This window comes from Pan troglodytes, chromosome X, assembly GCF_028858775.2.
Source record: "Pan troglodytes isolate AG18354 chromosome X, NHGRI_mPanTro3-v2.0_pri, whole genome shotgun sequence".
Classification (NCBI taxonomy): Eukaryota; Metazoa; Chordata; class Mammalia; order Primates; family Hominidae; genus Pan; species Pan troglodytes.
The window spans coordinates 2,946,986-3,065,202 of NC_072421.2; the positions used below are offsets into that span (position 1 = coordinate 2,946,986).

Sequence of the window (118,217 nt, forward strand, 5' to 3'; positions counted from 1 at the left end):
CCTTCCATTAAGAGGGGCTTCTCCCCTTCTTTTATACCTAAGGACAAGCAGTAGAGAGATCAAGTCTGTACACAATGTTGAATGTAGGGTACGCACCCATGAGTCTGCCTGTGTCTTATGACAATGCTCCGTCAACCCGTTGGGAAGCTCTGCCTTCCTCTAGTGCTCTCCCCACCAATGCTTGGGCCCCCATACTACCACCAAGCCCGCCACTTTTATTTCCTTTTTTTAAAATTTTGTCACCCAGGCTGCAGTGCAGTGTTGCAATCATAGTTCACTGCAGCCTTGACCTCCCAGGCTAAAGTAATCCTCCCACCTTGGCCTCCTGCGTTACTGGGACTACAGGTGCACACCACCATGCCTGGCTAATTTTTTTAATTTTTTTTTTTTTTTTTTGAGATGCAGTCTCGCTCTGTTGCCCAGGTTGGAGTGCAGTGGCGTGATCTCAGCTCACTGCGACCTCCGCCTCCCCGGTTCAAGCGATTCTCCTGCCTCAGCCTCCTGAGTAGCTGGGATTACAGACGTCTGCCACCACACCTGGCGAATTTTTATATTTTTAGTAGAGATGGGGTTTCTCCATGTTGGCCAGGCTGGTCTTGAACTCCTGACCTCAGGCAATCCACCCGCCTAGGCCTCCCAAACTGCCAGGATGACAGGCGTGAGCCACTGCGCTGGGCAATTTTTTAAATTTTTAGTAGAGATGGGGTTTCACTACGTTGCCCAGGCTGGTCTTGAATTCCTGGGCTCGAGGGATCCTCCCTCCATGGCCTCCCAAAGTGTTGGTATTATAGGCATAAGCCACTGCACCGAGTCTCAGCCACTTCTTGATGATCTTCCCACATTCTCTTAGATGAACAAAAATTATCTTATGCCATCTGTCACCCCAAGTTATAAAGGTCCCTTCCCAGAGGAATGTACCCTCCTCACAGCTCCCTCAAACACCCAGCCATCTTGTTAGCCATGTAGATATGAAAACTAACCCTTAGGCATGTGTCTGCCACATTTTCCTTCTTGGGGCTAATAATAAAATAAGTGTATTAAGACATGAGTCGATGGGATGCGGTGGCTCACGCCTGTCATCCCAGCACTTCGGGAGGCCGAGGTGGGCAGATTACCTGAGGTCAGGAGTTCGAGACCAACCTGGCCAACATGCTGAAACCCCGTCTCTACTAAAAAAAAAAAAATACAAAATTAGACAGGTATGGTGGCGTAAGCCTGTAATCCCCGCTACTCAGGAGGCTGAGGCAAGAGAATCGCCTGAACCCAAGGAGGTGGAGGTTGCAGTGAGCCGAGATCGCGCCACTGCACTCCAGCCTGGGCGACAGAGCGAGACTCTGACTCAAAAAAAAAAAGAAAAAGAAAAACATGTTCTTTTTAAATCATAAATACAATTAAAATTGTACTTATGAAATATGCCTTTTCAAACTTTGTCTCTTAGCTTTTGACCCTGTTCTGGGGTAGGTGAAGTACTTGTGTGACTCTTACAGCAGGTTTTTCTGCCTAGTGGTCTGATTGGCACGTTGAGCGCCTGCAGTGAAAGCTGAGCCCAGCGAGGGTGGAGTGCTGTGTTCCCCTGTGCGGAGGGGGAGGAGACTTCCTGAGTTTTTCCAGACACAGAGAACCGAGACCTCCCTTAGGAAAATGACTATAGAATAGCTTGACTGTTAAAATCGTCATGCGAGCTTTGCCAGCCACTTTTTGTTGTTGTTGTTTTAATAGAAAGCATCCCTTCCCACAGCTAAGGAGACCACGTGAGAGGCATCTCATTCTATAGAATGCACCGAGAGGCCGGGCGCGGTGGCTCACTCCTGTCATCCCAGCACTTTGGGAGGCCGAGGCAGGCAGATCAGCTGAGGTCAGGAGTTCGAGACCAGCCTGACCAACATGGTGAAACCCTATCTCTACTAAGAATACAAAAAATTAGCCAGGCGTGGTGGCGGGCACCTGTAATCCCAGCTACTTGGGAGGCTGAGGCAGGAGAATTGCTTGAACCCGGGAGGCGGAGGTTGTGGTGAGCGGAGATCGTGCCACTGTACTCCAGCCTGGACGACAGAGTGAGACTCCGTCTAATAATAATAATAATAGTAATGCACCTACAGCGAACTGTGCCAACATCAGCCGATAAATTCGTTTCCACCCATGCTCCTCTGCAGGGCCAGTGAATACTCTGTCTGTTATCCAAGTGTTACCAAGCTAACGGTATACAGACTAGGGTTCTGTTTTCACAATGACACAAAGAGGTGCACCTGAGCCATGTGGTTTCAAAAAATATTTTATTTTCTGGAATAGCCATAATATCTCAGCTCTGTCTTTATGCCCTCTCTCCACACGGAGGAGGCAGAAGCTATGACAACACTGAGGTGCCACACATCACACCTGCAAAACAGAATAATGGGAGCGTTTAGGAGACTGTAGAAAATGCTCACCGGGTGCATACAGACAGGATGGGGGCTGGGCGTTGCTGGGCTGCTGCTGTCTGTCAAGGACATTCAGAGAGATATACATGTCCCTGGGGCAGGGCCCGCCTCCATCTTCATCTCTTCACTCTCATGTGTCAAATGAAGCAGAGGAAAAACAGCAGAGAGTCCTTCACGGCTGCTGGACTAGGCAATGCAACTCTCACAAGTGATGAGATTGAGAATGTGCCTTACACATCCCGTAGGTCTGGCGGTCACGAATGCGAGATTTGCTTCTAGAAATTTCTGGGACTCTTGTTTCATGTGCAAAGTGCCTAGTCTGTATCTGTAGGGCGATGCTGTTCTTCCAAGACATGATTTTTCCTTTTTACAACAGACAGGATAGGAATATTTGGGGTCACCTGGCAACAATGATGATGGGGAATCCTCTGTATCTCTTCCCTGGAGCATTTGCTCTGCACACAGAAGGAAGCCATTTGCACTGGATGGAGCCTGTATGAAGCTGGCAGCATGGATTGCATTGGAGAGTTAAGTAGGGCAAGCCCCCCAGTTGCACCTACTCTAACGACGGTATAATCTGAAGCTGATTTGTCCTGTGGACGTCTCTAGCCAGTAATAAGAGTAAACAGTTCCAACGGGCTTCCCTTGGGCATTGGAACCCCTGTGAATTCCGACTCTGCACAAGAGCAAGGCGGACGAAAACTTCACAACAGAATGGGCCAGGCAAGGGGGCAGAGATGGCTGGATGGGACCACAAGGATGGATGGAGGTTACAGATGCCAGCATGGCCCCAGAGGTGACACTGCCCATGAGTCCTGGTTGCCCAGTGATGGCTTGGCAGAATGAGTGACAGGTGGGGAAGATGGCCTTTATCCTTAGTGACAGTCATCTCACCCTTCACTCCTGCAGTGCAGCTGGGCTGACATGCTGGTGGACGTTCTTCAGAGAAGGGCCAAGCTGTGACCTTCAGAGATCCATCCCTCCACACTGGAGTCCTGGCCTACTGGTAGCTTATGAGGGGGATGCTCTTGCAACTCCTTGGCTTGCACCTGGCATGCAGGCAAACTGAAGACTCCACAGCCACTCCATCACTTTAGGGGCCCTAAGCAGATGCAAAGAGAAGGAAAAAAAAGAGTAAGAAAAAAAAACATCAATGGTAATCTGATGAAGGGTTACCCCCCACCACCGCCTCCTGCTCTCTTTAGAGACGGGGTCTGGCTCTGTTACCCAAGCTGGAGTGCAGAGGTGCAATCACAGCTGACTGTAATCTCAAACCCTTGCACTTTTAAATCTTTTTTAGAGATGGGGCCTGGCTCTGTTGCTTAGGCTGGAGCACACTGGCGCAACCACAGCTGACTGTCATCTTAAACGCCTGGGCTTAAGCAATTCTTTTATCTCAGTCTCCTGAGTAGTTAATGCTACAAGTGTGGGCCACCAAGCAGATAATTTTTAATTTTTTTTTTTGTCTCATTAAGTTTCCCAGGCTGGTCTTGAACTCTTGCACTCAAGTAATCCTTCCACCTCAGCCTCCCAAAGTGCTGTGCTGACAGGCATGAGCCACGGCATCCAGCCAGTACATCTCTTTAATGCTACTGAGAAGTCATTTCACCCAGCACTTTGGTTCCTAGTATCATGTTCAAAAAAAAGAACCAGGGCTCTCTGGAATAATGGTTAATTCTAAGAACGGAGCTTGGGTGATACAGATATGCCTGGACCATCTTGTAGTAGAAGAAAATAAGAAAATGCTCAAATACACACAAAAATGGGGGTGTGTGAAAGATAAGCAAAAGCCAACATGAAAGAGCTCCTGGTGCTCAAAGCTGAAACAATTTGGGCAATAAAATAAAATAATATTAGATGGCAACCCAAAGCAATCAATTATTGAATAAAAACATAAATGAAGGAGGAGATACAAATCACCTATGCAGAAGAGTCCCATCCAAGTAATTGATGTAGATGTTTTATTCTCAAGAAGATGAAACATAACTCCCCACTCCTTTAAGTGTGGGTTGCATGTAGAGACTTCCTTTCAAAGAGCATGGTCAGGAGATCAATAACTTTTCAGTGGAGAAATCTGACAAACGCCACCTCAGACGTGATCAAGGCCAACGTCAACAATGGTAGGTCATCCTGACAGTATGTACCTTGATATGATGTAATGAGAATGACTCTTCATCTCTGCTGTCATCCTCTCCAAAGCCAACCACCCTAGTCTCACCATGAGAAAAGTTGCAGACAAATCCCAACAGAGGGACAGCTTGACAAAATACCTGACCCGTTGTCCTCAAGACAGTGTTTCTCGTATAGTCTGCAGCACCGTGAGCCAAATAAACCTCTTTTCTTTATAAATCACTCAGCTCAGTTACTCCTCTATAGCAATACAAAATGGACTAATACACAAGCCACATCCAAGTGCCATTTGTGGCAAGGGGCCCTTGTATGGTCTGCAGGCCTTGCTTTGGATGACCTTGAAGTAAGGTCTTGTATTTGACTCTTGAACAGTCTGCAGAACCGTGAGCCAAATAAATATCTTTTTAATAAATAAACCCATACAAGAGTCATGTACAAGACCTTGCTTCGAGGTCATGAAAAACAAGGCAAGTCTCAGAAACTGTCACAGCCAAGAGGAGACATGACTCAATGTAATGTGGGTTCTGGATGAGATCCTGGGACAGAAAGAGGACATCAGGAGGAAAGTAGTGAAGTCCAGTAAACAGAAGAGTTTAGATTACAAAGGGTGCGGGGTGGGGTGTGGGCAGGAGACCCTAACAAGTACCTGCATAACTAGCACTTTTCCTTTTTTTTTGAGATGGAGTCTCGCTCTGTCGCCCAGGCTGGAGTGCAGTACCTCGACCTCAGCTCACTGCAAGCTCTGCCTCCCAGGTTCAAGCGATTCTCCTGCCTCAGCCTCCCGAGTAGCTGGGACTACAGGTGCCCGCCACCACGCCTGGCTAATTTTTTGTATTTTTAGTAGAGACGGGGTTTCACCGTGTTAGCCAGGCTGGTCTCGATCTCCTGACCTCATGATCTGCCTGTCTCGGCCTCCCAAAGTGCTGGGATTACAGGCCTAAGCCACTGTGCCTGGCTGCATTTTTCCATTTATAGATTGCCTTTATTCTGCATATGGTAGAACCAAATGGAAGTCAAGACACAAGCATCTGGGGTGCTGGAGCCTGAGAAGACCTGTCTGGAGCTTGACAGAAATTCTGAATCCCCACCGACTCTCAGTCTACCCAGAAAGACAATGACCCAATAAAGAAACAGACTTTAGTCCTGTGTGAATTTGCTTGGGCTGTGTGTGGGGAGGCCCCTCCATCAGGGATAGTTCTGGCTAAATATCGCATGTAGAAAACTACCAGATGGTTGAGAGTGAAGATGAGAGAAGAGCCAGGGAGGGAAGAGATGCTTTCTTCAGGGCCAGGGGAGAGAAATTCCATAAGAAAAGCATAGGGTTAGCTGGAAGACAAAATGAGACTTGTGCTATCCAGAATGGGGGCACCAGCCACAAATGGCATTTGGATGTGGTCTCTTCGTCCATTTTGTATTGCTATAAAGGAATACCCCAGGCTGGGTGACTTATTAAAGAAAAGGGGTGTATTAGGCTTACCGTTCTGCAAACTCTGTAAGAAGCAAGCATGGTGTTGGCATCTGCTCAGCTTCTGGTGAGGCCTCAGAAAGCTTTTACTCATGGAGGAAGGCAAGGGGAACCAGAGCATCACATGGTGAAAGATGGAGCAAGAGAGAGAGGAGGAGGAGCCAGGCTCTTTTTAACAATCAGCTCTTGCATGAACTAATACTGTGAGAACTCGCACATTACCATGAGGATGGCACCAAGTCATTCATGAGGAATCTGTTCCTGTGACAGAAACACCTCCCACCAGGCCTCACCTCCAACACGGGGGATGCTATTTCAACAGGAGATTTGGAAGGGACAAACACCCAAAGGATGTCAGTTCATTTGAATTGAGACGTGCTGTAAATGTACAATAGACACTGGATTTGAAGACTTGGTGTGAAAAAAGAATGCATGCTATCTCACTTATAACTATATATACAATTCTAATATATTCTAAATAACTACATATACTATTCTAAATCTATTCTAAATAACTACATATACTATCCTAAATAATTCTAAATAACTACATATAAACTCTAAATCTATTCTAAATAATTCTAAATAACGATAACTACAACTCTAAATCTATTCTAAATACCTATATATACAATTCTAAATCTATTCTAAATAACTATATATAATTCTAAATAATTATACCTATATATACAATTCTAAATATATTCACACATATATTTTTAAAATATAAATTTGAAATAAATTCTGTATATGTATACAATTATTTTATATACTTACAATATATATATATTCATTTATGACATTTATAAATATATGTTTATATAGAAATATATCTTTTTTTTTTTTTTGGACACTGAGTTTCACTCTTGTTGCCCAGGCTGGAGTGCAGTGGTGTGATCTCGGCTCACTGCAACCTCTGCCTCCCGGGTTCAAGCGATTCTCCTGCCTCAGCCTCCCAAGTAGCTGGGATTACAAGCATGCACCACCACGCTCGGCTAATTGTATTTTTAGTAGAGATGGGGTTTCTCCATGTTGGTCAGGCTGGCCTCGAACTCCTGACCTCAGGTGATCTACCCGCCTTGGCCTCCCAAAGTGCTGGGATTACAGGCATAAGTCACCATGCCTGGCCAGAAATATATCTTAATAAAATGTGTACATATTTTACATTTAAAAAATAAAATATAAATTTATATATTTATATAAATATACATTTTGAAATGAGACTATTTTATATAGTGATAAAATAAATATCTTATATATAAATATATTGTAATAAAATTTATACAAATTTAATAAACTGAAAAATATACATAAGCTATAAATTTGTTTATGTAAATATAAATATATACATGTTGAAATGAGACCATTTGATATAGTGATTAAATAAATATATGAAAATATATTTTAATAAAATTTGTATATATTTAATTTTAAAATATACATAAACTGTAAATTTATATATTTATGTAAATATAGAAATATACATACATGTTAAAATGACACTATTTAGTGTCATTAAATACCATATTTGCATATATTTTTAATAAAATTTGTACAAATTTAATAAATTTAAAAACATACATGAAATACAAATTCATATATTTATGTAAATATAAATATATATACCCATTAAAAGGAGACTGTTTCAATATAGTGATTACACATATTATTAAAATTGATTTCACCATTTTCATTTTACTCCTTTGTTAATGTGTTTAACAAAGAGTTTTCAATTGCTTTTGTGGATCATATTGTATTTCTCTTTTTTTTGTTTTTTCAGACCGAGTCTCACTCTGTCGCCCAGGCTGGAGTGCAATGGTGCCATCTTGGCTCACTGCAACCTCTGACTCCTGGGTTCAAGCAATTCTCCTGCCTCAGCCTCTTGAGTAGCTGGGATTACAGGCACCCACCACCACGCCTGGCTGATTTTTGTATTTTAAGTAGAGTAGGGGGTTTCACTATGTTGGCCAGGCTGGTCTCGAACTCCTGACCTCAAGTGATCCACCCACCTTGGCCTCCCAAAGTGCTGGGATTACAGGTGTGAGACACTGTGCCCAGCCTATATTTTATTTCTGACGGGTAGAGTTCTTCCAGACCCTGAAAACCTGGGGCATCCAGGGAAAATACAGAAACAGGGCTCCGGGTACCTCAGTGGAGTACTAGGTGGGGCTGTAACCACACAGCTGTGTTCCCCTGAGGCCCCCAAAAGCCCCATGATCTCCAGGGACACCGGGCTGGGCAGGCTGCTATTCCACCTCTCACCCCTTTGAACCCCAGTCCCTCCACCTTTCACAGTGGCATAAAGACTCTTCCCAATTAGGATGACCCAAACATCTGGGTCAAGGAAGATTCAGTGCCCCAGGGACCTGTCCTTGCTCCAGGCAAATCAGTTGGAGCAACTTGGAAGTGACTAGATATTTATTCTGAGCACTTGGGACGAAGCTTGGGGGTATAGGGAATTCCTTGATACCTTCTCAAAGAATTCAAAGCCTACTGAAAAGGGCTTTCCTTCACTTGAGTATCTCAGATATTCAGCTGGGAACGCTATCTACCACCTCCTGAATCGCTGCTGTTCGTAAGATAATGGGTTGATCTCCACAAATTATAATGATGATCACACTTGCTAGCCCCAGGAACCAGCCACATCCAATTCAGCTTTTGCAAGGAATCTAATTCCTGTCTGTCTCTTCCCCACCTGTAACTCTATAAATCTTATCTTTAAGAATGGGTGGGGGCTGGCCGCGGTGGCTCACGTCTGTAATCCCAGCACTTTGGGAGGCCGAGGCGGATGGATCACTTGAGGTCAAGAGTTCGAGACCAGCCTGGCCAACATGGTGAAACCCCGTCTCTACTAAAAATACAAAAATTAGCTGGGCGTGGTGGCATGCGCCTGTAGTCCCAGCTACTCAGCAGGCTGAGGCAGGAGAATTGCTTGAACCCGGGAAGGGGAGGTTGCAGTGAGCTGAGATCATGCCACTGCACTCCAGCCTGGGCAACAGAGCTAGATTCCATCTCAAAACAAAGAACAAACAAACAAAAAGAATGGGTAGGTCTCCAACCATTACTGTGTCTTTCCATGAGACTGACGCCCAACAGGGCTGAGTCAGATGGCCAAGAAGCTGGAGTAATTTGAGAGGCACAGAGAGTACTCTTTCGGCTGGCCTTAGAGTTGGGGTTGCCACCTTCACAAAAGCATCCCTGGCTTGCTTTCAGACACAGAGATTCCGGGAGGCCCCAGGAAAACCCCAAAATACTGCAAGAGGTGTAAACATATCCACTCATGCTGTCTTGTTTAATGCCAACATGGCTCCAGGGAGCAGGAAGAAGCGCCAGAGGGAACAACACGCAGGATGATGGGTTTGCTTTTGACCTGCACTAATTATGTTCTAGGTATGGCACCGCTTTCAGAGTCAGTTTCCAGATGTGCAATTTTAGTACACAAGAACCTTTATCAGCCCCTTACTTTCTCTGTTTCTTCATGAATCCTTGAGGCAGAGGTCCAACATGGAGAATCATGGGGCTCAATGAGTGGTGGACCTCGGCCAGGTGACTTGGGCCTAAGGCAGCATGTCTGTCGAGTGATGATCATGTTACTTACCTGTCAAAGCTTATGTGTGGATAAGGTGTTGTCATCAGGTGGGTTCCCCACACACAGAGACTGAGGTGGGGATTCAAAGACATAGAGCATTTGCAGAGGGAGGGAGGGAAGCCCGTTTAAAAAGGCACTAAGCCGGCCAGGGGTGGTGGTGGCTCACGCCTGTAATCCCAACACTTTGGGAGGCTGAGGCAGTTGGATCAGGAGGTCAAAAGATCAAGACCATCCTGGCCAACATGGTGAAACCTCATCTCTACTAAAAATACAAAAATTAGCCGTGCGTGGCAGTGTGCACCTGTAGTCCCAGCTACTCAGGAGACTAAGGCAGGAGAATCGTTTGAACCCCGGAGGCGGAGGTGGCAGTGAGCTGAGATCGCACCACTGCACTCCAGCCTGGCGACAGAGTGAGAATCCGTCTCCAAAAAAAAAAAAAAAAAAGGCACTGAGGCATGATTTGGTCTCAGGACATATCTCAACCTGGTCAACAGCAGGCTCTGGAATACAAATTGGGCTGCAGAATTTGCTGCCTTTGGGCATGGAAGTATGTGTGTGTGTGTGTGTGTGTGCGTGCGCGCACGCACATATGTATGTGTGCATGCATGATCTCACGTGCTGTGGCTTCCTCTACCTGAAATGAATCTTCACCTTAGCGTTATCTGGATAACTGTATCTTGACCTTCAGGGCTACACCAAGCATCACGATGCCTTAAACATCTCCTCCCAAGCCCACCTGGGTTCTTCCTCCATGTTCCTGTAGCACAGAGACTCTGAGATCTGTCTGCCAGGTGTTTTATGGCATGTGGCCCGGACTTCTGTTATACCCTGGATCAAAATGTACCACAATGATCAAATCACCTTGCCATCTCCCCAACTGGGAATTTACACTCAGAGCAGGGACCAGGTTTGTCCAGTATTATAACTGCTGGTACACAAGAGCCAGGAAAGGTTTGTTAAATGAGTGTTTCAGGCTAAATTGTGTCTCTTCGAAATGCCTATGTTGAAACCTTAGCCCTCATTTGTGACAGTGTTTGAAGATAAGGCCTTCAAAGAGGTAATTATGCAAAAATTATGTCATTAGGGTAGGGCCTGATCCAACAGGACTGGTGCCCTTATAAGAAGAGGAGACGAGGACACAGACACACACAGAGGGTTGACCCTGTGAGGACACAGGGAGAAGACGGTGTCTACAAGCCCAGGAGAGAGGCCTGAGGAGGAACCAGCCCTGCCCACACCTGGATCTCGGACTTCCAGCCTCCAGGACTGTGGGAGAATCAATGCCTGTTGCTTATAAGCCACCCAGTCTATGGTATTCTGTGATAGCAGCCTGAGATGGACTAAGACACTTCATAAGAAGAGGAGATGAGGACACAGACACACACAGAGGGACGACCCTGTGAGTACACAGGGAGAAGATGGCACCTACAAGCCCAGGAGAGAGGCCTCAGGAGGAACCAGCCTTGCCCATACCCTGATCTCAGACTTCCAGCCTCCAGGCCTCTGGGAGAATCAATGTCCCTTGTTTAAGCTTCCAAGTTTGCGGTCCTTTGTTATGGCAGCCTTAGCAAACTAATACAATGAATGAATCAAACAGCACATGTATTACAATTCTAGTTGTGCTATCCAATAGAATAGCCACCAGCCACATGTGGCTGTTTACGTTTAAATCAATATAGCTCAATAAAAATAAATATTCAAGCCTTGAATGAAACCATACTCAATAGCCACTTGTGGTTGGTGCTTCCAACATTGCAGTTGTCTTCCTCCTCAAGAGTCGTGTTCTTGGTTGAATTCATCTCCCCTGCCCCTGAGGAAAGCACTCGTTGTCTCTCCGCACTTCTGAAGGTTTACTGCCCCACCATCTGTCCCCAGATGGAGAACCCTTGCAGGATGCAAGGAGATATTGAAATGATATTTGCACTGGGCAGGATGGCTCAGGCCTGTAATCCCAGCACTTTGGAAGGCCTAGGCGAGATGATCACCTAAGGTCAGGAGTTCGAGACCAGCCTGGCCAACATGGCAAAACCCCGTCTCTATTAAAAATACAAAATTAAGCCAGGTGCAGTGGCACATGCCTGTAATCCTGGCTACTCGGGAGGCTGAGGCAGGAGAATCACTTGAACCCGGGAGGCAGAGGTTGCAGTGAGCCGAGATTGTGCCATTGCACTCCAGCCTGGGCAACAGAGTGAGACCCTGTCTCAAAAACAAAAACCAAAAAAAAGTTAAAAATTAAAAAAGAAAAAGAAATGATGTTTGCAGTGGTTAGGGTGGCTCACACGTGTAATCTCAGCACTTTGGGAGGCTGAAGCAGGAGGATCAGTTGAGCCCAGGAGTTTGAGAACAGCCTGGGCAACATGGCAAAACCCCATGTCTACAAAAAAATACAAAAATTAGTCTGGTATGGTGCTACATGCCTGTAGTCCCAGCTCCTCAGGAGGCTGAGGTGAGAGAACCACCTGTAGTCCCAGCTACTCAAGAGGCTGAGGCAGGAGAATCGCTTGAACCAGATCTCAGCTCACTGCAACCTCCACCTCCTGGGTTCAAGTGATTCTCCTGCCTTAGTCTCCTGAGTAGCTGCGATTACAGTTTCCTGCCACCACATCCAGCTAATTTTTGTTTTGTTGTTGTTTTTTTTTTTTTTAGTAGAGACAGGGTTTCACCATGTTGGCCAGGCTGGCCTCGAACTCCTGAAACTCAAGTGATCCCGCCTGCCTCGGCCTCCCCAAAGTTTTTTTCTTAAGCATCTTTTTTAGATGCCTTTGTTCTCATATTTCTGTTTGCCTCTACTATTTTATTCGCTTAGATAGTTTTTTTGTTGGTTTGTTTTGTCTTTTGTGGTCTTGACATTTTTGCTGACGGTAGGAAATATCCAATTTCCATGTTATTGTAATTCCCATTAGACTTGTCCATTGGTGTCATGCTAAAAGATGAGATACTAAAGAAAATTGGCTGGGAGCAGTGGCTCATGCCTGTAATCCCAGCACTTTGGGAGGCCAAGGCAGGTGGATCACCTGAGGTCAGGATTTCGAGACAAGCTTGGCCAAAATAGTGAAACCCCATCTCTACTAAAAATTAAAAAAGTAGCTGGGTGTGGTGGTGGGTGCCTATAGTTCCAGCTACTCAGGAGGCTGAGGCAGGAGCATCGCTTGAACTCGGGAGGTAGAGGTTACAGTGAGCCGAGATCACGCCACATCCAGCCTGGGCAACAGAGCGAGACTCCGTCTCCAAAAAAAAAAAAAAAAAGAAAATCATATTTAATTCATTTAGCTTTCATCGTAATTACAGTCACACTTCACACACATGGGAATTAGGGAGCCATGAAGAGTAATGCAGCAATGCCTTGTGTTCAGACCACCATTAATGGGTAGGCTTTGGGGATACTTTGCTTTTCTCTTTCACTAATGATGTCTGTCCATTTTCCCCGAGGATCTTTTCGGGAGCCTTCTGTGTGGTGGGCCCACTTACGACCTGAATCACCGCATTCACGCCAACAGTACCAACCCATAGGTATGCTTAGTCATCTGATGACTCAGAGACAGGGGGTAGGCGGATGGAATGGAAGGATGAGTCTGGTCAGATGGTAGGAGATAGTACAATGACATGAAAAATAGCCACCACTGACCACTGGCAACCTGGCCTTGAGATCCCTAGTGGACAGTTATTTATCTACTATTTATTTATTTTGAGACAGGGTCCCACTCTGTTGCCCAGGCTGGAGTGCAGTGGCACAGTCTTGGCTCATTGCAACCTCTGCCTCCCGGGTTCAAGCGATTCTCCCGCCTCAGCCTCCCAAGTAGCTTGGATTACAGGTGTGCACTACCACACCTGGCTAATTTTTGTATTCTTGGTAGAGATGGGGTTTCGCCATGTTGGCCAGGCTGGTCTTGAACTCCTGACCTCAAGTGATCCTCCAGCCTGGGCCTCCCGAAGTGCTGGGATTGCAGGCGTGAGACACCGCACCCGGGCATGGACAGCTTTTTGAGTGCATAATTATAGACAGTCTTCACCTTCCCCGGAGGAAAACATAACAGCCTATCCCAAGGTTTCGTAATAAAAGCGTAAAATTGTCATAAACCCACAGTAGGTGTTCAATAAATGCATACATCTTGTTGCCACAGCCGAAAAATCCTAGTTAGGAGGTGACTGAGGAGAGTTTACAACACAAATTGCACCTGAGGTTTTGCACACGAGTGAGGTTGATCCCTTTCCTCCAGAAGGCCGGCTACTCATTCAAAGGGCCCAGTTTGTTTCAAACTATTTTTGGAACTGTTTCAGAACTGCCTCCAAGCGCCTGTCTAGACCTTACCTTACACTGGCGCTATTTTGAGCTAAAAGCCATATTGATTAAATTGGCTTCTAAAGTTATCCCCCAGACTTGGCGCCGAAGGAGGCTTAGGTATTTCCAAAAATCCTAGCCTCTGCCTGGAAGGCTCCCCAGCTAAGGATGCAAGACAAGGACCAAGGACGACATTTCTTGAAAGATCCTGCCTCTGGGGATAGTTTCGGAAAGGAAGCGCTCAGGTTTGTGAGACAGCAGCAGGGCCCTGGGACCTTTCTCTGATGGGGGAATATCCCCCTCTAGGTCAGCACGCCCCATCACAGCACTGCATCTACTGTAGGTACCTCCAAAGTCACCCTTTCTATTTCACTCATGTTTCCCTTGAATTTACACTTTACATGTTGCTAGACCAAATCGGCGGAGGGGAAAAAATAACTCATGGAAACATGATCTTTTTAGAAATGGCATTACTCAGAAAGCACAGCAGGGGTTTGGCTTATGGTACGGTGTTGTTTTCCTGCTTTGAGGCGCTGTTACAGATTCTTCTTCCCACTGTACAGCTTCCCGGCCTGACATGCTGCCTTGGGAAGTGCGTGAAAGTGAACGCAGCCTCCTCTTCCTCTTAGGAGTCCTCCGTTTCGTGTCTCTTACATCCTGAAAGGACCCAGCTCTCTGAGTCAGGCCGCGGCACTGCCCCTCCTAGCTCCAAATCCACATCTATTTCCCACTTCACTTTCTAAGTGGGATTTAGCTTAACACTGTGGAGCTTGGAGTATCACAGAGCTAATATGTAAGACCCAGGCTGGTCTTTCCTTCTCTGTCGGCACCTTGGAATTCTCTACTATCTTTCAGCCTGCCTCTCCGCTCCCCCCGCTTTTTTTTTTTACAGACATCTGCAATGCAGGCAAGTTCCAATATGAACATCTGTGGAACACAGCCTGAGAAGAGGAGATATAAAAGGATCTTAATTTTAGGGTGAAGGAGGAGAAGAATGGTTAAGAAGCGTCTCAATAACCTAAGCCACAACCTCAGGCTTTGAAAACAACATTAACTGAGAACAGCTTTGAAAACAACAGTGAGATTTTCAACTCAGTTCTTTTTCCCACAGGTCACTTATCTTGAATTCCAAAATGTTTACTTCTGCTAAAGAACCTTGGTTTTTTTTCTTTTTTTTTTTTTTGAGACTGAGTCTTACTCTGTCACCCAGGCTGGAGTGCAATGGCGCGATCTCGGCTCACTGCAACCTCTGCCTCCCAGGTTCAAGTAATTCTCCTGCCTCAGCTTCCCAAGTAGCTGGGACTACAGGCATATGTCACCATGTCCAGCAAATTTTGTATTTTTAGTAGAGACGGGGTTTCGCCATGGTGGCCAGGCTGGTCTCAAACTCCTGACCTCAGGTGATGCACCCGCATCGGCCTCCCAAAGTGCTGGGATTACAGGCATGTGCCACCACGCCCAGCCTAGAGTGAGATTTTCAACCCAATTCTTTTTCCCCCATGTCACTTATCTTGAATTCCAAAATGTTTACTTCTGCTAAAGAATCTTTTTTTTTTCAGTGATATAAATTTGGAAGGTATGTAAATATTCTTATCCAGTGTGAAGTCCTATGACCCAAACACTTGCGTATTCGTCTCTCCTCCCCGCTACACTTCCCTTGGGGAAGTACACACAACAAGGCAAACAAACACCTCTGACCACTTCTGAGGCAGCCTGTTCTTTTCTTTCTTTTTTGAGATGGCGTCTCACTCCGTCGCCCAGGCTGGGTGCAGTGGCGCGATCTCGGCTCACTGCAACCCCCACCTCCAGGGTTCAAGCGATTTTTCTGCCTCAGCTTCCTGAGTAGCTGGGATTACAGATGTGTGCCACCATGCCTGGCTGATTTTTGTATTTCAGTAGAGACGGGGTTTCACCACGTTGGCCAGGCCGGTCTGGAACTCCTAACCTCAGGTGATCTGCTCGCCTCGGCCTCCCAAAGTGCTGGGATTATAGGTGTGAGCCACTGTGTCCGCTCCCTCTCCCTGCTTTTTTTTTTTCTTATAGAGATAGAGTCTCACTATGTTGCCCAGGCTGGTATCAAACTCCTGGGCTCAATCGATCCTTCCACCTTGGCCTCCCAAAGGGCTGGGATTACAGTCGTGAGCCGCTGTGCCCACCCTGTCCTTAATGATCAGCTTGAGAAAATTCTCTCTCATCTAGTTGACCACGTCCCCCTCTCATCACTGCCACCAAATGTCCCTCATTATGGTGTCTAGATGTTTTGTCTTGCTACATCTCAAGCTTCATTACAGATCGAATTTACGCTCTTCCCTCAAGTCTTCTTGCACAGAAGCTGAGGTTTCCAGGAGGCCCTCTCTACCCCTTGGGGGACCTTCCCCTTAAGTTTGGAAGCTGCCAAAACCATGTAAGGGAGATTTTAGGAGGGTCTTCACACTATATGGGATCCCAAGAAAAATGCATTTAGGGCCACTTTTTCAGCAGCTTCGCTTTAAGGTTCATTTTTTTTTTTTTAAGACTCATAAAAATCTTTACAGTTTGGAACACATAAAATATATTGGCTGGACGCGGTGGCTCACACCTGTAATCCCAGCACTTTGGGAGGCCGAGGTGGGTGGATCACTTGAGGTCAGGAGTTCGAAACCAGCCTGGCCAACATGATGAAATGCCGTCTCTACTAAAAAGTCCAAAAATTAGCTGGGCATGGTGGCTCAGGCCTGTAGTCGAAGCTACTCGGGAGGCTGAGGCATGAGAATTGCTTGAGCCCAGAAGGTGGAGGTTGCAGAGAGCCAAGATCGCACCATTGCACTCCAGCCTGGGTGACAGAGCCAGACTCTGTCTTAAAAAAAAAAATACATAAAAAGTTTTAAAAATGGAAACCTGTGTGAGCAGTGTCTAGAAACAGATAATTAGCAGTTATTCTGTAATCAATTTTTTAAAAACTTTAAAGAGAATGATTAATTTTAAACCCTAAAGGAGAGTTGCAAGTAGAAATATAATTTAAAACTTTTGTGTAATATCACTGCAATAGATGTGAGATTTTACACACACACACACACACACACACACACCCCCCCCATAAACACACATGTATGCCACAGGTCCGTTGGTAAAAGCTTGGTTACTGATGATTGAGTTTTTTCTTTTATTCTTGGGGAAGTTACATAACCTGTTTTTTTCCAGCCTTATTTTTCTATTCTGTGTAATTGGGATACTAATTATATTCATGCTGCTGTCAGGAGGGTAAAATACAATGTATATAATATTATTTTCACTCCAGATCTGGTGTTTAGTAAAACACTCAGCAACTCTTAGGTGTAATTGTTATTTATAGGAAACTGTAGGTCTTTTGACAGTAATCATAACCACCCTTGCATGTATGGGTTGTCCATAGAAAATTAAGATAATAGCACAGAGGTTTCTGTCTCATCATGCTCTTCCCAGCTTCACTGAGATTGTCCTTTTTTCCAGTCAGGGCTTATCTTTCTAGGTTCCAGGAAAGCATCCTGAGGGATCATGCTGCTGTTTTAATACTCATATCTTCTTTAGGTGTGAAATACCCAAACGGGCCAGGAGCAGTGGCCCACACCTGTCATCCCAGCACTTTGGGAGGCTGAGGTTGGAGGATCACGAGGTTAGGAGTTTGAGACCAGCCTGGCCAACATGGGTGAAACCCCATCTCTACTAAAAATGCAAAAATTAGCCAGGCATGGTGGCACGTGCCGGTAATCCCAGCTACTCAGGAGGCTGAGGCAGGAGAATCTCTTGAACCTGGGAGGCAGAGGTTGTAGTGAGCCGAGACTGCGCCACTGCACTCCAGCCTGGGTGACGGAGCAAGACTCCATCTCAGAAAAAAAAAAAAAAAAAAAAAAAGAAAAGAAAAAAAGAAAGAAAAGAAATACCCAAATGGTCACCATGATCTAAGCACTCCCTTGGAGAACTGATGGATGTCAGTGTGCACTGATGGACATAAAACAGGACCACAGAGAAGAGTCACACTTGTAGAAAGAAATGCCCCCCAATCTCTAGCCAAAAGCTCCAAGTGGGAGTCTGTGTCACTTCCAGTGACAACTCTGCACTGACTCACTGCGTGACCTTGGGCAAGAAGCACTTCTACCTGCCTTGGTTTGTGGACCTGAAACAGGGACGTTAGCACCAACCTGGCATCTTCCCAGGACAGTGGCGTAGATCTGGAGGAAGACCGCACGAGAAGGTCTTTTGTAGATCACACAGGAGGCTACGCAGACATGAGTTACTGTGATTTCCTTTTGTCTAAAGGTTTCTTTCTGGTTCTAGCCTTGTCTATCTGGGGGAAGGAGACTATCTGTGATGGGGATGAGCGTTCTTTTCCAAGAGCGTTAATTAGCTGTTCACTTTGTGACTTCGTGAGCGCCCTACCATTTGAATTCTGAATCCCTGCGTTTTGTTCTCATTTGGTGATGAGCCTTTCAGCAGACATGGTAGTGACTATTAAGTAGGAATTTTAATGCAATCGTTCATAGAATCAATATGTAGACGGCTAGTTTCTAATTTATGAGAAGGCATTGTCTGGGAAATTGAATAAACAGTGCTCGATTGGAATATGGAAATTTTATATAAGAAAAATAATCTGAGAGAGGCTGAGAATGTACAAGCTCTAAGGAATCATCAGATGTGAACAGGACTTCAGCTCTCATGGTTAGGGTGAGCTTCGTTAGTGGCTCACATCTAGTTTCAGCTGCAACTGTATTTTCATATCGTTCCCAGACAAGCCCCGCTAGTGACTGACTCCACAACTCTGTTTCTTCCCAAACCCTCACCTGAGAAACAGGCTTCTTGGATTAAATCTTCTTTTTCTATTCGACTAGCCCGTTGGGTTTGTGCTTGGCATAATTTTGGATCCCCTGGGTGGGATGTGCTTGCGTGAAGCTCCAGTAGCCTTTTCCTCTGTGCCGGGAATAATTTGCAAAGCGTCCTATTTTGGATTTTCATAATCAAGCTTCTACCCTGTTTCTTTTCAGTTAATTTAATACCTGGAGCACACGCAGTACTTCAAAAATACTGGTCCGTTCTGGTGTCAGAGAGTCTTTTTGGACTGAGACGTAAAAGTCGTACATTTGGGTATGTGAGCTGGGAGTTGGGGGGCCAGGCTGAGGAGAAGCAACAAATTCCAGAGACAAACTTGGCATCTTGGGAGATGTACTACACGCACCCAGCCACAGAGTCCCAGGAGAATGTATTTTAATGGAGAATGTGGGGGGACTTTGCAAATGTTTTCATTTTCTCAAATCATATCTGTTATCCTGAAAGTGGTGTCTCTTCCCCCTAACGCCCCCCCCGCTCCCTCCCCAACCCTTTGCAGACACTGGCATCTGTGGACATGAGTTAGGTGCTGCAGTACCACTCACTGTGTCAACTACAGTATTAACTACGGAAAACACACACACAGTCACAGTCACACTCACACTCACACCCTAACCATCCCAAATCAGACATTTGCAGTCCCACTGGATTTCCAAAGATTCCCGGGACAAGCAATCTATAGATTATCCTGGGACCAGAAAAAAAAAAGTCCTAGGATTTTTAGTTTCCTTAACCCTTAAGTGGCTGGAAACTGTTAATCAGAGAGGAATGAACATAAATAACACCAAGCCGAGCTCCGTCTGATCCGAAGTGAGCCCCCAAACAGCTTCTGTCTGCCCTGATTACCAAAGGAAGCCATGCCCACGCATAAATTGGCAGTCTATTTAAACTGGGTGTTTTTCCTCACAGTTTTTTTTTTTTTTCCCAGAGAAATATTCAAAGGCAGGCATTTTTCTGGCTAAGAAGATATTTATTTAAGTCACAGATTGCTTCACCTTCCCAAACTTGCCCGGCACACTTGGTGTAGGGCAAAGCCTCATCCTTGTCACATCTGTCCCTCTCCCCTCTGGAGCAGGGGCCAGAGGACTTTGGAGGACACCTAGTCCCCCCACCCCCAAGGCTTCGGCTTCCCTGGGGGCGCTTGGCAGTGTGAGAAAGGCAAACCGCCTTCCGACCTGGTTGAAATTTTGTTTCCCATTGCTCCCTAGAGGTGTCCCTTCGCCGTGGATAACGCTCACTCTGTTCCTAGCCTCGCGCTCACCGTGTTTGTCCATGGAGGTTATAGGGGACTTGAGTGCGGGGTCCCCACCGCCGGAGCAGAGGGCTAGGGACCCGATAGCGCCTGGTGTGCCATAGCGCATTGGACCCACCCGAGAGCCCGCGTTCTGCTGCACCGGTGGCGGCCACAGGCGGGAGCGCCTATGCGCCTTGGACCCAAGGCGCCCAGGGGGTGGGTGGGACGGACCTGGAGGGGGTACAGCGGGGGGCCTGCGCCCACCTCTCTGCACGCGCATCTGCCGCTTCCCGTGCCCCATGGGGGAGCCCCGGGCTCCGTGAATCCTCGGGTTCAGTCCCGCGTCCGGATTCCGCGTCCTCCCCGAAGTTGGGGCTCCCCAACCATGGCCCCCCAAAGCGCCCGCACGAGCGCACTCACCCGCTCTCCCCGGTGCGTCCCTGAAGGTCAAGGCCAGGAGGCGGTGGAGGTGCAGGGCGGGCGGTGGGGCCCGGAGTAGGGGGCGCGGGCGCCGAGCTGGGGGGCACCGCGGGACGGCTCAGTCCCCATGGCCCTGGCGCTGGGGGCGCCCCCCGCCTGGCGACCCCGGGGGTCCGCGGCGCTCAGATGCCGTGGTCACAGTCCACATCGCGGCAGATGTACCAGAGGATCACGTAGAGGATGAGGAGGATGGCGAAGATGAAGAGGGCCACCAGGATCGCCTTGGTCACCGGCGAGATGAGAGACTGCATGGCCCCAGCGGGGCGCGCGGGAGGGCGGGGGGCGCGCGGGGGCGCGGGGCGCGGCGCTCACGACCCCCGAGCGCGCCCGGAGCCCCGCGCCGGCCCCGCGCCGCATCCGCAATGCTCCGTGCTCGGGACGGACGCTGCCTGGGTGGCTGCTCGGCGGCGGCGGTGGTGGCAGTGGTGGCTGCTCGGAGGCCGGCGCGCTCGGGTGCAGGCGGCTGCGCGCGGGGCTCCCACCGCCCGGGTCCCCCCAGCTGCTGGCGCTCACCGGGCCCGGCGGCCGCTGGGCTGGGCTGGGGGCACGGGGGGCCCTGGGGGCGGCCGGGAGGAGGGGGCGGCGGCCATGGGGGAGAGCTGGAGGAAGGCGGCGCGCCGGGCAAGTCCCCCGAAAACTTGGGGCGGAGGCGGCGCGGTGACAGGTGGAAACGCCAGCCCCGCGGGCAGCAGCGCGCAGCCGTCCACTGGCGGCGGGGGGCGCGGGAGGGAGGCGCGGGGGCGAGCGCGCGGGGAGGGGCTGCGGCACTGGGCGGGGGGCCTCCCTTTGCAGATGGGGAGGGTGGGGGGAGAGCAGGCGTCCCCGACTGCGCGCCTTTCCATCACCTCTCCCACCTCTCTGCTTTTCCCGGCCCCCTCTCTCCAGCGCAGCGGTGGATATCTCTCTCGTCCAGGTCTTGCATCTCACCCCTTCTTTGGGAGTCCCCTTCCTTTCCTCTTTCCCTCACTCTCACCCTGCACCCCGGTATGGGTGAGCTGCGATATTCTCATCAAAGAATGAAGGTGCTCATGGAGAGAAGCTGCCCCTTCTCTCTTTCCCTCTCTCTCTCCGTGTCTCTTGTACAGGGAAGGGGGTTTCAAGTTGCAACTAACTCATTGCTGATACCAAGCAGGATGGGCCCAGGCAGGAAAAAAGTACACACCCTTGCCCAGAGTCACAGCTTCTATAAGGGGAAGGGGGAGACTGGGTTCTGTGATGAAGGGGTGAGGCAGACGTCTTGGTGTGAGACTCACAGTCCCGTGATAAAGGGGCGATGCACACAGACGCCTTAGTGTAAGAATCCAGGTTTCTGCCCTTGCATCACAGAAAGCCCTCCACCCCACGTTTCTCTTACTCTTTGGGGCTTAGTCCTGGGGAATGGAGAGACAGGCATGGTGGCACGTGGGTGCACACACATTTTTCCTGAAGTGTGAGCTGTGTTTAGGGCTGATGTCTGGTGGAGGCACGAACAGGTCAGGGCACAGCACAGAAGGCCGAAGGAGCCCAAATTCTTGGGAAAGGAGGTAGTTCCTCCCTAGCTGGGCATCCTGAATACTCTCTTTAAGGGAGGGAGGGAGCTGGGGCTGTTGGACAGGGGCATAGGGCTTGCACCAGGAATCCATGACATGGTAAGAACAGGGACCACCCAGTTTCCCAGCAAATACACAATTCAGGCCTTTCATGCCCTGATTTTTGTCTCCGCTCCCTGTGGCCCCTAACACCGGTGAGCAGGAGCTGTTCCACGATGCCTGGTAGAAGTCTTCGCTTGCCTGCAGTGACGCACTACTGAGGGAAAATTTTATACCTGCTTGCAGTGACCCCAGCACCGATGCCCCACGGTTCTGGGAGACAGAAAGAGCTTCAGGGTTGGAGAGCCTTTGTCTGAGAGCCTGGCTCCCGAGGGTAAGGCATTCCTGACCTTCAGAAACAGGAACAAAGGAGAACATAGGACCTGACCCAGGTAAAAATAGCCTCCCCTGCTATGGTCTAGGATGGATTTGCAGCTGAGGAAGGATGCCAGGAAAATGGACCATGATATCAGAGGGCTGTGTGGGTCGGGGAAAAAGGAATTCGTCAAGCACTAAAGTGGCGACGCAATCTCTCCTCTGCACCCTTCTACCCGGTGTTTCCATTCCAGAGACAGCTCTTCCCCCAGGATGACACAGGTGGGAGGGAGGAGACCCTCTTCCTGCTGACGGCAAAGAGAAGAGCCCACCTCAGGGTCTCCCAGCAGATAGCCGGGTGGCTGGCGTGGCTTTCCCTTGAATCTGCAGTCTGTGAAAGGCTTTCGAGCAAAAGTGGGGAGCAAGGGAACAGTTTTGTAGATGGCATGACCCATGCCAGCAAGGCTTGCAGCCAGGCAGCTTCTTCTTGCCACTTTAGAGAGGAAATCAATTGTGTGTGTGTGTGCGTGCGCGTACCCCTGTGTGTGTGGGTGGGTGTGTGTGCACGTGCCCACACAGTGCATGAAAAGGTCCTCGCTCAGCGATAGTGTGTACATTTCCAGGGCAGCAGCTTCTAACTTTCAACTGAACCTGCGTTTCCAGCCTCTAGCTGTTCATTGGCTGAGAGAAGACGGATAATTGAATTTCTATATTTCCACTTCTCTGCACATGAAGAGTTGGTATTCCTCAGGGGAATTCCTCAGGGGAAGAAACACCAAAGTTTCAGACAGTTTGTAAACTTAATTTTGTGTGTACAATTTATCAGACACCCACAGTGAAGCCAAGAGCAAAAAGAACATCCAGATGGAAAGGTATAAGGTAGGTGTCAGAGCCGATACACCACGATTCCTTTCTCACAAATAGAATTTGATTTTTTTTTTTTTGAGACAGAGTCTCGCTCTGTCACCCAGTCTGGGGTGCAGTGGTGTGATCTCAGCTCACTGAAACCTCTGCCTCCCGGGTTCAAGTGATTCTCCTGCCTCAGCCTCCTGAGTAGCTGGGATTACAGGCGCGGGCCACCATGTCTGGCTAATTTTTTGTATTTTTTAATAGAGATGGGTTTTCACCATGTTGATCAGGCTGGTCTCGAACTCCTGGCCTCAGGTGATCCACTCACCTTGGCTTCCCAAAGTGCTGGGATTACAGGCATGAGCCTCTGTGCCCGGCCTATAATGTGATTTTTAATGTAGGAAGACACAGAACAGAATAGACATCCCAGGAAAAAAAAAAACCATGGATTTACACCCAACTGACTTTTGACAAAAGCAGCAGGGAAGTACACAGGGGAAAGAACCCTCTATTGAATAAATGGTGCTAGAAAAAATGGATACTGTACTCAGAAGAACACAACTAGCCCCCATCCCTTACCATATACAAAAACAAACTCCGCATGAATTAAAGACTGAAATATAAGACCCCAAACGATGAGATGACTAAAGCTAAAAGAAGAGGAAATGCTTCAGGACCTTGGTCTAGGCCACGATTTTGTGGGCAACAACTTGAAAGCACAGGTACCACAGCCAAAAATAGATAAACGGGTCTATATTAAACCAGAAAAGCTTCTGCTCAGCAAAGGAAACAATCAACCGAGTGGAGAGACAAGCTGTAGAATAGGAGAAAATATTTACAAATATTTGGGGATAATAATAACTCATCTGACAGGGGATGAATCTCGAAAATTACAAGGATCTCAAACAACTCAAGAGTAAACAACAGTAATCCAATTTAAAAATTACCAAAAGGGCAGGGTGCGGTGGCTCACACCTGCAATCCCAGCACTTTGGGAGGCTGAGGCAGGTGGCTCACCTGAGGTCAGGAGTTCCAGACCAGCCTGGCCAACATGGCAAAACCCTTAGCTGGGTGTGGTGGTGGGTGCCTGTAATCACAGCTACTTGAGAGGCTGAGGCAGGAGAATCACTTGAACCCGGGAGGCGGAGGTTGCAGTGAGCCGAGATGGTGCCAGGCCTGGGCGACAGAGTGAGACTCTGTCTCAAAAAAAAAATCAAAGGATCTGAATACAAATCTCCCCCAGAAAACACAGATTCATGGCCAACTCACCCTAGTTAGATTCACCATTATCAAAGAGACAAAAAGTGAAAAACGCTGGTGAGGATTGGGACAAACGGAAACTCATGTACTGTTGGTGGGAATGTAAATGAATACAGCCAGGATGGAAAACTGTATGGCACTTTCTCAAAAAACTCAAACTAGAATTGCCATATGATTCCATAATCTTACTACTGTATACATTTTTAAAAGAAAGTCTGTCTATGCAAGAGATATCTGCACCCCCAAGTTTATTGCAACACTCTTCATAATAGCTAAGATGTTCATTAACACATGACTAGATAAAGAAAATGTGGTATCTATCCATCATGGAATACTATTCAGCCATAAAAAATGAAATCTGCCATTTGTGACAACGCAGATGAACTTGGAAGACAATATCTTCAGGGAAGAAAGTCAGGCATGGAAAGATAAATACCCCATGTTTTCACTCGTAAGTGGGAGGTACAAAAAAGTTAAGCTCATAGAAGTAGAGAGTAGAATTATCATTATTAGAAGCTAGTGGCTGAGTGCAGTGGCTCATGCCGGTAATCCCAGCACTTTGGGAGGCCGAGGCAGGTGAATCGTTTGAGGTCAGGAATTCGAGACCAGCCTGACCAACATGGTGAACCCAAGAGGTGGAGGTTGCAGTGAGCCAAGATTGCGCCACTGCACTCCAGCCTGGGCAACAGAGCGAGAGTCTGTCTCAAAAATAAAAATAAAAATAAAATGCTGTTTCTGCCACTTAATCCTTCAGTCATGTACATATCCTTCATTTTCCTCATCCCTGAGTGACTTCTTGAACTAAATATGGTGGGAAGGCAATGTTTCAGGGCAGCCACTCTCCCTAGAGTGAATTATTTTAGAATCAGAGAAGTGGTTGCTTCCTAAATCACAATGTGTGAACTACTAAACGCTCTCTCCATATGTGGCTTGTGGTTGTTTGGTCCTGAGATACAGAGCTTCTAACGTGGACGGTAATCTATTGATTTACTATGAGTGATTAGGACTTCTCCTTTTTCATCTGTGTATATGGGTTTTTTGTTTGCTTGTTTTTGGTTTTGTTTTTGAGACAGAGTCTCACTCTGTCGCCCAGGCTGGAGTGCAGTGGTACGATCTCAACTCACTGCAACCTCCACCTCCTGGGTTCAAGCAATTCTCCTGCCTCAGCCTCCCAAGTAGCGGGGACTACAGGCGTGCGCCACCACACCTGACTAATTTTTGTATTTTCAGTAGAGATGAAGTTTCTCCATGCTGGCCAGGCTGGTCTCGAACTCTTGACCTCAAGTCATCTGCCTGCCTCGGCATCCCAAAGTGCTCACAGGTGTAAGCCACCATGCCTGGGCCGGTTTGTTTTTATTTTAGCTCATAGTTGCATGTAGAAACTCATGGACAAGATGAACCATGAGCCCTGGGGCAGGCAGATGAGGACAGGAAAAGTTCCCCATTGACTAATTCATTCCTGGGTGATTAGAAGTATTGGAAGGATTTTATCACTTCTGATTGGCTCAGTATCTGTGTGAGTAAGAGCTGCTCATGGGCTGACGAGAATCTGCTCCAGGTGGACAGCTATCTCTGGGTCTGTTTATTGAAGAAACGTGTGTACTTTCTTGAATGTGCTACAACTCTTCAGGGTATCCCTGGAGAACTTTGGGATAGGTCCAGCATTCCATATAGAAGATGGAACATCTTTCCCAAGAGTTTTTGGATCGTGTCTATCTCTGGCTTGACTCAATTGCCTAAAGTCATTGAATAATAAGTGCTTTTCCTCTGCTTCACTTTGAATGCTGAAACATGTGTTTTGTTTTTTAACCAGAGGAAACTTGCCCAAATTCTTGACAATCCTGGGCTCCTTTGGAGGACTGAAAATCTTGGGTCCTGGCTCTGTCTCCTGGATCTGCACGTTGGGTCATCAGTATTCAAAATAATTCAAACTCAGATGATCCAGTGACCAGCTTTCGCAGTTTGCTATATGAAACTGATGTGGCTGGGCATGGTGACTCACGCCTATAATCCTAGCACTTTGGGAGGCTGAGGCAGGTGGATTGCTTGAGGTCAGCAGTTCGAGACCAGCCTGGCCAACATGGTGAAACTCTGTCTCTCCTAAAATACAAAAATTAGCTGGGCATGGTGGCGGGCACCTGTTGTCCCAGCTACTTGGAAGGCTGAAGCAGGAGAATCGCTTGAACCCAGGAGGTAGAGGTTGTAGTGAGCCGAGATTATGTCACTGCACTCCAGCCTGAGCGACAGAGCGAGACTCCGTCTCAAACAACAAAAAACAAAAAAGCAGGAAACAAAACAAAACTGATTTGGTTTACAAATCAAGGTCAAAAATCAAGATTTGGAAAAAATCTTGGTCAAAATCAGGATTTTGACTACTGTTTCTCCATGCCCTGCTCACATGAGAAACCCTCTCTCCCTCCAAGGCTCCAACTCTGTAATCACTTCTCATTCCCAAATCTGTGGGTCAAATCAAGATCAAAAATCAAGATCTGGGTTGCAGCCGGGCTTGGTGGCTCATGCCTGTAATCCCAGCACTTTGGGAGGCCAAGGTGGGTGGATCACCTGCGGTCAGGAGTTCAAGACCAGCCTGACCAACATGGTGAAACCTCGTCTCTACTAAAAATACAAAATTAGCCGGCCGTGGTGGAATGTGCCTGTAGTCCCAGCCACTTGGGAGGCTGAGGCAGGAGAATTGCTTGAACCCGGAAGGCGGAGGTTGCAGTGAGCTGAGATTATACCAGGGTACTCCAGCCAGGGCGACAGAGTGAGACTGTGTCTCAAAAACAAAAAGGATTTGGGTTACAAAATCAAGTTTGTAAACCAAATCAAGTCTGTGGTATGGATTTGTGTCCAGTCCCTCTTTATGTGTGCCTTTGTGTTGGGGCGGAGGTGTGGTTATTGTTTTTTCTGATAGTTTTTCCTAATGTGTTATTATTTTTAGTGAGGTTAAGTCTACAGGTTAACTGAGGCATAAACAGACTTGCTATATTTGCTAATTTAGGCAAAACACAAAGCCAATGATAAAAACCGATAAAACCCAATGGACGAAAACGGATGTTTCCGTAATAGCAGGAGTTGCTTAGAGGTTCAAAAGCATTTTACCTTGTTAGTTCATGGTTTCTGCTTTTCTTTAGTCTGCCAGTGTTGTTGTCTTTGGGATATGTCTTTTTACTATTTGCTCAAATTATTTCAAATATGATACTGGGTAGTGTTGTGTGAAATAGCTAAGATTTTATGTAGATGCTATTAATAAATTTAAACTAACATTTCAGGTGCCCAGCATTTTTTATCTATGAACAGAGCAGCTAACACTAGAAAGAGTTCTCTTTACAGGGAAGCAGATGTAACCCACCTGCTTTTTAGAATGGGGTGGTTTTGCAAGGAAACATCTCTCTAGGTTTTTTTTTTTTTTCCTGAGCCAGAGTCTCACTCTGTCGCCAGGCTGGAGTGCAGTGGCACAATCTAGGCTCACTGCAACCTCCGCCTCCTGGGTTCAAGCAATTCCCCTGCCTCAGCCTCCCAAGTAGCTGGGATTACAAGTGTGTGCCACCACGCTCAGCTAATTTTCGTATTTTTAGTAGAGACGAGCTTTCACCATGTTGGCCAAGATGCTCTCGGTCTCCTGACCTTGTGATCCACCCTCCTCGGCCTCCCAAAGTGCTGGGATTATAGGCGTGAGCCACCGCGCCCGGCCGGAAACATCTCTCAAGTTCCTAAGGTAACTGCTTTGTTCCAAAACACAGATTCATTAAACTCAGTGTGTGTGAAAACTAGTAATAAGTTAGCAGAGCTGATGGGGACTTCAGACTTTAGTGTATGTTTTTTACTACCTTATTCCAGCAAATATGGATTGGTGACAAAACCACAGAAACGACAGAAGAAAGGACATTTTATTTTTAAAATAGCAGAGTGGGAGCCAGTCAGCCATGGATTCAGATGACGAAAACAACCAAAGAAATGTGCACAAACTCTCACAGTGTTATTTCAACAAAGTATATATTTACAGATTGTCTAAATGGGTACGCTTTTTAGCTTTAAGCTTTGCTTTCATTTTTATTTCATTTGTGGAAAAAAAATGTGAAAACCAACAGAGCTGGGGAACACAACGTTGGCCATGCATTCTAATTAACTTGTTTTTTTGGTTTGTTTTTGTTTTGAGATGGAGTCTTACTCTGTCACCCAGGCTGAAGTGCTGTGGCATGATCTCCGCTCGTTGCAACCTCTGCCTCCCAGGTTCAAGCGATTCTCCTGCCTCAGCCTCCTGAGTAGCTGGGATTACAGGCACTTGCCACCACACCCGTCTAATTTTTGTATTTTTAGAAGAGACGGGGTTTCACCATACTGGCCAGGCTGGTCTCGAACTCCTGACCTCAGGTGATCCGCCCACCTCAGCGTCTATTCTTTGTAACAATCATGTGCCTTGATTTAAGAATTCCCATGTGCTCAAGCTTCTTGACCATCAGAGTGATTGTAAGGTAAAGTAAGAATGAGACACCTTGAGGTCTCATTCAGGCCAGTGGGGATGTGTGGGGAAAACAAACAAACCAAAAAAACAGGAAATATGGGTTAGTCACTAACCCTTTAATGGTGTTTCCTGTGTGTTAAAACTGTTTACGTAGAGACACTGCCTCTCAGGTAGGCAGGACTGTGTCCTTTGTCAAATGAAATAGTGGGGGCAGCAAGTTGAAATCACCCGTGTGATTTAAACCCATGCATTACTTGGGGGAGAACTGTTGACATAATTCAGTGTCAACAGGAGAAGGAACATGTTCTCTTTCCAGAAGGGTATAAAGGTACTGGCCAGGTGCAGTGGCTCACGCCTGTAATCCCAGCACTTTGGGAGGCCGAGGCAGGCGGATCACCTGAAGTCAGGAGTTCATGACCAGCCTGGCCAACATGGTGAAACCCCGTCTCTACTAAAAATACAAAAATTAGCAGGGCATGGAAGCAGGCGCCTGTAGTCCTAACTACTTGGGAGGCTGAGGCGGGAGAATCACTTGAACCCAGGAGGCGGAGACTGCAGTGAGCCGAGATTGCTCCACAATACTCCAGCCTGGGCGACAGAGTGAGTCTCTGTCTCAAAACAAACAAACAAATATATATATATATATAAAATATAATATCAGACCAGCTAAAATCACATGTATATGTGGGTCAAACATAAATGTGGTGTTTGAAATGTCCCTTTTCTTTGACACGAAACTTCATTTTTCAAGTATAAAGCCCGATTTTGATGCCCATTTGCAGTGTGCAAGTCCTCATTATTCCAATGCTTCAGAGTCCGTGTTACAGGCAGAAATGTAAATATTTATTCTGTAATCATCCTTTACTTTTTTTTTGTTCTTTCCTGCATCACAAAGTTTTTGACTGGCTGTTTCGGAAGACTATGTGATAGTTTCCTTTAACAGGGGGAGAAGAGCCCTTCATGATGGCGCTGAAGAATGATGATGCCTGTGTGTGTGGGGACCTGACCAAATTCTCAGGTTTGGGGTTACCCTCTAGATAAAGATTCTGATGGGGAGAGGAGCTGTGATTTAGTTAATGCTTATCTGACAGCGCCACCTACCGGCTCGGCAGGGAATATGCTGCCTGCCTCTGAGGTTTTCACCGAGGCTACGGTGGCTCACGCCTGTCATCCCAGCACTTTGGGAGGCCGAGGCGGGAGGATCAGGAGGTCAGGAGTTCGAGACCAGCCTGGCCAACATGGTGAAACCCCCGGCTCTATTAAAAGTACAAAAAATTAGCCTGGCGTGATGGTCGGGCGCCTGTAGTCCCAGCTACTCGGGAGGCTGAAGCAGGAGAATGGCGTGAACCCGGGAGGCGGAGTTTGCAGTGAGCCGAGATCTCACCACTACACTCCAGCCTGGGCGACAGAGCGAGATTCCATCTCAAATTAAAAAAAAAAAAAAAAAAAAGGTGTGTGTACCCCTGCACCCCTGCAAGGGGACATGAGGCACCATGGCCACCTGTCATCGTTCTTAGATCTGAGAAGAGTGAAAAAAAAAAAATGTGCTGTGTACAGATAGATTTTGGAGTTTTAAAGCCTGCTTGCTGTGGGAGACTTTTCAGTATTCAAACTTTTATATTTAAGTACAATTTTTGATGATGTTGTGTCTTTTTTTTTTTGAAATGAGGGTCTTGTTCTGTCACCCAGGCTAGAAAGAAGTGGTGCCATCACAGCTCACTGCAGCCTTGACATCCTGGGGGCAAGCAATCCTCCCACCTCAGCCTCCAGACCAGCTAAAATCACAGGCGTGTGCCACCATGCTCAGCTAATATGTTTGTTTGTTTGTTTGTTTTGTAGAGACGAGGTATCACTATGTTGTCCAGGGTGGTCTTGAACTCTTGAACTCAAGAAATCCTCCTGCCTTAGTCTCCCAAAGTGCTAGGATTACAGACGTGCGTTACCGTGTGCAACCTGATATTTTATCTGACAATGGTAGGGAGGGGCCAGAAGAGTCAGGGAGAGGGAGATGGAGACAGAAAGGAAAAGGAATAAAGAGAGAGAGAGAGAGGGGGGGAGACAAGGAGAGAGAGACTGATGGAAATTCTTTTTCCACCAACCGAGAAGAGAAGCAGCATCCCATCAGAGGGGGTTGATCCAAGCCATCTACTGTATTAGTTCATGAGAAATGACTGGCTGTAACACATGAGCCCTGGAATCTCTGTGGCTTAACAATGAAATAATTATTTCTCACTTATCCAGTTGTCCAGTGTAAGACTTAGGGACCCCTGAGCAGGCAGCCAGCTCTCAGCAAAGACAGCACAGTACCAGGGAAGGGTCACAGGAATTTTGGCACATGGCCAGCTGGTTCCACTGCACCTGCCCAGGGACGCTGGTCTCCAGGCTCCTGGCTTCTCAGCCTCAGCACAGATGTCTGCGTCCCCAGAATTTTAAGGGAGGCTGCTGGAAGCCGGGGCAGGAGGTGGGATGAGAATGAAGCTTTTCAGAGCAGAGACCATAACAGACCAATTTTCAAATTGTCTGAAAATGGAGCATGACCCAAATTCTTAGGAGACTCTAGGGAGGAGAGGGAACCGCAATAATAGCCGACATCACATTTCCCAGGGGAGTGGAGTCTAAGAGTCAGATTTGAGTCCGTTTAGATTGAAATTGGAAAGATACAGAGATGGAAGAGTCTGATGTTTCCTCAAAAGGTTAACCGAAGACATACCATATGTAGTAGTTTGTTTTCACACTGCTGATAAAGACATACCCAAAATTGGGCAACTAACAGAAGAAAGAGAGGTTTAATGAACTTATAGTTCCATGTGGCTGGGGAGGCCTCACAATCATGGCAGAAGGCAAGGAGAAGCAAGTCACGTCTTACATGGATGGTAGCAGGCAAAGAGAGAGCTTGTGCAGGAAAACTCCCTTTTATAAAATCATCAGATCTCATGAGACTTATTCACTACCATGCGTACAGCATGGGAAAGACCTGCCCCCATGATTCAATTACCTCCCACAACACATGGGAATTCAAGATGAGATTTGGGTGGGGACACAGCCAAACCACATCACCCTATGAGCCAGCAATTCTGCTTCTGGGCACACACTCAAGAGAAAAACGAGAACACGTGTCCACCAAAGAGCTTGTACATTTATACACGTAATGTTGATAGCTGCACTACTCACAATAGCCAAAAAGTGAAGGTGACCCAAACGTCCCTCAGCCAATGAACGGATTTAACAAAATATGGCATATCCACACAGTGGAATGTGATTCAGGCAGAAAAAGGTTTCAAGTACTGACACATGCTACAATGTGGGTGAACCTTACAAACATACACTGGCCAGGTGCAGTGGCTCATTCCCGTAATCCCAACACATTGGGTGGCCAAGGCAGGTGGATTCCTGGAGGCCTGGAGTTTGAGACCAGCCTGGTCAACACGGTGAAACCCCATCTCTGCTAAAAGGAAAATGCAAAAATTAGCCAGGTGCGGTGGTGCACACCTGTACTCCCAGCTACTCGGGAGGCTGGGGCACGAGAATTGGTTTAGCCTGGGAGATGGAGGTTGCAGTGTGCAGTGAGCCAAAATCATGTCACTGCACTCCAGCCTGGGTGACAGAGAGTGAGACTCTGTCTCAAACAAACAAACAAACAAAAAAACAAAAACAAAAACAAAAAAAACCCCAAAAAACCCACTAACCCTAATGATTGCTGATGAGCTTTTTATAAAAATCGCAATCTTGGTCTCCTAAGTCATATTTTGGGTGGCGTATCTTGGTCTCCTAAGTCATATTTTGGGTGGCATATCTCGGTATCATATAGGACATTCCTTTAGGTATTGCTCATTCACCCAAGGTGGCAGATTCCTATGGATTCCATCATAAATCAAGGACATGAATGAAGCCAATATTCTGTTCCCTCCCATTATGAATAAGCATCATAAACAAGACACAGGAAAAACCATGTTTTGGCTCACGCTTTCCATAGAACTCCCATGGCCCTGAAATAGTCTGCTTTATTCATAGCAATGTGCCACCAGGACATACTTGTTTATTCCTTGCAGAAATTAAGGGTAATGACAACCACTTTCAGTTTAGCATACCATTTTGAGCATGTAACTGAAAAGTGCATTCACTGTATCTCCAAAAATAATGATATACATGCATATTTGTTTCTTGCAAACAAATATAAGTGCTCACACTATATCTCCAAAATGATATGCATGCATATTTTTTCTTGCAAACAAATATAATTGCTCACACTATATCTCCAAAATGATATGCATGCATATTTGTTTCTTGCAAACAAAGTGCTCACGCTATATCTCCAAAATAATGATATGCATGCATATTTGTTTCTTGATAGGACAGATGTAAATATTTATGTGTGCTAAGATGTGGGGGACATTGAAAGGCTGCTGGGGTTTTTGCAGGCCCCTTAGAAGTGTTGCATGTGTTAAGAAGATGGGAAATACCCTCTTGCATAATTTATGGATGCTAACTACATTCTCTAGCTCCCTTTCAGAGCCTGTCAGATACAAATGTAAAATTTTGTTTCCTCTCTCCCCATTATTTTTCCATGGATGTCATTTAGGAAATGAAAACGAACTCATGAGGACATGAGGATTGGATTGGATTCGACCAGGAGAGTGATGGAGGGGTTTCAACAAAGTTCACCAAACTCCAGGCTCTTCATGGTGTCTGTCCATATGATTCAAAGTGTGACACACCCAGGCTTCCCGGAATTTAATTGACAGGTAACGTTTCAACATGTTTTCTGGAAGCACAGAAAGTCTAGATTTCAAGGAGGTGACTCTTTTCTCTCCAAAGCAGACCTTGCGACCGTGATTTTACCGCAAAGCTTTTGTGTTTGGGGAGGGTGGGCGGGGGTGAGTCTCAGGGAGCAGTGGGAGGGGAGAGGGAGTGAAGACAGAGAGTGGAAGATATTATCAGGCCAGTGACTGCAATGAGAGCTTGGAGACTCAGGGTCATCCCACCGGAAGAGTGAGGAAGGCCGGGGTCTTTTTCTGTCATTTCCCAACATGTGTTGGCTGAGGTTGCTTCCAGGATTGGGGCATGTGCTAGTTTTCTTGCACTTCCAATCTGCTCAATGGGTGGTGTATTCGGCCCTTCTTGCACTGCTATAAAGAAATACCTGAGAATGGGTAATTGATAAAGAAAAGAGGTTTAATCGGCTCACAGTTCTGCAGGCTGGACAGGAAGCCTGACTGGGGAAGCCTCAGGAAACTTACAATTATGGCAGAAGGCAAAGGGCAAGCAGGTGCATCTTACATGGTTAGAACAGGAGCAGGAGAGAGAGTGAGAAGGGAGGTGCCACACACTATTAAACAACTTGATCTTGTGAGAACTCACTCACTAGCATGAGAACAGCACCAAGAAGAGGATGCTAGACCATTCATGAAAAAGCACCCCCATGACCCAACCATCTCCCAACGGGCCCCAGCACCAACATTGGGGATTACAATTTGACATAACATTTGGGTGGGAACACAGATCCAAACCTTAGCAGGTGGGAAAGCAGGCTCAAGGGATAAGAGAATGGCATTGGGAAAATGATCGCGTGTCTTGGCACCCAGAGGTTGGACACTCTTGCACTGACTGATAGTGTTGAGGAGATAAAGTCTACGCCATATTGGTGAACTCCAGGAACATGCTTCATTTTTTTTGCAAGCAAGCAACAGCATCTTTTATATCTAAGCAGCAAGACAAGCTGCCATCTTGTTTATCAATAGATCTAACATCTGAGTTGAATGTCTGCCTATGAATTCCTACATCTCCTATCTGTGTGTCTATGAGAATAGCCAAGTTGCCTCTTTGCCTTGAGAGGAAAGGATGGATGGAAAAGAGTTTGAACACTCCAGGTTTGCTGGAGGGAGTGATGACATCTGAACAGGAGAGGAGTCAAAGTGTTACTGGAAAGGGGGTCCCAATTCAAACCCCAAGAGAGTTTTTGGATCTCATGCAAGAAAAAATTCAGGATAAGTCCACAGAGTGAAAGCAAGTTTATTAAGAAAGTAAAAGGGCTGGGCAGGGTGGCTCATGCCTGTAATGCCAACACTTTGGGAGGCTGAGATGGGCGGAATGCTTGAGCTCAAGAGTTTGAAACCAGCCTTGCCAACATGACAAAACTCCGTCTCTACCAAAAATAAAAAAGTTAGCTGGGTGTCGTGGCATGTACCTATGGTCCCAGCTACTTGGGAGATTGAGGTGGGAGGATTGCTTAAGCCCAACAGGTTGAGGCTACAGTGAACTCTGATTGTGCCAATGGACTCCACCCTGGGTAACAGAGCGAGACCTTGTCTCAGGGAAAAAAAAAAAAAAGAAAGTAAAGGAGTAAAACAATGGCTACTCCATAGACAGAACAGAAGCATGGGCTGCTTGACTGAGTATACTTATGGTTATTTCTTGATTATATGCTAAACAAAGGGCATTTAGCATATAATCTGACTGCCGTATTATATGCTAAATTCAAGAGTTTTCTGGGAAACGGGAGCTTCTATAACTGAGGGTTCCTCCCCTTTTAGCCAATATAGAGTAACTTCTGGATGTTGCCATGGCATTTGTAAACCGTCACGACACTGCTGGGAGTATTTTTGAGAAGTGAATGTATTAGAATTAGGGTATAATGAGCAGCGAAGATGACCAGAGGTCACTCTCATCGCCATCTGGGTTTTGGTGGGTTCTGGCCGGCTTCTTTACTGCAGCCTGTTTTATCAGCAAGGTCTTTATGACCTGTATCTTGTGCTGACCTCCTATCTCATTCTGTGACTAAGAATGCCTAACCTCCTGGGAATGCAGCCCAGCAGGTCTCAGCCTCATTTTACCCAGCTCCTATTCAAGATTGAGTTGCTGTGGTTCAAATGCCTCTAACAAGAGAACGTGTTGGGCCGGGCGTGGTGGCTCATATCTGTAATCCCAGCACTTTGGGAGGCTGAGGTGGGTGGAACATTTGAGGTCAGGAGTTCGAGACCAGCCTGGCCAACACAGTGAAACCCTGTCTCTACTAAAAATATAAAAAATTAGCTAGGCGTGGTGACAGGCACCTGTAATCCCAGATACTCAGGAGGCTGAGGCAGGAGAATCGCTTGAACCCGGGAGGCAGAGGTTGCAGTGAGCTGAGATTGCACCACTGCACTCCAGCCTGGGGAACAAGAGCGAAGCTCAGTCTCAAAAAAAAAAAAAAGAGAGAGAGAGAGAATGTGTTGGTCGTGTGCTTCTTTGGCCAAGAACCTATGTGTGAATGTAACAGTGAGAAAATTCTAACATAGTTCACTCTGTCTTGCTTGTCACCTCACAAGCTAACTGCATTTGCTCATTCCTACAAATAGGTCAAGCTAATCATGAATTCAGTTTACAGTTTAACTTTAAAGCAAGAATGATCATAGTCCCTTCCCAAAAATAACCCCTGAGGGGATCAGGAGGATGCGCGCAGAAGGAACAATGTTATTTCAAAGATTTATAAGAGCACTGTGACCTGACCAAGGATGAGGAAGTTCCACAAGGCCCCTTGGACCATAATAGCCGCCCAGATGTCTGTGGTCATTGCTCACCTCTTGCCCTCTATCACCCTCCCTCTCCCCCTAGCATAAAAGCAGCCTAAAATTCTATTAAGATGGTTCTTTCAACCCAAATGCCCATCAGTGATAGACTGGATAAAGAATATGTAGCACATAGACACCATGGAATACTATGCAGCCGTAAAAAAGAATGAGTTCATGTCCTTTGCAGGGACATGGATGAAGCCGGAAACCATCATTCTCAGCAAACTAACACAGCAACAGAAAACCAACCACCACATGTTCTCACTCCTAAGTGGGAGCTGAACAATGAGAACACATAGACACAGGGAGGGGAATATCACACACTGGGGCCTGTTGCGGGGTGGGGGGCAAGGGGAGGGACAGCATTAGGACAAATACCTAATGCCTGCGGGGCTTAAAACCTAGAGGATGGGTTGATGCGTGCAGCACACCACCGTGGCACATGTATACCTATGTAACAAACCTGCACATTCTGCACATGTATCCCAGAACTTAAACTATAATAATAAATTTAAAAAAAAAAGATGGCTTTTTAGGACAGCAGTCTTCTATCTTCTTGGCTTGCTGGTTCTTCAAAATAAAGTTGCTGTCCTTACCTTCATACCTTGTGTCTAGACTTACTGGCTATCACGCAATGTGTGGAGGGAGCTGTAGACGCGACGACAGGATGGTGAAGGGGGTGGTCACACGTGGAAGGAGACAGAAGGAAAGGTGCAGAGAACTGGGCAAGGCACTTGGCACAGCTGACCATTTTGTGTGATTCTGGGACAGAGAGAAGTGATGGTAGGTAATCTCCCAAAACTGTTCAGCAGCTGAGAGACCTGCTCCTTCCCCCAGCCGGCTCCGAGGAGCTGCATTTCTGCACAATGTACAGTAGCCTCCCCGCCCATCTGTGGTTTTGCTTTCCATGGTGAAACAGTTTGGATATTTGTCCCTGTCAAATCTCATGTCAAATTGTCATGCCCAATGCTGGAGGTGGGCCTGGTGGCAGGTGTTTGGGTCATGGGGGCAGATTCCTCATGGCTTACTTCTGTCCTTGAAATAGTGAGTGAGTTCTTGCCAGATCTGGCTGTTTTAGTGCTGTGGCACCTCTCACCACCCCCGTGTTGCTCCTGTTTTTCCCGTGTGATGTGCCCACCCCCACTTCATCTTCCACCATAACTGGAAGCTTCCTGAGGCCCCCCTAGAAGCTGAGCAGATGCCGGTGCCGTGCTTTCTCCATAGCCTGCAGAACCATGAGCCAATTACACCTCGTGTGTGTGGGGGGGTGTCTGTGTGTGTGTGTGAGAGAGAGACAGGAGTCTTGCTCTCACCCAGGCTGGAGTGCAGTGGTGTGATCTCAGCTCACTGCAACCTCCACCTCCCAGGTTCAAGCGATTCTCCTGCCTCAGCCTCCCAAATAGCTGGGATTATAAGCACCCACCATGACCCCTGGCTAATTTTTTGTATGTTTCGTAGAGACAGGGTTTCACCATGTTGGCCAGGCTGGTCTCAAACTCCTGATCTCAAGTGATCCTCCCGCCTCAGCCTCCCAAAGTGCTGGGATTACAGGCGTGAGCCACCGTGCCTGGCCCACCTCTTTTTTTTCGTATAAATTACCCAGTCTCTGGTATTTCTTTGCAGCAATGCAAGAACAGCCTACAACATGTGGTTTCCGTTATCACGGGTCAACTATGGCTGAAAATACTAAGATATTTCAAGAGAGAGAGTGAGACACACACATGAAAGAGAGAGAGAGCACATTACATTCACATAACTTTTACTACAGTATATTGTTGTAATTGTTCTATTTTATTATTAGTCTGTTGTTGTTAATCTTTCACTGTGCCTAATTCATAAATTAAACCTTACCATTATAGGTTTGTTTGTATAAGAAAAGAAACAGGCTGGCCACAGTGGCTCACACCTGTAAACCCAGAACTTTGGGAGGCGGGTTGATCACCTGAGGTCAGGAGTTTGAGACTAGCCTGACCAACATGGCAAAATCCCATCTCTATTAAAAATAGAAAAAAATGAGCCAGCTGTGGTGGTAGGCACCTGTAATCCCAGCTACTTGGGAGGCTGAGACAGGAGAATTGCTTGAACCCGGGAGGTGGAGGTTGCAGAGAGCCGAGATCACACCACTGCATTCCAGCCTGGGTGACAGAGCAAGACCCTGTCTCAAAGAAAAATAAATAAATAAATAAATAAAATATACTAAAGGAAATAAAAATATTTTATCTCAAAATATATTTCTTTAATATATTGGGGAATACTCCTGAAATGCTATCTTTCCACTTCTCAAAAGAAGACATTCATATGGCCAAAAAAAAAAACACATGGAAAAGCCTCAACACCGCTGATTCTTAGAGAAATGCAAATCAAAGCCACAATGAGACCCCATCTCACACCAGTCAGGATGGTGATTATTAAAAAGTCAAAACACAACTGGTGCTGGCGAGGTTGTGGAGAAACAGAAACACTGTCACACTGTTGGTGGGAGTGTAAATGAGTTCAACCACTGTGGAAGACAGTGTGGCGATTCCTCAGAGACCTCAAGGCAGAATTGCCATTTGACCCAGCAATCCCATTACTGGGTATGTACCCAAAGGAAAAATCATTCTATTATAAAGATACACGCATGCGTATGTTCATTGCAGCACTGTTCACAATAGCAAAGACATAGAATCAACCTAAATGCCTAAATAATAGGCTGGATAAAGAAAATGCGGTGGCCAGGCACAGTGTCTCATGCCTGTAATCCCAGCACTTTGGGAGGCTGAGGCGGGCAGATCACTTGAGGTCAGGAGTTCGAGACCAGCCTGGCCAACATGGTGAAACCCCGTCTCTACTAAAAATACAAAAATTTGCTGGGTGTGATGGTGGGTGCTTGTAATCCTAGCTACTTGGGAGGCTGAGGCAGGAGAATCGCTTGAACCCGGGAAGCGGAGGTTGCAGTGAGCTGAGATTGCACCACAGCACTCCAGCCTGGGTGACAGAGCAAGACTCTATCTCAAAAAGAAAGAAAAAACAAAATGTGGTACATATACACCATGGAATACTATGCAGCCATACAAAAGAATGAGTTCGTGTCCTTTGCAGGAACACGGATGGAGTTGGAAGCCGTTATCCTCAGCAAACTAACGCAGGAACAGAAAATAAAATACTGCATGTTCTCACTTATAAGTGGGAGCTGAAGAATGAGAGCACATGGACACAGGGAGGAGAACACACACTGGGGTCTGTGAAAAGGTCGGGGGTAGGGGGAGGGAGAGCCTCAGGAAGAATAGCTAATGGATGCTGGCTTCATACCTGAGTGAAGGGTTGATCTGTGCAGCAAACCACCATGGCACATGTTTACTTAGGTAACAAACCTGCACATGCACCCTTGAATTTAAAATAAAATTTGAAGAAAAACAAAAAAGAAGAAGAAACACTGTCTTTTGTGGGGGACCTTGCGTCTGTCGATCTGCAGAGGGTCTGCTGTAAGGCAGCCAACTCTTCTCTTGTCCGGATCTACGAGAGATTAACTGAGAGTATGGTGCCTTTAAAGACCTGAAAAGAAATATTCACCATCTCTTCTCTCTGGGGGCTGCTACCTGTGAAGCTGCATGTACATAACAAGCCCACTTTTGCTGGGAAAGCCTTTTCCTTTCTCCCTCCTATAACCTGTCTTGCAGCTAAAACCTGGTTTTGGCTGGACTCTGAGTCTGCATTCTTGTTTTTTGTTTTATTTGGTTGTATTTTGAGATAGGGTCTCCGTTGCCCAGGCTGGAGTGCAGTGGTGCAATTACATCTCTGCAGTCTTCATCTCCCAGGCTCAAGCAATCAGCATGCCTGGCTAATTAAAAAAAAAAAAATTGGGCAGGCGGGGGAGGTGAGCATGGTGGCTCACGCCTGTAATCCCAGCACTTTGGGAGGCCGAGGCAGAGGGATCACCTGAGGTTAGGAGTTTGAGACCAGCCTGGCCAACATGGTGAAACCCCATCTCTACTAAAAATATAAAAATTGGCTGGGCGTGGTGGTGCATGCCTGTACTCCCAGCTACTCGGGATGCTGAGGCAGGAGAATCGCTTGAACCCGACAGGCGGAGGTTGGAGTGAGCCGAGATTGCGCCACTGCACTCCAGCCTGGGCGACAGAGGGAGACCCAGTCTCCAGAAAAAAAAAAAAAAAAAAAAAAGGTTGTGGTCAGAAACAAGGAAATGTAGTGAAGCCATAAACTCAGTAATGAACTAGACTCCTTTTAGGGAGTAGATTAGGCTGTTCCTGGTGTGTGTTACCAGATATTCTGAAATATTCCTCGGTCGAATGCCTCTAAGAGTGATGTAGTCAACCACAAACCTCCCCCATCTGTTATATCTCCTTGTCTTGTCCCCCCAGATTGTTTTCTCATTGCTTTGCTTTTCCTGATGGGGTTCAGAAAACATTCCACCAAAATATGGAACTGTGGCATTTGAGAAAACAATTTAAGTAAGAAGGTCACTTTCACCTTACCCTCATGGTTCTTCTTTAGCATAGGCCATAAAACCTCGGAAGGACTCTTTGACCTTACCCTGAAGCAGGTCAGGGGACCCTCATTCCAGAGGCGCCCTCCCTATACCAGGAGGAAGAGAATATCCTTAACTCTGAACATGCAGGGACACAGAAGAATCTGAACAAACAGGCCCTGCTAAGTTCCTGCAGTTTATTCTCATTAGATCAGATCCTTTTGCCAGAGGCATGTAAAACAGAGCCACTCCATCTTGAATAGGAGCTGGGTAAAATGAGGCTAAGACCTACTGGGCTGCATTCCCAGATGGTTAAGGCATTCTAAGTCACAGGATGAGATAGGAGGTTGGTACAAGATACAGGTGATAAAGAGCTTGCTGATAAAACAGGTTGCAGTAAAGAAGGCGGCCAAAACACACCAAAACCAAGATGGCCACAACAGTGACCTCTGGTTGTCCTCACTGCTACACTCCTACCAGCACCATGACAGTTTACAGATGCCATGGCAACGTCAGGAAGTTACCCTACATGGTCTAAAAAGGGGAGGCATGAAGAATCCACCCCTCATTTAGCATATCATCAAGAAATAACCATAAAAATGGGCAACCAGGAGCCCTCGGGGCTGCTCTATGGAGTAGCCACTCTGTATTCCTTTTGTTTCCTAATAAACTTGCTTTCACTTTACTCTATGGACTCACCCCGAATTCTTTCTTGCTTGAGATCCAAGAACCCTCTCTTGCGGTCTGGATTGGGACCCCATTCCTGTAACACTTTTGTCCAATAATCATACTTCTCCATCACTGTCCACTCTTCATTAAAACTAAGCATATCACATCTGTAATCCCAGCACTTTGGGAGCCGAGGTGGGTGGATCAACTGAGGTCAGGAGTTTGAAACCAGCCTGGCCAACATGGTAAGAGTCGCTTGAACTCAGGAGGTGGAGGTTGCAATGAGCCGAGATCCCATCACTGCACTCCAGCCTGGGTGACAGAGTGAGATTCCGTCTCAAAAACAAACAAACAAACAAACAAAAAACCAGAAAACCTCAGCGTAAAAATACTCAGGTTTTCCTGTTTCTTTCTTTATGATGGCTTCTGTGTCACATAAAACCTGAATACATGGGCCTGCTTTTCTCTTGCTATTCTGTCTTTTGTTCTAGGGGCCTTAGTCAGAAACCCAATGATGGGTGAGGAAACATATTTCTCTCTCACTGCTACCCTGCCATTACGACAGGCCACAGGCAGCACTTCCAGCTGCTCCGTGGATGTGCTGCAACTTGAATTTGAACTTATTTCAAGTTCTTTGCCTTCAGAATGGTCAGGAATAGAGCCCATCTTCCAGGTGAACCACAGCCCCATCATGTCAACAGGTTTAGACGCAATGACATTGGAGAGGCTTGACTGCTGAAAGTGAAGAAGGAAAGTGCTTCCTAGGATAGGGTTTGTAAAGGAGCTTAAATCAGTGATGTCTTCTTGCGTCCGGTCCATGCCAATGCGCAATTCCATTTTGTTTCCCTCTTTACAGAAGAGGCTGGTCCCTGACTCTCTGGAACTGTATGCATGAGATGTTTCTCCTGAATCTACAGAGACGCAAATCCCCATGACTCAAAGGCAGAACCTGTGAAATTTTACTGTCTGATCTGGGAACAGTTTTTAGGATGTCATTGTCATCTGTTGATTGGATTTTGAGTTGACCCCCAAAAGTTCAGATAAAAAACATGTGTCTGAGCAGATCTGGTAGGCTGTGCCCCTCTTCTTTTTTTTTTTTTTTGAGATGTAATCTTGCTCTGTCGCCCAGGCTGGAGTGCAGTAGTGTGATCCGAGCTCACCGCAACATCCGCCTCCCAGGTTCAAGTGATTCTCCTGCCTCAGCCTCCAGAGTAGCTGGGATTACAGGCACTCACTGCCATGCCCAGCTAATTTTTGCATTTTTAGTAGAGATGGGGCTTCACCATGTTGGCCAGGCTGGTCTCGAACTCCTGACCTCAGGTGATCCACCCACCTCGGCCTCCCAAAGTACTGGGATTACAGGCATGAGCCACTGTGCCTGGCCTGCCCTTCTTTTCTTGCATGTCTCTGGCTGGTATTTAGTGTGCAAACATGGCATCACTGGTACTGTACTAGCCAGCTGAAAAGACGCATACACAGGCTCACACACTAAGTTATTGCCAAATTAATTATTGCTGTAAAAATGCTTTGCACCACTGAGGGGGCACAGACCATGAAATTTCCAATGTATGAACTCTAGGCTACCAAATACTGTTTACCTTTGGGCGCTGTGAACCCCGAGGAAAATTCCAGTGATTTGGGGGCAGTCACAAGGCAAAGTGGTCCAAATGGCCTGAACTCAAAATCAAAGAGCCCTTCGTTTTGATCCCAGCCCACTGCTAATGAACTCTATGGCCCTGTGTTGTTTTCTCATCAGCAGATGTGAGCTAATAAGTCCAATATCCATGTATCACAATTGTTTCCCAATGAATGAACACACAGAAAGTTACACAATACAAAAATGTCAGGTAAAAATTTACTTGTTTGTCCATCAATCCATCTATTCACTCATCCATCCACTCATCCATCTATTCTTCTTCTACTCACCCATCTATCCAGCTATCTATCCATCTGTCTGTCCACTTATCTATCCATCCATCCATCCACCCACTCATCTATCTCTCTACCCATCCAGCCAGCCAGCCAGTAATCTGTCCACCCATCTATTCATCCACTCGTTCATCCATCTATCCATCCATCCACCCACCCACCCACCCATCTCTCTCTACCCCTCCAGCCACCCAGTAATCTGTCCACCCATCTATCCTTCCAACCATCCATCCACCCGCCCCATCTGTCTGTCCATCTATCCATAGATCAATCCATCTATCCCCCCTTTCATCCATCCATTTATTCATCTGTCCATTTATCCATTCCTTCACCCACCCATCCATTCATCCATTTATTCATCTGTGTATCCATCCATTCATCCATCCACCCAACTATCTCATCCACTCATCCCCTCATCCATCCACCCATTTATTCATTCATCCAGCCATCTATCTCTTTATCCATCCTTCCAGCAAGTGATCCATCCATTCACGCATCCAGATGGCTGTCTGTCCATTCATTCATCCATCCACCACTTCCTACCCCCAGACCCATCTATCCACCCATCATCCACTGACTTCAAAAGCTTCATTTGATCGTCTGTGCAGCAGACATGGTGTGTGATGCTCTGACACCTCTTAAGTGCTCTGGTTGCCCATAAGAACCTCACGGGAGGTCTCTAAGTTGGGCTCAGACCTTGGTAATGAAAACCAGAAATAAAAGTGATTTAAAGAAAGCTGACAGAAACCTAACTTTAGCAAACGGTAAGATAAAAATGTACTCCTTTGTCCTGTAAAAGAAGTTGGGAGAGTGAGTCGGGCTGGCACAGCCGTCCTGCTGTATCACGAGCCACCCTGATGCCTTTGCTCAACGTGTTCTGCCATGCTTAGAATACAACTTCTGGCTGGGCGCGGTGGCTCATGCCTGTAATCCCAGCACTTTGGGAGGCTGAGATGGGTGGGTCATGAGGTCAGGAGTTCGAGACCAGCCTGGCCAACAAGGTGAAACCCTGTCTTTACTAAAAATACAAAAAGTAGCCAGGCATGGTGGTGAATGCCTGTAATCCCAGGTACTGGGGAGGCTGAGGCAGGAGAATCGCTTGAACCCGGGAGGCGGAGGTTGCAGTGAGCCAAGATTGTGCCACTGCACTCCAGCCTGGGCCACAGAGCAAGACACCATCTCAAAACAAACAAATAAACAAACAAACGACACACACACAACTTCTATCCTATAGGAGGCTTCCTGCTCCAAAGTGGCTGCTGGGACTCCAGCCATCACGTCATTATCCCAGGCAGGTTCAGGATGAAGCAAAGACCAAAAAAAAAAAAAAAGAAAAATGATTCTGCCTCCAGGAGTGGAGTGCATAGTTAGACTGCTGCATTCCTCAAACCCCTGAGGTGGGCCCCGGGGTGCGGGGCCAGCCCCTCTGGCCTTGCCTGTGTCTGATCCAGGGGCACAGGTGGCCTGGGGAGAGACGGAGTCGCCGCAGGCCTGAGACAGCACAAGACCAGTGTTACCGAAGGGCCCCTGACGCAGCCTGCTGGGGTGAGTCGCCAAGGACCAGGACTCACCCAGGCGACCCAGATAGGGGTCTCACCCCCAACCTCAAAGCACGACCACAAGTCCTCACTCCCAACCCTGTCTCTGAGCTTGCGGCGGAACGTCCTTGGTCCCGCGCAGAGCGGGTATCCGCAGTGTGTCTCAAAGCCCCCCACCCCCGCCATCTTTCGCCACTGAGCGCCCCCAGCTCGGACGCTCCAGAAAGGACCAGGGGCCGTGGCTGCCTGTCAAGGCCTACGCCTTCCTGAGCAGGGAGGGAATTGCACTTTGCACCCCTTGGGGATCGCCCCGAGCGCCCCGTGAGCAGCGGGAAGGGGGCCCCATACTTTTCCGAGCACAGGAGCAGGAAGAGTTTCATTTCCTCCCCGTCGGGGCTGCCTGGGGGGGGTGCCTGTTAGGAACAGAGAGGGGACAGCAAGGGCGGGCGCGGAGAGGCCCACACCTCTCCAAGAAGGGCAGCGGTTTCTCTTGGCTCCAGGTAGGGGCCGCCCTGGGGCGTGCATTTAAGGGGCTGTAGAGAGGGAGGGACCCGCACTTTCCCGAGAATGTTGGGGGTTGCACTTTGCTCTAGTTGGCGCCGTCCTGGCGACGGGCTTGTGGGCGGGGGGCACTCACAGTTTCCTGAGAAGGGAAGGAGGGCGTCCCGTGGTCCCCTCGGCGCGGCCCGAGCCACCTCCGCCCGCCCCCTCCTCTGTCCCCTCCCCGGGCCCGGCGTTCCCTCCCCTTCCGTGCGCAAGTGGAGGCCGGGGTGGGGGGGCGGGGCAGGCGCAGCCTGGGCTGAGTTTGCAGGGCTGCTCCCCTCACCCAACCCCTTCGAGTCCTCCGCGGGCTCCGCCCCACCCGGCCCGTGGGGGAGGTTCCGTCCCGCCGCCTTCGCCCGCGCGCTGCACTCGCGGACGATCTCTGCTCGCCTTGGGCGCGCCATGGCTCGCGGGGCTGCGCTGGCGCTGCGGCTCCTCGGCCTGCTCCGCCGTCTGGTGGCCGCCCCGGTGAGCGAGCGGCGGGATCCGGGTGGGAGGACGCGGGGGGTGGCGCGGACTGGGCCTGGGGATCCGCCTGGGGATGTGGGGTGCAGGGACGGGGCGCCCCGGGGGGACACCCGGCCCCTCTTCCGTGCCCGGCGGGACGCGCTGTGCCCAGGGGGACCCAGGTCCGGAGGAGGCGCCCACTTTCTCCCCAGCGCTCTTCCTGGGGCCAGGTGGGAGCCGTTTCAGAGGAAAAAGCCAGCGTTTCTTTCGTAAACCAAAAAGTATCTGGGACAAGTCCCAATCCTTTTGAGTTGATTTGGCGAAGGTCAGGAAGGAGCCCGGGAGACGGGTCTATGCCTTTCTCCAAAGATACTATTGAGAGCTTCGGTATTTAAAGGGGGAAAGCACGCTGGAGGGGAAAGAAGGAGGAAGGCTCATTTTACCGAATTCACCTGTTGCAAAAGAAAAGCAGCAGGTAGAATAGTCAATTATGTGTTTGTCTTGCGCTCACTAAATTGGCACTTTACTAAGATAAGGTCAACAGAGAGTTGTTGCACTGTCTGCATCTGTCTGCTTGGGAACAGAAGGAAAGACACCTTCCTGCCTGACTCAGCTTCCAGCTTTTTTATTATTATTATTAATTATTTTGGCAGAGTGAACTGGGGTTCCAAGTTTTAATTTTCCTTCTACAGTTTGCAGAATCGCAAACTCTTAAATTTAGGGTAACCTGGGGAAGAGGTGGCATCCGATTCCCCCCCAACCCTGGTGACGTTCTTATGGATCTTATGGATACTGCAGTCTCTCTTCTCTGTCTCTCCTCTCTTCTCTTTCCTTTCTCTCTCTCCTCTTCTCTCCCTCTTCCTCTCTCTCTCCTTTCTCGTCTCTCTCTCTTCTCTCCTCTTCCCTCCCTCTTATCTCTCTTCTTTCTCTCGCTTTTCTCTCTCTCCTCACTCTCCTCTCTCCCTCTCTCTCCCCTCTCTTTCCTCTTTCTCTCGCCTCTCTCTCACCTCTCTCTCACCTCTCTCCTCTCTCCCCTCTCTGTCTCCCCTTTTCTCTCCCTCCCCCTCTTCTCTCTCTCCTTTTCTCTCTCGTCTCTCCTCTCCTCTCTCTCCTCTTTCCTCTCTCCCATCTCTCTCTCCTGTCTCCTTCTCTCTTGTCTCTCGCCTTTCTCCTCTATCTCCTCACTCTCTCCTTCTCTCTCCTCTCTCTCTTGTCTCTCTCCCGCCTCTCTCATCTATCTCCTCTCTCTCTCCCCCCTCTCTCTCCTCCCTCTCCTCTTTCTCTCCTCTATCTCCTCTCTCCCCCTCTTTCTCCTCTCTCTCTTTCTCTCTCACTCCCTCTTTTTCTGTCTCATGCTCATCTTTTACTGTTTTCACCTGAGGGAAGAGTGATGAGAAGATAGGAATTCACGTTTTCTGAAGTATTTAGAAACATGGGGCCGTGGTGTTTTCTCCACCTGTTTTTGGGTCATTCCTTCCTCATTTCTCAGAACATTGGTATTAACAGCTCATTTCCCTCCTTTAAGGGCTGACTTTGACTTAGCGATGCCTTTCCTGATGGAGGAAACAGTGAGTAACTTTTTAAAGTCTCCTCTGTTGCTGACTTTGCTGATTGCCATTGAATTATTATCATTTTCATGACATCTCTTTTGCGTGATAAATGGATTGAGTTTGGACAGTGGGAACATAGGAAGTATATGTGTTGTTTATTTTTGTTGTTGGATTTTTGATTTTCTTTTTTTTTTTTTTTTACCAGCATGCTGGTTTTTTTTTTTTTTTTTTGAAGTGTAGGTTCAGAGTCTCACTCTGTGGCCCAGGCTGGAGTGCGGTGGCGCGATCTCGGCTCACCGCAACCTCCCTCTCCTGGGCTTAAGCGATTCTCGTGCCTCAGCCTCCTGAGCATCTGGGATTACAGGCACCCACTACCACGCCCGGCTAATTTTTGTCTTTTTAGTAGGGGCTGGGTTTTGCCATGTGGGGCAGGCTGGTCTCTAACTCCTAAACTCAAGCTATGCGCTCACCTTGGCCTCCCAAAGTGCTGGGATTATAGGTGCAAGCCATCACGCCCAGCCAGTATGCTGGCTTTTATTTTAAAATGGTTAGTCTTTGGAACAACGTAAGGCAAATGTGACTCCCTTGGCCAGGTCAGGCCCTATGGGCATAGACCTGCGCAGTCACACAGGGACCTGTGCACACAAAGGTGCCATGTTGCTTTATTGCTGTGTTGCTGCCATCTTCAAATTCTTCATACAGTTGGAACAATGGGTCGCACATTTTCATTTTGCACAGGCCCTCCCAAATTCTGGAGGTGGTCTGCACACCTGGTTTAGTTTTCTTTGAAAATACTTGAAGTTAAATCCTGTGCCTGGAAGACAACAGAACGGAATTGGCAGGAGGCTACGTGTATGGGTATCCCCACCATGACAAAAACAAGGGCCAGTTTTTACCTGTTTAGTGAACAGTCTCTGTGCAAATTGATATTTCATTTTCTTTTCTCATCGCTATGGAAATTGATTTTTCATTTTCTGGTCGCTGTGGAAATTGATTTTTCATTTTCTTTTCTGGTCGCTATCGAAATTGATTTTTCATTTTCTGGTCGCTATGGAAATTGATTTTTCCTTTTCTTGACTACTAGGTACTGATGATTGCAACTCTCATGTTTTACAAACAGGTGACCCAGCACCACCTAACGCCCCCAAACCAAAGCCAGATCCAAACCCCAACCGACCTGGTTTCACTGGTAAGAGCCTCTAACCCTACGGGTGGTCTCTATATTGTTTATTGTAACTTTATTTTATACTTATTCATAAGAATATTAATTCACATTTTCTCATGTTTTCTCATTTCTATCATATGACATTTACTGACAAATACTATTCTATCTAAATATATAATAAAATACATTAATTCCTTTAATCCCTAATGTTGAAAACATTGTGTCTTCTGACATTTTAGAATTACGAATTACAAAGCCAATTTGAGTCAACTTTGTCTACTCTTTTTCATTCCTTTGAAGAGATTTCTGGCATTCAAATTGTCTAGATCAATGCTCATGAGTACTTTTATAGCTTTTAACCTGGTTGGTTGTTTGCCCCAGAATTGCACCAATTTGATTTGATACCAGGGCGTCTGCAAATGTCCCTGTCTTCGAACCTTTTCCGGTAGCAATTATCACCTACAAAACCTTTGTCAAATAGTGTAATTATTATATCAAACCGGTCTTAGTTTTACATCTCTCATTCTGAAATGTAAAAAGCATAATGCATCCCAATGGGCCACGGAGACTTCTTCTTTTGTGTATTGGATGCTTTGGCTTTGATCCTTCAATTCGTGGTGCCCGCCACCAGGCCCAGCTCATTTTTGTATTGTTAGTAGAGATGGGGTTTCACCATGTTGGCCAGGCTGGTCTCGAACTCCTGACCTCAGATGTTCTGCCTGCCTCAGCCTCCCTACCTACTGATGTATGAGCCTTCTTCAATGATTTTTCGATATTAAAGATTACCAGCCACTTATTATGAAAATGGTTTTGCACTTTATTTTTGCCTTTGAATATTTTTAACAGGAAAGTTTTACAAGTGGTATGTTTATTTTTTTAATGGTGTCTTATGTTTGTGTGGATATCCTGTTTTTTGTAACTTTTTTTCCTTTTAAATTGAGAATCATTTTGCTATTGTCCCTTCTCTTCAGAGAAGTAAAAACTTCTTTTAAATTTCATTTGAATTGTTTATCACCGTAGGTTGATTCAAGGAATGGTAACGCGTTTTCAATGTTGAGTTTTTCTTTTCTTTTCTTTTTTTTTTTTTTTTGAGACAGAGTCTCTCTCTCTCGCCCAGGCTGGAGTGCAGTGGCGTGATCTTGGCTCAGTGCAACCTCCACTTCCTGGGTTCAAGCAATTCTCGTGCCTCAGCCTCCCAATTAGCTAGGATTACAAACATGCACCACCATGCCCGGCAAATTCTTGTATTTTCAGTAGAGACGGGGTTTCGCCATGTTAGCCAGGCTGATCTTGAACCCCTGACCTCAGGTGATCCGCCCATCTCAGCCTCTCAAAATGCTGGGATTACAGGTGTGAGCCACCATGCTGGCCTGAGCTTTTTCTTTGAGATTCGATTTCTCTTTCTCTTGTTGATTCTGTCAATGGGTTTCTAAAGTGTTTTTTCCTTGTTTTTGTTACTCTGAATCCATTTTCATGTCCACTGTTTTTCTGTTTATTTCTGTCATGTAGAAGAGATTGTGTATATATTTTTTGCAATCCATGAAATGGTGACCCTTTGTTAAATTTCAATTTTTTTCTCTTCATTTCTGACCTTTTCTAAGAAGTCGGTCATGTTATTTGGTAATGGGTTTTTAAAATTTTCCCTGTTCCTAGATTTATACATTCTCTTTACAGTTTATTTGTAATTTAGTTCTATGGCCTTTGCTAGAAGATTCAGGACAACTTTTAATATGTAGAGTTGTAAATATGGTAGACAACTTTTTTTCCAGACATTAGGACAAAAACCCAAAGAGATTCACCTTTAAATAAAATAAGTCATTTCAATGAGTGTCTTTCTCTTCTAGTATACTTTTTTTCTGAACACATAGGTTCTCATACCATGAGATTTCTTATTTCTTTCTATACAATGTATGTGAAAAATCATGTGCTTTTTATTTATTACTTGTGTATTTTAATATGGTTTTGAAAAAAAGATTCATTTTGATGTAGCCCCTCATGTTTCTTTCATTTGAGCCTCCTTTATCACTCCCAATATAAAATGTGCCTCGACCTTAATTGGGATTTGAAAAGCTTGGAACTAGAAGGCTGGGCCAGGTAAGGTGGCTCACACCTGTAATCCCAGCAGCTTAGGAGGCCGAGGCGGCTGGATCACTTGAGGTCAGGAGTTCAAGACCAGCCTGACCAACATGGAGAAACCCTGCCTCTGCTAAAAATACAAAAATTATCCTGGCATGGTGGTGCATGCCTGTAATCCCAGCTACTCAGGAGGCTGAGTCAGGAGAATGGCTTGAACCCGGGAGGCAGAGGTTGCAGTGAGCCGAGATCACACCACTGCACTCCAGCCAGGCAAAAGGACAAAACTCCATATGAAAAAAAAACAAAAAACAAACAAACAAAAAAACTAGAAGGCTGGCTTTGAAACTAGCATGAATGTCACATTAGTTTGTGGAGCCCAGCTGGGTGGGTAGAGCCACTTTTCAGACACAGATCAGAATCCGTCAGTCACAGATCAGATCACAGTCACCTGCCCTATCTCTTACCGTCTGCCTTGCTGAAGGTGTTGGGGACCTGGGAGGAGATAATGGGGAATCAATGGGACAGAGTTGTGTGCAGGCAGATTCAGAGTCCCAATTGGGTCCAGGCAGCACAGTTGATTTACAAATGACATTCTTTCTCTCTCCCTCTTTCTCTTGCTGTCATCTCTTACTCTTTTCATTTGGGGGAAGAATGATGTGAAAATGATCAGAAATTTTCTTTTTCTGATGAGATCCTAGTCAGTGTGATGTTCAGAAAAGTCTTTAGTCATGTGGGTCTCTGGTGATTTCTCCATCTGTTTCCGAGGTCATTCCTTCCTCATTTCTCAGAGCTTTACTATTAACAGACCGATTCCTTCCTTTAGGGGCTGACTTTGACTTAGCAGATGCCTTTGGTGATGGAGGAAACAGTGAGTAACTCGTTAAAGTCTCCTCTGTTGCTGATTTGTTATTGTCACCAAATTACTGTCATTTCCAAGAGACTTATCTCTTTTGCATAATCCATGGATTGGGTTTATACAGTGGAAATATTGGAAGTATATGCCTTGTTGTGCTTTATTTTTGTTGTTGTTGGATTTTTGTGTTTTTTTTCCCACCAATATGCTGGCTTTTATTTTAAAATTGTTACAGACTTTGGAATGATATAAGGCAAATGTCACTTCCCTGGCCAGGTCAGACTTCATGGGCATGTGATCTGTGATGTCACACAGGGACCTGTGCATACAAGGGCACCATATTGGTGTATTACTCAGTAGCTGCCATCTTGAAATTCGTCATAAAATTGGAACAGAATCTTGCATTTTCATTTTGTGCAGGACCTCTCAAATTCTGGAGGTGGTCTGGACACCTGGCTTAGTTTTCTTTGAAAATACTTGAAGTTAAATCCTGTAGCTGGAAGGTGATGGAAGGGAATTGGCAGGAGGCTATGTGTATGGGCATCCCCACCATGACAAAAACAAGGGTCATTTTTTACCGGTTTAGTGAACGGTCTCTATGCAAATTGATTTTTCATTTCCTTTTCTGGTCGCCATGGAAATTGATTTTTCATTTTCTTGACTGCAGGGCACTGATGATCGCCAACTCTCATGTTTTACAAACAGGTGACCCAGCACCACCTAATGCCCCCAAACCAAAGCCACATCCAAATCCCAACTGACCTGGTTTCACTGATAAGAGCCTCTAACCCTACGGGGTGGTCTCTATGTTGTTTACCTGGCAGTGATGTCCGTGTCATCTGAGAAGAGGCGATTTCAGGTGAGCCTGTTCCTACTGTTGAATTACAAGGTAATTCCAGTGTTCAAGTAGTGGAAAACCTAGATTACGAAAATATGTTTTTGGGTTGGATTTTATTTTCCTTTTCTTGATTTTACTTCAAAGATAAATGGAACTTCCAAATCATTGAATAAGAGCTTTTAGATGTAGACTTGATATGAGGAAAAGAATCTGTGTGTTTCCCATGGAGAAGCCAACTTGTTTTAAACAATTAGATTTTTACTGAGTGTTTTTCTTTACATGTTTGTTTAATTTTTAACACAGAAATCTATCCAGGTGGTCTAAATCCTGTTGACATTTTTATGGTTTTTTGCTGGTTATGTTATTATTGGCAAAAGAATATTCCTTGACCATTTTCTCATGTCATTTAATCATTTGTATCATACGACTTTACATTATTATACTACAGACTTAATTACATACTTTGGTTTCTTTAACTAATCCCTAATTCTGAAGTTATGTTTCTTCTGATGTTTTGGAATTATCAATTACAAAGCAAATTTGACTGCCCTTCATGCACTTTCCTTTATGTTTGAAGATATATTTCTAGAGTGCAAGTTGTTTACATCGATGTGTGTGAGTACTTCTGTAGCTTCTGACATGGTTTTGAAATTGCCCCAGAATTGCACCAATTTATTTTGATGGCGGCGGGGTGTGCAGATGACCCTTTCCTCACACCGTCTCCGATATTGGTGTTCACCAAAACATCTTTATCCAGTAGTGCAAAATGTCATGCTAACCTTGTCTTAGTTTCACGTCTTTAATTCTGAAACTTGAAACAAAAACAATGCATCAGTGGGCCATGGAGACTACTTCTTCTGTGTATGGGATACTGTGTCTTTTATTCTTCTATTCTGGTATGTCCTCCCTGATTTCTAGTCATTTTTGAATTATTTATAGACAGTAAACATTGCCCAATATGTTATGAAAATGTGTTTCCACTTTATTGTTGCCTCTGAAAACATTTTGAACAGCTTTTATAAGCAAGGCTTGAATTTTTCTTTTTTATGTTGTCTTAGGTTTGTGTGAGTTTCCACCTTTGTGTAACACATTTTTCCTTTTAACAGAACCATTTTATCACTGTCTCTCTTCCCTCTTGGGAAAAAGAAAACCATCTTTTTCTTTTCATTTTAATTACTTACAACTATGAATTGATTTATAGAGTGCTAAAATATTTGTAAAATCGAGCAGATTCTTCTGTGTGCCTTTTTCTCCTGGTCATTTATTTAAATGGATTTCTAAGGTGTTTTCCCGTCAGTATTGATTTGTTTTGGTGAGTACGATTTTATGTGCGCTATTTGTCTCTCTATTTCTGAACTATAGCAACATTTTTGTGCATTCTCTCTTACTCTCCACTGAATGATGAACCCTTATGAACTTCCAATTGTTTTCTCTTCATTTCTTAATGTTTCTAAAAAGACCGACATATTATTTGTAAGTGATTTTAAAATTTGTCTCCTTTTCTATGTTTTTTCGTTGTCTTCAGAGTGCATTCGTATTTTTGTTGAATTGGCTTTGCTAGAGAACACATGATGGCTTTAAGTATGAGTGAAGAGAGTAGACATTTTTTATTCCTGATTTCAAGGTAAAAACCTAAAGAGGTTCACCTGTAAATAAAATAAATTGTCTTTACAAAACCAGATACTCATTCCAAGAAGATCTCTCTATTCTAGTATACTTTTTTTTCTAAACATACAATAGTATAGGTTCTCATACTGTGAGACTTCTTATTTCTTTATACACAATATATTTGAAAAATCATTGGTTTTTTAGTGATTACTGATGTACTGTTACATGGTTTTGAAAAGTGTTGGATTCAAAGTTTCCTTCATTTAAGCCTCTTTTTTTCTCCCTTCCCCATATAAAAAGTTCATGATGGCCAGGAATAGAGAGGTTCACACATATAATCCCAGCACTTTGGGAGGCTGAGATGGGAGCATCTTTTGAGCCCAGGAGTTCAAGACCAGCCTGGGCAACATAGCAAAACCCCCTCTCTACAATGAAATGAAAAATTAGCCAGGCATGTTGGCACATACCTGCTGTCCCACCTGCTTGGGAGGCTGAGGCAGGAGGATTGCTTGAGGCCAGGAGGCGGAGCCTGCAGTGAGCTGTGGTCACACCACTGCACTCCAGCCTGGGTGACAGAGGAAGACCCTGTCTCAAAACAAAACAAAAATGGTTCCTCGACTTTAGTTAGGATTTGAAAAGCTTAGAACTGGAAGGCAGCCTCTGAAATTATCAAGAACATCACAGCAGTTTGTGGAACACACCTGGGTGGGTAGACCCACTTTTTAGACACTCTCTAGCCCAAATCTGATCACAGTCATTCTTCCTCACCTGTTAGGGTCTCCCTCACAGAAGGTGTTGGGGACCTTGGACGAGATGTTGATGGGATGGGAGTAAACAGGAGCAAATAGTGTGCAGGCAAAGTTGGAGTTCCTGCTCAGTCCGGGAGCAGAATTGATTTATGAATTTCTTTCTTTCTCTCTTTGTATCTGTCTCTTTTTTCTCTCTCTCTTTCTCTCTCCCCCCAGCCACCTTCCGATCTCTAATCCATTCATGTGAGAGAAGAGTGATGTGAAAATGGTCAGCAATTTGCTTTTTCTGATGAGATCCTGGTGAGAGTCATGTTCAATAAAGTATTTAGTCACGTGGGGCTCCGGTGATTTCTCTGTTTACCAGCTCATTCCTTCCTCATTTTCTCAGAACTTTGGTGTTAACAGCCCGTTTCCTATTTGTAGGGGCTGACTTGGACTTAGCAGATGCCTTTCGTGATGGAGGAAATAGTGAGTAGCTCTTTAAAGTCTCCTCTCTTGCTAACTTGCTTATTATCACCCAGTTATTATCATTTGCAGGAGACTTACCTCTTGAGAATGATCAATGGAACTTGTTTGCACAGTGGAAACCTAGGGAGTAAGTGTGTTGTTGTCCGTTTTTGATGTTGTTGGACTTTTGTTTGTTTTTTTTTTTAACCAGTCCACTTGCTTTTGTTGAGAAACTCCTACAGTCTTTGGAATGATGTAAGGCAAATGTGACTCCCCTGGCCAGGTCAGCCTTCACGGGCATGAAGCTTGTGAAGTCACCCAGGGACCTGTGCTTACATAAGCGCCGTATTGGTTTACTGGTCTGTAGTTACCATGTTGCTCTTCTTCATACAGTTGAGACGAGGGGTCCCACATTTTTGTTTCGCACGGGACCTTGCCAACTCTGTCACTGGTCTAGACACCTGCTTTAGTTTAATTTGATATATAAGCAATGTAGCCGGAAGATGATGGAAGAAAGTTGGCAGGAGGCTGTGTGTACGGTTATCCCTGTCATGACAAGCAACAAGCTCCAACTTTTACCTGGTCCGTCAGCCATCTCTATGCAAATTGATGTTTCATTTTCTTTACTCCAAGACACTCATGATTGCAACTCTCATTGTCACAAACAGATGACCGAGCACCTCCTAATTCACCCAAGCTGAAGCCAAATGCGAACCCTGAGCAGCCTGGATTCATCGGTAAGTGCTTCTCACTCTATAGGTTGTCTGTATGTTGTCCACGGTAGAGTGGTATCCACATCAGCTGGATGACAGGCTTTCAGATGAGCAGGTGCTTGCTATTGACTTTCTGTACAGTTACTCCAGTGGGCAGGGAGTGAAATACACAGTTTTCTGAAATAGATATTTGACTTGCGTTCTATTTTTAGTTTGCTGATTTTACTTCCAAGATTGTATGGAACTTCTAAAACACTGAGCACAAGATTTTCATATGAACTTGGTATAGAGAAAATGGCCTGTGCATTCCCTGTAGAGAAACTTGGGTGTTTTCGATGTTTTTGCCCTTGAATATTTGTATCAGCTATTTTGACACATGACAGCTTTCTCGGGTAATCTGACTAGCAACTGTTTTTTGAACTGAATTGTTGTGAAACATTCAGGTTTTTAGTGCTTTTTTGTTTTTAATTTTTAACACAGAAACATAAATAATGTTCACATCCTCTTGGCATTGTGATGGTTATTTGTGCTTATATTTTATACATCAGTTTAAATGAAGCAAACGTTAAGTAATAAAGCCAGTCTGTTGTTCATACTGCATTGTAACATTATTATTATTTTTTTTATCATTATTATTATTTGAGATGGAGTCTCGCTGTGTTGCCCAGGCAGGAGTGCAGTAGCATGATCTTGGCTCACGGCAACCTCTGCCTCCTGGGTTCAAGCAATTCTCCTGCCTCAGCTCCTGAGTAGCTGGGATTACAGGCATGCACCACCATGCCCGGCTAATTTTTTTGTGTGTATTTTTAGTAGAGACAGGGTTTCACCATGCTGGTCAAGCTGGTCTCGAACTCCTGACCTCAGGTGATCTGCCCACCTCGGCCTCCCAAAGTGCTGGGATTACAGGCATGAGCCACTGTGCCTGGCCTATTTTATACTTATTAATAGTCACTGAACATTTGCTCATGTCATTTTATCATTTATATCATATGACATTTACTGTCAATTATATTCTATATAAATATATAATACATTAATTTATTTAATCCCTAATGTTTAAAATATTGTGTCTTCTGACTTTTTAGAATTATGAATTACAAAGCAAATTTGAGTCAACTTCATCTACTTTTTTTTTTTATTATTCCTTTGAAGAGATTTCTGGCATTCAAATTGTCTAGATGAATGTATATGAGTCCTTTTATAGTTTTTGACCTGGTTCGTCATTTGCCCCAGAATCGTCCCAGTTTATTTTGATGATGGTGTGTGCAGATGACTGTCTTCACACCATCTCTATACTGGTTATCACCTGCAAAACCTTTGTCAGATAGTGTAAGGATTATATGAAACTTGTCTTAGTTTCGCATCTCTAATTCTGAAATTTAAAAAAAAATAGTGCATGCCAGTTGGCCATGGTTACTTCTTTTGTGTATTGGATGTTATGCCCTTTATTCTTAAATTCTCATATGTACCTACTGATTTATAAGTCTTCTTCAGTTATTTATGGATATTAAAGATTATCAGCCACTTACTATGAAAATGTTTTTGCTATTTATTTTTGCCTTTTAATATTTTTAACAGGAGTGTTTCACAAGCAAGACCTATTTTTTTATGGTGTCTTATGTTTGTGTTGGTTTTCTGGTTTTGTGACTTTTTTTTTAATGGAGAATAATTTTGCCATTGTGTCTCCCGCTTGGGAGAAGTAAAACTGTCTTTTTAATTTCATTTGAATTGTCTTCAAACATAAGTTGATCAAAGAAGTTGCGAAACATTTTCAAAGTTGAGCTTTTTCCTTGAGATTTGATGCATCTGTTTCTCCTGAGGATTTTTGTCAATGGATTTCTCAATTGTTTTTTGTTTTTGTTTTTTGTTTCTCTGAATCTATTTCTAAGTCCACTATTTTTCTGCTTATACTATAATATACAAAGGATTTTGTATATTTTTCTTTACGATCCACAAATTGTTTGCAAATTATTTTTTTTATTTTCCCCTTTTTTATATTTGTACATTTTGTTTACAGTTTATTTGTAATTTGGTTGTACTGTCTTTGCTAGATAAACCCAGGACAGCTTTTCATATGTAGAATTGTAAATACAGTAAACAGCTTTTATTTCAGGCTTTAGGGCAAAAACCCAGAGAGATTCACCTTTAAATAAAGTAAATCACTTCAAAAAGCCTCTTTCTACTCCAGTATACTTTTTTTTCCTAAACGTATAATAGTATAGTTTCTCATACCATGACATTTCTTATTTATATATAATATATTTGACTAATTATTTGATTTTTATTGATTACTCATTTACTCTTACATGGTTTTGTAAAAATGTTGGATTTGATGTAGCCCCTCATGTTTCTTTTATTTAAGTCTCCTTGTTATCCCCTTTCAGTATAAAAATTTCCCCAACCTGGCCAGGCACAGTGGCTCAGGCCTGTAATCCCAGCACTTTGGGAGGCCGAGGTGGGTGGATCACAAGGTCAGGAGTTCGAGATCAGCTTGGCCAATATGGTGAAACCCCATTTCTACTAAAAATACAAAAATTAGCTGGTTGTGGTGGCGGGCACCTGTAGCCCCAGCTACTCGGGAGGCTGAGGCAGGAGAATTGCTTGAACCTGGGAGGAGGAGGTTGTTGTAGTGAGCCGAGATTGTGCCACTGCCCTCCAGCCTGGGGAACAGAGCAAGACACCGTCTCAAAAAAAAAAAAATTTCCCCAACTTTAGTTGGGATTTGAAGAGCTTAAAACTAGAAGGCAAACTCTGAAACCATGGTGAGTTTTCACGTCAGTTTGTCCAGCATAAATGGGTTGGTAGAGTCACTTTTTAGACACCCTCTAGCCCCTCTGAGGGCCTCCCTGGTGGAAGGTGTTGGTTACCTGCGGGGAGATGATATTTGGACAGGAAATCAACAGGAGACAACCATGTGCAAGTTAGAGTTGGAATTCCAACTCTGTCCAGGCAGCACAATTGATTTATAAATTATTTTATTTCTCTCTCTCTGGCTCTCATCTTTTATTCTTTTCATCAGAAGGGAGAGTGATGTGAAAATGATCAGGAATTCACTTTTTCTATTGAGATTCTGGTTAGAGGGATATCCAGAAAAGTATTTAGGAACGTGGGGTTATGGTGTTTTCTGCATCTGTTTACGAGATCATTTCTTCCTCATTTCTCTCAGAACTTTGGTGTTAACAGCCTGTTTCCCTCCTTTAGGGGATGACTTTGACTTAGCAGATGCCTTACATGACAAAGGAAACTGTGAGTAACTCCTTAAAGTCTCCACTGTGGCTGACTTGCTTATTATCACCAAATTATTATCGTTTACAAAAAACGTATCTCTTGTGAATGATCAATGAAACCTGTTTGCACGGTGGAAAGTTAGGGAGTAGGTGTGGTGTTGTTTGTTTTGGATATTGTTGGACTTTGTTTTTGTTTTTACCAGTATGCATAGTTTTATTTTAAAACTCTCACAGTCTTTGGAATGATGTAAGGCAAATCTGACTCCCCTGGCCAAGTTAGGCTTCATGAGTGTGTGACTTGTTCGATCACCCAGGGACCCATGCTTACAAGGGTGCCATATTGGTTTATGAGTCTTTAGTTGTCATCTTGAAATTCTTAATACAGTTGAGCAAGGATTTCTGCATTTTCATTTTACACAGTACCTTGCCAATTCTGTAGCTGATCTGAAAAGCTGCCTGATAGGTTTTATTGAAAATGCTTTATCAGTACTGTAGCTGGAAGATGTTGGAAGGATATTGGCAGGAGGCTGTGTGTATGGGTATCCCCACCATGACAAAGAACAAGGTCCAGTTTTTATCTGTTTAGTGAACGTCTGTATGCAAATTGATGTTTCATTTTCTTCACCGCAAGGCACTCATAATCGCAACTCTCATCTTTTACAAACAGACGAGCCAGCACCACTGAACCCACCCAAACCAAAGCCAAATCCAAACCCCAAGCAGCCTGATTCCACCGGTAAGAGCCTCTAACCCTATGGGTCATCTGTATGTTGTTTACAGGACAGTGATGTCCATGTCAGCTGGGAGATTTCACATGAAACCTGTGCTCACTCTTCACTCCTTGTACAAGGAAATTCCAAAACCTAGTTTTCAACTATATAATTTTTATTTGGATTATATTTTTAGTGTCCTGATTTTACTTCTAAGATTTTAAGATTTAAGTCATAAATCTTAAATAGAATCTTAAATTTTGAGATTTTTTGGATTCCACCTCTAAAAAGTTGAATACGAGGTTTTAAATACAGACATGATATGAAGGAAGGGATAGTTGCATTCCCAGTGGAGAGGTGAGTGCTTTTCAAATAGTTAGATCGTTAGTGATTTTTTTTTTGTTTACATGCTTGTTTAACTTGTAACACAGAAAAATATAACTAGTGTCCAAATCCTGTTGACAGTTTGATAGTTATGTGCTAGTAACGTTATTTTTGGCATATTCATATTTCTTGATGATTTTCTTATGTCATTTAAGTCTTTCTAACATGACTTTTACTGTCCATTTTATGTCCTTATTTATTTCCCACATAATTATATACTTCAATATTTAATTTTGAAAATGTTATGTTTCTTCTAACATTTTAGAATTATGGATTTCAAAGTCAATTTGAATCAACTTTATGCACTTGTTTTTATTCCTTCGAATCAATTTCTAGAATGCAAATTGTTCAGATCAATGTGTATGAGTACTTCTATAGCTTTTGACCTGGTTCTGAAATTGGCCCAGAATTATATGAATTTATTTTGATGCCAGGGATATGTGCAACTGTCCCTTTCTTCCCACCATCGTTACTGCTGCTGATCACCTAGAAAACCTTTGTCATGTACTATCACATGTAACATTAATCTTTGCCTAGTTTCAGTTCTTTAGTTCTGCAATTTAAAAAAAAATAGTAAATAGTACATTAATTTGCCACGTATACTTCTTTTTTTTTCTTTTTTTTTTTTTGAGATACAGTCTTGCTCTGTTGCCAGGATGGAGTGCAGGAGCACCATCTCAGCTCACCGCAACCTCTGCCTCCCGGGTTCAAGCAATTCTGCTGCCTCAGCTCCCAAGTAGCTGGGACTGCAGGTGCACGCCACCATGCCCGGCTAATTTTTTTGTTTGTTTGTTTGTATTTTAGTAGAGATGGGGTTTCACCATGTTACCCAGGCTCGTCTCCAACTCCTGAGCTCAGGCAGTCCACCCGCCTCGGCCTCCCAAAGTGCTAGGATTACAGGCATGAGCCACTGCGCCCAGCCTACAACTTCTATATGTATTGATTACTTTGCCTTTATTCTTATCTTCCGATATGTCTGTATTGTTTTATAAATGTTCCTCTTTTTTTTATAGACATTAAATATTGCCAACCATTTACTATGAAAATGCTTTTTCATCTTATTTTTGCCATTGGATAGTTTAACAGTATTTTTTGACAGGCAAGTCTTCAAATTTTTATTCATGGTATCTTATATTTGTCTGAGCTTTCTGATTTTGGTGACTTTTTTTTTTTTTTTGAGACAGAGTCTTGCTCTGTCGCCCAGGCTGGAGTGCAGTGGCACGATCTCGACTCACTGCAACCTCTCCCTCCCAGGTTCAAGCGATTCTCCTGCCTCAGCCTCCCCAGCAGCTGGGACTACAGGCACCCACCACCACGCCCAGCTAATTTTTGTATTTTTAGTAGACACAGGATTTCACCATATTGGCCAGGCTGGTCTCGAACTCCTGACCTCATAATCTACCTGCCTCAGCCTCTCAAAGTGCTGGGATTACAGGCGTGAGCCACCGTGCCCAGCTGACATTTTTTTCCTTTGAACTTCAGAACCAACATGCCTGCAAAATTGAGATTTTTCTTGATATTCGATGTACCTCTTTCCCTGATGATTTCTTTTAATGCATTTCTAGTTTTTTCTTTTTTTTCATTTTTCTGGATATATTTTTATGCCCACTATCTTTCTGTTTATTTTTGTTACATAGAAAGGATTTAATATATTTTTCCTTACTATATCCTGAACTATGATCCCTTATTAAATTTCTATTTTTTTCTCATTTCTTATCTTTCTGAGAAGACAACCATATTATTTGCACATGATTTTTAAATATTTTTCAATTTTCTATCTTTATATGTTCTCTCTACATTTTATTTGTATTTTTGTTGTATTACCTTTGATAGTAAACCCAGGACAGGTTTAAATATGAGTGAAGAGAGCAGATATTTTAAATTCCTGACTTTAAAGCAAAAACCCAAAGATATTCACCTTTACATAAAATAAATTGCCTTTTTAAAAAATGTAGTCATTTCAGGAAGGGTCATTCTATTCTGGTATACATTTTTCCCCAAATATATAATATTATTGGTTTTCATACCATGAGGTTTCTTATTTCTTTATATATATATATTTGGATAATCATCTGGTTTTTATTGTTTACTCATTAAAACCATGTAAGTTATTGATTACTCATTGAAACCATGTAAGTATATTCTTACATGGTTTTGGAAAAATGTCGGATTTGATGTAGCCCCTCATGTTTCTTTTATTTAAGCCTCCTTATTATCCCCTTTCAGTGTAAAAATTTCTCCAGCCTTAGTCAGGATTTGAAAAGCTTAAAACTAGAAGGCAACCTCTGAAACCACGGTGAATTTTCACGTCAGTTTGTCCAGTACGTCTGGGTTGATAGAGCCACCTTTTAGACACCCTCTAGCCCAAATCTGATCATAATCATATGTCCCCACCTCTTAGGGCCTCTGTGGCGGAAGTGTTGGTTACTGAAGGGAGATGGTGATGGGATGGGAAATCAACAGGAGGGAATCCTGTGTTGACAGAGTTAGAGTTCCAACTTCGTCCAGCCAGCACAGTTCATTTATAAATTACTTTGTTTCTCTCTCTCTCTCTCCCTCTCTTTCCACCCCTGACTCTTGCTCTCATCTTTTACTCTTTGTGTCTGAGAGAAGAGTGATGTGAAAATGATCAGGAATTCACTTTTTCTTATGAGGTCCTGGTCACAGTGATACTTAGAAAACACTTAGAAACTTAGGCCTGTGGTGTTTTCTCCATCTGCTTCCAGGTCATTTCTTCCTCATTTCTCTCAGAACTTTGGTGTTAACAGCCTGTTTCCCTTCTTTAGGGGATGACTTTGATTTCACAGATGTTTCTTCATGGTGAACGAAACAGTGAGTAACTCTTTAAAGTCTCCTCTGTTGCCGAATTGCTTATAGTTTGTTTGTGTTTTTGGAGTGCTGTAGGAAGAGCAGTGATGAAGGTTTGAGGCTTCTAGATGCTTCCATATTAGTTGCCTGGGGCTCAGGCAGGGGCACACATGTGGACCCCTGGGGGGACATGACAGTTGAGCTAACAGCTGAGGAATGAGGATGACTTATATCCCAAGGAGTGGGTCAAAGGGTGTTTTGTGTCGCAAGTGTGGCATGTGCAAAGGGCCTGTGGTCAATGGAACTGAGGGTGCCTGTGGGGCTCAGTGAGGGGGAAAAGAGGAAGTCAGGCATGGCATGGGATGGAGGGGAACAGAGTGAGGCTACAGTCAGTGCCCAGTCTTGAAAATGTCCCTTCGAGCGTCCCTAGGGGCCATCCTTGTTTTCAGTGCTTATTACCCCTGCTCCCCTCTGCTTGCTCCCAGAGAGCTCTCTCCTGCCTCCCAGCTCTGCGTCTCAGATCCTGGCTCTGATCCCACGCTGCTGTTGCTTACACTCATGTACCCATTGCTAATGTCATCATTCCCTTCGGCAGCTAAGTGCAAAGTTAATTTCCCATTTGAAAAGCAGTCTGTACTAATAACAATCAACTGGGAGACCCAAAAGAGTGCAGTTAAAGAGAAAAAAAAAATCAAACTTTCCCTCAAAAAGAAACCAATGGTACCATTTGGGTCCACCTCCCTGAGGTTTGAAAGCCTCTCCGTTAGTGTTGGTTGCTTTTAGGCCTCCTCTTGCTGCATTAGCAAGGTGTATCTTTCTCTTTATATGCAGACAGTGCCCTCTTCTGGTGGGAGGCTCTCAGTGTCTGTCTACAAATCCATGACCCAAGAGGTAGAGGGGTCCCAACGGTCCCACTTACTTCTGCCAAAGTGGTGCCCTTGGGAATCACCAACTTCCTGTGCCCACCTGTTCTAGCTACTTGGTTCACTTTGACCCAGCTCTTCAGGGGTGATACCCTCCCTCATCAGGCTCCCAGATCCCATCAGGTGTTGAAACCCCATGTGATAGGTGAAATACTGGTCCCCAGAGATGCCCACATCCTAACCCCTTGATCATGTAAATGTGTGACCTTATGCAACACATGGGACTTTGCAAATGGGATTACATTAAGGATCTTGACATGGGACGATTATTTAGGATGAGCTGTGTAATTACAATGGAATCACAGGTTCCTTAGAGAGGCCTGCATCAGAGGATGAAGGAGTTGTTCACACGTGGAAAGAGACAGAAATAAAAGTGGAGAGGACCATTGAAAAAAAAAGTCATTGAAAGACTTTGGCACCCAGGTTGCCATGGCTGTCCCCAGCCCTTCAAATTCTCCTAAAGCCCCAAATGATCTTTCCCTGGAAGATGCACCAGCCCATTGGATAGCTTAGATGCAGCTGTTGGAGGGTGGATCTAGCCTGTGAGGACCCAGTAACCTGGACCCAATACATGACAACAAGGATTGAATGAGTGGTCGTTTACTGCTGAGTAATTGCTGGTTTTCCTGGCTCCTGGGCCCTGGGTCACATGGATGAGAGGGCTGGAAAAAATGATTATCAGCACAGAGTCCCCGAATCTCTGTGACTTCTGGTCACAGAGATTTTGAGCGTATGTATAGAAAAAAGCAGTTGTTCCTACACATTCAGTGTCAGAAGTGAAGGATGAGAGGGGAGAGGGGTGTGCATGTCAAAGGAAAAAACAGCTTTTCCCCCCTGTACGTGAGGTCACAGCAAATTTGCAAGATTCAGTGCATGGTGAGAGAAGCAGGCAGCCGCTGACATCCAGGGGCTGGCCTGGCTCCCGCTACCTGGCTTGGGGTTTCCTGTTGGACCTAAGAAATGTCACAGACAGGACATTTTTAAAGTCAATAAGAAATGTCAGACAAGAGCACTGTGATGAAGTCAAGAGACCGTGGGTTGTGCTTTGGCTGGTTCTTGATTTATTTCTGCTCAAGGCAATCAGTATGCCAAGGTGGCATATTTCAGGGTGTCACATAATGATCTACATTCTTATTCAGGGTGGGGTGTCCTGTACCCCATCAACTGGAAGGTTGTAGCGCTTCCTGCTTTCTAGACATGGTAAATGAACTCCCTGGGTCACTGGGAAAGTTGTAGCACTTCCTGCTTCCTGGAGATGGTAAATAAACTTTCTGTGTCACATGGGAGGTTGTAGCACTTCCTGCTGCCCAGAGATGGTCAATGAACTTCCTGAGTCACTGGGAAGGTTGTAGTACTTCCTGCTTCCTGGAGATGGTAAATAAACGTCCTGGATCACTGAGAAGGTTGTAGCACTTCCTGCTTTCCTAGAGATGGTCAGTGAACATCCTGGGTCACTGGGGAGGTTGTAGCACTTCCTGCTTCCTAGAGATAGTCAATGAACTTCCTGGAGATGTTAAATAAACTTCCTGGGTCACTAGGGAAGTTTGTAGCACTTCCTGTTTCCTGGGGATGGTAAGAGAACTTCCTGAGTCACTGGGGAGGTTGTAGCACTTCCTGCTTCCTAGACATGATAAATGAACTTCCTGGGTCATTGGAAGGTTGCAGCACTTTCTAGTTTATAGGGACATTATAACACTTCCTGGTTTATCTGGAGATTGTAATGCTTTCTGATTCATAGGGACATTGTAAAACTTTCTGGCTCACATTGTTACATTTCCTGGTTCAAATGGATAATAGCACTTCCTGGTTCACAGGGACATTGTGACACTTCCTGGTTCTTATGGGTAATTGTAGCATTTCCTGGTTCACAGGGACATTGCAACGCTTTTTGGTTCATACACATAATTGTTAGCACTTCCTGATTCCCAGGGACGTTGCAACACTTCCTGGTTCATAGGGATAATTGTAGCACTTCCTGTTTCATAGGGACATTGTAATACTTTCTGGTTCATACGAATAACTGTAGTACTTCCTGGTTCATATAGATAATAGTAGCAATTCCTGGTTCACATGGACATTGCAACACTTCCTGTTTCACAGAGACATTGCAACACTTCCTGGTTCATTCTGATAATTGTGTAACTTCCTGGTTTGCAGGGACATTGTAACACTTTCTGGTTCATATGGATAATAGTAGCACTTCCGGATTCATAGGGACATAGTAACATTTCCGGGTTCATACATACGGATAATTGTAGCACTTCCTGGTTCATACGGATAATTGTAGCACTTCCTGGTTTGCAGGAACATTGCAATACTTCCTGGTTCATATGGATAATTGTAGCACTTCTTAGTTTTTAGGATCATTGTGACACTTCCTGGTTCGTAGTGACACTGCCACACTTTCTGGTTCATATGGATAATTGTAGAACTTCCTGGTTCATAAAGACATTTGGAACCATCTGGTTCATAGGGATAATTGTAGCACTTCCTGGTTCGTAGGGACATTGCCACACTTCCTGGTTCATCTGGATAATTGTAGCACTTCCTGGTTCATAGGGAAATTGTGACACTTTCTGGTTCATAGTGACATTGCCACACTTCCTGGTCCATGTGGATAATAGTAGCACTTCCTGCTTCGTAGGGACCTTGCCACACTTCCTAGTTCATCCAGATAATTGTAGCACTTCCTGTTTCATAGGGATATTGCCACACTTTCTGGTTCATATGGATAATTGTAGCACTTCCTGGTTCATATGGATAATAGTAGCACTTCCTGGTTCACAGGTACATTATAACACTTCCTGGTTCATTCAGATAATTGTAGAACTTCCTAGTTTGCAGGGACATTGTAACACTTTCTGGTTCATATGGATAATTGTAGCACTTCCTGGTTCATATGGATAATAGTAGCACTTCCTGGTTCACAGGTACATTATAACACTTCCTGGTTCATTCAGATAATTGTAGAACTTCCTAGTTTGCAGGGACATTGTAGCACTTCCTGGTTCATAGGGAAATTGTGACACTTTCTGGTTCATAATGATATTGCCACACTTCCTGGTTCATAGTGACATTGCCACACTTCCTGGTCCATGTGGATAATAGTAGCACTTCCTGGTTCATAGGGACATTGCCACACTTCCTGGTTCATCCAGATAATTGTAGCACTTCCTGGTTCATATAGATAATAGTAGCACTTCCTGGTTCATATGGATAATAGCACTTCCTGGTTCACAGGTACATTACAACACTTCCTGGTTCAGATAATTGTAGAACTTCCTAGTTTGCAGGGACATTGTAACACTTTCTGGTTCATATGGATAATTGTAGCACTTCCTGGCTTCATAGGGTAATTGTGACACTTTCTGGTTTATAGTCACATTGCCACACTTCCTGGTCCGTGTGGATAATAGTAGCACTTCCTGGTTCATAGGGAAATTGTGACACTTTCTGGTTCATAGTGACATTGCCACACTTCCCGGTCCATGTGGATAATAGTAGCACTTCCTGGTTCGTAGGGACCTTGCCACACTTCCTGCTTCATCCAGATAATTGTAGCAATTCCTGGTTCATAGGGAAATCGTGACACTTTCTCGTTCATAGTGATATTGCCACACTTCCTGGTTCATAGTGACATTGCCACACTTCCTGGTCCATGTGGATAATAGCACTTCCTGGTTCATAGGGACATTGCCACACTTCCTGGTTCATCCAGATAATTGTAGCACTTCCTGGTTCATAGGGAAATCGTGGCACTTTCTGGTTCTTAGTGATATTGCCACACTTCCTGGTTCATAGTGATATTGCCACACTTCCTGGTTCATAGTGACATTGCCACACTTCCTGGTCCATGTGGATAATAGTAGCACTTCCTGGTTCATAGGGACATTGCCACACTTCCTGGTTCATCCAGATAATTGTAGCACTTCCTGGTTCATATAGATAATAGTAGCACTTCCTGGTTCATATGGATAATAGTAGCACTTCCTGGTTCACAGGGACATTACAACACTTCCTGGTTCATTCAGATAATTGTAGAACTTCCTAGTTTGCAGGGACATTGTAACACTTTCTGGTTCATATGGAGAATTGTAGCACTTCCTGGTTCATAGGGAAATTGTGACACTTTCTGGTTCATAGTGACATTGCCACACTTCCCGGTCCGTGTGGATAATAGTAGCACTTCCTGGTTCGTAGGGACCTTGCCACACTTCCTGGTTCATCCAGATAATTGTAGCACTTCCTGGTTCATAGGGAAATCGTGACACTTTCTGGTTCATAGTGACATTGCCACACTTCCTGGTCCATGTGGATAATAGTAGCACTTCCTGGTTCATAGGGACATTGCCACACTTCCTGGTTCATCCAGATAATTGTAGCACTTCCTGGTTCATATAGATAATAGTAGCACTTCCTGGTTCATATGGATAATAGTAGCACTTCCTGGTTCATATGGATAATAGTAGCACTTCCTGGTTCACAGGTACATTATAACACTTCCTGGTTCATTCAGATAATTGTAGAACTTCCTAGTTTGCAGGGACATTGTAACACTTTCTGGTTCATATGGATAATTGTAGCACTTCCTGGTTCATAGGGAAATTGTGACACTTTCTGGTTCATAGTGACATTGCCACACTTCCCGGTCCGTGTGGATAATAGTAGCACTTCCTGGTTCGTAGGGACCTTGCCACACTTCCTGGTTCATCCAGATAATTGTAGCACTTCCTGGTTCATAGGGAAATCATGACACTTTCTGGTTCTTAGTGATATTGCCACACTTCCTGGTTCATAGTGATATTGCCACACTTCCTGGTTCATAGTGACATTGCCACACTTCCTGGTCCATGTGGATAATAGTAGCACTTCCTGGTTCATAGGGACATTGCCACACTTCCTGGTTCATCCAGATAATTGTAGCACTTCCTGTTTCATATAGATAATAGTAGCACTTCCTGGTTCATATGGATAATAGTAGTACTTCCTGGTTCACAGGTACATTACAACACTTCCTGGTTCATTCAGATAATTGTAGAACTTCCTAGTTTGCAGGGACATTGTAACACTTTCTGGTTCATATGGATAATTGTAGCTCTTCCTGGTTCATAGGGAAATTGTGACACTTTCTGGTTTATAGTGACATTGCCACACTTCCCGGTCCGTGTGGATAATAGTAGCACTTCCTGGTTCGTAGGGACCTTGCCACGCTTCCTGGTTCATCCAGATAATTGTAGCACTCCTGGTTCATAGGGAAATCGTGACACTTTCTGGTTCATAATGATATTGCCACACTTCCTGGTTCATAGTGACTTTGCCACACTTCCTGGTCCATGTGGATAATAGTAGCACTTCCTGGTTCATAGGGACATTGCCACACTTCCTGTTTCATCCAGATAATTGTAGCACTTCCTGGTTCATATAGATAATAGTAGCACTTCCTGGTTCATATAGATAATAGTAGCACTTCCTGGTTCATATGGATAATAGTAGCACTTCCTGGTTCACAGGTACATTACAACACTTCCTGGTTCATTCAGATAATTGTAGAACTTCCTAGTTTGCAGGGACATTGTAACACTTTCTGGTTCATATGGATAATTGTAGCACTTCCTGGTTCATAGGGAAATTGTGACACTTTCTGGTTCATAGTGACATTGCCACACTTCCCGGTCCGTGTGGATAATAGTAGCACTTCCTGGTTCATAGGGACATTGCCACACTTCCTGGTTCATCCAGATAATTGTAGCACTTCCTGGTTCATAGGGATAATAGTAGCACTTCCTGGTTGACAGGTACATTACAACACTTCCTGGTTCATTCAGATAATTGTAGAACTTCCTAGTTTGCAGGGACATTGTAACACTTTCTGGTTCATATGGATAATTGTAGCACTTCCTGGCTTCATAGGGAAATTGTGACACTTTCTGGTTTATAGTGACATTGCCACACTTCCTGGTCCGTGTGGATAATAGTAGCACTTCCTGGTTCGTAGGGACCTTGCCACACTTCCTGGTTCATCCAGATAATTGTAGCACTTCCTGGTTCATAGGGAAATCGTGACACTTTCTGGTTCATAGTGACATTGCCACACTTCCTGGTCCATGTGGATAATAGTAGCACTTCCTGGTTCATAGGGACATTGCCACACTTCCTGGTTCATCCAGATAATTGTAGCACTTCCTGGTTCATATAGATAATAGTAGCACTTCCTGGTTCATATGGATAATAGTAGCACTTCCTGGTTCATATGGATAATAGTAGCACTTCCTGGTTCACAGGTACATTATAACACTTCCTGGTTCATTCAGATAATTGTAGAACTTCCTAGTTTGCAGGGACATTGTAACACTTTCTGGTTCATATGGATAATTGTAGCACTTCCTGGTTCATAGGGAAATTGTGACACTTTCTGGTTCATAGTGACATTGCCACACTTCCCGGTCCGTGTGGATAATAGTAGCACTTCCTGGTTCGTAGGGACCTTGCCACACTTCCTGGTTCATCCAGATAATTGTAGCACTTCCTGGTTCATAGGGAAATCATGACACTTTCTGGTTCTTAGTGATATTGCCACACTTCCTGGTTCATAGTGATATTGCCACACTTCCTGGTTCATAGTGACATTGCCACACTTCCTGGTCCATGTGGATAATAGTAGCACTTCCTGGTTCATAGGGACATTGCCACACTTCCTGGTTCATCCAGATAATTGTAGCACTTCCTGTTTCATATAGATAATAGTAGCACTTCCTGGTTCATATGGATAATAGTAGTACTTCCTGGTTCACAGGTACATTACAACACTTCCTGGTTCATTCAGATAATTGTAGAACTTCCTAGTTTGCAGGGACATTGTAACACTTTCTGGTTCATATGGATAATTGTAGCTCTTCCTGGTTCATAGGGAAATTGTGACACTTTCTGGTTTATAGTGACATTGCCACACTTCCCGGTCCGTGTGGATAATAGTAGCACTTCCTGGTTCGTAGGGACCTTGCCACGCTTCCTGGTTCATCCAGATAATTGTAGCACTCCTGGTTCATAGGGAAATCGTGACACTTTCTGGTTCATAATGATATTGCCACACTTCCTGGTTCATAGTGACTTTGCCACACTTCCTGGTCCATGTGGATAATAGTAGCACTTCCTGGTTCATAGGGACATTGCCACACTTCCTGTTTCATCCAGATAATTGTAGCACTTCCTGGTTCATATAGATAATAGTAGCACTTCCTGGTTCATATAGATAATAGTAGCACTTCCTGGTTCATATGGATAATAGTAGCACTTCCTGGTTCACAGGTACATTACAACACTTCCTGGTTCATTCAGATAATTGTAGAACTTCCTAGTTTGCAGGGACATTGTAACACTTTCTGGTTCATATGGATAATTGTAGCACTTCCTGGTTCATAGGGAAATTGTGACACTTTCTGGTTCATAGTGACATTGCCACACTTCCCGGTCCGTGTGGATAATAGTAGCACTTCCTGGTTCATAGGGACATTGCCACACTTCCTGGTTCATCCAGATAATTGTAGCACTTCCTGGTTCATAGGGATAATAGTAGCACTTCCTGGTTGACAGGTACATTACAACACTTCCTGGTTCATTCAGATAATTGTAGAACTTCCTAGTTTGCAGGGACATTGTAACACTTTCTGGTTCATATGGATAATTGTAGCACTTCCTGGCTTCATAGGGAAATTGTGACACTTTCTGGTTTATAGTGACATTGCCACACTTCCTGGTCCGTGTGGATAATAGTAGCACTTCCTGGTTCATAGGGACATTGCCACACTTCCTGGTTCATCCAGTTAATTGTAGCACTTCCTGGTTCATAGGGATAATAGTAGCACTTCCTGGTTCACAGGTACATTACAACACTTCCTGGTTCATTCAGATAATTGTAGAACTTCCTAGTTTGCAGGGACATTGTAACACTTTCTGGTTCATATGGAGAATTGTAGCACTTCCTGGCTTCATAGGGTAATTGTGACACTTTCTGGTTTATAGTGACATTGCCACACTTCCTGGTCCGTGTGGATAATAGTAGCACTTCCTGGTTCATAGGGACATTGCCACACTTCCTGGTTCATCCAGATAATTGTAGCACTTCCTGGTTCATAGGGATATTGCCACACTTTCTGGGTCATATGGATAATTGTAGCACTTCCTGGTTCATATGGATAATAATAGCACTTCCTGGTTCACAGGGACATTACAACACTTCCTGGTTCATTCAGATAATTGTAGAACTTCCTAGTTTGCAGGGACATTGTAACACTTTCTGGTTCATATGGAGAATTGTAGCACTTCCTGGTTCATAGGGAAATTGTGACACTTTCTGGTTCATAGTGACATTGCCACACTTCCTGGTCCGTGTGGATAATAGTAGCACTTCCTGGTTCATAGGGACATTGCCACACTTCCTGGTTCATCCAGATAATTGTAGCACTTCCTGGTTCATAGGGATATTGCCACACTTTCTGGTTCATATGGATAATTGTAGCACTTCCTGGTTCATATGGATAATAGTAGCACTTCCTGGTTCACAGGGACATTACAACACTTCCTGGTTCATTCGGATAATTGTAGAACTTCCTAGTTTGCAGGGACATTGTAACACTTTCTGGTTCATATGGAGAATTGTAGCACTTTCTGGTTCATAGGGACATTGTAACATTTCCAGGTTCATATGGATAATTGTAGCACTTCCCAGTTCATAGGGACATTGTAATACTTCCTGGTTCATACGGATAATTGTAGCACTTCTTAGTTTTTAGGGATATTGTGAAGGTGCTACTATTATCCATGTGAACCAGGAAGTGCTACAATTATCCATACGAACCAGAAAGTGTTGCAATATCCTTATGAACCAGGAAGTGCTACAATTATCCAGATGAACCAAGAAGTGTGGTAATGTCCCTGTGAACCAGGAAGTGATACAATTATCCATATGAACCAGGAAGTGTGGCAATGTCACTATGAACCAGAAAGTGTCACAGTTTTCCTATGAACCAGGAAGTGCTCGTTCGTAGGGAAGTGACATTGCCACACTTCCTGGTTCATCTGGATTATTGTAGCACTTCCCGGTTTATAGGGAAATTGTGACACTTTCTGGTTCATAGTGACATTGCCACACTTCCTGATTGATATGGATAATAGTAGCACTTCCTGGTTCATAGGGACATTGCCACACTTGCTGGTTCATCCAGATAATTGTAGCACTTCCTGGTTCATATGGATAATAGCACTTCCTGGTTCACAGGGACATTGCAACACTTCTGGTTCATTCGGATAATTGTAAAATTTTCTAGTTTGCAGGGACATTGTAACACTTTCTGGTTCATATGGATAATTGTAGCGCTTCCTGGTTCATAGGGACATTGTAACATTTCTAGGTTCATATGCATAATTGTAGCACTTCCTGGTTCATAGGGACATTGTAACACTTCCTGGTTCATACGGATAATTGTAGCAGTTCTGGTTTGCAGGGCCACTGCAGTACTTCCTGGTTCATACAGATAATTGTAGCACTTCTTAGTTTTTAGGAATATTGTGACACTTCCTGGTTCATAGTGACACTGCAACACTTCCTGGTTCATAGGGATACTGCAACACTTTCTGGTTCATATGGATAATTGTAGCACTTCCTGGTTCATATGGATAATAGTACCACTTCCTGGTTCACAGGGACATTGCAACACTTCCTCTTTCATTCCGATAATTGTAGAACTTCCTAATTTGCAGGGACATTGTAACACTTTCTGGTTCATATGGATAATTGTAGCACTTCCTGGTTCATAGGGACATTGTAACATTTCCAGGTTCATACAGATAATTGTAGCACTTCCTGGTTCATAGGGACATTGTGACACTTCCTGGTTCATATGGATAATTGTAGCACTTCCTGGTTTGCAGGGACATTGCAATACTTCCTGGTTCATAGGGATAATTGTAGCACTTCTGAGTTTGAGGGACATTGTGACACTTCCTGGTTCATAGTGACACTGCAACACTTTTTGGTTCATACGGAAAATTGTACTTCCTGGTTCATAACGACATTTGGAACCGTCTGGTTCATAGAGATAATTGTAGCACTTCCTGGTTCGTAGGGACATTGCCACACTTCCTGGTTCATCTGGATAATTGTAGCACTTCCTGGTTCATAAGGATAGTTGCAACACTCCCTGGGTCATCACCCCCATCCTGCCATCTGCTTCAGCCCTATGCAGCCACTCACAAATCTACTTCCTATCCCATGGATTTGCCTATCAGGGGCATTTCAAACGGCCTCCCATGTGGTTTTGTGCCTGGCTTCTTTCACTCAGCATAATATTTTCGAGGTCCATCGATTTTGTACCATGCATCAGAATTTCATTCCTTTTGATGGCAGAATGACATTCCATTGTATGGGTAGACCACATTTTGTTTATCCACACACTTGTTGATGGGCATTGGGTTATTTCCACTGTGTAACTACCATGAATAATGCTTAGCACTTAGCATACAGTTAGGACTTCTATGTACATACTTGTCTGAGTAACTATCTTCAATTTCTTGGGTAAATACCCAGGAGGGGAATGGCTGGGTCATGTGATAACTCTATGTTTAACCATTGAAGGATCCGCCAGGCTGCTTTTCAAAGCAACCGCACCATTGCACCATCCCACAAACAATATAAGAGTGCTCCAGTTTCTGCACATCTGAGCCAACACTTGTCACTGTCCATATTTGTCATTAGAGCCATCCTAGTGTGTATGATGGGCTATCTCATTGTGGTTTTGATTTGCATTTCCCTGATGACCAGATAGGTTGGCTTTCAAGTTTTCATGTTCTTTCTTCTTCTCTGTCAAGTAGATGAGTAATACTTAAATAAATATTTCTTACTCAGCATTTTGATGTATTTATTCATAGCCTTATTAATGCTTGACTTTGTTTGTTTATCTCTCAGATATGGGTCTCTAAATGTCAGTTTCAAGAAGGAACTGTGTTTTGTTCAACTCCAAAATCCCCAGATCTATCTAGGACACTGCCTGAAACACAGAAGGGGTTAAAAAAATATGGATGAAATATAATAGCAAATGCATGTTCTATTTTAAAATATCAACAGTTATTCCATTTGCAGAACAGTAAATTCAATGTGAAGACTAAGACACTGTTGATTATTTATGTGTGTATGCTTGTATATGTATATATACATACATATGTGTGTATACCTCTACATGTATATATAGGTATACATATGTATATGTACAGACATATATGTATAGGTATATACACATATACAAGCATATATATATACATATGCAAGCATACCCACATTATGTACACATATGAAATATATATATATATATACACACACTCACATATACATACACACACACATATATTTACACATATCTTTACAAAACACAGACCTAGGATATTTTCCCTAGAATCAGGTCCAAGGCAGATAGTTGAAAAATGTCTGATTTCTAATTTGTGGTTGAAATAAAACTAAGAACATTTCATTATTTTCATCATGATTTATTTTGCTGACTTGTTGAACATAGGCAGGCTTGTTACCTGGGTGGACTGTGTGATGCTGAGGTTTGGGGTATGACCAATCCCATCACCCAGGTAGTGAGCATGGCACCCAATAGGTAGTTCTTCAGTTCTTACCCTATCCCTCCCTCCACCCTCTAGGAGCCCCCAGTGTGTGTTCCTCTCTTTGTGTCCATGAGTACCCAATATGTAGATCCACTTATAAATGAGAATGTGCAATATTTGGTTTTCTGTTTCTGGATTCGTTTGATTACAATAAAAACCTCCAGCTCCATCCATGTTACTGCAAAGGACGTGGTTTTGTTCTTTTCTGTGGCTGTGTAGTATCCCACAGCGTCTATGGACCACATTTTCTTTATCCAATTCACCATTGATGGGCATTTAGGTTGATTCCATGTCTTTGCTATGGAGAATAGTGCTGTGATCAACATGCTTGTGCAGGAGTCTTTTTGGTAGGATAATTTATTTTCCATTATGTATGTATCCAAGAATGGGATTGCTGAACTAAATGGTAGTTCTCTTTTTAGTTCTTTGAGAAATCTGGGAGATATGTCTTGGAATGAACTTCATATAGCTTTTTACTGCCTCCCTTTTAAAATGCTTCCAGAAGGCTGTCCCTTCTTTGGTGCACAGAAACTGGCTAAAAAATAAATGTGACCAGCTGGGAGTGGTGGCTCACGCCTGTAATCTCAGCACTTTGGGAGACTGAGGCAGGTGGATCACCTGAGGTCAGGAGATCAAGACCATCCTGGCCAACATGGTGAAACCCCGTCTCTAGTAAAAATACAAAAAATTAACTTGGGCGTGGTGGCGGGCGGCTGTAATCCCAGCTACTCAGGAGGCCGAGGCAGGAGAATTGCTCGAACTTGGGAGCCAGAGGTTGCAGTGAGCTGAGATGGCTCCACTGCACTCCAGCCTGGGCGACAGAACGAGATTCCGTCTCAGAAACAAACAAACAAACAAACAAAAACTAGCCAGGCATGGTGGCACACACCTATAGTCCCAGCTACTCAGGAGGCTGAGGCAGGGGAATCACTTGAACCCGGGAGGCGGAGGTTGCAGTGAGCTGAGATCTCACCATTGCACTCCAGCCTGGGCGACAGAGCAAGACTCGGTCTCAAAAAAAAAAAAAATAAATATAAATACAATTAAAACAAATAATATAAAAACGTGACCTGCAGCCACCTCTCCAAGGGGCCTGGATAGCAATGGAAGGAAGTGAAAAGGAGGAGATGAAAAATTTACACCTTGAAAGCTGAAAGTGTTCTAATATTACCAATGCTGTGTAGTCAGACACATCGAAAGTGACTCTAATACCTCCTGACATCCTTATGTTATGAATATGTAGACAATAGCAAATTATTCTCCGCTTTTTTCCAGCTCATTGAAACATTTTAGGGAGGAACATTTCTGCATTGACAACAGCTTTAAATATTTAATTAGTGCTTTGAAGAAACACAAGAATCTGTGATGCAGAAGGGAAATGAAAAGGAAAGCTTAGTCTCCATTTAGTTATGTTCCTTATAAATATTTCCCAGAGGCAAAGATGTTCTCTTTCATATTAAAAATACAAATAAACACTTCTCATTAGCCCAAGAAAATATTGTAGAGATTTTCATTATCCAAAAAAGGCACACTTTCAAGACACACGGAACAGAGACGGCACATTGCCTTAGCTTGCTTCTGGCTAGCGTGTCTGGCTATTGACCGGATTTTATTTTTAAATGACTAAAATAATATATTAACTAAATGGTAAAATTCATATTCAGCATTGGCTTGAGGGCATCGGAGGGTTTTGGCTGGCCCAGTCATCTCTACCAGTGAAGAAAGCAAGGAAATAGGTCATTTCACTCAGGGACAGCTTGAAAACAGAGATTTCATGGAGCTTCCTCATTCCGTCAGCCTAGAGTGGGATTTTGGCTGTCACCCTTCAAGGATGAAAAGGTGCAGAGGACATTGGGCTACAGACAGGGCGCTCGTTTAAATGATTTAAAAGTTTTGGTCAGGCGTGGTGGCTCATGCCTGTAATCCCAGCACTTTGGGGCGCCGAGGCGGGTGGATCACCTGAGGCCAGGAGTTCGAGACCAGCCTGACTAACATGGAGAAACCCCATCTCTACTAAAAATACAAAATTAGTCGGGTGTGATGGCACATGCCTGTAATCCCAACTACTCTGGAGGCTGAGGCAGGAGAATTGCTTGAGCCTGGGAGGCGGAGATTGCAGTGAGCCGAGATCATGCTATTGCACTCCAGCCTGGGCCACAAGAGCAAAACTCCATCTCAAAAAAAGAAAAAAAGAAAGAAAAAAAAGTTTCCATCTGGCTGGACACAGTGGCTTACGCCTGCAGTCCCAGCACTTTGGGAGGCTGAGGCAGGTCAATCACTTGAGGTCAGGAGTTCAAGACCAGCCTGGCCAACATGGAGAAACCCCATCTGTACTAAAAATACAAAAATTAGCCAGGCGTGGTGGCGGGTACCTGTAATCCCAGCTACTCTGTAGGCTGAGGCAGGAAAATCACTTGAACCCTGGAGGCAGAGGTTGCAGTGAGCTGAGATTGCACCACTGCACTCCAGCCTGGGCGACAGAGCAAGACTCCGTCTCAAAAAAAAAAAAAAAAAAGTTTCCATCTAAGCGAGCTCTGTTGGTTCTCCCACCTCTGACCTTATGAGTTTTCTTCTTTAACCTGCACCTTGTTCTCTGAGTCACTTTGCACTTGAAGGTACAGCTACAGCTTCCCCATCAGACTTGTTGGTCTTTTATCAAAGGATGAAAAAGTTCTTCCTCTTTTGGGTCTTTAACCCTGTTTCCTGGTGTAAGACAGCTTTTATGTTTGCTACCTGCTGGAATCAACTTGAAATTTTCTCCCAGAAAATTTGTGAATTTATCTTGTTCAAGTTACTTGTGGTCAATAAGTTAATAAAGATAGATAGACAGACAGACAAATACATTGATACAGATAGATAGATTCATGATAGATGATTGATAGATATTACACAGATACATAGATACATAGATTAGACCTGATATATATAGGGTGGGTGGATAGATAAATGAATAAATGGCTAAATACATGATTGATGGATTGGTAGATAAATGAATAAATGACTAGATACATGATTGGTAGGTAAATGAATAAATGGCTAGGTACATGATTGATCGATAGATGATACAGATTAGATAGATATATAGATACATAGATTAGACCTGATAGATATATGGATATATATACAGGATGGGTGGATAGATAAATGAATCAATGGCTAGATACATGATATAGATAGAGCCAATACATACATAGATACATAGACAGGGTAGGTGGATAGATAGATGAAGACATGGATAGATAAATATACACAGAGATAGATCAATGATAGAAATGGGTATATGGATATACGAATGATAGAAGATATTTTGAGAGAGAGATGATTAATAGGCAATTGATTGACATATTAGATGACAGATAAAAAGTGGGTAAAATGCAAGTAAACTGTGAGCCAAACGTCCACGTGGAATAGCGTGGGAAGCATTGAGAAGACGCTTTTTGGTGCTACCTGTTTAAAAATTGAAAAACTGAGCTAATACCCTCCACAGTAAGATAGAGGGGAGGGCACTGGGAATTTATACCTCCCAGGAAAAATAAATCATGGTAAACAGGCAGAGATCTTTGCAGATTCCAGTTCTTGGGGGTAAAAGGTCCCCGAGATGCCCAGTTTGTGACAACCTGTTTTGAACTATTCAGCTCAAGGTTTCCATTTTTTCTCCCGGGGGAGTTGCCTCGATTCTGATGTGTTTGCTTCGGTGCTCTGTGTATTGTATTCATCCCACTCTTCAATTCATAAACTCTGGAGATTGTTCAATTCACTGGGCAAACCATATGCCTAAGTCTATCCTCTGATAGAGGCTCGTACATGCAAAATCCAATAGCAACCTGGGAAGATTTCAGTCAAGACCCAAGAGGAGGCTGGCATCAGGCTCTCGGTCACCGATTTTCACATTCAGGTTTCCTGATGCACTTGCAACTCTTTGGGCGACCTCTGGACTCCTTGCTCCCAGGGTCCACATTTAGTTTTATCTTTACTGCGTTGCTTGTATGAAAAAGAATAAACTTGGATGAAACAGATACAGAGTATTGGTGTCAACCTAAGTATTGGTGTCAACAAAGAGATGGTTTGGATCTGGTTCCCCACCACATCTTAGGTTGAGTTGGACTCCCCGGTTTGGAGGTGGCGCCTGGTGGGAGGTGACTGCATTATGCGGGTGGTTTCCATTGAATGGTTTACCACTGTCCCCCATGGTGCTGTTGTGGCGGAAGTGAGTTACCATCCGATCTGGTTGTTTAAAGGGTGCAACAACTTCCCCACCCCGTCCTGCTCCTGCTGTGGCCATGTAAGACGTGCCTGTTTCCCCTCTGCCTTCCGCCATGATTGTGAATTTCCTGAGGACTCCCCGGCCATGCTTCCTGTACTGCCTGTGGAACCGTGAGCTAATTTAAACCTCTTTTTCTTTATAAAATTACCCTGTCTCAGGTATTTCTTTATAGCAGTGTAAGGACTGACTAATACACTCTGTAATAGAAAAGATGTTTATTTGGGAGTATAGTAGTGCCATGAGAATAGATGTGCCATATTAAACTGTGTTCATATTCAGGGAGGTAAAGGGGAAAAAAGGATTTTAAAGGAAATAATGAAGAGGATTCCATAATTCTTTTGAAATGATTATCCTTGGCTAAAAAGATCAATAACGTGGTGACACCAGTCTGAGTTTGGACAGCCAGTTTTTGGGCAGGTGTCCTCGTGGAAGTATTTTTTTTTTGCAAGGGTGAGATTTTTGCAGTCTCTTACGATAGTTTTTGTTATCAGGCATATAAGCATAAAAACCATTAATATACACTAGAGATGCATTGAAGAGCTTATAAAATTGTTAAGGTTTTCTTCTTTGGTCAGTGTCTAAAATATGAGTCAGATATTTCCTTGGTTATCTTTGAGATTTATATGGTCCCAGGTTTCTCCTGGGTGGGTAGAAATTACTGCAGCATGTACAAAACTGTCCTTCATGCCATACTTCTTCCTACCATTATACGATGAAAACTAACAAAAGAGAGTTTTATAAAATGTTCTTCCTCTTTCTCTCTGGTACCAATAGGAAGCACAATTGTTTTCCCGTGGTTCTTCACAAAGGTTCTGTTGCACTAAGTTTCAAACCCTTGTGTATACACAATCACATTCACATATACCACACATACACGTGCATATACACAGTTACACACATCCGTACAGATACATACATGCACATGTATACACAGATAAACACATACATGCACAAATATAGACACACATACACAGACACACATTCACATGTATGCAGACACACACAGATATACACGTATACCTATGCACAGAAACCATACACAGATATACACATACGTGCACAAATATGGACACACATACACAGACACACATGCACATGTATGCAGACACAGATATACACATATACCTATGCACAGAAACCATACACAGATAAACACATACATGCACAAATATAGACACACATACACACACATTCACATGTATGCAGACACACACACATATACACATATACCTATGCACAGAAACCATACACAGATAAACACATACATGCACAAATATGGACACACATACACAGACACACATTCACATGCACATGTATGCAGACACACACACATATACACATATACCTATGCACAGAAACCATACACAGATATACACATACATAACATACATGCACAGGTATACATACAAACATACACACAGATATGTGCATACACATATACACACATAACACATGCATGCACACATATCCACAAGCCTGCAGATATACACACGTACACACAGATATGCATATTCATACATACTAAACATACATTCATACTTACACCTATACACACACATACACAAACACATACAGAGATATACACACATGCACACACATACATACATACATGCACAGATACACATGTACATACATACCAAACATACATGCATACTTACACCTACACACATACACAAACACATATACACACACACATACACAGGGATATGCACATGCACACAGATACCCACATACACACGTACATACTTGCATAGAGTTATACACACACACACACACACACACACACACACACACGTGCACACACAACTTTGGCATAATGGAAATTTGATGATTGGTCATTGGAGTCAACCGTACAGCCCCTGTCAGAAACAAAGGACCAAAGTGGAAGGGGACATGGATGTCACAAACATGTCAATGTCTACGGAACCACGGAACTTGGAGAAACATGCAACCGACTAAGGACAGAAGATTCGAGTGACTGCAACTCTGTTTTTTTTTTTTTTTTTTGAGATGGAGTTTCACTCTTGTCACCCAGGCTGGAGTGCAATGGCGTGATCTCGGCTCACCGCAACTCCCGCCTCCTGGGTTCAAGCGATTCTCCCACTTCAGCCTCCTGAATAGCTGGGATTACAGGCATGCACCACCATGCCCAGCTAATTTCATATTTTTAGTAGAGATGGGGTTTCTCCGTGTTGGTCAGGCTGGTCTTGAACTCCCAACCTCAGGTGATCCGCCTCCCTCGGCCTCCCAAAGTGCTGCGATTACATGCGGGAGCCACTGTGCCCGTCCTAACTGCAGCTCTTACTTTGGAATTCAGGCAGCTACAGAGCCAAGATTCCTGGAGCCCACAGGCGTGTGGCTAATACATTTCCCTTCCTTTCCATAGAATTGGGTTGGTTTTGTTGCACTGGGTGTCTGGTAGCTCCGGAGAGAACAAATATAAATGTGAAAATGCATACCTTGGTCATTAGTGTTTCTCAACAATTCTCCATCTCACCCCACTTAACAAGGCCTCTGCTAGAACTCTGGGGTCCGTTCCAAGAGGAAAAAACATCCCTGCCTAAAAGAAGCAAATGGAAGAATGTATTCTCTGCTGCCATGTGTGTTCTCATCAGGCCTTATCTAAGTTTCTCACCAGGAGATGTTGAAAAATATTGCTTGATGGACGAAGGGTAACGTACTGCAGTTGTTGATTGAGAAATGCCAGCCGTCATCTCGTGCTCGTTAGCTGCTCTGAATGCTCTTAGAAGGCACCATTCATGCCGCTGTATTCGGGACTGCTGAATTGTGCCCATTCCTTGGTGTTACCCATGTCTCTTGTTGATGAAGTTCTAACCACAGTGCCATTGTGAGGCTGGAAATGTCCTTGGGTGAAAAAGCAGCCCCTGGGTCACCTTTCCCATGATTCAGGTGCATGTGAACCCCTCTAGTGCTTTACTGCCAGGGTCCAGGAGAGAGGGAAAGAATGTCACTGTCCCAGCATCCTCTAATTTACTTGACAACACAATTGTTCCAGGGTCGGAGTTTTGTTTTCTTTTGTTTTTGAGATAGAGACTCGCTCTGTCCCTCAGACTGGAGTGCAGTGGCACGATCTCGCCTCACTGTAACCTCTGCCTCCCGGGTTCAAGTGATTCTCCTGCCTCAGCCTCCTGAATAGCTGAGATTACAGGCACCTGCCATCATGCCTGACTAATTATATTTTTGTAGAGACGGGGCTTCACCGCGTCGGCCAGGCTGGTCTTGAACCACTGACCTCAGGTGATCCGCCTGCCTCAGCCTCCAAAAGTGCTGGGATTACAGGCCTGAGCCACCATGCCCAGCCAGGTTTTTTTTTTTTTTCTTCAGCTCAAGAATGAAGTTTTTCTTAGTATCCTGTAGCTAAAATGATGCTTCTCCAGTTTTATTTATTAAAAACGCCTAACGCTGGCCAGGTGCAGTAGCTCACGCCTGTAATCCTAGCACTTTGGGAGGCCGAGGCAGGTGGATCACGGGGTCAGGAGATTGAGACCATCCTGGCCAACATGGCAAAATCCCGTCTCGACTAAAAAAAAATAGAAAAAATTAGCCGGGTGTGGTGGCGGGCGCCTGTAGTCCCAGCTACTCAGGAGGTTGAAGCAGAAGAAGCGCTTGAACCCAGGAGGTGGAGGTTGCAGTGAGCCGAGCTCGCGCCACTGTACTCCAGCCTGGCAACAGAGTGAGACTGTTTCAGAAAAACAAACAAAAAAACAACTAATAGTAATGATCACATTTTTGGGCTCAAACATCTTAATTCTGGAAAGAGGAGATGCCACCATGGATACCACACTAAAGAGATGCTCTGGAGGATTTTGCAAGGGAAGAAATTGTCATCTTAGGGAGGGCAAACTAGGGAAACTTTTCAGACACTGGTCATTCACGGGTATGATTAGAAGAAATGCCACACAGACCTCAGGATACCTTGACCCAGACGGGGTCACTCTGATGCCTTCTGACGTGAGAATTGATCACGTTACCACAGCTAGTCACCACTCACTGGGTGACTTCAGACAAAGAAAATTGACGTTGTCACCGTTCCAAAGACCAGAAGTCTGAGGTCTAGGCGTGAGCAGGGCTGCGCTACCCTGGAGGCTCCAGGGGAGGACCCTTCCTGCCTCTCCCAGCTCCTGGGGTTTCCAGGTGTTCCTGGGCTTGTGGCCACATCACTCCAGTCCCTGCCTCCATCTCCACGTGGCCGCCTCCTCTGTGTCTCCAAATCTCTATCTCCTTGTAAGGACACTAATAATTGGATTAGGGCCCACCTGAAATCTGGGATGATCTCATCTCAAGATCCTTCACTTAAGTATGTCTGCAAGGAACCTATTTCTAAATAAGATCCTGTTTCTACATTTTGAGGGTGAGGACATGCACATCTTTTTTTTTCTTTTTTTGAGACAGACTCTCACTCTGTCACCCAGGCTGGAGTGCAATGGCACGATTTCAGCTCACTGAAACCTCCACCTCCTGGGTTCAAGCGATTCTCTTGCCTCAGCCTCCTGAGTAGTTGGGATTACAGGCGTCCACCACTGCACCCGGCTAATTTTTGTATTTTTAGCAGAGACAGGGTGTTGCCATGTTGCTCAGGCTGGTCTCGAACTCCTGACCTTGTGATCCGCCCGCCTCAGCCTCGCAAAGTGGTGGGATTACAGACGTGAGCCACTGTGCCTGGCCGCACATATCTTTTTATGACTCACAACAATATGCAACTCTGGCATGCAATCATGCTAGTGGTTTACTTAGGCAGACCCTCCAGGCCTGCGTGGCAACATAGTGAGACCCCATCTCTAAAAAAACAACAAGAAAAACACAAAAATATACATCATGACACCTGTATTCACACTCCTCATACACTGCAGACAAATGCCATTTTGAAGAGAGGGAGCTTTATTCCTGAGTGGGCAGAGGAAGAAGGATGAATTGAGGAAGTGTGTGCATTACTTGTCAGCTGCCAACACTGAAAACAACACATGTTTATTTTCTTACATTTCTGTAGGTCAGGAGTCTGAAATGGATTTCACTATTTGAAAATCAAGGTGTTGGGAGGCTTGCAGTCTCTCCAGAATCTCTAGGAGAGAATTCATTTCTTGCTTTTTTCTAGTTTTTACAAGCCACCTGCCATCCTTGGCTCATTAGCCGGTACCCCATCTTCAAAGCACATGACTCCGACCTCTGCTTCCATCCTCACATCCCTTTTTTCTGCGGTTAAATGTCTCCCTTCCTCTCTCTTATAAAAGCCCTGGGACCCCACTGTGATTGTATAGATCATTCAAAAAATGTCCCCATCTTAAGAACCTTACCTGAATCCTATCTGCAAATTCCTCTTTGTCCTAAAAGTTCACAAGTTCTAAGAATTAGGATGTGGGCATCTCTGGGGACCAGGACTGTACCTGCCACATAGGGTTTGAACACCTGATGGGATCGGGGAGCCTGATGAGGGAGGGTGTCACCCCTGAGGGGCTGGGTCAAAGTGAACCAAGTAGCTAGAACAGGTGGTCACAGGAAGTTGGTGATTCCCAAGGGCACCAGCTTGGGAGAAGTAAGTGGGGCAGCTGGGGACCCCTCCACCTCTAGGGTCATGGATTTGGAGCCAGGCACTGAGAGCCTCCCACCAGGAGAGGGCACCGTCTACATATAAAGAGAAAGATAGGCCGGGCACAGTGGCTCCTGCCTGTAATCCCAGCACTTTGGGAGGCCGAGGTGGGTGGATCATCTGAGGTCAGGAGTTTGAGACCAGCCTGGCCAACATGGTGAAACCCCGTCTCTACCAAAAATACAAAAATTAGCTGGGTGTGGTGGCGGGTGCCTGTAATCCCAGTCACTTGGGAAGCTGAGACAGGAGAATTGCTTGAACCCAGAAGGTGGAGGTTGCAGTAAGCCAAGATCACACCACTGCACTCCAGCCCGTGCTGGAGTGAGACTCAGTCTTAAAACAACAACTAGCTGGGCGTGGTGGCACACACTTGTAATCCCAGCTACTTGGGAGGCTGAGGCACGAGAATCGCTTAAACTTGGGAGGCGGAAGTTGCAGTGAGCCGAGATCACGCCACTGCACTCCAGCCTGGCTGACAGAGCGAGACTCCATCTCAAAAAAGAAAAAAAAAAAAAAAAAAAAGAGAAAGATACACATTGTATATGCAGCAGGACCAGGCCTAAAAGCAACTAACACTAACAGAGAAGTTTTCAAACCTCAGGAAGGTGGACCCAAGCCATATCACTGGCTTCTTTTCAAGGGAAAATTTGATTGTTTTTTTCCCTTAACTGAACTCTTTTGGGCCACCCTGTTGACTGTAATGAGCACAGACTGCGTTTATAGTGGGAAATGAAATTTGCAATGAATTACTCCAAGAAATGATGCCGTTAGCAATGGGTACATGAGTGGAAGCAACAGCAGCGTGGGATCAGAGCCAGGATCTGAGAGATGCAGAGCTGGGAGGCAGGAGAAAGCTGTCTGGGAGCAAGCAGAGGGTGCTAGACACAATGAACATGGCAAGCAAGGCCAGACCCTGAGGACTGACTGTGGCCTCACTGTGTTCCCCTGCATGCCACGCCATACCTGAGCTCCTCTTTCCCTCCTCACTGAGCCCCACAGGATCCTCAGTTCCATTGACCACAGGCCCTTTGCACGTACCACACTTGCTACACAAAACTTTCTGCCTGTACCTTGTGCTGTCTTCATACTTCAATTGTCAGCTCCACTGTCAGCTCCATGGTCACTTCCCCTTAAAAGTTCACATCTGTGGCCGGGTGCGGTGGCTCACTTCTGTAATCCCAGCACTTTGGGACGCCGAGGCGGGTGGATCATGAGGTCAGGAGATCGAGACCATCCTGGCTAGCATGGTGAAACCCCATCTCTACTAAAAATACAAAAAAAATAGCTGAATGTGTTGGCATGCGCCTGTGGTCCCAGCTACTCAGGAGGCTGAGGCAGGAGAATCGCTTGAACCTGGGAGGTGGAGGTTGCAGTGAACGGAGATCGCGCCACTGCACTCCAGCCTAGGCGACAGAGCGAGACTCTGTCTCAAAAAAATTTAAAAAAAAAATAAAAAATTCATATATCTGTGTCCCTGCCTGACTCAAGCTGACCATATTATAAGCATCTAGAAGCCTCACCTCCTTCCTGCGGCTCTGACCACAGCACAACTTTTATATCCTGTGGGCAATTTTGTTTAAATATCTGCTTTCCTCGTTAGACGCTAAGCAACATGGGAGTGAGTGTCTGGCCATGGTTTGCTCATCTGTGCATCTCCAGGACTGGCTGGGTTCCTGGGTGTGAAGAAGCAGCGGTCCACACACATGGGTGAACCTGTGCTTCTTCTCACCACCACACTGCTTGGCTTCCTTATTTCCTTCTTGTCACCTGGAATGCCTACCCTGTACTTCTGTCCAGCTCCAACACCATCATTTACCACCTCGTTCAGCTCCCAGGCATCCTAGAAGCCTTTCCTGACCACAGGGGTGCATCGTGGTGCACAGTTCCTTCAGCTGCCACTATGGTGCAGGATGAGTCTAGAAGAACAGTTTTGCTGTGCGGTCACCCTTACTCACTATTGTGATTTTGCCTTTAACATATTGAAAGAGACACAGAAAACACACACCATCCGATCAGTTAGTTGCAGACACATCGCCCGATGCTAAGAATGTGCTGTGTTTTAAATCGACGTCTGTTGGCTCTTCAGCTTCTGCTCTGGGCTTCTTATGTCCCCACTCGGCCCTGAATCCCATTCCCCCAAATCTCAGTAACTTTGGTGGCTTTTGCACCAGCCAAAATCAGATCCTAGGTCTTGAGCAAAACCAAGAGCAAGGAAAAAAATGCCCCATGGGAATCTGAGACCTCACTCTAATGACTTCAGTTGCTGTTGACTTGATTTCCTTCAACTGCCGAAGGAGGTTAGATCAGTTTCCTCTTGCTTCTAGGACAAAGCATCACAGACTTTGCAGCTTAAAACAATGCACATTTCTTTGCTTACAGTTCTGGAGGTAAGAAGTCTGAAATTAGTTTCCTGGGGCTCCCATCAAGGTGTCAGCAGGGCTGGCTTCCTTCTGGAGGCTCTAGGAGAGAAACGGTTTGCTTGACATTTCCAGCTTCTAGAGGCTGCCTACACGCCTTATTATGTAGCTGCTCCCTCCATCTTCAAAGCCAGCAGTGTAGCATCTTCCAATCTCTCTCTAACTCTGACCCTCTTGCTTCCCTCTTTCAATGATAAAGACCCATGTGATAACATCGGTCCTACCTGGGTAATCCAGTAATGTCTTCTCATCTCAAGCTCAGCTGATCAGCAACTTTCATTCCATCTGCAACCTTCATTTCCCTTGCACAGGTTCTGGGAATCAGGACATGGATATCTTTGGAGCCCGCTGTTGCTTCTACCTACAACTGGTGTTACAAGACTTGGCCCACTTAATCTTGCAAATTCTTTCTGCCCCTCTCCTGCGCTTAATGAGATCTGTTCTCTATGAACGTTCAGGACCTCAGGAGTAGGGACCCCAAAGGCTGGGGGCAAAGTAGATGTGACAGGTGCCAAGCATAGGATGTGTGACCAGATTCGGTCATGTGATTACATTGTGAAGTGACCCAGGCATTTTCATTAAGAAGGAAAATGGTTGTAGGAGGAGGAAATTGAGCACAACCCACACATGGGTGGTTGGAAAATCTGAGAGCTCTCGTGGGCATGCTCATCCATTTCACTCACCGGTACAGGGGAAATTCTTAGACCTGTCAGTGCAACTATTTGAAATAAACACCCAAGAAAGGCAGCAAACTTCAGGTAGGATGAAGTCAGAAGTCCACCCTGAAGCACAGTGAAAGCCACAAGACAGAAGTGACTGATCCCATCCCAGGGATCCTAAAGAAGATTATCATCAGACTTCTCATTGGAAACTTTGGAAGTCGGAAGGCAGTAGGCTGATAAATTCAAAATGCTAAAAAAGAAAACCAATGAAAACATGCTAACCAAGAAAAAAAAATGCTACACGGCTGAAGAAATCATGCGGAAATCTTAGCAACATTTTAAATGATCCAACAAGGTCTGTTGTTTCTGCGCAGATATGGGCAAACATGAGCTTGTATAGCTTATTTTTATGGGTGCAGGGAGCATGCAGTTATCTCCACTAGCATGTTTTTTGTTTGTTTGTTTTGAGATGGATTCTCACTCTGTCGCCCAGGCTGGAGTGCAGTGGCACAATCTTGGCTCACTGCAACCTCCGTCTCCCGGGTTCAAGCAGTTCCCTGCCTCAGCCTCCTGAGTAGCTGGGATTACAGGTGCCCACCACCATGCCCGGCTAATTTTTGTATTTTTAGTAGAGATGGGGTTTCAGCATCTGGGCCAAGGCTGGTCTTGAACTCCTGACCTCGTGATCCACCCACGTCAGCCTCCCAAAGTGCTGGGATTACAGGTGTGAGCCACCGCGCCCAGCCTGTTTTTCTTTTCAACTCGTGCATAGGTTCAGAATTTAGTTGCAGGTATGTGAGAGCTCCTTGTAGATGTTTTTCATGGTGAGGCAGCTGGCTTACCAGACCTTATCTGACTTCTCGCTTTATCTTCCCAACAGTTCAGCACCGCGGTGCGGTACAGGGTCCCATTAGCAGGTCTCATTTCCCACCACTGACTGAACATCAGCAGGCTCAATCCACAAGTCGGGCTGGGGATGTCTTGTCAAGAATTCCCTCTTTAGGGGCAGGAATGAAATTTATAACAACATCCATGCTGCTTGATGGAGCCCTCTCTACCTTATAGTAAGAATGATCGCTGTCATTCTACAAGTCAGAAACTTGAAGATCAGATGGGTGACGTGTTCAGCTAACGCACTGCTAATAAACAGCAGAAGTGAAATTCAAATATCAAGACATTTGTCCTCAAAGTCTATGCTTGCAACTAGATTATGGCCCTGATATCCTAGGGGTGAATCAGTTTCAGTTTCCCTTCCCGGACCCCCAGCAAGTAGTACATGGGAATTATTCTAGTCCGGTATAGCGGGGAGCAGTGTAAACAGATAAACAAGGTTTCCCGGGGCCCTGGTTTAGGCAAATACATCTTACAACTTATCTGGCTCTTTCAAGTCGACTTCAGACTTCGCCTTGCTTTCTAGACTGTTTTGCCCAATGGAAAATAGTGTTTGTATCTTTAGAAAATGTAATACGTGATTTTCCCCTCTCAATATTTTGCAGGGCAGAGATATTGCTTTGATCTATTTTCACATAATAATTATTATTTGAGGTCTCAAGACCAGCATCTTCATCTGTGTGGGGCTCTGAGTTAAGGGCTTTCCATAGACTCACTCCTGCTGTTTCTTCTAACTCCCTTGAGCAGAGGCCAGCAGTAGAGAAACTTGATAAATAACACAAGTGCTATAATCCCTGAGTCCTCTAAGAAATGAGACACAAAGGAAAGATCCAGGGACATTTTCACAGATGTGCCCAATTCCAGTGGCCCCAGGTTTCCCACCCTGCTGTTGATATTCTGCCACCCATAGTCGTGATCATCTGGCTACAAAACAGCAGGCAAGGCTGTGCATGAGTGATGTTACAGGTGGGCTCATGGCTACATGGATGTCTAGACATGTCTAGGTGTCCATATGCAGGACCTGAGGGAAAGTGAGAAGGAGGGAGGGATGGGTGAATAGATGGATAGATAAATGGATGGAAAGGTGGACGAATGGATAGATGCATGAATGGATGGTGAATTGGTGGGTAAAATGGAGGGATGGATGGGTGTTTGGATGGATATTTGGATGGATGGATGGATGGATGGATGGATGAGTGAATGGCTGAGTGGATGGGTAGACAGGTGGATGGATGGAAAGATGGATAAGTGTTTGATGGATGAATAGACACATACATGGATGGACAGGTGTTTGGGTGGATGTGTAGGTGGAAAGGTGGATAGATAGATTGATGGGTAGATGGATAGAGGGACTGATGGATCACTGAATACATGTGTCAATGAATGGGGGATGTATCATTGGAGGGATGGGTGAGTGGTATGGTGGATGAGTAGATGAATGAGTGGGTGGATAGATGGATGGATGGATGGATGGATGGATGGATGGATGGATGGTTGGATGGATGGTAAGGTGGATGAGTAGATGGGTGGATGGATGGATGGATAGATGGATAGGTAGATAAGTAGATGATTGGATGGATGGATGCATGAATAAACAGGTTCATGGATGGGTGGATGAGTGGATAGATGGATGGGTGGATATGGGTGGCTGGATAGATATGTAGATAGATGCAAAGGTGAATGCAAAGAGAAGGATAGATTTATGAGGATGCAAGTGAGAATTTTTCTCCTTAGGTCATCAGGGGAAAATTAAATCCTTACCCACGGAGACATCTCTCATTTGAGTCAGGCAGAGGCCCTCTTTTTCTCTCTCCTGGTGACCAGGACAAAGAAATGCAGGTGTAGAGAGCTCTGATCAGGGAGCCCTGCCTGCCTCCTGTCCTGGGTGACCTTTACCAAATCCTCTCCTGTGTTGGGTCTCCCTGACCTTGATTTTCAAATGGTGGCTTCAGGGCTTTGCCTTTTCTGTGTCTGTGGTTCTCTGTCATCCATCAAGTCTCCCAGGGAGCCCCTTCTTGCCTCCCCTCTGTCCCTTTGGCCCCCACTCCAGACCCCAGATTGGGTTCAGGGTTCCTCTGTAGAAGTCACTGTTGGGAGTCCACACCCTGAAAATGCCTTTAGTCTTCATTCCAGCCTCTCCTCTCTGCCAAGTGAGCTGCCCTTAATGGCAGCAGTCACTTCCTCACACAGGGATGCTTGTTCCAGCACACTGAGTAAGCGCTGTCTCCTGAGTGGGAATTGGCTTGGCACAGGTGACTGTATGACATTGTTTCAAAAAGTCATTCAAATTCTTTGTCTTGTACATCCTGTCTGGAAGCACGTATATACATTCCCGCCTCCCCACTGGGCACGCTCTTACCCTTGCCCTGCCATTCTGGTGCTAGGAGCTGTTTGTGCTGTCCACTGGGTGGACAGAGACGTCTTCCCCATGAAAAGAGGAATCAGGGTTTTCATGTATCTCTTAGAAGCCGGGCATTTGGCACCGGGGCTCATGAACAGCTGATTTTTGAAGTGGTCCCAGGGAAAGCTGAGCTGGTGACTGATAAGAAGAAGGTCTCGGCGGGTGCAGGGCTCACGCCTGTCATCCCAGCACTTTTGGAGGCCGAGGCAGGCAGATCAGTCAGGAGATTGAGACCATCCTGGCCAACATGGTGAAACCCCGTCTCTACTAAAAATACAAAAATTAGCTGGCCATGGTGGTGCATGCCTGTAATCCCAGGTACTCGGGAGGCTGAGGCAGGAGATTCGCTTGAACCCTGGAGGTGGAGGTTGCAGTGAGCCGAGATCATGCCATTGCACTCCAGCCTGGGCGACAGAGCAAGACTACGCCTCAAACAAAAAAAAAAAAAAAAAAAAAAAAGAAGAAAGGAAGAAGAAGAAGAAGATCTGAAGAATTGGGATACTGAGGCATCATCTTCCTTGCCCGGTGGATTTGTGGTTTCATACCCTGGATCTCCTGAAGCTTTGGGGTTTTTCTCATTTTTTTTTTCTTTGAGATGGAGTCTTTTTTCTTTATAAATTATCCAGTCTTAGTTATTTCTTTATAGCAATGTGAGAACAAACTAATGGTGCTGGTCTCCTCAAGGAAACTCCTGCCATACCCCTTCCCTCATCTTCTTTCTCTCTCTCTTTTTGTTTTGAGGTGGAGTCTAACTCTCTCGCCCAGGCTGGAGTGCAGTGGTACGATCTTGGCTCACTGCCACCTCTGCCTCCCGGGTTCAGGTCATTCTCCTGCCTCAGCCTCCCGAGTAGCTGGGATTACAGGCGCTCACCACCATGCCCGGCTAATTTTTGTATTTTTAGTAGAGACGGGGTTTCACCATGTGGGCCAGGTTGGTCTTGAACTCCTGACTTCAAGCGATCCACCTGCCTCAGCCTCCCAAAGTGCTGGGGTGACAGACGTGAGCCACCGCACCTGGCTGGGGATCCTTTTTCATCTCTGGTGGACAACAAGGTGTATTTTCCTCTTGCTGGTCCAGGGGGCAGCAGAGGGAGAAGGAGACTACAGTGTTTGGGGGTCCATGTGTGTGTTCTTTTCCCCCCTGGTGCCCGCCGTGGGAGGTCACATAATGCAGATGGATAATGATGGCACAGACATATCCTGGCTGTTGGCCTCTCCCACTTTACTTCATTTGTGATGGATGCACCACCCATTGAGTTGATTATAAAAGGCTGATAAGGCTGGGCACGGTGGCTCACACCTGTCATCCCAGCACTTTGGGAGGCCAAGGCAGGCGGATCACCTGAGGTCGGGAGTTCGAGACCAGCCTGACCAACATGGAGAAACCCCATCTCTACTAAATACAAAATTAGCCGGGCGTGGTGGTGCATGCCTGTAATCCCAGCTACTCAGGAGGCTGAGACAGGAGAATCGCTTGAACCAGGGAGGCAGAGGTTGCGGTGAGCAGAGATCGTACCATTGCACTCCAGCCTGGGCAACAAGAGGGCAACTCCATCTCAAAAAATTAAATAAATGAAATAAATGAATACATAAATAAAAGGCTGATAATAAGCAAATTGCTAACTGTGGGGTCTGTGACTATGGACTCTTTCTTCTGTTCAAAATAGCTTTTCTGCAGAGTTAACTGTGCAAACCCAGGACAGCAGATTCTGTTTGTGCCCTTCAAGTGGTTTAGATTTCAGATTACCAAGATAGAAAAATATGTTTGACTACCTGTCCACAGTTCTGTATTTTCAATTCTTATAATGGGACTACAAATAAGACAACCTGAGCCTTTGTTTCCCATACCCCTGAATGCACAGAACCAGAGTTCTGAAGGATGTTTTTGTTTGTTTGCTTTTGAGATGGAGTTTCACTCTTGTCGCCCAGGCTGGGTGCAATGGTGCGATCTTGGCTCATTGCAACCTCCGCCTCCGAGGTTCAAGTGATTCTCCCACCTCAGCCTCCCAAGTAGCTGGGATTACAGGCATGTGACACCACACTCGGGTAATTTTTTGTGTTTTTAGTAGAGACGGGGTTTCACATGTTGGCCAGGGTGGTCTTGAACTCCTGACCTCAGGTGATCCACCCATGCGGCCTCCCAAAGTTGTTGGGACTACAGGCGTGAGCCACTGTGCCAGGCCTGAGCAATGTTTAAATCCTCAAAGCATCACTAGAATTCTGATAAGTATTTTTACAAAGAAGAAAGGAATCATTATTGGCAAGGATGTGGAGACATTAGAATTCTCCTTCTTTGCTGGTGGGAAGTTAAAGTGGTGTAGCCACTATGGAAGGCGGTTTTATGGCTCTTCAGAAAATTAAACACAGAATTACCAAGTGATGTAGCAATCCTACTTCTACCTAATACCTAAAGATCCTGAAAACAAATGTATAAACAGAAATTTGTACACAAATGTATGTAGCAATATCCAAAATGCCAAAAGGTGAAAACAGTCCGATGTCCATCTAATACTAAATGGATAAACCCCATGGGTTCCATCCATACAATGGAATATTATTCAGCCACGAAAAGGAATGAAACAGTCACATGCTACAACATGAATGAACCTTGAAGACGTTATGCTAAGTGCAGAAAGAGAGACACAAAAGGTCACATATTGTAGGAGTCCATTTATATAAAATGTCCAGAATAGTTAAAGCCATCAAGACAGAAATTGAACTCATGGTTGCTTAGGGCTGGGGGCAGGGAAAATGAACAGTGATTACTCGATAGGTATGAAGTTTCCTTTGGCGGTGATGGCAGGGTTCTGGAACTAGATAGCGGTGATGGTGGCATAACACTGTGGATGTAGTAAATGCGCCTGAATTGTTCACTTAAAAATGGTAAAAACGGGCCGGGCGCGGCGGCTCGCGCCTGTAATCCCAGCACTTTGGGAGGCCGAGGCGGGCGGATCACGAGGTCAGGAGTTCGAGACCAGTCTGGCCAACATGGTGAAACCCCGTCTCTACTAAAAATACAAAAATTAGTTGGCTCTGGTGGCGCATGCCTGTATTGCTAGCTACTCAGGAGGCTGAGGCAGAAGAATCGCTTGAACCCGGGAGGCGAAGGTTGCAGTGAGCCGAGATTGCGCCACTGCACTCCAGCCTGGACAACAGAATGAGACTCCATTTCAAAAAAAAAGTGAAAACAGGCTGGGTGCAGTGGCTCACACCTTTTAACCTCAACTCTTTGCGAGGCCAAGGTGGGAGGATTGCTTGAGCCTAGGAGTTGAAGACCAGAGTGGGCAACACAGATCCAGTCTCTACCAAAAAATTTTAAAAAATCAGCTGGGCATGGTGGCATGTGCCTGTAGTCCCGTCTCCTCTGGAGGCTGAGGTGGGAGGATCACTTGAGCCCAGGAGGTCAAGGCTGCAGTGAGAGGTGTTTCTGTCACTGCACTGCAGCCTGGGTGACAGAGGGAGACCCCCATCTCTAAAACAAATAAATACATATGTACACAAATGAAAAGGTTAAATGATGAAATTAAGGTTATGGGTATTTTTCCACAACAACATGCTTCCCCACAGAAATCTCAGTGGAGAAGACAGGAGTGTGGCAGACAAACATGCTTCTGGAGCCCCACAAAGCTGTCCCTTTAATTGGCAGCACGCCTGGTAAAGGCTGTTTGCTTTGTGGACATTGACCTCCACCTGCTGGCCCAGTGACTCCTGCTATCTTCATTTTGTCTGGTTCACCTCTCAGTCCCCAGAGCCGTACAACCATCTATAGGTTCTTGCTTCTCCCTTTTCCCCTAGAAGCATCTCCTGGGAATCACCCCTGACCAAAAGCCCCAGGCACCTCTCCAAGACCCCCTGCAGAAGCCTAAACAGCCCTTACATTCATTGCCTTTGGACCTACCCGAAGTCAACAAGTTCCAAACTCGTCAGAAACTGGGAGAAGTCTCAGCCCCAAATCAATAGCAGCCGTTGTCAGCTCCTCCCAGCTCAAAGTCCCCCAGAGATCGGTTCCCTGGTCTGAGTCAGGAACGAGAGACTGAAAAGCATGGGGATCTGGTGCTTTTTCTTCGTAGGGTTAGTCCCTTTCCCCACCAAAAAACCTACCAACTGAAAGATCACTGATTGGATGGGTCAACCAGCCTCAGCTACCAGATGTCTTTTGAGATGGGGAGTCAGCCCCCTAAAGCTGAGTCTCTGTGTGTGGCTTCCAAATACCTGGTCCCCTGGGTGCAGACAGAAGAGAGGACGCAGAGGCTGGACATCTCCCAGAGGAGGGGGAGACTGGCTGGTCACCAAATAATCTTGCTTCCCTCTCTGATGTCATAGGAACATGAACAGACTTGGAGATGCTGATTGAAAGTACATGTCACCTGAAGGAGACATTGGTTCCAGAGCCATTAATTCCTAACCTCCTACCATACTCTCTGCATGGTGGAAGATGCCAGAACATTCTCAGAGCTTGAGAAAAAAGAGGAATTGAGAGAAGGGACAGGGGTCAAGAGATAGAGAAGGTGAGAGGAATGTGAGAGAAGAGGGGGACGGAGGAGAAGAGAGGAAGGATAACTCAGAAGCTCAGGTCTAACTTCACCCCACTCCCCTTAGGACCCCCCCACTCTAACTGTTGTTTCTGAGAGTTCCTGGGGGCCACCCATAAACAATGAGGTTAAATGTAAATGGAAGGGCAGGACTCTGTTGAAGTCTGCAGAAGGTACCCTGTTGGCTGCATAGTCACCAGCTCTCATGACCCAAAGAGGAGAGTGAGCAGGTGACTGGATCATCAGTGAGGGTAAATCTGGAAGACAGAATTGGAGCCAGGTGCAGTGGCTCACAACTGTAACCCCAGCACCTTTGGAGGCCAAGGTAGAAGGAGCACTTGAGCCTCAGGAGTTTGAGACCAGCCTGGGCAACATAGCCAGACCCTGTCTCTACAAATAATTTTAAAAAATGAATTGAAGGATTTCTAAAGACCACTTGAGTGGTTTATGTCTCCTGGAGTCAGAACCCAGGGAGGATTTTTGCTGAAATACCAAAGCCACAGGGAGCATGAATAGAGATGTTCAGACAGAAATTAAGTTTGAAGAAATAGACTTTGGCAGAGAGGCACGTGGCCACAGACAAGAACTCATCATGCATTCATTCTTTCACTCACTCAGCAAACATTAAATGGACTCTGTCTAACTGCATTTCCCTCTCTTGACAAGAGGGATACATCGGAGAGAGACAGGCTGAAGGAATGTAGAGTTGATATTGGACCTGGGAGCTTTCCAAAGGCACTGTGCTCTCCTGTGCCCTTCTTCGCGTCCCAGTCTCTACAATGTTGACCATGTTCGTGGGTATCACATTGCTGTTGACATACCAGGAAGAATATGCATGAACCACAGTGACAAATGTCATTCATAATCCTTTTTAGCACAGAATAACCTACAGAAATGTCTTCTGTGTACCTTCCCCTGGAATATTTTGTGATTCTGATGCAGCTGGAGACAAAACATCTCTTATCCATGGCCTCTCTTGAATCAATTTTATCTCCAATCTGCCTTTTCATGGGTACTCTACCAAGAAAGCAAACAAGGAAACTTCAGCTGGTCTAGCAGTTCTGAGACAGCAAATTATCTCACTGTTGATGTGGACAAAGAGCCTCTTGCAGAAAGACTATACTTAACTCTGAGAATCTGGGTCCCAGCTTTTTTTTTTAATCCAGAGAGGTGTAAATCTGAAAGAATCTGAGTCCCAGCCGAGCTGAGAGAGGAGTAAAATCACGGAGGCATGCCTCCACTCAGAACACATCATTATCGTGCTTTTATATGGAAGGCACAGCCATTCACTCATTCTCCGATAGACGTTTCCATTGAACGTTGGATCTCTTCAAACCAAGTGTCTGCAAACATGATGGGTTTTGCACTGATGCTGAGGATGAATCCAACAGGAAAGATACAGAGAAACATCACATTGCACCCCAGAGACATACGCAATTATTGTTTATTGATTAAAAATAAAATGAAAATTAGGAGGATGAGGCAGGTGGATCATGAGGTCAGGAGTTCGAGACCAGCCTGGCCAATATGGTGAAACCCTGTCTCTACTAAAAATACAAAAATTAGCCGGGTGTGGTGGCATGCACCTGTAGTCCCAGCTACTCGGGAGGCTGAGGCGGGAGAATCGCTTGAACCCGAGAGGTGGAGGTTGCAGTGGGCCGAGATGGTGCCACAGCACTCCAGTCTGGGTGACAGAGCAAGACTCTGTCCCAATAATAATAATAATGAAAAATAAAAGAGGAACAAGGGAAACCAATAGTAAGCATATAGAAGAGCAGTTTAACATGCAATTTCATTTTAATTATTTCTGCTTTAAGTTTGTTATTTAAATGGTATCTCAAACGAACAAGGCTGGCCACTCGTTCCCTCTTCTGTTACCCTATCATTGGAGGTTTTGTTCTTTGCCTTGGTATGTTGAGAGAACCCAGAGGTCTGTGAGTAAAATTCCGGGGTTTTGTCAACTCAGATGGGACAAAGTCTACATCTCTGGGTTCACTCACTTGTAACTGAAATTCAGCATTGCCTGTGGACATAGGCAACATCCCACAACAATATTAGTCTTGCCTGTAGATTTCTCACCAACCATTATCACAAATACTTTCCTATCCCTGTACAGGAGTTGCAGGTGAAATATCCTTTATGCTCATGACCACTTCAGCGTTACTGTGCATCTTGGACCTGCCTCAAAATATTTTAATCTTATGAATATCTAATGCATTACTGTGTTTCCATTGCACAAAATAAAACAATGACTTAGCAGTTGCCCAGGCGAGGGGAACCACTTCCAACAGGTGGGACTAATCATTCAGGGTTTTTGAAAGTTCTCTGTGTAGTTGGATTTTAAGCTCCTGAGTTAATCTGATAGAACTTTCTCATCTGGTTTTAAGAAGTGTGGTTGATGGGGATCTCTTGACTGTAGAATCAGTTTTAAAACACCACATTCACTTCTGACAGTAGGTAAATTTTACCTTGGGCAGAATTGTATGGCCTTGGTGGTAGTTAGTATAAATTAGTATGAATTAACTTGGGCATATGTGAAAATTACTATAGCATAAATTAATGAAGGCCTATGTGAAATTTTGCAATTATTTTCTATATTCACCTAAAATGGCATTGCACTGGAAATATAGTATGCTTCTTTTGTGATTTCTACATATCTCTGTTTTTTTCTCATATCAGATTCTACTTTACCCCTCAGTGACAGTCATTTTACACCCCTCTCTGTCTCAATGTCTGAGGCACCCTGGGACCATCCTGGCTGGAAGGCATAGTGACATTGCTGGCCTGAGCTGAAGTGCTGATTAAAATAAATTGAAAGCTGAATTACCTTATGAAGAGCTGCTTTACCCAGGAACAAATGTGGAGAGGAACTCCTTGAAACTGTGTTCTCAAGTAGACCACTTTTGAGAAATTATACATTTATCATAACATCTCAAGTCCTGCTCTGCATAGAATGACCATTATTATCAAGAAAAGTTCTCCATTCCCTGTAATTCATAAGGAAATGCAGGCCTAACCAGAAAACAGGAACTGCGACAACCTTGCATCAGACACATTCAATCTCTCTATTCACAGTTGCATTCTCTTTCTCTTTTTTTTTTTTGTTTACAAAGCCAATCACCAATAACTCGGAAAACAAAAACAAAAACAAAAAAAATGAACACATTGTTGAGCTCGCTTCTGAGAAAGATTCTGCATTGTGAATGTCAGGATTCCACATTTCTGAAGCACCTTTGCTCCTCCAGAAAGCATATCTCTAGTTTCGTGGTGATATGAGAGAGAAATGACAATTGTCTATATTATCAGGATGGCCCATTGTGCTCTGCGGATCTCAATCAATGTGGACATCAGCCATGATCAAGCTCTTTCTTTTCTCTCTCTCTCTCCTTCCTTCCTTCCCCCTTCCCCTCCCCTCCCCCTTTCCCTTTCCTTTACCTTGTTTCTTGCTTCGTTTCTTTCTCCCTTCCCTCCTCTGTCCTCCTCCCTCCCCCTTCCCCTCCCCTCCTCTTCCCTTCCCCATCCCCTTCCCCTTCCCCCTCCCCTTCCCCCCTCCCCTTCCCTTCCCTCCCCCCTCCCCTCCCCTTCCCCCTCCCCTCCCCTTCCCTCCCCCCTCCCCTTCCCTCCCCCCTCCCTCCCATTCCTCCTCTCTCCCCCTCCCCTACCCCTCCCCTACTGCCTCCCCTTCCCTCCACTTCCGTCCCCCTTCCCTTTTCTTTTCGCTTCTTGAGACAGGATCTCACTCTGTTGCCCAGACTGGAGTACAGTGAAGTGATCGTGGGTCACTGCAGCTTCGACCTCCTGGGCTCAAGCCATGCTCTCTCCTCAGCCTCCTGAGTAGCTGGGACTACACACACACACACCACCATGACTGCCTAATTTTTAAAATTTTTATATTTTTTTGAGACAGCGTTTCATGCAGGTTTTCATGCCCAAGCTGGAGTGCAGTGGTACAGTCTCTTGGCTCACTGCAACCTCTGCCTCCTGGGCGAAAGCAGTATTCCTACCTTGGCCTCCCAAGTAGCTGCAAGCCACAGGCACTAGCCACCACGTTCGGCTATTTTTTTTTATTTTTTAGACACAAGATTTCACCATGTTGTCCAGGCTGGTCTCGAACTCCTAAACTCAAGTGATACACCCGCCTTAGCCTCCCAAAGTGCTGGGATCACAGGCATGAACCACCATGCCCAGCCTGGTTAATGTTTAAATGTTTCCTGGAGATGGGGCTTCACTATGTAGCGCAGGCTGGTCTTGAACTCCTGGGCTCAAGTGATCCTCCCACCTCAGCCTCCTAAAGTGCTGGGATGACAGACATGCACCCCCACACTCAGAGATATTATTTTCTTTTTTTTTTCTTTTTATTTTTTTGAGAGGGGTCTTGCTCTTGTCCCCCAGGCTTGAGTGCAGTGGCTCGTTCTCAGCTCACTGCAACCTCCACCACCTGGGATCAAACAATTCTCCTGCCTCTGCCTCCCAAGTAGCTGGGATTACAGGCGCCTGCCACCACGCCCGGCTGATTTTTGTATTTTTTAGTAGAGACGGCGTTTCATTATGTTACCCAGGCTGGTCTCAAACTCCTGACCTCAGGTGATCTGCCCGCCTCGGCCTCCCAAAGTGCTGGGATGACAGGCGTGAGTCACCGCGCCTGGCTGACCATGCTTTTACACAAATATCCCAGACCCTGGCGACGACAGCTGACCAGAGAGTGATTGAACTATGCAGAGTCCCAGCTTCACCTCCCAAATCCCTTCTCTCTCATTTGCCCACCTATTACCCCTACCTTAAAAAAACACCCTGTAGAAATACCCACTAGGGCCAGACGCATTATGTGAGGCTTTTTATTTTTTATTCTTTTTTTTTTTTTTTGAGATGGAGTCTCACTGTGTTGCCCAGGCTGGAGCGCAGTGGCATGATCTTGGCTCACTGCAACCTCTGTCCCCCCGGATTCAAGCAATTCTCCTGCCTCAGTCTCCTGAGTAGCTGGGATTACAGGTGTGCACCACCACGCCTGGCTAATTTTTGTATTTCTAGTAGAGACGGGGTTTCGCCATATTGGCCAGGCTGGTCTCAAACTCCTGACCTCAGGTGATCCACCTGCCTCGGCCTCCCGAAGTGCCGGGATTAACAGGCGTGAGCCTCCGCGCCTGGCTGACCATGTTTTTATACAAGCGTCCCAGACCCTGGAGATGACAGCAGACCAGAGAGTGATTGAACTATGCAGAGTCCCAGTCCCACCTCCCAAATCCCTTCTCCTCTCTCCTTTGCCCACCTACTACCGCCCACCTTTAAAAAACACCCTGTATCAATACCCAGTAGGGCCAGAGGCATTATTTGAGGCTCTTCATTATTTTCTGAGACATCAATAGACTATATGTGTTGGCACAGTAATTGACTTTGCAGTTTACATTGGTGATATAGGAGGGACAGATCCTGCTTCTTGGAAACCTCCATGATTTGCACGTGTGCCTGCATCCTCCTTTGCAGGTGCGGTGTTTGGGAAGGAGCAGTGAGCCACAGGGGGATGGGAGCCCAAGGTGTGGCCCTGCAGGGAGGGTCCAATGGCCCGTGAGTGTGGGTGATTCAAGAATGTCAGAGTGGCTGGGCACGGTGGCTCACTCCTGTAATCTCAGCACTTTGGGAGGCCAAGGTGGGCAGATTACCTGAGGTCGGGAGTTGGAGACCAGCCTGGCCAAGATGGTGAAACCCCGTCTCGACTAAAAATACAAAAATTAGCTAAGTGTGGTAGCAGGTGCCTGTAATCCTAGCTACTTGGGAGGCTGAGGCAGGGAAGTGCTTGAACCCAGGAGGTGGAGGTTGCAGTGAGCCAAGATCATGCTACTGCACTCCAGCCTGGGCAACAGGGTGAGACTCCGTCTCAAAAAAAAAAAAAAAAAAAAAAAAAAAGAGCATCTGTCATTTGCAACAACACGGGTGAATTTGAAGGATATTGTGTTCAGTGAAATAAGCCAGGCATGGAAAGACAAGTACCACATGATCTCATTCCTATGTAAAAGTCTAGAAACCTTGATCTCACAGAAGCAGAGAGCACAGTGGTGGTTACCAGGGGATGGGCATGGGTGGGGCATGGGAAGATGTTGGTCAGAGTATTACAGGCCACTAGACAGGCATGGGCGGGCAGGAGAGGGCTCTTCCACCCACCAGCAATGCCAGGTGCTGGTTCAGCGATGATCGCATTGCCTCTCTAAAAAATGATAAATTGGCGGCTGGGCACGGTGGCCCACGCCTGTCATCCCAGCACTTTGGAAGGCCGAGGCAGGTGGATCACGAGGTCAGGAGTTCAAGACCAGCCTGGCCAAGATGGTGAAACCCCATCTTTACTAAAAATACAAAATTAGCCAGACATGGTGGTGCATGCCTGTAATCCCATGCTTGAAACCGGGAGGCAGAGGTTGTTGCAGTGAGCTGAGATCATGCCACTGCACTCCAGCCTGGGCGATAGAGTGAGACTCAGTGTCAAAAAAAAAAAAAAAAATTGGCAGCCTGTGGCAGGGAGAGACCATTTCCTGATGTTCCACACCTGTCACACTCAATTGTTCATTGAGTGCAAGTGCCGTGGAAACACAGCTTCCTAAGCATGCACATTAGGAGAAAACATGGCGGAATATGACCTTCTGAGGTCACTCCACTGGAAACAGGAAGAAAGCCTCAGATATGGGCACACTACAACTTCCTAAACCTCATGCTCACCTCCCAAGCATAAGGAGGGCACTGTGCATGCGGGCAGCTCACCCTAGGGGAAGAATGATGGGAAAGGGATACAAGATGCTAGAAGTGGACCAGCCTATAAGGTCCTGTAAAGTTAAACACCACACTTGTTCTTCAGGGTGCCTGCTTGGGTCTCCTTCAACTGTACTTCCGTTCTTTTCTGTTCTGAAGCTTTTAAAATAAACTTCCACTCGGCTGGGCGCAGTGGCTCATGCCTGTAATCCCAGCACTTTGGGAGGCTGAGGTGGGTGGATCAGAAGGTCAGAAGTTCGAGACCAGCCTAGCCAATACGGTGAAACCCCGTCTCTACTAAAAATACAAAAATTAGCCCTGCATGGTGGCGCACACCTGTAATCCCAGCTACTCAGGAGATTGAGGCAGGAGAATCACTTGAACCTGGAAGGTGGAGGTTGCAATGAGCCGAGATCGCACTGCTGCACTCCAGCCTGGGTGGCAAGAGCGAGACTCTGTCTCAAAACAAAAACAAAAACAAAAACCTTCCACTCCTGCTCTGAAACTTGCCCGGGTCTCTCTCTCTGCCTTATGGCCCTCAGTCAAATTCTTTCTTCTGAGGAGGCAAGAATTCCAGTGGCTGCAGGCCTGTATGGATTCATCACTGGTAACTCAGATACCTTCCACCACATTATAATAAAAGGGCAGAACATTTCAGTTAGACCTAAGGAATAAGTTCAAGAGATATATTGCACAATGTGGTGATTGTAGTTAATATCAATGTACTGCATACTTGAAAACCACTAAGACAGTAGATTTTAACTGTTTTCACTACATTAAAAAAATAAGTATGGGCTGGGAATGGTGGCTCACGCCTGTAATCCCAGCACTTTGAGGGGGTGAGGGGGGTGGATCACGAGGACAGGAGATTGAAACCATCCTGGCTAACACAGTGGAACCCCATCTCTACTAAAAATACAAAAATTTAGCCAGGCGTGGTGGCAGGCACCTATAGTCCCAGCTACTTGGGAGGCTGAGGCAGGAGAATTGCTTGAACCCAGGAGGCAGAGGTTGCAGTCAGCCGAGATTACACCACTGCACTCCAGCCTGCATGACAGAGCCAGACTCCATCTAAAAAAAAAAAAAAAAAAAAGTATTTATGGTAATATGTTAATTAGTTTTAGTTACCCATCCCATAATGGATACATATTTCAGTATATGAATGGAATGTTATGTTGTATATCAGAAGCATATCTAATTTTTGTCAATGACAAAAAGAAAATAGTCCTCATCATTGTGACTGGCTCAGGCTAAACACATACACTATTTTTATTTCTGCAGTTATTCTTCTATTTCTGTGCTACGTCTTAAAATTATCCATTGCAAATGGCATGTAGCTTTGAAAATATAAACTTGCCACCTGATACAAAACTTTTCAGTTCTGTCATGGTTTTTTTTTTTTTTTTTTTTTTTTTGAGATGGAGTCTCATTCTGTTGCCCAGGCTGGAGTGCAGTGATGCGATCTCGGCTCACTGCAACCTCCACCTCCTGGGTTCAAGCGATTCTCCTGCCTCAGCCTCCCGGGTAGCTGGGACTACAGGCGCATGCTGCCACGCCCGGCTAATTTTTTGTATTTTAGTAGAGACAGGGTTTCACCGTTGTTGCCCAGGCTGGTCTCGAACTCCTGAGCTCAGGCAATCCGCCTGCCTCAGCCTCCCAAAGTCCTAGGATTACAGGCGTGAGCCACGGTGCCCAGCCTCTGTCATAGTTTCTAAAACACCCATGCCACAACAGTAATCTTTACTCAACTTCAGCTCCTCATCCTTTGTCTAAGCCAAGTTTAGCCGAAGAAAACATCTGCCAAAGGCAAGAACCCGGTGGGAAGCCCCCTGAGCCCAGTGGCCTGCAGAGTCTGTTCTAGTGACAAAGCAGGCAACTGGAAGAGATCAGGGCTGCGAGACAGCGTGGGTGGGTTTTATCTGCTGCTTTTGTAAATTCATTGCATGATACGTCTGTTTTTCAGAGGTCCCAAAGCAAAGAAACAAAGCCCCGCAGAGTTCACCCAGAGGGAAAGCCTTCATTGGATCAGGCTATAAGAGAAGGACTCTCCCCTGAGAAAGATAAATACTTATTTTGGGGCTGTGTTTAGAGAAAAAGGAAGAACGATGGCTTTCCCATAGAAACATTTACTTATTTTGTGATTTGAAAATGGACTTTTATGTTTTAGGAATTATGTGGACGGGATGTTTTCTTGGGTGATCGATTTGAAATTGCAGAGGGGAGCAGGTGCCATGTGCTGGCAATGGCCGGCCTTCCTTCCTCCCTTCCTCCCTCCCTCCCTTCCTCCCTTCCTCCCTTCCTCCCTTCCTCCCTTCCTTCCTTCCTTCCTTCCTCCATTCCTCCTACCCCCCCGTTTCTTCCTTCTTTCTCTCTTTCTTTCCTTCTTTTCTTTCTTTCTTTCTTTTTCTTTCTTTCCTTTCTTTTTCTTTCTTTTCTTTCTTTCTCTCTCTCTTTCATTTTGTTTGTTTTAATGAGTGAGAGTAAAGAGAAAGAAAAGAACTGTTTTTATTTTTTGTCTACCTTTATTGTAAGGAGAGAGTGAGGACACCATGCCACACATGCAGGGTCCTGAGCAGAGGGCTGCACCCTGCTAAGTTCTAAACACAGCTAGACTTTATCCTGAAAGCCACTGAGAGGCCCAGATTTTGAAACACTCGGCCTCTCAGAAGAGGATAGAATGGGTTGCCAGTGTAATAGGGAGAGAAATCGAACATAGCTGACTCCATCTTGCTTCGGACTCCTCAAGCTAACTGCTTTTAGGCACTTCTGCCTAAAGCAGATTAACACGGGCCAAGTTAATCATGGAAAGAATTTAGATTACAGTTTAACTGGAAAGCAAGGATGATAAGAGTTCCTTTCCAAAACTAACCTCTGAGGAGATAAGAAGGGCATGCACACAAGTAACAATGTTATGTTGAAGACTTGTAGGAGCGCTGTGACCTGAGCAAGGACAAAGTTTTGCAATCTCCTTGGGCCCCTGCTGATGCCCAAGTGTCTGTGGTCACCAGCCACCCCCCTCACCTCAGTCTCCTCCTTGTTCCCCTTCAGTGTACCCCTTCAATGTACAAAGAAGCTTGAGATTCATGCCTTTAAAGATGGTTCGTTAGGACATGGGTCCAGTATCTTCCTGACTTGCTGGCTCTCCAAATAAAGATGCTTTTCTTGCTCTAACTTTTTGTCTCGTGAATGATTGGCTGTTATGCAGTGAGCCTCAGGAACTTTGGACTCCACAGCACCAGGACAACTCTCAGGACTCCCAGTCTCTATTGGGTGCAGGAATCACTGGGGAGTCTGGCTGAAGTGCAGACTCTGATTGAGGAGGCCTGGGACACGAGGCCTGAGATTCTGCATCTCCAGTAAGCACCAAGGGGATGTTGATGCTGCTGATCCAGGGACCACACCTTGGAGAGCAGTGCTGAGAAGCTGGTGGAAGAGCCCAGGCTGATGAAGATCTGAACATGGTCCATAGCAGGGAGGTTGGGGAAATGAGATAAAACTGTTAAAAATGGCAGTTACCTTCCTGGAGAAGAAATGGCTTTTCCATTCCTTATTAGGCTCATGTCTTTGGAACTAGCCCCCACTGGTCTCCTTCCTGTTATATACCTGCAGTTACCATGTTCTTGTTAAGGAAGAATGGCAAATGCAAAAAAAAAAAAAAAAAAGAGGAAGTTGATCATGTTTGGTTGCTTTTGGTCATCACAATAAATAAATAAAATCTGAAATTTCCCCCTGACTTTGCAAATGTTTTCTTCCAAGGAGAGCAACAGACATGTGTCAGCCTTATTGGATTTCTTTGGTTCCCGAACAGCCTGCCATGAGGTATGAAGGACACATGACCTTTTATGTAATTGGTGAGACCCAATGTCTTCCAGATGTTGGGTGTCTCATCCCAGTGTGAGGATTTTTTTTAATTATTTTTTTGAGATGGAGTCTTGCTCTGTTGCCCTGGCTAGAGTGCAATGGTGCAATGTTGGCTCACTGCAACCTCCACCTCTCAGGTTCAAGTGATTTTCCTGTCTCAGCCTCCCGAGTAGCTGGGATTACAGGTGCGTGCCACTACACCCAGCTAATTTTTTGTATTTTAGTAGAGATGGGATTTCACTTTGTTGCCCAGGCTGGTCTTGAACTCCTGAGCTCAGGAAATCCACGCCCCTCGGCCTCCCAAAGTGCTGGGATTACAGGCATGAGCCACCACGACTGGCCGAGGATTAAGTTTTTAAAACTTAATTTCCCTTTAGAAAAGAGAATTTAACCTAGATGTTGGTTCTTAATTTATCTTGAGTAAAAGTTGTCTTTGCTAATATGAATTTTTAAAGTCATCAATTGGTTCAAACAGTTTTGTGTGATTCACCTCCAAATGTTTTCAGCAGAGGGAGTAACAAGAAAGAAAAGGTAATTTTTTTTTTTTTTTTTTTTGAGATGGAGTCTCGCTCTGTCGCCCAGGCTGGAGTGCAGTGGTGCAACCTCGTCTCACTGCAACCTCTGCCTCCCAGGTTCAGGCTATTCCCCTGCCTCAGCCTCTCGAGTAGCTGGGACTATAGGCGCCCGCCACCACACCTGGCTAATTTTTTGTATTGTTAGTATAGATGGGATTTCACCGTGTTAGCCAGGATGGTCTCGATCTCCTGACCTCGTGATTCGCCCACCTTGGCCTCACAAAGTGCTGGGATTACAGGCGTGAGCCACCACGCCTGGCCCAGAAAAGGTAATTTTAAAGGCAAAGAAGCGAGATGACTTGAGTAACGGTGTTCCCCATGCATGGTTATTAACAAATGTTTCCTGACTGCTTACCTGTCAAAAACATTGAACAGGTAGAATGTGTGGTCCCAGGAGGTGAAAAACTTCCTATTTTAAATGAAATACTTAAAAACAGATCAGACGTCCAAGTCAAAGGGGGTGATAAGGAGTTTCATGGGAGTTCAGTGATCTTTTTTTAAAAAAATGATGATTGTAAGCCTATTAGGAATTAGCATATAAAGTTTGCTATGGTCCGAATGTTGATATCTCCCCAAAATTTCTATTTTGATGTCCTCACCTCCAAGCTGATGGTGTTCGGACATGGGGCCTTTGGGAGGTGATGAGGTCGTGAAGGTGGGGCCTCATGGATGGGATGAGTGCCCTTATAAAAGGGGCCCCAGAGAGCTCCCTTGCCCCTTCCAGCATGTGAGGACACAGCCAGAAGGCGCCATCTAGGAACCAGGAAGTGGGTCCCCACCAGACACTGAATCTGCCACATCTTTGCCTTGGACCTCCAGCCTCCAGGACTGTGAGCGATAAATTCTCCAGCGTTGTTAGAGGGCTTGCTCCTTGATCACAATAAACTGCATGCTTGTTTTTCCCCTAAATTTCTGTGCCGCAAAGTGATGGTGCTAGGAGGTGGGGTCTTTAGAAGGTGGTATGATCATGAGGGTGGAACCTCATGAAGGGGATCAGTGCCCTTACAAAAGGGACCCCAGGGGCTGGGCACGGTGGCTCACACCTGTAATCCCCAGCACTTTGGGAGGCCCAGGCCGGTGGTCACCTGAGATCAGGAGTTGGAGACCAGCCTGACCAACATGGCAAAACCCAGTCTCTACTAAAAATAGAAAAATTAGCCAGGCATGGTGGCGGGCACTTGTAATCCCAGCTACTCGGGAGGCTGAAGCAGGAGAATCGCTTGAACCCGGGAGGCAGAGGTTGCAGTGAGCTGAGATCGCACCATTGCACTCCAGCCTGGGCGACAAGAGTGAGACTCCGTCTCAAAAAAAAATAAAAAAGAACATCGACTCAGACTTGCTTTGCTGGAAAGTATATTAGAATGTGTCTCATCCCCCTTGTATCCATTTCCCAGGGCTGCTGTAGCAAGCCGTCACACACCAAGTGGCTTACAACTGGGATTCATTCTGTCGCAGTTTTGGAAGCAGAAGTCTGAAATCAAGGTGTGGGCAGGGTGGGTTCCTTCTGGAGGCTCTAGTGGTGGATCCGTTCCTTACTGCAGCCCCGAGCCTATTCCCATGGCCTCAGGGGCTTCCCATACAGTGCATAGGATGGCCTCACCTCAGAAAGTGATCCAGACCCGAATGTCCACAGTGCTGAGGCTGAGAAACCCTGTCTTAGCTTCAAACGCACACATACACTCTCTCTCTGTTTTGCTCGCTCGCTCTCTTTCTCTCTGTCTCATATATTGATCTAGCTGTCTATCTATTTCTCCGTAGGTATCTACCTATATCCATCTGTCTATCTGTCATCTGCTTCTTTTTCTTTTTCGTTAGAGACAAGGTCTTGCCCTTTCGCCCCAGCCAGACTGCCGTGGCGTGATCATAGCTCACTGCAGCATCAAATTCCTGGGCTCAAGCAATCCTCCTACCTCAGCCTCCCAAGTAGTTGTGACTATAGGGGTGCACCACCATTTCCTGCTAGTTTTAAAATTTTTTGTAGAGATGGGGTCTTGCTATGTTGTCCAGGCTAGTTTCAAATTCCTGGGCTCAAGCAATTCATTCGCCTTGGCCTCCCAATATGCTGGTCTGAGCCATAGCACTTGGCCTCTCATGTATTTGTATCTCTATGTGTCTCTCTCTCTCTTTCTCTCTCTCTGTCTCTGTCTCTCTATTATCTATGTATCCATTCATCCATCTATCCATATCTATCTATATATCTATCCATATCTATCTATATGTCTATCTGCCTATGCATTTATCTATCTATATCTATATATCCATTTATCCATCTATATTATCTATCCATATCTATCATCTATATATCTACCTATTCTATCTATATATCTATCCATTCATCCATTTATCCATATCTATCATCTATATATCTATCCATAACTATGTATCTACGTATCTATCCATTCATCTATCTCTATCCATCTATCTATCTATCTACCTACCTGTCTGCCTATTCATCCATGTATCTACCTCTATCCATCATTTATCCATGAATCTACTTCTTTCTATCAATATATCCATACATGTATCTATATCTATTTAGCAATCATCTGTCCATGTATCTATTTGGATCTCTATCAATCCATGTATTGATATTTACCTATCTATGCATTAATGTATCTATATCCATTTATCCATGTATCTCTATGTATCTCTACATATACATTTGCACTTCTTATATATGCTATGTCTCAAACACGTGCCCACTCACATTTGCATGTGTGTCTGAATGTATACACACATACACACACATTTAGTGAAGGGGCACCCTGACTTGATTTGTACATATCTCAGTGGTGACAGTCATCAGCAAGAAGCAGCCCCAGGACCTGGGCTGATTGCACCCTTCTCAGGCCCCAGCCTGAGTCCCAAGCATCGCTGCGGAGGCTCACAGAAGAGTCCACCCAGCCAAGGCCACCCCTGGGACCTCTCCTCACTGGAGGAGCCTCATGCCTTTGGCTTCCATTTCTCTTCAAACGGCATAATGAACACCCACACTCCTGGTGTGCCCTTGGGATATAAAATTAGAGCCAGATTAAGCATGCTTGCTGGCCCTGTGGTGACCACTACAAATGAGGTGTTTTCCACTTCCCATCATTTCCATGCAGTGGTATTTAAAAAGGAAATGGTTTCCATTGCAAAACATTTTCTGTGACTTTTGGCTGCAATATTTTGCTGCTTATGCTTTTTTTCTCATATTTTCCTTCCCCTGCATATATTTTCTTTACATTAACATTTTTCTTTAAAAATATTCCTTTCTTTCTTTCTTTTTTTTTTTGAGACAGTCTCGCTTTGCCACCCAGGCTGGAATACAGTGGCGCAATCTCAGCTCACTGCAACCTCCGCCTCTGGGTTCAAGTGATTCTTCTGCCTCAGTCTCCTGAGTAGCTGGAATTACAGGCATGCACCACCATGCCCAGATAATTTTTGTATTTTTAGTAGAGACAGGGTTTCATCATGTTGGCCAGGCTGGTCTTGAACTCCTGACCTGAAGTGATCTGCCCGCCTCGGCCTCCCAAATTGCTGGGATGACAGGCGTGAGCCACCGTGCCCGTCCTTGCCGTGGCATCTAAAAAGGAAATGGTTTCCATCGCAAAACATTTTCTGTGACTTTTGGCTGCAATATTTTGCTTCTTATGCTCTTTTTTTTCCTCATACTTTTCCTCCCCTGACTACATTTTCTTTAAATTTTTTCTGTACATTAAAAATATTCTTTATATGTTAAGTATAAAGAATATTTCAACCACTCTTCTGTAAATTAAACAAAAAAGAAGCTGAATTTTCCAACTGTGACATGCAGTACAACAGCATCTCCGCAGACAGACGAGAAAAAAAGTGATCTCTCCCAACAAAAAATGCTGACGGTAAGAAATTAAGCCCCATGTTTTTATGTGAAAACTCCCAGTTCAAAACCGTACAAACATTGAAACCTCATGTGAAGAAAATTGTCCGCCAAATTCATCTCTATATTTTATTTGCTCTTCTTGAGGATAATTTGGAATACCATCAGTCCTCTGCTAGAATAATGTTTATTACTCCATTTATTCCAAAAAGCATGTTAGGAGGCTTTCAGACAAAATGGCTTTAATTTGACTTTTAAAACAGAACGGCAACATTCTAGGAATCAGAGCCAGAAGTCAATGCCTTTTATAGTTATCTATTTTCAAGAGTTGAATTTTCCTGGCACGACAGTACTAGAAGATAGAACCCCAGTTGAATGGGCTTTTCATTCTTAGTCCTATGACTTTCTTTTTTTTTTTTGAGATGGAGTCTTGCTCTGTCACCCAGGCTGGAGTGTAGTGGCATGATCTCGGCTTACTGCAACCTCCACCTCCCAGGTTCAAGCAGTTCTCATGCCTCAGCCTCCTGAGTAGCTGGGATTACAGGCTCATGCCACCATGCCTGGCTAATTTTTGTATTTTTAGTAGAGACAGGGTTTCACCATATTGGCCAGGCTGGTCTCGAACTCCTGACCTTGTGATCCACCCGCCTCGGCCTCCCAAAGTGCTGGGATTACAGGTGTAAGCCACTGCGCCCGGCCCTGTCCTGTGACTTTCAAGGGGGGACAGCCCTTGACATGTAATTTTTGTGCTTAATCTATATCCCTGGACTATAGTCCTCTTTTCACCGTTCTACGTCCACTTTCTGCCCTGGGAGTTGATTTTTAGAGACTGTATCGAAGGACTCAGCCCTGTGAGTTTCTAAATAGTGTTGGCCGATCTAGGGGACTGAAATTTGACAGTAAAACCTGTATTGGGGTGAACAGTGGCCCTTCCAAAGTCCTGTCTCGCAGGGACTTCAGAATGAGACCTTATGTGGAAATAGGGTCTTTGCAGATGCATTTGTTAAGATGAATGAGAGTGAGCCCTAAATCCAATGACAGGCATCCTTCTAAGAGACGGAAGAAGAGACACAGACAGAGACACAGAGGAGAAGGTCACGTGGAGATGCAGGCAGAGACAGATAAGATGGCCACAAGGCCAGGGACTCCTGGAGCCACAAGGGGCTGGGAGAGGCAAAAAGGAGCCTCCGCTAGAGCCTCTGGAAGCAACTGGATAGAACTGTAGTGGACTGTACAGTGGTCCTCCTAAAAGATATGTCCACGTTCTCATCCCCAGAATCTGCGAATGGGAACTTATTTGGAAAAGGGGTCTTTGCAGATGTAATTGAGTTAAGAATCTCAAGATGAAGGCCGGGCCCGGTGGCTCACGCCTGTAATCCCAGCACTTTGGGAGGCTGAGGCGGGCAGAACACCTGAGGTCAGGAGTTCGAGACCAGCCTAGCCAACATGGCGAAACCCTGTCTCTACTAAAAATACAAAAATTAGCTGGGTGTGGTGGCAGGCGCCTCTAGTCCCAGCTGCTTGGGAGGCTGAGGAAGGAGACTCGCTTGAACCCGGGAGACAGAGGTTGCTTTGAGCTGAGATTACCTCGGTGCACTCCAGCCTCGGTGACAGAGCGAGACTACATCTCAATAACAACTGCAGCAACAAATCAAGATGAGATCATCATGGCATAGGGTGGACCCTCCACTCAATGACAGGTATCTTTGTAAGAGACAGAAGAGGAGACACAGATGCAGAGGAGAAGTCCACGTGGAGATGGAGGCAGAGACTGGAGTGATCTGGCCACACGCCCAGGGACGCCTAGAGCCCCCAGGAGCTAGGAGGGGCAGGAGGGATTTTCCTGGAGGGAGCTCATGTCAGTGTCCCAATATCTTCTTCTTATAAGGCCACTAATCATATCAGATTAGGACCCACCGTAATGACCTCATTTTATATTAATCACCTTTTTAAAGACCATATCTCCAAACACAGTGACACCCTGCAGTCCTGGGAGTTAGGACGTCAACTGATAAATTTAGAGGACAGAATTCAGCTCACAACAGTCTTTGCAGTTGAGGTCACTAGGGTGGGCCCTGATTTAGTGACTGCTGTATTTATAACAAGAGGAGATGAAGACAGACACAGAGGAGAAGGCCAGGTGGAGACGGAGGCAGAGACTGGAGTGATGCGGCCACAAGCCCAGGGATGCCTGCAGCCCCCAGGAGCTGGGAGGGGCAGGGGGGATCCTCCCCTGGGGCCTCCAGAGGAAGCACAGCCCTGCCCACCCCTTGATCTCAGACTGCTGCTCTCCAGAACTGGGAGAGAATAAATTCCTGTTGTTGTTTTGTTTTGTGTTTGAGACAGAATCTTGCTCTGTCGTTCAGGCTGCAGTACAGTGATGCTATCTCGGCTCACGGCAACCTCTGCCTCCTGGGTTCAAGTGATTCTCCTGCCTCAGCCTCCCAAGTAGCTGGGATTGCAGGTGCGCACTACCACACCCGGCTAATTTTTGTATTTTTAATAGAGACGGGTTTTGTCGTGTTGGCCAGGCTGCTCTCAAACTCCTGACCTCAGGCGATCCGCCCACCTCGGTCTCCCAAAGGGCTGGGATAACAGGCGTGAGCCACCACGCCCGATCAGTTCCTGTTGTTCTATGCCACTGTTTGTGGTCATTTGTTATGCCACTCCCAGGAATCTCATTCATACCCTCTAGTCTCCTCCGAGTCCCTCAGGCGGCAGCACACCCCTCCCAATGGCTGCACCACCTGATTCTGAGCCCAGGCTCCGCACGTCACCCCAGCTCAGCTCTCTGTGGCCCCAAGGCCCAGCACAGAAGCTCCTGACCATGGCCTCCCCACCCCTGAATGGCCCTTCCCACCATTGCCTGCCTGGACACTGACTGATAGGATCCTGCCCTCCCTGTCATCTCGGTGATCCCTTCTCCTTCCCAGGGCTCTGTTCCTTCCTGCCTTTGCTCACACATCCCCTGTTGTGTGACAGATTTTTTTTTTTTTAATTTCAATTGTTTTGGGGGTAGAAGTGGTTTTTGGTTCCATGGATAAATTCTTTAGTGGTGATTTTTGAGATTTTAGTGCACCTGTCACCTGAACAATGTACACTGTATCCCATATGTAGTTGTTGTTTGTCTGTTTTTGAAATGGAATCTCGCTGTGTCACCCAGGCTGCAGTGCTGTGACGTGATCTCGGCTTACTGCAACCTCCACCTCCCAGGTTCTAGCAATTCTCCTGGTTCAGCCTCCCAAGTAGCTGGGACTATAGGCACATGCCACCACACCCAGCTAATTTTTGTATTTTTAGTAGAGATGAGGTTTCACCATGTTGGCCAGGATGGTCTCAAAAACTCCTGACCTCAGGTGATCTGCCTGTTTCGGCCTCCCAAAGTGCTGGGATTACAGGCATGAGCCACCACGCCCAGCCCGAATATGTAGTCTTTTATCTTCACCCACCTTCCACCCTTACCCCTGAGTCCCCAAGTTCCATAATATTATCGTGCATTTGCATTCTCATAGCTTAGCTCCTACTTACAGATGAGAACATACGATATTTGGTTTTCCATTCCTGAGTTACTTCACTTAGAATAATGGCCTCCAGGGCCAAGTGTGATGGCTCACACCTGTAATCCTTGCACTTTGGGAGGCTGAGGCGGGCGGATCACCTGGGGTCGGGAGTTTGAGACCAGCCTGACCAACATGGAGAAACCCCATCTCTACTAGAAACACAAAAAAATTAGCTGGGCGTCGTGGTGCATGCCTGTAATCCCAGCTACTCGGGAGGCTGAGGCAGGAGAATCGCTTGAGCCTGGGAGGCAGAGGTTGCAGTGAGCCAAGACTGCACCATTGCACTCTAGCCTGGGCAACAAGAGCAAAACTCCATCTCAAAAAAAAAAAAAAAAAAAAAGAAAGGATAATGGCCTGCAGCTTCATCCAAGTTGCTGCAAAAGGCATTATTTCATTCCTTTTTATGTCTGAGTAGTATTCCATGGTGTATATATACCACATTTTGTTTATGCACGCATTGGTTGATGGGCACTTAGATTTGCTTCCCTAGCTTTGCGGTTGTGGATTGTGCTGCTATAAATGTGTGTGCAAGTGCCTTTTTCCTATAATGACTTTTTCCCCCACTGGGTAAATACTCAGCAGTGAGACGGCTTCCCCAAATGGTAGTTCTACTGTTAGTTCTTCAAGGAATCTCCACACTGTTTTTCATAGTGGTTGTGCTAGTTTACATTCCCGCCAGCAGTGGAAAAGTGTTCCGTAGGATGGTTTTGATGGGGCCACTTTACATCTACCCTGGTTTGTTTGGCCCGATAAACAAACCAGAACTAATTCCTGAAAGTAACCCAAGGGAATCTAAATTCTTCTTCCTTCTCATGAATTCCTGGAACTATCACACAGATTTTTTTTTTTTTTTTTTGAGATGGAGTCTTGCACTGTCGCCCAGGCTGGGGTGCAATGGCGCGATCTCGGCTCCCTGCAACCTCCGCCTCCTGGGTTCAAGCGATTCTCCTGCCTCAGCCTCCCAAGTAGGTGGGATTACAGGCACCCACCACCACGTCTGGCAAATTTTTGTATTTTTAGTAGAGATGGGGTTTCACCATGTTGACCAGTCTGGTCTTGAACTCATGACCTCAGGTGATCCACCCACCTTGGCCACCCAAAGTGCTGGGATTACAGGAATGAGCCGCCGTGCCCGGCCCTAGCACAGCTTTTTATTACTGTGTGTGCATGGAGCAACAAGACCCTTCAGCATTGACCTGCAAGCACTCCTTCAGCCCTCAAGTTGGAAGACGTTGCAACATGACCCGATGAAACAATTGCTAGGTATTTCTCCCAGAATCCAGCACAGAGCTGACCATTCCATAAATAGTTCTGGATTGGCTGATAAATATTCCTCTGTAATGCTTTGTGTATATTGGAGTTAATGAAGATGTGTTGACATAAAGCTATTAAACTTGTGGCAACCGATCGATGTCTGTAGTCTTGTTATCAGAAGTGCACCAGTGTTGGTGACCTGGCTGTGATATTGCACCCCAATCCTAATAGAAAATGAAGCTGGGTTAAGGGCAAATGAAACTCTAGGTGGGGTTCTTGTGTACTTGCATCTTCCTTAGACTCTTTAATTATCTCAAAAGGAAATTTAAAGAAAAAATATAAAATTACAATTTATAAACATTATGCGGAAAACTAATTTGGAAAAGCGGTACATTTTACCATGTCTTGTTATATTTCAAAATCTAAATTTGCTTGGGCGTCATGAAATAATCCTGTCTGGAACCAAAAACTTTCCCATCTTTATTTTTTATTTATTTATTTTTGAGATGGAGTCTCTGTCAGCTGGGCTGGAGCGCAGTGGCGCGATCTCGGCTCACTGCAACCTCCGCCTCCCAGGTTCAAGCGATTCTTCTGCCTCAGCTTCCCAAGTAGCTGGGATTACAGGCATCTGCCAGCACGCCCAGCTAATTTTTGTATTTTTAGTAGAGATGGGGTTTCACCATATTGGCCAGGCTGGTCTCGAACTCCTGACCTCAAATGACCCACCTGTCTTGGCTTCCCAAAGTGCTGGGATTATAGGCTTGAGCCACAGCCCCCGGCCCCACGTTTATCTTTGAAGTTGACTTAACATCATTCCCTGTTAAGGAGAGGTAGTTTTATTACATTGAGTAACAAATCTGTCTGCTTCTTTGAAATCAGGGTTAAGCATTAACTAGAACCAATGATGGGGTTAAAGTGATGGATGCCTAAACACACACACATACACAGACATGCATGCACACCTGCACACACATCAATTAAAATTCGGTTCATTGATTTGCCGGTGACGAGAACCTGCAAACAGAATGTGCAGGTGTCCTGATCTGACCCTGGAAGAGAGAGAAAGGTTCAAAGATGAGCTCTTTTGGTTTCAAGATATGAGTCAACTGCCTTGGATTCATTTCCTTGTGTTCTTTTTTTTTTTAATATTAGGGATGTGAATGACTCCTCATAAGATCATGAGGAGAGATAGATGGTATAAAGTGTATTATAAATGTGATGGTTCTTACTGCCTGCTTAAGGTTCTAGTGCAGTAGAATATTAGGGATGTCAGTGATTTCCTCATAAGATGATGCGGAGAGAAAGATGGCATAAAGTGTATTATAAATGGTGGTTCTTACTGCCTGCTTAAGGTTCTAGTGCAATAAAATACGAGAAATACATGGCTTGTAATTCAAGCGGCTATAAATGTGATCCTGTTGGATTTTTGTCTGCCCATATATGGCCAACCAAGACCGAACAAAGGATATTGCTTAAATGTTGGAAGAATCTGCAAACCACAGACTAGCCAGTTTGGTGTTAATCGTGAGAAGATGACTAAGCATGGAAATCAAAGCCAGATAAACAGTTTCTGATCATAAACTGAACATGTGTGTGGACCTCCCCTTTCTCCAGCCCCAAAAAGGATTGCAAAGCCCTTGAGGATGCTTTATCTTGTGTCGCTCACAGTGCCTAGAAGAGCGTTGAAAACTGGCAAATTCTCCATAATGTGTGTGTTGGCATGGGGAAGTGGCGACGGTGGGAAGCTCATTAGGTACACAGCCATTAGCTTTTGCAGCAAAACAAACCACCCCAAAACGTGGTGCTTTAAAACACTACCCATTTAGTTCATTCCCGATTCTGTGGCTCAGCTATTCAGGTTTGGCTCAGTGAGGCAGCTCTG

General features: G+C 45.3%; 1 protein-coding gene and 1 long non-coding RNA gene across 8 annotated transcripts; one reads left to right on the forward strand and one right to left on the reverse strand.

Moving 5' to 3' along the window:
• Positions 1–2,254: 2,254 nt before the first annotated feature.
• LOC129138876 (uncharacterized) lies at positions 2,255–45,766 on the reverse strand. Its single transcript, XR_010154845.1, has 2 exons — positions 45,679–45,766; positions 2,255–3,519 (listed from the first exon to the last, which is right to left on the reverse strand). It is a non-coding gene; the product is annotated as an uncharacterized LOC129138876 (long non-coding RNA).
• A 60-nt stretch (positions 45,767–45,826) lies between these two features.
• On the forward strand, positions 45,827–106,532 carry LOC751056 (CD99 antigen-like). 7 transcript variants are annotated; one of them, XR_010154844.1, is made up of 12 exons: positions 45,902–46,052; positions 47,557–47,599; positions 48,702–48,770; positions 51,646–51,690; positions 52,343–52,534; positions 55,294–55,465; positions 55,986–56,054; positions 59,232–59,276; positions 59,925–59,993; positions 63,138–63,183; positions 79,979–80,114; positions 80,779–82,460. XR_010154844.1 is itself a non-coding variant. In XM_063804759.1 (11 exons), exons 6-10 carry the CDS (start codon positions 55,315–55,317, stop codon positions 63,173–63,175), a joined length of 372 nt encoding a protein of 123 aa, XP_063660829.1. In that variant the 5' UTR covers positions 45,827–46,052; positions 47,557–47,599; positions 48,702–48,770; positions 51,646–51,690; positions 52,381–52,534; positions 55,294–55,314; the 3' UTR covers positions 63,176–63,183; positions 79,979–82,460. The 7 variants fall into 7 exon arrangements, 6 of the variants coding, with proteins under 6 accessions (XP_063660829.1, XP_063660830.1, XP_024209074.2 ...); XM_063804759.1 differs by having other exon boundaries at positions 45,827–46,052; positions 52,381–52,534; positions 79,979–82,460; XM_063804760.1 differs by having other exon boundaries at positions 79,979–82,460.
• The last annotated feature ends 11,685 nt before the right edge of the window (positions 106,533–118,217 follow it).

What these genes read in the sequence shown, in the direction of transcription:
- LOC751056 (XM_063804759.1), top strand. Translation starts at nt 55,315, where the DNA reads ATGCCTTTCGTGATGGAGGAAATAGTGAGTAGCTCTTTAAAGTCTCCT. An exon ending in CTTACATGACAAAGGAAACT is followed by an intron (nt 59,277 to 59,924) that starts GTGAGTAACTCC and finishes TTTTACAAACAG; the next exon opens with ACGAGCCAGCACCACTGAAC. An exon ending in CAAGCAGCCTGATTCCACCG is followed by an intron (nt 59,994 to 63,137) that starts GTAAGAGCCTCT and finishes TCCCTTCTTTAG; the next exon opens with GGGATGACTTTGATTTCACA.